Source organism: Myodes glareolus, chromosome 3 (genome assembly GCF_982192425.1).
Source record: "Myodes glareolus chromosome 3, mMyoGla1.1, whole genome shotgun sequence".
NCBI lineage: Eukaryota > Metazoa > Chordata > Mammalia > Rodentia > Cricetidae > Myodes > Myodes glareolus.
In genome coordinates, this window is record NC_142028.1 from 27990422 (window position 1) to 28121028 (window position 130607).

The window sequence follows — 130607 nt, forward strand, 5'->3', positions numbered from 1 at the left end:
ACTTCCCAAATAAGTGGCACCTCCCACCCTCTGCCCATGGCTTTCAGTATTACAGGATCCTGCTATTTTCTAGAGCTACCTTGGCACTTTGATTTCTTTCTGCATTGATGAATCATCAGGAGAAGGAGAAAAAGAAGGAAGCAAGGTCCCAGGCTGAAACCAAGGATACTTGCCACAAAGAAGATCCCGGGCCTGGGGTTCGAATGGACTTCTTGCAGGAACATATTTTGAATATGGGAATGACAAGAAGGATCCTGTCTCTACTGATGATGCCTGTGGGTGTTCAGGGTGATGAAGTCACAGCTTCAGGAACAATGGGAGATTGTGAGAGCCTAGTATCCTCCTTGGAGGAGATATGTCACTGGGCCTTGGAAGGTTGAATTTGTTCTGGTCCCTCCTCTCTCTGTTTCCTTGGTACCCATGAGACAAACAACTTTCCTGAGCCATGCCCTCCCCCCATGCTATTTATGCCTTGCTACAAGTATAAGCACAATGAGACCAGCTGACCATGAGCTGAAGCCCCCTGAGTCCATGAGCCGAAATAAACCTCTCTTAAGTTGTTCATCTCAGGTATTTAGTCCCACCCAGAAGTTCAGGCTCCAATTTCACCCAGTATCAAATGTTTGCTCCACACAGGCATTTTTTTTTTATTTTTCCATTCAAAAATTTACACTTCCTCCCCTCCTCCCACCCCCCTTCTGCTCCCATACTCACCCTCCTCCTTCCCCCTTCCTCCTCAAGAGAGGGCAGGGAACCCTGTCCTGTGGGAAATCCAAGGCCCTCCCTCTCCATCCAGGTCTAGGAAGGTACACATCCAAATAGACTAGGGTCCCAAAAAGCCAGTACACGCAGTAGAAACAGGTCCCAGTGCCATTATCGATGGCTTCTCAGTCTGCCCCCCATGGGAAGCCACATTCAGAGAGTCCAGTTTGATCACATTCTTATTCAGTCCTGGTCTGGTGTGGGAGAATTGTCTGTATTGTCAATCGTGTATTTTAATAAAACACTGATTGGTCAGGCAGGAAGTAGAGGCGGGTCAACCAGACAGAAAGTAGAGGCGGGGCAATGAGAATAGGATAAGGCTAGGGAGGAGGAAGCTCCCTCCGCCATTCCTGCCCAGAGCACCGAAGAAGCAACATGTGAGCTGACAGCTGAAAAAGGTACCAAGCCATATGGCTAGCATAGATCAGAATAATGGGTTAATATAAGCTATAAGGGTTAACAAGTAGTCTGAGCCAATGGGCCAATCAGTTTATAATCTTATGGAGTCTTGTGAGTGATTTTCTTTGGGACTTGCCACTGTGGGGTACCGGGTGGGACAGATGCCCCACCCCTGGCCATCATGCTACACTGGTCCAGCTGGATTTGGTGAGCTCCCATTAGAACAGGCACACTGTCTCAGTGCGTGGACCAACCCCTCCTGGTCCCGACTTCCTTGCTCATTTTCTCCCTCCTTCTGCTCTTCAACTGGACCTTGGGAGCTCAGTCCATTACTCTGATGAGGGTCTCTATCTCCATCCATCTCCAGATGAAGATTCTATGGTGATATTCGAGATAATCATCAGTGTGATTGTGGAACAAGGCCAGTTCAGGCACCCTCTCCTCTGCTGCCCAAGGACCTAGCTGGGGACATCCCCGTGGATACCTGGGATTCCCCCTCTAGAGCCAAGTCTCTTGCCAACCCTAAAATGGCTTCCTTAATGTAGATATCTTCTTCCCTGCTCCTATATCCGCCCTTCCTCCATCTCCACCCTCCCACTCCCCCAAGCTCTCCCCAGTCTTTCCCTTCTCCCTTCTCTCTCCCCCTCTCCCCTTCCCCCAATCCCATGTTCCCAACTTTTGCCCGGCGATCTTATTTGCTTCCAGTTTCCAGGAGGATCTATGTATGTTTTTCTTTGGGTTCACCTTGTTATTTGGCTTCTCTAGGCTTGTGAACTATAGGTTTAACATCCTTTGTTTATGGCTAGAATCCACTAGGCATCCTACTGAATGGGAGAAGATCTTCACCAACCCCGCATCAGACAAAGGTCTGATCTCCAAAATATATAAAGAACTCAAGAAACTAGCCATTAAAATTCTAATTAACCCAATTAAAAAATGGAGTACTGAACTGAACAGGGAATTCTCAACAGAAGAAGTTCAAATGGCCAAAAGACACTTAAGGTCATGTTCAACCTCCTTAGTGATCAGGGAAATGCAAATCAAGACAACTTTGAGATACCATCTTAAACCTGTCAGAATGGCTAAAATAAAAAAAACACCAATGATAGCCTATGCTGGAGAGGATGTGGAGTAACGGGAACACTCATTCATTGCTGGTGGGAATGCAAACTTGTGCAATCACTTTGGAAATCAGTTTGGTGGTTTCTAAGGAAATGGGGTATCAACCTACCTCAGGATCCAACAATACCACTCTTGGGAATATACCCAAGAGATGCCCAATCATACTACAAAAACATTTGTTCAACTATGTTCATCGCAGCATTATTTGTACTAGCCAGAACCTGGAAACAACCTAGATGCCCCTCAATGGAAGAATGGATAAAGAAAGTGTGGAATATATACACATTAGAATACTACTCAGTGGTTAAAAAACAAAACAAAACAAAACAAAAATGAGATCTTGAATTTTGAATACAAATGGATGGAAATAGAAAACACTATCCTGAGTGAGATAACTCAGACCCAAAATGATGAATATGGTATGTATCCATACAGGCATTTTTGCAGGGACATCTTTGTACTTTTCTCATACATTGTGATTGCTGAAGCAAATCACAGAAAGCTACCACAACAGAATGTTTTCTCTTGTCTGAGGAGATGGCTCAGTGGGTAACAGTGCTTGCATTGCAAACACGAAGACCTGAGGCCGAATCCCTGGAAACTACATGAAAATCTTGCATGTCAGGAACAGATAGATTCTGAAAGTTTACTGATCAGGCAGCCTGGCTGGAATGTGAGCTTTTGGTTCAGTGACAGAGCCTGTCTCAAGGCAATAAGACAGAATACTAGAATCTTAGCATCTTGCTCTGGCTTCCATGTGTGTACAAAGCAGCAGTGGTAAACTTACAAACATGTACCATACATGTGCCACATACACGGTCCAGAATCACAGTGTCAGTACGCCACGTTCCCTCCTGATGTCTAGAGAAGAACACTTCCCGCCTCTTCCCAGCTTCCGGTGCTGTCCAACAACTCCGGGCTAGTTTTGTCTTCTGGAAACATTATACAGTGTCTGCCTCCGTCTTCACGGGGTATCTTCCTCTGTGCAGAACCCGTCTTCACACAGGGTTCCTCTCTCTGTGTCTAAATCTCCTCCCCTTGTAAGGCTGTGATTCATTGGATGATAGTTCACCCTTATTCATTATGACCTCACTTTTTACATCCATAATGACGCTATTTCCAAATGAGGCCACAATCTGTAGTTCCAGATGACAAGGATTTTTTTGGGTACATGATAAAGCCCAATACATATTCATTTTTGAACTGCCAATAAGTAATTCTCACCTACAGAACTTCAATTCTTAGGTCCGATGTTTCTATTAACCAAACCGTCTCGCTCCAGCATCCTTTTACCCTGATTATCTGTCTCATTGTGACAGTAGCACAGCATAGAATAGCACAGCATAGCATAGCACAGCATAGCATAGCATAGCACAGCACAGCACAGCACAGCATAGCATAGCACAGCACAGCACAGCATAGCATAGCACAGCATAGCACAGCATAGCATAGCACAGCACAGCACAGCACAGCACAGCACAGCACAGCACAGCATAGCATAGCACAGCATAGCATACTCCTTGCCATTCACTGAACCTTTCCTGGCCATATGCTCTCATCCCCAAGACAGACTCAGTCTTCTCAGATAGCTAGAGTAGAAATATACACACAAAGACAAAAAGTACAGAAAACAAGATACACATTTAGTCATCCATGAATATGTGAAATCTTGGAAGCATTATAAATTATATAGCCTAAGTGAATTGTGTTCATTTTTTTATTTCCAGTACAATTGGTACCAGGTCTGCAGCAATCCATGCTTAGGGTGAGTGCTCTCAGAAAGCAACTGAGGTGCACAGCTTCATCCTGCGTGTGAGCAGTACTATTTCACAGAAGAGGACCCCAGAGTGAATGAAAAGTGAAAGCAGAAGGCTGGCTTAGCATGCTTTCTGGTCGGCACTGCAGACCAAGCTATTCCTTCTGCGACGCCTTCCACACCATGGTAGATTGTAGTCCTCTAAACTGTGAGCCACAGGGAACCTTGCTAATGTTTCTCCTTTGTCAGGCGTTTGGTGACTGGGATGGGAAAGAGACCACGACACACACAATGCTGCACAAATGGTCCAAGACAAAGGCTGAGAACCAAAATTTTGAGTCATAAGTAACAGTCTCTGTTTAATAATATATTATAATAATATGTCATAATATATAATATTAATATAATAGCATATTATATATTATAGCACATATAATATATCATAATACTACATTATTATATATTAATACAATATGTATAATATTATATTAATATTATATATTATATTACAATATATTATTATAATATGTATTATTATTATTATTATATTACTATAAAAAACATGTTTTCCAGGAAGTAGGCTTCAGGCAGAATGGCAGTAGGCAGTTGACTGACGAATACTCTCTCTGGACTGAAGGAGAAGGGCTCCTTTGATCCTACAACCAGCACTGGAGTGTGAAGAACATTTCACAGCTGTGCAAATGGAGACAAGGAGCCTTTATATCCTTGCTGGAAAGAGCCACCAGACAAGAACAGTCCCATGCATATCCACATCCACCATCGCTATAGCGTTTGGGTGTCTGTTTCACTATGGCCCCCTCTGATTTCCTTGCTTGTGTTTTAAGTATCCATTACCATTAAGCTCTGAGAACTAATTCTTATTGGATGTTTGCATGCTCCTTGTATATAGAAAACTTCAACAGAAGCGCTAACAGTACAAGGTGCAGGCACAACCCTGCATTTAGCTCTTGACTTTACAACATTTGCTTGCTCCTTGCCTGCCTCATCACCTTCTGCATTTTCCTCACACTCCTGTGAGTACCCTTGCTGGCTAAGGTGGTCCACCTGGTGGGGGTCAATCAGATTCTGAAACTCTGGCAACCATGTTTACTTCTCAGGCTGCAGGATTGGACATTTATTCGCAAAACAAGGCAAGGGAGGGTCATAAGGCAGTCATAGAAGGAGAGGAGAGATGATGTGGGCCCAAAAGAGTTACTAACTTCTGAAGGTGGAAGAGGACGAAAAATATTCTGTAAGTGAGTTAGAAAAACTCACTGGAAACCACAGAGACCAGAAGTAGGTGGCACACACATTCCCTGAGTGATGAAAGAGTAGACATGCTAATTTAGGTTATAGGGAGACTGTCCTTTCATCATACAGAATAAATAGAGATGCTTCTGATGAGGGAAAACAGCAGAGCTGTGGTTAGCAGATCTGCCCTGACAAGAGAGCTGAATGAAGTTATTCAAATGAGAGGAGATTGTCTTGGTTAGGGTTTCTACTGCTGTGAAGAGACACCGTGACCACAGTAACTCTTACAAAGGGAAAACATTTAACTGGGGTGGCTTACAGTTCAGAGGTTTAGTCCATTATCATCATGGTGCAACATGGCGCTGTGCAGGCAGACATGGTGCGGGAGAAGTAGGCAGGTATCCTCTCTCTTGGCTGGCAGGCAATAGGAAGTGGGGTAAAACACTGGGTGGTATCTTGAGCATATATGAGTCCTCAAAGTCACCTCCACAGCGAGACACTTTCTTCAATAAGACCACACCTACTCCAAAAGGCCACACCTTCTAATAGTACCACTCCCTGTGGGGGTCATTTTCTTTCAAACCACCACAGAGATGGAGCAAAAGGACGTTGGGAGCATCTGCAGTGAAGAGAGAGAGAAACGGCATGGGCCAGCACAGACGCATGTGGAGCAGATTAGCACTGAGTTTTAAAATTATGTTTGCCAATTGCATCCAAAATTTAATGTTATTTGGTGTGGTTCTAAATATATATAGGGGATTATTTAAGAAGTCATTTAGTAAATGGCCTCAAGAGGAATACTTCTTTGTGCTGTCTAGTTTCATATCGACTTGACACAAGCTAGAGTCATTTGGAAAGAGAGAACCTTAATTGATAGAATGCTCCCACAAGACTGGCCTGTGGGTAAGCCACTGTTACATTTTGTTAACTAGTGATTGATGTGGGAAGGCCCAGCCCATTGTGTGTGATAGCACCCTTGAGCTAGTTGTATTGGGTTCTATAAGAAAGTAGGTCGAGGGGCTGGAGAGATGGCTCAATGGTTAAGAGCATTGCCTGCTCTTCCAAAGGTCAATTCCCGGCAACCACATGGTGGCTCACAACCATCTGTAATGAGATCTGGCACCCTCTTCTGGTCTACAGACAGAATATTGTATACATAATAAGTAAATAAATGAATATTTTAAAAAAAGAAAGTAGGTCTAGCCATTCTTGAGGTACAAGCCAGTAGGCACCATTCCTTGTGGTCTCTGTATCATCTCCTGCCTCCAGGTTCCTGCCCTAATTTTCCTGGTTGATGGAATAGAATTATAAATGGAAATAAACAATTCCCCCCCCCCAAGTTGCTTTTGGTCACAGTGTTTTATCACAGTAATGGAACCCTAACTAAGACATTGTACATTCCCCTAAAGGAAGTCAAGTATCTTTATCTGCTGAGCCATCTTGCTGGTCCAGATTTCTGAAAAATGTTTGGGAAAGCTTCAAGAAAAATATCAAAGGAGAAATAGAGCAATTAAAAAGAGAGTGTACAGAAAACAAATAGTGAAGAGTGAGACACAAGCCCCGACATACCGGTAGAGGAGAAACTCAAAGTAACACAATTGGTGTTAGAAAGGATTCGCTAATAGATCTGCTTTGGAGATATAAAATCACAGAAGGTAGAATTTAGCTAAAGGAGTACTGGCTCCAAAATACTTCAGAGATGCGCAATATGCTAACTGGGCCTGTTAGAGGCAAGCAAAAGTTACGCTAGGATATAAATGTCCATCCACTAGATACACACCAAAAGAATCTGCTTTTACTAGGCAGCTCGAGGCGGTAGCTCTGCTGACCCTGAGCACACCTGGACAGTGAGGAGGAGAGGAGAAAGTCCCAAAGAAAGCAGCATCCATGCTTAGACATTGAAGAAAGCAGCATCCACGCTTAGACATTGTGGTCCTCATGCTTTCAGGTCCCAAGCTTCAGCATCCTCAGTGTGGGAAACCCTTCCCGCCCTTAACGAGGCTCCCGCAGCAGGAGGAGGTCATCTTCCAGGATCCAGCCGTTTAGCATCTTCCCAAACGAGCTGACAATTTCTAGACAGGAGTGCAAACTGCTGGATTGGACAGTGGAGGTGGTCATCACGGTGGTGAGGACACGCACACATGTGATGAAGACTGACTTGAGAACCTTGCTGCCTCAGATGAAAACCTCCCAATTATCGCTTAGCTATAGTTTTTCTCTAGCCCCAGCTTCCTGCAGAACACTGTCTTCCAGCCTGTGTTGCTGCCTTCCCACCTCCTGGGAAGCCAGGCCTCTAATCCCACTACACAGGAAGAAACTGATGCAGAGGTAGGTGATCGTGGATGGAAAGATACTAGCACTGAGAGAGAACAGAAGCATGCATCGCCTTAGAGATTTCAAAATGTGCCTCTCCTGATCAAACTTGCTTTCAAATTATTCTGTGACATCCTAGTGAGCCAGCCACTTGGAAGAGCACCATTCCTGTGAATGTCTTCATGGGGAGCAATCTTCTTTATGGCTTCCCGAACCTGTGTGAAATCTGGTTTCTGCTGGGCATAGGGTTCAGCGGAGTTAGAATGTCCCTGTTTGAGCTCTTGAGGTGCAAATCTTGTGTGCCTGGAGACCTGCTCCCCTCAGTGTGGCACTGGGCCTGGATGCCGTTGCCATGTTTCTCATGTCCCTGCACCCTACCCATCCCTACACCCCATTTCAAGCCATTCCAGTCAACATCCCTGTCTCTCCTCTCTGGGAAACTGCACCCTCTGAGAAGAAGAAGCAATTCTAATCTCCCCTCTCTAATTACGTGTTTTGGAACAGCAGGTTCATGGGGGCTTGGCTACAAGGCAGTGTAGTTGTCCTTTCCCAGGCTTTGCTTTCAGAGGTGTCAGTAGACTCTCAAAAGGTACACAGCATCACCTTATGATGACATTCGTCTCTCCAGGGAATGAGCTTCTTATGGGTTAAAAAGGAATCCTCCCCCCACCAGACAACATTTTCCTAAGCTTGTATCAGAGCATGCTAAAGTTCTCAACACATGAGTTTGTATGTGTATGAGTGTTTTCTGCCTGCATGTATGCCTGCCTGTATGCCAACATTTATGTTTACAGACATGTCAGTGTGGGCCTCCTGACTGGGTCCCCAACTTCTGGTGAGCTGTGAAGTTCAACTGTGGGACTTAACCCTGGCTTATCTCAGGCTCCCATCTTGGGCTCATTGCTCCCGTTGTGAGCTGCAGAACTCCTTATACCTGTTGGCTTCTAGCACAGCTCAGCCCTCCTCCCTGGATTCACAGTTCCTGCCACCCTTGGTTTGTGGAAGTCCCAGTGCATCTGCCAGCCTTACCCCCCTCTCTGTCCCTAGCTTGCACTGTGTTGTGACACATGCGACTCTTACAATTCTGTGTTTTGTGGATTTTTTTCCCCTCCAGAATTTTCCTCCCTTAATTTTCAATCAGTTGCCTTTTTTAAAAACCCACACCATTTGCCAATTCAATAAAATAAGTTATTTTATTAACCCTGCTGAGTTAGCCCTGTTGCTGCAGACCTAGAATCCAAATGACTCAGGAGGCTAAAGCAGAAGAAGTGTAAGTTCAAGGCTTACCCATGCCAGCTTAGTGATATTCCGTCTCAAAAAGCAGAAGCAAAAACAAACAGTGAGTGTGGCCCCCTTTGGGAGCGGTGCTATTAGGGGTGGCTTTGTTAGAGTAGGTGTGGCCTTGTTGGAGGAAGTGTGTTATTGTGAGGGTGGGCTTTGTGGTCTCTTTTGCTCAAGCTACACTCAGTGTGGCACACAGTTCACTTCCTGTTGCTTGCGGATCAAGATGCAGAACTCTCAGCTCTTCCAGCACCATGTCTGCCTGCATGCCACCATGTCCTGTCATGATGATAATGGACTAAACCTCTGAAGCTGTAAGCCACCCTAATACGTTTTTCTTTCTAAGAGTTGCCATGACATGATGCCCCTTCATAGAAATAGAAACCCTAACTAATCCATTCTCCTAGGGCAGAGGCTAGCCAGCTCCTGTCTGGCTCTCACAATCTCCCATTGTGCCTGAAGCAGTGACTTCACCACCCTGAGATACCCTACCAGTACCAACAAGGGGCAAAACAGTATATGCCCTTCTCATACTCAAGACATGTTCTCCAATCCTGTTTCAGTGACCTTCTTGGTGATCGGTGTCTTCGTTTTCATCATGGGAGACTTTGTTTTCTATTTTCTCATTAACGTGGTGATTCAACAGTGTAGACAGAGAAGAGCACTCCATGGTAGAGAACAGCAGGATCATGGTATGCTGAGAGCTAGGCAGTGGGTGGGAAGAACTTGTAGATGCTGGACTGCATCTGTATCCAGTCTTCTCAAATTTTCTGAGTACTCTAAACTCTCAAACGCAGCGATTTTAGATTAGAAGTGTCAAGAAACACAGGGCAAATGTATATCCACGATCAGGAGTAGAACATGAGCTCAAGAATGAGGCTATGATTGGGGCAGGAATTTTAGGGTTGTCCAGAAGGTAGAAAGAGAGTCGGGATTTGATGGTCTGGAAGCAGATTAGAGAGCTCGGGGGAGCCTATGTCAAGGCATTTCAGGGTGTGAGTTTTCTTATTCTACCCTTGTTTCAGTCATGGCCACATGCAAATATTATCTCAGTACAGTTAGAAGTGAAGATGACCGTGGTGGCCATGAGACAGGGAGGAGGAGGAGTTGGAGTCAGGTGGAGGTCCCTTGACATCCCTAGTACATTCTTCTGTATTCTCCATCATATGGGGAAACTCCCAGTGTGTGTACAGTATCTGCAGATGGCATCCTGAGTCCTACCTGAGAGCCTTGTCCATGTTCTGAAGATGTCAAGAGATCTCTATGATTCCCAGAAGACATCAAGTCCTCTGTGTTTTCTGGTAGCAAACACTTCAAGGCAGAGTTTCTGCTCTGAGCCTCATATAGCACTCACACACGTGTCTGTCCTTGGAATGTTCCTGGTTTGATGACTCAGTGGCTAAGTTGGGACAGAGTGATGTCAAAGTTGGTCTGGATATGTGCTAGGAAGTGTGGAAGAATGGCTCTGGAAACAGGTGTGACTGGGTGTGGAGGGGACACTGAAGAGAACATAGCTTTGGAAAGCTACAGTTTCCATCCTGGCGAGGGATGATGCAGCTTTGGGAGGGGATTATTTAAGGAAAATGACCTCTCATCCAACTGCTTTACACCCTACTTGATACCTTGATAGCTCCGTGACAGCCTTGTGGTCCATTTCCATAGATGATCTAGCAGGTTCAGATAGGTATTTGTATCTAAATAATGTGACTGTATTTTTCAAACCAATGGAGGAAAAATTGTAATACTAAAGGGTGACTGGCAATGACAAAACATGCTTTGAAAGATCCTGGGATCTGATGCACAGTTTATTTGAGGGAAATAATACATAATGATAATAATAACAGCTGTTGAAGTTGATGTATCTAACAATTATCCAGAATGCTTCCAGTTACAAAATCTGTGATTGTCAGTACTTGAAGACACCACAGGGTTTACATAACCAAAGCCTCTACACACATAAAGTAACAGAAAGGAGTCGACAGAAGTTTCTCAAGGTTATAAAAAAAAAGTCAGAATGAACAGATGCAGCATGAACCTATTTTGAGTCCCATGGAAAAGTCCACCACTTCTCCACATTTCCCACCCTGGTCTTCTCTTGGAGATGAGGCTGTTTACAGAAGTTGAAGGGTCTGCTGGGCCTGTAACCCTTCGAGTGTCACATCTGTGAGCGGATAAGCTGGACATCCCAGGGCTACTACCACGGCAATGGCATCCAAGCGACAGCACAGGACACTTAGCCTCTTTCCTAGGCACCTTTAGGTCTTAGATTTATAGTCCATCCCCTCGTTCAAAAGTGTTGAGTCCATAAATGAATTAATCCATTGATGAAATCAGAGCACGCAGGACCCATCCACCCCACCTCGGAACACTGCTGTACTGAGGGAACAAGCCTCTAGCAAGTGAACTTTGTGGAGATATTTAAAGCCCGTATCTTAACGGGCATCCATTTCAGGGCCTCTAGACGAAGCTACAGTTACCTCTGTTGGTTGTCGGGAGATCGGGATCTGTTAGATGTCCTCATAGACTAGATGGCACCAACTGTGTAATTCCCCATCACCAGGTGGTATGGGATAATTGTCTGTATTCTGTCAATCATGTATTTTAATAAAATGCTGATTGGCCAGGCAGGCAGTATAGGTGGGAAAGCCAGACAGGAAGTAGAGGTGGAGCAAAGAGACTGGGAGTATTCTGGGATGCAGGAAGCTCCCTCCACACTCCTGCGCAGACCACCGAAGAGGCAGCATGTAACTTGCCCAGCTGTGAAAGGTATGGAGCCATGTGGCTAATGTAGATAAGAATAATGGGGTAACATAAGTTATAAGAGTTAACAAGAAGCCTGACCTAATGGGCCAATCAGTTTATAACCTTGTGGAGTCCTGTGTGTGATTTCTCCTTGGGATTTGCCGGTTGTGGGGTACTGGGTGGGACAGATACCCCAACAAGCCAGCCCGTCCCACATGTTACAACCAGGTTCCTGAGATTTTGTCATGGGAAAGCAAGGTATTTTCAGTTCTGTTCTCTGACTCTATGTCCCTGTTTTTATGGTCAGACCGAGAAACATCTCTTTAGAGTTTCTGAGTTATCATCAACCAGTAAGACAGACATTCCTGAGAAAGCCATCTGAGATTTCTCAGGACATGTTTCTTTGCAGCTTGTCCGTGGTTCAGATGCCCCCAGAAAGCTCCTGTTGTCTTTGGATTATAACTATAACAAGACCCCAAACTTTCTATTTCTGTTTGTTTTTTATATTGCTCAAAAGAAGAGCTGATGAAGGCGAGACTCCTGAATGAGGAAGAGGAGGCTGGAAGTCTGGTTGCTGAGTTCAGAGACCCTAGGACATCACGGAAGGAACCAGTGTGGCTGTGTTGAAACCGTCTATGCTATTGTCCAGGCTAGGGTTCTAAGACCACCACAGTGGTGACCAGATGGGTCAGCACTGCATTGTGTCCTCTTTTCCCACAAGGTGTCCCATAATAAACACTGTTCTCACCCCGCTCTGTGTAATTGAAGTCACTTCTGGAATAGGTAGATACAGAAGTCGGTTCTTGAGTAGGTAGATATAGAAGTCGGTTCTGGAATAGGTAGATACAGAAATTGGTTGGAAGTGGAATATTTTCAAGCTGCTAATTTTAAAATTTTGACCAAGGGGCATTTATTATATTTCAATTTACTTCTAAGCCGAATGGAATCTTTTAATGGTTGAGTTACTGGGGCAGCACCTCAGATGTTCACATCCAGATAGTAAACACGAACCTCTAGCTCTTGGTGAAGCCTGTCTCGCACCCTCTCAAGCACAGGTATTTTTTTGTTAATCAATCAATTAATTGTTCCTAGCTCAATAATAGTTTCCCCCTCCCTCCTCTCCTCCTAGCAACCCCCCCCCCATACCCCACTCCTTCCCTTTCTCTTCAGGAAAGAAGCACAAGTATTTTATTTCATTTTGTTGATTAACTTTTTTTTTTTTGATGCGGACGACTGAACTTAGGTAATGTGAGATGTCCTTCTGTATATGTGCTGCATTTATTGGTTGATGAATAAAATTGTTTGGGCCATTAGCTTAGTAGGATAAAGCTAGGTGGAAAATCTGAACAGAGATATACAGAGAGGGTAGGTGGAGCCAGAGAGATGCCATGTAGCTGTCACAGCCTTGTGATACATAGATTGATAGAAATGGGTTAATTTAAGACATAAGAGGTAGTTAATAAGAAGTTTGAGCTAATAGGCCAAGCAGTGTTGTAATTAATATAGTTTCTGTGTGATTATTTCAGGTATAGGTGGCCAGGAATGCCCACACTTAGGGTCTTACACAAACTATGTAATCACCTTACTACTGAATGACACCCCTCCAGCCTTATAGTGATGGTTTAAAATGAAATGAAAGCACACAGGGTTTAGTTGGGAAAACAATTTTATTTTACTTGTTCTTAACTCCTCTGGCTGTAAGAGCCTCGAGATCAGAAGTTCCTCCTTCTCTGTTGGGCAAGATCAGTGTTGAAGCGGACCTCAGCCTACTGCTAGGCTAGTCTACAAGGGTGCAGAATATTTTTTGTTTTGCTCCAAATGTTCTAGCTACGATGAAGGTGGGAGCACATTCTTGGCTCTTCACCTTGGAGATGCTCATGTGCGACATCTTGGAAAACAGTTTTGAGTGATAGATTATATATAAACTGTTCTCCATGTCCGCCATTGCTGTTCTTCACCATTGCGAAGCTACCCGTCTGAAGAAATGATGACCTTTTCCAGGAGGAGAATAAAGGGAAGACAAATGACAGCGGGTCAGTACGAAAGTCTCTGCTTGTATCTCCACATTCTACCCCAGTGTGTGTCCATCAGTGGGAGAGGAAGGAAATGAGGTGGCTATTGATCCATCTGTGGTGTGGCCAGTGGGATCATACACGGTGCAGAGTAAGACCAGTCTTGTGATGCTCGGAGAGCTTGCACAGCAAGTGGGCTTAAAATTAGCCTCCGTGGACAACATGGCCAAACTCTCCAGTCCTTTCCTTAGTAGGAAGTGTAGTGATTGAATCAGTGACGGCATACATTTTCTAAATAACTTCTCCCGACTCTTGGGCGTGTCTGGAGTACTACCCTCCCATTACTTCTGTATGTTTTTGCTGACTTCTGAATTTATCTTTTTTGTCTACCTCCACACTGCTTTCCGCATTCGCTCTACTCCATTTCAGTTAGTACACGAGCGTTTTACCATTTTATTCTTCAAAATCACCCTTAAGAGCTTGTGTCACCTACTCAACAATTTACCCGTACTTGGTGTTAAAGGAAAGGTGAGGATTAGAGACTGGGGCAAGGTATAAATAGCAGAACATTTGTCAACCTGTGTTACCCCACAGCTGTTCTCTCCCAGCCCTTCCGCAGGACCAGTTTCTCTTTGTGTCTCTTCCATTTTGTCCTGTGGCTCTCTACCTGCCCATCCTAACTTTTTCTTTTGTATCTGTTGAAAACTTTTCATTTCTGTCTCCTACAAACAGATCTTCCTGTCACGGGAATAGACGGGTGACAGGAGAGAAAGTCAATTAAGCACTTCTTCCCACGGAGGCAAAGTAGAACGCCGTGCACTTCAGATTGTATGTTTTCTTCACAGACAGGGACTCAGATAAGTTTCTTGCCTGGCCACTCTGGCTACCCTGATTCTCATCTTTCATCTTTGCTGTAGTCTGGGCATTAGCTCACCCCACCAAACAGAATCCATGTTAGGGGTTTAGATCAACTTTGTGTGTGTGTGTGTGTGTGTGTGTGTGTGTGTGTGTGGTTTTTATTTCAAAGGGAAATGCCCAAATTTCAGCATAGAACCCTTACAAAATTTTGTTACAGAAACAGGTCACTCTGGGTTGTAAGTACAGACAGGAACCCTGTGCACTGAGTAGCCTTACTGATAGGAATATGAACCCAGTTATAATAATTGGGCATGTGCTGAACTCTTGAAGCACAGTACACAGATGACATCAATTCTTCCTGCTGTTACATATAGCCCATGCATGGTGCTTCCTTGGTGCAAAACAAGTGTTGTGTTTTAAATTTCCATACTGTAATTTTTTCCTTCCTTATACAAACCACTGTGTTTACAAATACAAATGAGTTTACTGATAAGTAGAAAAATACCTGAAATCTTTGGTGATATCTGGAAAACAGTAGTAGAAAGGCCCTTGCAGATCTCCACTTGGTGTAAAATTGTGTGTGCTATGTATGTCTTCCATTGCTTTAGAAGCTATAATGTTCGTGGAATTTCTCTGGCTGGAATGATCACCATTGATCCATCACAGATAAGGGGACACTTAATTTTAGAATTTGAAATCTACACATTCACTGATAACATCTAATGAAGTTTGGCTCCAACATGTCAACTGCTTTTTACTGTTTTCAAAATACATTTGCACAAAGTAGGAACATTGGTTTTCTGTGCCAAAGCTCCCTTTTCCTGCAAGAACACAGAAGTAACAGAGACTGCCTAGTCTCAGAACGAACTCTGGAAGAACAGTGATGCCTATGGGAATAAAGAATCAACAAACTAACTCCCCTGGAGTGAACTTTTTCCTTGAGTGGACGGATGCAGGTTGACCTGGGGACTGCATGGCCGTGAGTGTGGCAGGCATTGGGGAATGGGAAGAGGCTGCCCTGGAGAAGTCCAAACTGCATTCCAGACAAGTTCTGAAGCACAATCATTTTCCAGTCCCTTCTACGACTTGTTCTACAGTTGCCGAAGGCTGTGGCCACCATCCCAGCTACGGGTCATGTCTGCAACTCTTCATGGAAGTAAGAATATTGCTAGCTTGAGATGTTAAACTATAAAAAATTGAAAAGTGGTGAGGACATAATTAAAATCCCAGATTATCGAGTTGGAATATTGATTTACTAGGAAGGCAAGAAAGAAGAACAGAGGTATAAATATTGCTGATGTTCTAAAGGATACAGAGGCAGGGTCTATCTATCAGGGTCCCAAAGAAAAGAAGCAGACATGGAGGAAAAATAACAGATGAGCTAACGGGAATAAGTAAGGAAGTAATAGTATAAGTACATCTGTATTAATAACATAGAGAAACAAATAAGCTAAGAGAAAGAAGTCAAACTAATATCCCGAGGTCCTAATAGGAAAAGAGCCATAGAGAGCTAGTCAACCAAAAAAAAAAAAAAAAAATCAAAGGACTCACATCTAGACCTATCAGAGGGAAATGAAAAAGCACCAAAGCAGAAAGGCACGTCTCTGGGAACCACAGCGGCCACTGTGGCTTTCAAAACATCCCATGTGACGTGCTATGGTCACAGTTTCCTCAATCTCTAAGTATTTCCTAGTTTAACTTCTTACTTCTTCTCTGATCCACAAGTTACGAGTGTGCTATTTAATTTCTACAAATTTGTGGATTTTGGACTTGGGCTTCCTAAGGATTTCTAAAGTTTATCCCACTGTAACTGGGAAAATTCAGTCACTCCACCTCTCTACAGATTCTTCTATGCCAGGGGCTTCCGTGGGTGACCCATACTGTAGACAGTACCGAATCTATGGACAGAGCGTTCCGTTGGGAGCAGTTGAGCTCTGAAACACGCCCCTGGTTGACTTTTGGAGACTGTTTTATGGGCAGGTGGTGTTTGCGGTGCCCGGGTTGGGTTTCACTTGGGTCCACCCAGTTCAAATGAAGGGTTTTTGCATGAACATTTAACGCATTGAACAGGAGCAACGAACGAGTCTTTGTTTTGGAAGCAAGAGGCAGGCTTGTTTGGCTTCTGCTTTCCCTCAGAAGCAAGGGACTTTTTGCCTATGCCCTAAAGGGTCACTGAAGCCTCTTGCTTCTTATATTAGGAGATTTAGAAGAAAACAAGGCACTGTGTCTCTCTCTCCTAGCAGCTGCTTGACACCTCTTGACTTCGATTGACGTAGGATCTTAGAGTGGTCTCCTGTGCTGGTCCCAGGCTTTCTGGCTAGTTCCCAGTATAGGCCCATGAGATTGTGAGTGGGCACCCATGTCTACAGAGCTCAGCTCTTCCAAACTCAGGAGGCAGCCCATGCTCTATCTGCAGCAGTTTATTGGGACTCCATCTTAGTGCTGGTTGTGAGTGGATTTTCTGGCTGGAATTTGCACCACTTGGATGCCTCATGGTTTTAGTTAGAAGAATGAGATGAAAATATAAAAATGTATTTTCCTCATTATTGATACTTGAGAACATTCCATGTAGCTTCCTCCCATCTCAGTAGAGTGGGAAATCCAATAATTGTTATTTTAAAAGCCTCACTTTAGATTGCTGATGTCCAAGTTTCATCAGCCAGAGAATGTTTCTGTTTTAGCTCCCTCCTGTTTCATCTTGTCCCTTCTCAGGCCTGAACTTTGTTAACTGAAAGCTAGATTTTAAAAGCAAACTTATTCTTGTCTGCCACCATGTTTGGCCAAAGTTCCTCATCTTTTTTTTAAGGCACATGGGCAGATCTGACCAGACAAGTAACCATATTGGGTAGTGGTTTGTTTAAGTTGGTTTCTGGTGAGCTGCTCTTCAAGTTATGGTCCCCCAGAAGTTTCAGTTGGATATCAACCATCTAGGGCCTGGAAAGTTTCCTAACATCATTGTTTTCTCAAACCCTGAAATGAAATAAAGATACAAACCCTTTGGAACACCTTCACCCCTGAAATGAAGAGGGCACCTCTTCAGAGTCCTCTCAGAGGCTAAGCATCTCTGTCCAATAAGGAATTCTGCAGCTGCTGTAACACATGATGCCTCTTGCCTTTGATGTCTGGGATTTTATTTCCCAGTTGTGTGTGAGGTTCCCGTGGAACAATATTTAGACCTTGGATATCTTGTCCAATCCACCACTGGGCACATTCTAGCTTCTTGGGCGGTGATGTCTTTGTTTTGTGTGAGGAGTAATGAGTTTGGCCACCTCGAGAGAAAATATATGGTCCTCTGGAGCCAGAGATTTGACATGAATCACCCTATAGGGTGTAACAGGAGCTGGCAAAGACTATGGAGACACAGTATCATCTTGTCGTGGGCACCTGCCGGTTACTGTAGGGAAGACTGTGTTTAAACAAGAATTGGGAACACTGCATATTTGGGGAATAGTCTAAGGCAGAGTTATCCTGTGTCAGTGAGCTGATAATCTTTGGAAAAAGGGACTTTAAGTATGAGACAATTTTATTGTAAGAAACTTCCAGAAAAGGGAACCTAGACTGATCTAAATTGGGAGGAGAATGTGAGCTAGGATTGCATAATGGATTAGGAATGTAGAGATATCAGTTCAAGGGCAGTCTCATTATTGAGTGCTGTGGTTTCAATGTGTTAATCCCAAGGCAATACTTTGGAAACTTATTTCCCTTCCAACACCAGTGGGTCCTAGGACGAGGTGATTATGCTAGTGGGCTAATGCCATTGTGGCAAGAGTAGGTAGGCATCCTGAAAGTGGGTCGTTATAAAGCCAGGCAGCTCTCATGTGCAGAGACACGTGCGTGCATCCTCTTGACCTCTTCTGTGACAGAATGGAATCTCCAAAGAGCCCTCAGTAGGGATGGCCCAACTCTGGACTTCCCAGTCTCTAGCACAGTGAACAGAGCAAATTCTTTACTGATCACCCGCTCTGTGAAACTTGACCACAGCAGTAGAAAGTGGACGAAGGCACGGAGAACTGCTTTGTGCTGTACTGGGGAGGGTCAGCCCATCCTTTTGCCTTCCTCCTCACTGTTTTTGGGAAATGCTGCTGGGACCAGGGAGCATGTCGTGGGAGTGTGTGCTCAAATCACCCACAGTATTTGTTGAGCTCAGAGAGGAGATAGCACGCTCATCTTGGAAAATGCAGTGCTTTCTCTTCATTGACCCAGGTAATGGGGGAGATACTTCTCTCCTCAGGTAGAACACACATTTCTGATGAACACCAAGGCAGGTAATGGTAGGGATTCTAGGAAAAAACATACAGTCTTTCTTGAGTAATATATATTCTTGATTTGATTCTCAAATTTAAATGCTAATCTCTTTAAGCTAATCCTGGGATTGAGAAATCTAAAACAATGAATTGGCGTCTTATTATGCATATAGGTGTTCCAATGTAAAGAGTTTTACTTCCTGAATATATAGTAAGTTACACTCTTGATTGGTCTGGACAGTCAATTTTGTTTTAGGTCTCCTAAGGGAAGCTATGTAGGAGCTGAGGAGGAGTCTCAGTGGGTAAAGGGCTTCCTGTTCAAACATAAGGACTTAAGATTTCCATATCCATATTAAAACTGTGAGATACAGGTCTGAAATATTAGTGCTAGTGCTAGTGTGTGTGTGTGTGTGTGTGTGTGTATGCGAGTGTGTGCGTGCGTGTGTGTGTGTGTGTGTGTGTGTGTGTGTGTGTGTGTGAACAGCTTGCTAACCTGCTGGTCTAGCTGATAAGGCAGCTTTCATTGATCCTGCCTCCGATAAAGGTGGAGAGCAATAGAGAAAGGTATATGATGTGTATTTCTGGCCTCTGTGTGCACAGGATGATCATACTACACATGTGCGCACACAAAAATAGTAGGGAAAACATCTGGTAGGCGGGAAGCTATCCTGACCTCTGTCACAGAGAGCTTGAAGCTTGGCCAATCCCCACTCAGATCCTCACACTCCCATTGTCTCTGAAGCTGTGATGTCATTGCTGAGCTCACCTAGGAGGTGAAGGAGCTGAGGCAGAGAATTCTATATCTTCCCTCCTGTCCCAATGGCAGAGATTGAGACAGGGGTCAGCCTGTTCCCAAATGGTGTCCCTTGGCTCTATGCAGTCTTTGCTATGCTGTCTGTATTTTTCCTTTTTGTCTTGTTCTCGCCTTTTTTGCTTGAGATAGACCAATACATCAAGAAATGTAAGTACCGTGACTTAAGAAAACAGAGGACCGTTAGAGAGAGGATGAGTGTGTTGACATGGGGGAAGCGCCGCCACGCTGCTGGAAATGAGCCTTACTTCTTTTCTCTGCTCCAAGCTCATGTAGACCATGGCTCCCAGGTGTTGGAAGTTGTAATCTTATGTTAGAAAAGCTTAGAGGGCTCTGATCTGAGTTGTGCTAAGAAACCTATGGCTTAAATACTTGCTGAGAAGGAGAAACTGTCCTAAGCCCTGACTCATGACTTGTGTAACCCCAGTACAAAGACGTGGGGGACCCCGAGGACTCTGGGCTGTGAGCAAGCTTCTCCAGTAGACTCTGACCTGAGGTGTTTTGTCTCAGTCTTGCTCAGGTGCCGATGTTCTCTGCGCGATGCCCCAGATAAGGATCAAGACAGGAATGAGATGAAGATGGGCCATCTGGGAAGACCAAGTATGTATCCTCTGTCCCTCACTCCTGGGACGGTTCCACAGTCTATGTGCCAAGTAAGGGAATTCTCTGATAAATCCTGGCCTTCTGTGTTCTTGGTGTACCTTCTCCTTCTGTCAATTTTGGTCTAAGGGCTTTGAGGTTTTCTCTAGATAAATATATTTTTTTAAGCAGAGGCTTGGTTTTGAACTCTCATTAACTTGTGTTGGTTGAAAACAATCTGTTTTGTCATTTATATCTGTAATATTTCTCTTCCCATGGTATCCTTGCAAGGAAAAAAAAGGCAACTTTTCTACAGAAAGTGGCAATATATTTCTTGCTCTGACAGGGCTGAGGAAAGAAGGACGTTGTAAAGATACATCGTTGGCTAGAAAGCCTGTGGAAAAAAGGTCTATCTTTGGCTAGGTGATGTCCTGTTGATCAAATTCATGTAAATATTAGTGATATTTCCTTCCTATGGTACCAGAGATTGAACCTAGGGCTCCACCTAGGCTAAACATACATCTCACTACCGAGTTATATACTCAGGCAACGACCACAGTTCCTGTGGACTGTGTATTATGGAATTTGCTTTTTCCATGAAGGTGGTCTCTGACCTCCTTTCCACTTCATGACTCTTGTGACATCACAGAGAGAGAATATATTAGATTCTAAATTTCTCCATGACAACCATGTTGGTAGTTCTTGTATATATGCCCTGTAGATATTCTTCCCAGGTTTCTTGCATATGAAATTGAAATGTCTGTAAAACATATTATTTTGTTTGGAAATAAGCAAAACAGGTTGAAAATAAGCTTTCATATGAACAAACAATTGAATTTGAAATTTTTTGTTTCTAAATTTAAGAGACTATTACTATTTACTTGGATTTTTCACATCCCCAAACATAACCAAAATATGCTGGGTATGGACAGCCAGAATATCTATCCCCAGTGTGCCATTAAATTAATGAACACACAAAATTATAATATATATATATATATATGTATATATACATATACATATATATATATATGGTGAGGTTAAACGAATGACCTCAGAGTTCCCATGAAGTTCCTAATTCCCAGTCACTTGTTCAAAGGCCTCTGCTACTTCATTCTCCCTGTGCTAAAGCTGTAGAGACCCTGGCTGATGTAGAGCTCAAGGTGAGTATTTCAAAGAAGACAAATAGGCAGCCCTGTCTGAAACTTTGTGTTTCAGCAATGAGTGAGGGATATTTCCTTCATGCAGACTAAGAAATCCCCTGATCACCCGGGGCCTCCCGAGCCTGAGCAAAGGGTGCTGAGGCAAGTGCAGCCGTTCTTCCCGAGAGCTCAGAGACAGAGGGGATTCCTCTGCCCTGCTCTTCAGCTTGCAAGCATTTCTGAGAATTGTTGGTACTATCCAGGGCTGGCTCATCCTGGGCTCAGTCGGCCATGTTTGCTTTTTTCTTATTTCCAGGCTGTTAGGAGCACGTCTCTCAGATTCGAAAGTTAGTTCTTTGGAGGGTCAGCTATGCTTTGTGCCAGTACTGTATGAAAGCCAAGGCGCGGGGAGTCTGAGGGGTTGTTAAAATGTGGACATTTTTGCTTCATCTTACAACTTCATTGTCACACGTATTGATTTTATGTCGTTTCTTGGGTTAGACGGGGCAAGAACTGGTCCAGATTTTCTTTTTAAAAACATTTAGCTATATGCATCCAGGTGTTTTGTTTTCATGCATGTCTGTGTTGCTACATGGATGCAGTGTCCATAGAGGCCAGAAGAGGCATCTGATCCCCGGGACAGGAGCCAGAGGGTTGTTTTCCCAGTGCTGGGAATCAAACCCGAGCCCTCTGCAAAAGCATTCAGTGCCTTTGACCACCGAACCATCCTCCCAGCCCATTTTCTTCTAAAAGCATAGAATCTTAGTGCTGAAAGGATTGGAGCTGCTATGTTCTGATTCTCAAATGAGAAAACTCCGTAGCTATAGAATAAGGGACTCTGGTAAGGAATGACTTCCAGAACATAGGCAAAAGCACCTGCCCAGGGACAATTTATAAACATCAGGATAGTCTATGTACTTATTTTGGGAGTCAGGAAAAAATGTAAAATCACCAGGGAATAAATATTCTGGTTGTGTTTTTCTCCCTTCCATTTCTTATGTATTATAACTTGAGAGAGAATTTCTTGTGACAAATATTTACCAGACCATAGTTCAGGGGTTGCATCTTGATATAACTGCATAGTTTTATGATGTGCAAAAATAGCTTTCACACATTATTTCAGCTCTCAATGAGTGTTTTCTAAGATGGCCATTCTGCTTAGTCCTGGTTATAATCAACCACCTTTCTCGTTCCTCCAGGATGCCTTCTGGTGTCATCAGAGAGGAGTTATGGGAGAGAAGAAAGATGGGTTAGGAAAAGAACCATCCCTGTTTGTGAGGGTAGCAAGGGGGCCCAGGGCCTCTGAGAGCTGTACCCCTGAAGCACTGGTCTAAAAGTGACTGAGCTAATAAGGGCCACCTGTGACATCAAAGCCCAGCTAGGAGAGGGATTCTGAGGCGCGCTCCTTACTTACATTGATAAGACGGCTGTAAATATGTTGAGATTCTCAGAAAAGTTCTGAGCTGTGCTAAGATTTCAGTGAATTTTCTGTTCCCTTTCACTCAACCACTCAACCGCTTTTATTTACCCCAAATTCCAGTTTGATGTCCTATTTCCAGGAGCACGTCTAGGCAAGTGAACGGCAGACTGCACTGTCTGTGAAAACCATACACAGAACCATTCTTCCGGGGGAAAGAGCAGCCATTCGATGACTCAGCAAATTCTAGACCAAGGACTATAGAGTCCCTTTCTATGCTTAAGATAGTACCCAAACAGTACCCGGACATTCCAAAATGTGCTTTCTAGGTTCTATTGTTTTCTTCTGGCATGATCTTCTGTAGCCATAGGACAGAATGTGGTTTCATGGTGATAAACTCATATGGAAGGGTTAGCCACAGGCTTCATCTACCCCAAACATTGTGGACCTTGTATTAGTCAAATTGCTATTAACTATATAAAATACCTATAGAACCAGCTTGTACAAAGAATAATATTTTTTGGTTTACCATTTTGGAAGTTCAAATCCATGATGAGTCAGCCTTCATCTTTTTGATGCAGTGCATCATTGAAAAGCAGAGGGTGGAGCGAGGTTGATGACGTCAGCACTGGATAGCAAGAGAGAGGGCTTAGGAGAGAATGGGTAACCACAACTAATTGTCAAAGCCAAAGAAATTCTCTCTTCTGCCATAAGAAGAAAATCCAGATGCTGAAATTATAGGAATGGGCCACCTTGTGCAGCTTAATCTAAACCTTTCTGTTGTTGCTATTCAAAAGGGAATCAAAAGTAAATCCAAACATAGGCCTGTATACATTCTGTTAGTGATTTATTAGTAATGATAAGGAAGAGCGCTCAGCAATGTTTTCTTTAACATTTCAATCACTTGAATTTTATCTCATAAATTTAAAATTATTTAATCTTCAGACTCTCAGAGATCTCCAGGCTGAAGATAGTGCGACCCGCAGACAACTTGTTTCCCTGTTTCCATCTCCCAAGGTCATAAGTAACTTTGAAAGACCATTTCCTATGGGTCCTTTGTTTAGTTACTATCTTTCATAATGTCCCATAAAGGATTTTCCAGTAATTATGCTCCAAGATGACCTTTGACCTTTCTGCCTGGGATTTTACTTCGTCCATTGATCAGGAAGCTCCCAGATCTTTGGGCACATTTTGGGTTCTTAGGCAGTAACTTTTTTGTGCTGTGAGTTTACACACCCTCTGAATGTGGGTGACAGTTATGTGGTTTGATCTGTTGGGGGGGGGTTGCAGTGGGACCAGGACTTCTCCTGGGTGCGTGAACTGGTTTTTTGGAGCCCATTTTCTATGATGGGATACCTTGCTCAGCCTTGATATGGGGATGGGGAGAGGCTTGGTCCTGCCTCAACTTGGTTTACCAGACTTTGTTGACTCCCCAAGGGAGGCCTTATCTCCTCTAAGGAGTGGATGGGGGATGATGGAGACAGGAGAAAGGGAGAGAGGGGAACTGGGGCTAGTATATAAAGTTAAAAAAATAAATAGATTTACAATAATACTAATAATAATAATAAAAAAGACTTAGCCTGTCATTCATCAGTAACTGACCTGGGACTTTATCTGACACCATCTCCTCTTCTGGTAAAGTTATCTTAATGGAATGATTTGAAGTGAACTTTTCCATTTTCTGTCTTCGTGTCTTCTGGTTGTGCAATTCCGTATCAACTGTGTCTGCTAGTCATTTCTCCTGATGTTTAGCCGGCAGCATGACACCAGCAATGTGCTTTTATTTTAATATAAATGTCTTGAGATGTTCACGGATATTTGGAAACATTTGCGATTGGAGTCCATGATAGTTTTTTTCTTTTCAAAATGGGTTGTGTCATTTTGCTGCACTCATCAGTGAGCTATACGTCCTTGTGTTTCAGGATGCCTTCTCCATGCCCCCGGGAGAGCAGCTCCAAGAAGAGAGGCAGCTGGAGTGAGAGAAGACAGTTCAATTCTGGTGGAGATGGTAGGAGAAAGGATCCAGGAAGTCTGCCCAGTGACATCAGTTTGAGGGCCATCAGAGTCAGGCATCATTTTGATGTCTGTGAGGTGTCCTGTCTCAGAATGATGCCTCTAACATCCTCATTATTTGTACCAAAATAAAAATGATAATAAAGATTTCGGGCATCTCAGAAAGTGTTATCAGTTCTTTGTTGAGCCCCTAACCTTTTTTCATCCCATCAACTCAAAACCCCAATGACACTGTTGCTGTGCAGATGAAGCGCTGTGGAGGGACCTGTGTTATTTCTCTCCCCAAACAATACTTAGTTTCAAGTAAGTGACTGTTAACCCATGAAGTTCTGGGACAGAATGATGTCACCAGTGAGTAGAAAAAGAAGCTTCCTTTGCCCTTAGGCTGGAAATGACTCCAACTGAGATCAACTTAGATGGCCTGCTTGGGAGACATTAAAGACATACTTTTCTAGCCAAGATTCTCAGAATGTCTTGGAGAGCAGAGGCTGTGAACTTACTACTCTGGTCCCAATTTGGTCCTCTGTGAGTGATCTGTATTTTTCTCTCCCTAACACTTTTAAAATAATCTAATAGATTACCCAGAATTGCTGAACCAGAGATCCAGAAGGAAGTCCCAGCAACAAAAATCTTGTATTTTTCACTTTTAAAAATAGTGCGCGCGTGCGTGCGTGTGTGTGTGTGTGTGTGTGTGTGTGTGTGTGTGTGTGTGTGCGCGCGCATGCCATAGCACATATGGGGAGTTCAGAGAACAGCTTCACAACCTCAGGTGTCAGTCCTTAGCTTCCATTAGCTAAGTTAACTGTGCGCACGCATGTGTGTGTATGTGTCTGCACCTGTTTACCCTATGAGCCTCACATGTGGGCCGTTACCCACAGAGTCAGAAGAGGGTATGAGATCTCCTGGGGTTAGAGTTACAGGTGGTTGTGAGCCACTTCGTATGAGTTCTGGGAATTAGACCTTGGTCCTTTCCTAGAGCAGCAAGTGCCCTTAAGAGCTGAGCCATCTCTCCAGTGTCCACCATTTTTTGTTTTGTTTTTGTCCAGAAAATTTTAACAGGTTTATTTATAATTGTTATAAAGTTGAGCTGTTGAAATGTGGTCACTGAAACACTTTGCTTGCATTAGTGCTTTACATCTTGCATTTATATTAAAAATTCACACACAAATGAAAATGGAAAAAGATTCTTGTCTCCTATTTTTCCAATTTTTCCACTCGCAATCATATACTTAGGTACCTTTTGACCCCATGGGAAAAATACCTAACATTCAGAACTACTGATAACAGGAAGAAGAGGAAAAAAAAATTTGAGAATGAAATGTTTCCCCCTCATAGTGGACTCTTAAGCACGTTCTCCGCATATGCGGCGTGCTATCGGGATATCTTTTGACATAATTGTTACACGTTTGGCACGGATAGCACACAGGTTGGTAGCTTCAAAACGACGAACCAGATAGGCCTCACTTGCCTCCTGCAAAGCACCAGTAGCTACACTCTGGAAGCCCATATCTGTTTTGAAGTCCTGAGCAATTTCTCGTACCAGACGCTGGAAGGGGAGTTTGCGAATCAGAAGTTCAGTAGATTTCTGATAGCGTCTGATTTCACAGAGTGCCACAGTACCAGGCCTGTAACGATGAGGTTTCTTCACCCCTCCAGTAGAGGGCGCACTCTTGCGAGCAGCTTTTGTAGTCAGTTGTTTTCTGGGTGCTTTACCACCGGTGATTTATGCTCAGTCGGCTTTGTACCAGCCATGGTACGGGCACCTCCTTACTTACCCCCCTTCTGCTGGAGCTCAGCAAACGAGAGGCGGCGCTGGCATTAGAGCGCAACGGCTGCGAACACAATTCGTATCCACCATTTTTTAAGACTGGGTGGTTTCCTGCTCACAGCTGCATATGCCAGGCCAATTGGCCCACGAACTTCCAAGGATTTTCATTTTTCCACTCCCTTCTTGCAGTAGAAATGCTGGGATTATCTACATGCTCCACCACATCTGGAATTTGATATGTTCTGGGACCTAACTCAGGTCCTCACATTTCTATGGCAAGCGCGTTACCCACTGAGCCCCAGCCCTACTTTCCACTTTTTAAACAGTAGTCTTAGTTGGTAGTGCTAGACAGTCGGTCCTTTATCTCATCTGTATTAGTTTCTCTAGAGGAAGAGAACTTGTAGAACAACATATATACATGTATGTATGTATGTTTGTATGTATGTATAGGTTTATTTGAATGACTTATGTGCTGTCCAGCTAGCCCAACAATGGCTGTCTATCAGTGAAAGGTCCAAGAGTCTGGATCCAGCAGTTGTTCAGGCTATGAGGCTGAATGTCTCAGCTTCAGCATATGATGGAATCCCAAAGATTCAGGCTCCAATGCCAGCAAAGGAACAGACTTGCTGGCAAGACCAAGAAGAAGCAGTCAAAGAGAAGTTTCCTTCTTCCACATCCTGTATATAGGCTGCCAGCAGACGACTCCGATGAGAAGTGAGTCTTTCCACCTCAGAAGATTTGAATTAAAATTATGTCTTTCTGACTCAGAGATCTAGATTAGAAGTGGATATTCCCACTTCAAATGATTTAAGTAAGCAAAAATCCCTCACAGGTGTGTCCGGCCATTTTTGGGTTTTAGATAATTCCAGATACAGTCAAGCTGACAAGAAGAGCCATCATGTCACCTGCATCTTCTGCTCTTCCTCTTGTCAGTCATGTGTATCTGTTCCAGGGAAAGGCACAGAACATGTGTGTGCTGGGAAGGGGCCCACATCCTAACTCTTCACTGGTGACAGCAATCACTTGATAACACTTGGTTGTGATGAATGTGAGGTACAGAGAGGATGCATATACTTAGCTATAAAGATTACTTCTTGCTAAAATAGCATAGGATATGGTATACTAAAATAATCTTGTGAATAAGGAAGGGAATGGATATATGTGTACAACACAGGATTTCCTAGGCCATGTGTCTATATTACATCTCACCCATCAGTGGTTATTGTTGATTTAGATTGTAATATGGCATTTAGCCTTCTTTACTAATTATTCAATGTGGTGGTTTGAAAGAAAATGCCCCCCCAAAGGAGTGACATTACTAAGAGGTGTGGCTTTGTTGGAGTGGCTATGGCCTTGTAGGAAGTGTGTCACTGTGGAGGTGTCTTTGAGGCCTCATATATGCTTGAGCCACATCCAGTGTATCAGATCACTTCCTGTTTCCTTTGGATTGAGATGTAAGAACTCCAGCACCATGTCTGCTTGTATGCCACCATGTTGTACCATGATGATGCTGGGCTGAATTGAAAATGGAAGCCACCCCAATTACCTATTTTTCCTTTGTAAGAGTTGCCGTGGTCATGGTGTCTCTTTACAGCAATGGAAACCCTAACTGAGGCAGTCAAACTGTCTTCATTTGAGTCTAGGTTCTTTATTGATAAGCCTGGAGGTCTTCACCAAACTGTTTTCCTGAGCCTTGCATTTACTTATTTCAGTTACTAGAAGTGAGAATTCTAACTGTGCTTACTTCACAGAGTTATTGACCTTTAAGAAGAGCAGGCAGTGGAGAGGCGGCTTGTGATGGTGTTCTTTGTCCCTGGGCAGAATGCCTGGAGGAAGACAGCTGGATCTGACAGCAGCGGAGTCTGATTTATTCTGTATCTGTGAGTTTGTCTTTTCAATGTATCCCTTAATAAGCTGGGTTTTAGACTTTTGTGTGTTCTTGCTTCACGGACTCTCTGGAACTCAGAGTCCAAATAAACCCTTCCTTCTGCCAGTTGCCCTGGCCATGGTGCTCCATCATAGCCACAGAGACATGCCTGTCGCAGGGACTTTCCACTAACACTGTTGATAAGGTTTGGTGCTTAGAGCAGAGGAGAGCTTGTATTCCACAAAATGATACAGTTTAAGTCTTTGCTATTAATTTCTTGTTTTCAAATAAGACTGTACTTCTAGATTTGAAATTTTGAGACCAAATGTTTAGATGTTTGGAGTAACTGCTAGCGGTTGTTCCCTTTCATGCTGCCAACTCTAATTTTAAAATTTTGCATAGCCATGCCACGTTTCTCAAAAGTCAGAAAGTAACATAGGTTTAATATTCCAAGCAAAAGATATGTTCTGTGTTGTTGTTTCTTTTTTCACTCTTTTTGGCTTTTTACTCTTTGGTCTTCGGGGGCCCACCACCCAGCTCCCAAATGAGCACATGTGCAGATCTTATTCTTACATATTCATCCTGGCCTTAGCTTGGTTTACTTCTAGCCAGCGTTTCTTAAATTATCCTGTCTGCCTTTTGCCTCTGGAGTTCTCTCTGTTTCTGTATACCTTTTGTTTACTTTTTACTCTGTGTCTGGCCGTGTAGCTGGGTGGCTGGCCCCTGACGCTCTCCTCTCCTTGTTCTCTCTTGCTCCTTCCTCATTCCAGATTTCCCCTTCATTTATTCTCTCTGCCTGATGACCCCACCTATCCTTTCTCCTGCCTTGCTATTGGCCGTTCAGCTTTTTATTAGACCATCAGGTGTTTTAGACAGGCAAAGAATCACAGCTTCACAGAGTTAAACAAATGCAGCATAAACAAAACAACACATATTTACATCACTGAACAAATGTTCCATAGCATAAACAAATGTAACATACCTTAAAATAATATTCCACAGCAGTTCTGTTCTAATTATTATCTCTGCCTTCCCTGGATTCTTTATTCCTTTTCAGTTTAAATAACTTTGTCAAGGGCTATAGGTTTATGTTATGTATGAATTGATGAAAAAGTATGATATTTATGAGTTGAATACCTGTTGTCTTTGAATTAGTAAGATCTGAGAATAAATTCGTTCTGCTAGAAATAATAACATATTTTCTCATAATTAGCATGACAACTACACCCAGTTATCTTCACATTAAAATGCCAGTAGATATTATGTTCTATACTATTGATTGCATACTGCAGAACTAACTCAGATTCGATTGATACTTCTTTAAATTAGTAAGTTTCAAAACATTTACCCCTAATCTTTTTGTTTCCATGACTTCAATCTTAAAATATAAACAATGGAAAGCCTTAGACAGTTGCTGAGATTTTGAATGGATTGCTGTGTAATAATTTGTAACTTCTCAATTATTTTTGAAAAATGAAGTTCTTCTGGCAAGTGCATAAAATGCAGAAATGGTGATTGGATGTGGTTTGTACAGTGATCCTCAGAGGAGGTGGGAGAATGAAAACAGAGCAGGACTTCCACGTTCTACAAGTTTTGCGGCTATAGTAAGCTCTATGAGTCTTGTCGGGAGGGGAGACTCACTTACGGGCGTACCCCTAGCAACTGGCATAGGATACCTGAGCTGCTTTATGGATACTGGTTAGATAAATATTTCATAACAAATTGAAATAATTAAAACAAAACACTAAAAGGGGAAAGAGAGCATGCTTTTGAAGCAGTTAGGTTTTGCTAGATTTTTTGATAGAAACCATCTCACTGGGAAGAGAGAAGACCCCACCCTTCAGTTGGTCCCATATATGACGCTGCTGTAGTTTGGGGATATCGCCCACCCGTAACCCCTTTTGCTTTTGCTCCTTACATTCTTGGCTGATCTTAAAACTGCAGATCCTGGGGAAGAACTCCCTGTTTCTCTTCTCTTTGCCCTCCAGAGACTGAGTTCTCCTGTCTTAGTTTACATCTCTGTTACTGTAATAAACACAATGATGAAAAGTAAACGGGGGAGGAAAGGGTGTGTTTCATCTTACAACTCCTAGGTCACAAACTAACATTGAGGGAAGTCAGAAAATAAGATGGAGACAGGAACCTGGAAGGAAGAACTGAAGCCGAGGCCACTGGCTTCTTCTCAGACCCAGGCTAACAGGTGGCTCTGATGGGCATCAGAATGCTGAAATCTCTCGGGGCACACAAGTTCCTCCTTAGGCCAGCACCAGATTTCCAGACTTTTTCTTCTCCCAGTATGAGATTCCCATGAAAATTTCAATTTCTTTAGATCCATTGCATCAATAATCTGAGAGCTGAAAGAGGTCCATGTCTTTTTAGAATGTTCTCGTTTCTGTCAGGAATCTCACTCTGGGAAAAGAATAAAGGCTGAGGCCTGGTGCCATCCAGGGGACTTAGTTTCTTGGAAAGACACGTTCTCCTGACAGCTTTTCAGGTCACCTCAGGAGAGAATGGAGCCCAGGAGAGGATAATGGGGGAACCACAACTTTACTAGATTTTGTGGTTGTGGTAGTTTAATCTTTTAGGGATATCTTGTTCCTCTGTCTTTGGTTCACACTTCCTCTTACTCAGTCCCTTGCTGATTTTATCGCCTTCCTTTGTTCTTTTGTTTCCTCATTTACTTACTTACCGAGATATGTGTATCAGATCTGGTGTTTTGTCTGGCAATAGAGGAATGAACAATGTGCTTTTCCCAGTTTTGCAAAGAGGCAGACTGATTACCTAGGCAAAGCAATTCCTGGCACTGGTTGTGGTAATGAATGCTGCTGATTGAGTTCCAGGTGGTTTGCCCAAACTACCCACTTTTCTTCAGTCCCATTGCCACCCCCTTCTTCTCCATCTTTGTAGGCTATTCTCAGCTCTGCATTTAGGAAACCCTAAGCTACATGTTTTTTATAATTAATTAACTTTTCATTTCTCACCAATACAGGGAAAAGTCAGAGGCAATGCGCACACCAACTGAATGAGGACGCATTTGAAGGATAACTTGGGGACTCCAAGGAAGCTGGACTTGATGGAGAAAATTCATGTTTTATAAAGATGACTTTGAAAACAAATGGGAAGATTAATTCTTAGAGATTCATAAAGGCAATTTCCTTTTTTCTTTACATATATTTTACAGGAATTCAATGTAAATATAAGTGGGATATTTGAAAATAAAACTGCCTCTGGGAAATCTACTAATTGTAAGAAAACTATGTCAATTGCCCTTTTATTTGTATTTTATAGGTTTGGTGAAGTTAAAGTTAGACTGAATGTGCTTAATTCCTGACAATTAAAGCAGAAGCCTCAAAGCAGCCATGGAGAAGGGGCTGTGAAGTCAGGGCAACCCTGCCTTCGCTGTGCAGGGAAGGATTAGGGGGCATCAAGCCACTTTGCTAAGTTTGGCTGCTTGGGTGAACATGTAATCCACCTAAACGCTTCTTTAAGAATGAGCATCCTAAATGTTTTGTTTTATCAACTCTGTTACACCATCACATTTGATTACTAGATTTTCTATTACATCAGAAATAAAACTGACATTGCTATAATCACTACCATGCCATGGTGCCTAGAAAGACTTTCGCTATAGTACCAAAGATGGAAAGGAAAGGTAGAATGGGAAATCATCCCTCTAATTCCCCCTTTCTATCACCGTCTAAACTCTTCAGTTGGTCTTCTTTCCCTCTTGCATTTTCTTACCAATGGGAGATTATTTAGTTGCATTAAACCTCATTGATTATTCCAAGATGTGTTTGACTTGCCCAAATTACCCTAGGTCATTTTGGGAAGCCATCTGTAGTCAGAGCCCAAGATGAATATAAGAAGATAAATTAGCAAGATCCACCACCAACACAGATAAGAACTGATAATTTCAGGAAACAAAACAGCGGTGCAGTTTAAGGAGATGGAGCTAACCAAGGTATAAGTGGCAGTGTGTGGGACTCTGTAATGACTACAATCTTGTTGAATCCAATCTAGTTTTCTTGCACCTTTTCTAATTGTATAAAGAGCTGACAGTGTGTTCAAAGGTAAGAACAGTTATTCTTCATGGAGTTTGCATGCACTCGAGGGACATGCAAACATGTTTGCAAGATATTTAACCTTATTAGATAATACAAAGTCATACCTCTCAAGCTATGGAAAGTCATTCTCCAAAAGGAACCCTCGAAAGCCCTCAGAACACCTGCTCTGCATCTGTAACTTTGCTGGTCCTCTGTCACAATGAAAACACGGAGTTGGTTTCTGTCAGTGCTGTACTAGGTGTGAGATGGAGACGGTGCCAAGAGAAACAGTGATATGTCTTCTACAACCTCAACACTGTTCAGGTAGTAACCCCCCCCCCCGTTCTACAGTCTGTCCCACCCTTTTCCCCACTGTTTATATGCTATAAGTTTAAAGTCACTACTGATTCCAGATGTGCGCCCAGTTGTCTCTTAATGGGAACAGCTTCATTCAATCTTATGCCTTAGAGTTGAAAAGTGGGTTCTTCTCCCCACCAAGTGTCTATTTCACCCCCTTTTGGGCTTAGCTGTTCTTATACTTAAGTTGAATTTAAGACTTTATTATACAACCCAACATATATCAGTTAGTCTTTATAAATGTCCATGTTCTATTCATTAAAAGGCACAAGAACACTGGCTACTCTTCCAGAACTCCCAAGTTCAATTCCCAGTACCACATAGTGACTTACAACTATCTGTCACTTCAGTCCTAGGGGACACAATGACCTCCTAGACATCAGACACACATGTGGTGCACAGATATACTGTTAATCCCAAAGGAGGTAAGAGAAAAACCACTAGTTCACATCATCATGACCAAATTAATAAAAGCAAGAAATGAATTAAAACAAGCTTTTAAATTTATGCATATAGATTGCCTCCACCTAAGGTAGACAAGGGATCACCATTAGGTGTGAGGAAGGTAAGGTTTTTGTAGCTCAGAGTAGAGGGTTGCCAAATAGGGGGAAATGGTGGGTTACAGGAGCAGAACTTAAGCATAACAAGCTTGATGTGGGAAGTCCTTCTGTATATGTGTTACTTTTCTTGGTTAATGAATAAAGAAGCTGTTTCAGCCAGTGGCTTAGCAGAATAGAGCTAGGCAGGGAAAACTAAATTGAATGCTGGGAGAAAGAAGGCAGAGTCAGGGAGAAGCCATGTAGCCCTGCCAGAGACAGATATTGGACAGAACCTTGCCAGTAAGACACAGCCACGTGGTGATACACAGATTAATAGAAATGGGTTAAATAAGCTGTAAGAGCTAGCCAATAAGAAGCTAGAGCTAATAGGCCAAGCAGCAATTAAATTAATACAGTTTCTAAAAGGTTATTTTGAGTCTGGGCAGCCAGGAACCAACAGGCAGGCTCTTACAACACAAGTTAGTCATAAAGACCTTCTGAAACAATGGCATAGCTGCCAGCATGCAAGTAGATAGCGAGGTAGTTATAACAACAGGTAGTCATAACTAACTTTTGAAATAGAGGGAGGGTTGCAAGATGATTGCAACTTTTTGAAATAAAGGCATGGTTATCATTTCCTGGAACATGCAGTACAGAGCCATTTGTAGTTAAGGTTATAGGTGGCATAGCCCAATCCTTGAGAAACAGAGGTTTAATTATAAACAGGAATAAACCTCATTTATCTTTACTATAATATGACTTTTAACTTAAGATGGAGGCAGGTTGGCTCACCAATACATGCAGGTGAAACACCCATATACATAAGAATAAGGGGAAGATTTAAAAGGCACAATGTTTACATGCAAATCATTGTCTGCCTTCCCAGCCACTCAGAGAAGGTCACTGAGCGTCTCATCATCTTCCTGACTTTGTTCCCACAGAACTTCCCATCTCAGCACCACCATCTTCTCTTTGTTGGCTACTAACCATTTTCTCTCCTGTTGGAATTCAAACTTTCTTGTGGCCTTGCTGCTTCTACAAACACCATGAACTTTTTAATTTCTAAGCTATCTCTTCCTGTTTTCATTCTTACTGTGTAGTATTTATATTGATCTGTTGTTGCATGTATTTCAACCACACTCTCCATTTCTCAGGCAGCATAGCAATATCATAGCAAATCCTTATTAACATAAATGAGGCATTTTTTGAGTTTTGAGGTATTATCAACATGGGACTCATCTCCAATTATTAAATAACTCTGGAGTCCTGGAAATATGCTCATGAGCCCAAACATCTATTCACTGGAAGTGAGACAGCAAAGATATGGAATCAGTTGTACCAAGAAGGAGAAGTCATTCCAAAAACCAAGACTGTTTTTTGCCTTTTCACTTCCTCATTGTGTTAGAATATGAACAACAGAGGACAAAACTCTTCCAGAAAAAAAATTCATAGACCAAAGGGAAGTATGTACTGTCTTGAACTTTCAATTTATCTTCCCTGTTTTGCAGTTTTGAATTTTTGCTCCATAAATTTCATTTGTAGTAAAAGTAATTTTGTAAGACACACATTGGGTCACCAGATTTGGTTTCATTAGCAAACGTGACATTAACCTAGGTTAAAGTAATCAAAGTAGTTGCTCAGAAACTTGATTTTTTATGAAAGTTTTGACAATATCAGGATGGGCCCAGATAAGCATATGGCTGAATGGTTCATGTTTATGACTTCCATGAGATTCATTGAAAATGAACATTTAAAAATGATTTATTTTATTATGGGAATGTATGTATGCACATATGTGTGTGCAGTTTCTCATGGAGGCAAGAAGATCTCCTAGGACTGGAATTATAGGCATGTGTGGCCATCCCACATGGGTGCTGGGAAGAGTTCACACTGTTTAAGTATCTCATTACTCAAAGTGACTTTCAGAGTCAAGTCAATGCATTATCTTTACAAAAGAACCTAATGTTGCTTTCCATGAAAAAAGTCTAAAAATAATACGGAAAGATGAAAGACTTTATATAGCAAAAGTAGCTGGAAATGTAGCTTAGTGGTTGAAGGTTTGCTGAGCATGCATAAAACAGCATGCATGTACACACCATACACTTGCATATACGCATACATACCATACACACAACACACACATACCACACACACAGACCACACACACACCACACATATATGAATATACCACTCACACACATTTATATACATGGGCACATTCACATACCACACAATACACAAATACACCACAAACACACCACATATACCATACACACACAGTACACACACATGCACACATACACTATGCACACACACATATACCACATACACATTACACACATGCCAAACACACACCACAGATGCACACACACAAAACTGACAAAAGGAAGAAAGTTGGCAGCCATGATTGTAGCACAAATAATAAAAACCCAGAGACAGATATTGGGGGTTCAACCCGAAGATCAGTTTCCTGATGGTATCAGGTTGCTTTGTCTGTCTTTTGTTGATTTGCATTCATTGATCTAATGTTGGCATTTGCCACACTTCCTATATAATCCAGAAGGTTGATATGTTTTATTTTTGCCATTCCCAGAAGAGACATTATTCCTAGGAATTCCTTGTCTACAATCCCTTCTAAGATGTCCCATTCTACTGCAATTAAAACATTTGATATTTTGATGTCTCCTCATACCTTTGGAAATTGCTTCCCCTACTCAAGCCTCAGTATTATAGACAATTGTCTCAACATTCATTGTAGGCAGGATTCATTTATCCATTGGTGCCAATCTAACCTTTAAGGGTCCAAGTATCTTTTTGCATTTTAAGTTGACATTTTCAAAAACCAGAGATCCAATAAGTACTTGTCTGGCTTCTGGGTGTGTTACTCCTATTTGTACAGCCTTAGTCAATCTTTGTAAAAAGTCACTAAAGAGTTCTGTCTGGCCCTTTTACGCCCTGGTATATGATTCAATTTGATTTCCTAGTTCTTGAATTCTGTCCCAAGCATTTAAGGCATAGGGACAAGATTTGTTCATTGTAAAGAGCTTGAGCCCATGGGTCAGAATATGTGCCCTTGCCAAGAATGATCTTGGGAAGCCTCAAGTGCTTTTGCTTTTCCCCGTTGTTCTAAAATTTTTGCCTCTTCTTGGAAATACCATTTCCACAGTAGTTGTGGCCCATCTTCCAGGACTGCTGAAACTAATTGAAGCCAGTCATGTGGGTTTTCTAGCCTTATTGCTAGAAGCCCATGTCTTTACCATCTCCCTAACAAATTTGGAATGCAAGCCATAAGATACTTAATTTCTTTTAGATATTAATTCCTACAGGTACCCATCTATCTTCTTTGGATCATTCTGGGCATTTAGAACTTGATGTTTTTTCAAGTAGATTACAGGGTAGGAAGCTTGGTGTGGGAGATTTGTCTGTATTCTGTCAATCGTGTATTTTAATAAAACACTGATTGGCCAGGCAGGAAGTATAGGTGGGTCAACCAGACAGGAAATAGAGGCGGGGCGATGAGAACAGGAATATTCTGGAAGGCAGGAAGCTCCCTCTGCCATTCCTGTACAGACCACCAAAGAGACAGCATGTAACCTGCCCAGCTGAAAAAGGTACTGAGCCGTGTGGCTAACATAGATAAGGATAATGGGGTAATATATGTTATAAAGCTAATAAGTAGCCAGAGCTAAGGGCCAATCAGTTTATAATCTTATGGAGTCTTGTGAGTGATTTTCTTTGGGGTATGCCGGCTGTGGGGTACCGGGTGGGACAGAAATCCCAACAAGCCAGCCCTCATGAACAGAAGCTAAAATCCTGGGTAAGTCATCTCTGACAGGCAATGTTAAATCCTGTCCTTGTGCCTTCATTCCCTGCTCATCAGCTCCAATAATTTCCTCAATCAGTTCAAATCTTTTTACTACTGTCTTTTGTAAACCTGAATCTCCCTTGGTCTGTATATATCTCTAATGATTTCATTGCAGCACCTAGCTTTTGGTCCTCATTCTGCACATGTGATTCTAAGTTATGAAGTTTTTCCTTTAAAGATAACATCTCATCCTTGGACATTATTTGGATAGCATGTAGACTGCCTTCCTGGAGAAATACTCTATCTGCTAACCTATCATAACTTTTAAACAGATTTTGATTGTCAAATTCAACAGAATGAATTCTTTCAGATAGTTTTACAGTACCCTTTGACATTGATTGAATTTGTTTGTCAAATTAATGTTATCCTTTTCAATAATTATTAATTTTTTTCAGGTAACTTTTGATTTTCAATGGTATTAATCCTGTCAACTAGCTGTTCATTATTAGTCTGTAAAGACTGTAACATTTCTAAAAGTGCCTCATTCTTGTCTCTGTTATGAAACCATTTTCTTTAGGATATAATAGGAAAAAGAAAATTGAATCCCAATATACAATAAATGAATGTATCAGAAAAACTATATAAGCCTTGCAGAATATAATCCATAGTATAAGAAAAAATGTTATTAAATTCCTGGATGGTATTATTGTCTGCCATTATATAACTTTCAAGTTTATTGATGTATTTATTAATCAAACAATTACCTTTGTCATGAGATTTTGGTAAATTGTTGTAGGTGTAATAATTGTCCAGCAGGTGTCGCAGTTGCAGCTGTGTGGCGAAGAGATGCAACTGGTGGCCGCAAGAACAGTCCCGCACCACTTTGGTTTTGCTTGTTGGTGCCTGGCTAAATATGCTTTGTTTGACAAATTAAACTAAATTAAACAAATTCTATACACGGAGCAAGGAGCCCAGAGCTCACGAGCAGGGAGTACAAACTGGAAGCCTTGCAAGTCGCTGAGTGAGGCAGGAAAAGCGGCAGTGTGGGGTAAGTGCGGTGAGCCTGGGAGATTTCGCCATGCTTAGCTCTTGCAAGTAACCACTTAGTAGGTGAAATCAAGTCAGGCAGGCGCGAATGGGAGACCTTCTGGCCTGCGGAACTTTTGGACCTTTTAAACTGGTCCATCCAGTAGGTGTGGAGCTGGGATTCATGTGGGCATCAGATGAAAATGAACACTAAAAAGAAATCTCACACTACCTCAGAATTGAGTATAATAAAGGGTTATTTATTTAGGGGTAGACTCACAGATGACAGTCCTCTGCATGATCGGGAAACAGGAACCAAATCCAGCACCTGGAAGAGAGTGAGTGTGAGCTTTACATCAGCAATTATAGTATAAAAGGCCATGCCCAAGTGGGCTGGTATCTTAAAAGCTACTGACTGAAGGAGTTTCTACAGCAAAAGATTTCCTTTAACAAGCTTTTATTTTTAATCATGTGTATATGTGTGTATCTATGCATGGATATGCACTTGTGTGTGTGTGTGTTTGTGTGTGTGTGTGTGTGCACCCAAGAAGGTCAGAAGTTACAGACAGTTATGAGAAGGATGCTGGGAACTGCACTCTGGTCCTTCCTCTGCAAGAGCAGTACTTGCTCTTAACTGATGAGCTATCACTTCATCCCCTAGACACAAAATGTGACTTCAGAATCATAGTCCACAAAAGCAGAATAAGGGGATAACATCAAACTGCAAAGATTCTGCACAGAAAGAAAAATAATGGAGCAAATTCACAAAATACAGATTGGAAAAGTTATTTGTGAAATGCATGTCTAATAATACTCAAAATACATAAGGTGCTAAAATAACTCAATATCAAGAAAATGAATAGCCTGATAAAAAACAAGCCGAGGACTTAAATCCTCACTTCACTTCTCACAGAAGGGAAGGAGATGCACATTGTTAAGAACTAAATGGAAGAACATGGGTCATCATGGAAATGAAAATTTAAACCACAATGAGCTGTGACCTCACACCCACTACAAGAGTTGCTATCAAAACCAAAAGTGGCTCTGACATTTCTAGAAGACGGATTTTCTTTACAAACTTCCTGAGCCCCTGGCTCTCCTCTCACAGACTTTCTGCTCCCTTTTTGGTGTGATCCCTGAGTCACAGCTGCAGGAGTTGTGTGGTGTAGACATATCAGTTGGGAAGGACACCACGTGGTCACTTGTTCTCTGTGTTTTAAGAAGCTACACACATGAAGTATGGCAACATTGGCATAGTTGCCTAAACAAGACCTGAGCAAAGGCAACACCACTAGACAAGCTAACTTGGGAGGGGCAAATCTCAAGGAACCTCAATTCTAGACAAAGATCTGCAGGTAGCTAAGGAATGCCAAGAACTAGAGAAATAGCTTCTCCCAGGAAAAGTCCTAAAATTGGCTATCTAATACCAATTGGATATTCAATGTCTGAAATCATATGTAAATGGGTAACTTTATCTGGACTGAGCAAGTTGTATTTATATATTTAGGAATACACACACACACACACACACACACCATGCACAAGTAACAACAATGAAAGGAACAGAGGCCATGAATTTGAGGGAGCAAAGGAGGGCTACATATGAAGGATTGGAAGAAGAATATGAAAAGGGGAAATTATATTTTAATTTTAAAAAAATATTTAAAATAGAAAAACAAAAGCAAACCCACCAAATGAAAACAAGTATTGGTGAGGGTGTGGGGAAAGGACCTGTTCCTGAGAGTGTAAACTAGGATAGACCTCATAAGAAAATGTACAGGGCTTCCTCAGAATCTCAGAATGGCTGTTTGACATCATAATTCCTCTTCTGATTTAGTGTGACAAAGAGATAGCTAGCTACATACATATGGTCTCTGAAGCATTACTCATAACAACCAATGTACAAAAGGAACCTAAGCATTCATTGTCACCAGACTGGATATAAGAGAATGTGATATTTATTTAGAGTGTAATACAGGTCAGTCTTCAAAAGGAATGGACTCATCACTTGCAGCATGACAGTTCTAGAGGATATTTTAGAGTAAGCGAAATAAACCTACACAGAATGACACTATATTAACACAGTCTCTTGTAAGTGTGGAATGTAAAAATATTGAACTCAGAGTAGAGAAGAGTGGTAGTTACCAGAGTCTTTAAGATGTACTGGGATGTGTCCTAGTTAGGGTTTCCATGTCTGTGATGAAACATCATGACCAAAAGCAAGTTGGGGAGAAAAGGGTTTATTTGCCTTACACTTCCACATCACTGTTCATCAGTGAAGAAATTCAGGACAGCAACTAGAACACTAGGAACCTGAAGGCGGCAGTTGATACAGTGGTCATGGAGGGGTTCTGCTTACTGACTCCTTATGACTTGCTCAGACTGTTTTCTTATAGAACCCAGGACCACCAGCCCAGGGATAGCTCCATCACTAATGGGTGGGGCTTCTTTTCTCAATCACTAATTAGGAAAATGCCACATGGCAATACACAGATTAATGGGGATGGATTAAATTAAGATGTAAGAGTTAGCCAATAATAAGCTAGAGCTAATGGGCCAAGCAGTGATTTAAATAATATAGTTTCTGTGTGATTATTTTAGGGCTGAGCAGCCGGGAACAAACAAGTGGCCTTCCCTACAACAAATTGGTGCCCACATGGCCAACTAAAATCCACTTAAAACCCGAAGAGGTTGGGAAGGAATTCTAGGCACAAAAAAAAAAAGAAGAAGGAAAGGAAAAGAAAAAAAGAAAAAGAAAACAGAGCTAAGTATGGCTTAATACTGCAGCTTTTTTAAGAGAGGTTTTCCTGACTCAGCAGTAGCAGAAGAAAAGATGTGCCTTTTTGAAATGCTGGCTTTCTGGGCCATGCAAACTCTGACTCTTTTAGGAGGTCCTGCTATGGAGCATTTAAATAGAGTTTGAGAACAAAATGATACAATTTGCTTAATGGCAACATAGACTGGCTGGGTGCCTAAAAATGGGACTGTGAGCATGGCTTTCAAGGGCAGCAAACATCTCTACTATGCTGGACTGAGTGGAGCAAGTAGACAGTGCCATATTTCCCCTAGCAATGGTGCTGCTTAACTTCATAAGAAGGGTTTAGCATTTTAAGAAGCACTTCTGGTCAGAAAATAATTGCAGATACACAATAAAGACAAATTCAGACATAAAAGACCTCTAAATGGGTCACAGTGTTGAATAAATGTACGTAGGCTTGGGAGAGAGAAGAAAAAGAGTGTAGAGAGTTATAAAAAGAAGTAAGTGGTTTATAAAAAATAAAACAAAGTTTTTAAAGAGACAGAGTATAGACAGTCATAGATTAAAGGAGTAAAGACAATAAAATAACTATTAAAAAGTAATAGAGTAAAAACAAATAAGCCATGCAAAGATGGAAAATTCACAGAGAGTCTAGAATATGTATATTATTATGTTTTCTTTGAATTTTTTGATAATGAAGGACCTAAGTACAGAGAAACATTTTATTGTATGAACTGCTAAGTTAAACCAACATAAAGGCATCTTGATTCCAAAAATTGAGTCTAAAGATATGTTGCTTTGGAAAAGAAGTTCTTTTTTTGTTTCCACAGAGGGTGAGAAGCTGTGGATTCATTCCAGGCTAATGTGGTTTGATGGAACAAGAACCCCTGGAAGGTTGCCTTGAACACCCCTCAAAAAATTACTTTGCCCAATAAACAACAGGAAGCAGTTTGGAGAGAACTATGTCCATATTCTCTATAAATGTTGGTTTACATATAAGGGGGTTTGATATACAGATTAGCATTGGTATGGATCTTGGTTTATTGATGCAAATTTAAGATCAATCTAGTTATATGTATATTTCTGCTCTTGATTAAGGTGTTGTGATTGTGCACCTCATTTAATAGTGTAATGTATAATTAAGAAATATAGGTAAATAGAGAGTCATCTATAATAGTCAAGCTTGTAGTCTAGTTAGATTTTCTAGATGTACAGAGATGCATTTTTGGATGGATAGGGATTCTTCAAATCTTTCAAAGACTACAGAATATGCCATTTAAAATGTTTTAAGAACTTAGGACTTTTCATGACACTGAGACACATCTGCTCCTGGTAGCACAGCATCAAATACTTCAGGAGGAAGATGGGCATCAAAGAGACTTCTTGTGGAGTTGGTTAGTCATTTGGACAAGAAACTGCTCTTGCCTGGACTGCTTAATGAACAACACATGCAGGACCCACAGAGAAATGACTGCTGAATTTGCTTAAAGGTGGTGAGACCACCACCCTTTGGGGTTCCTGTCTCATGAAAGAATAGAAAAAGTCTGCTAGACATTCTACAAGTCACAGAAGAAATTGATTGACAAACTGTCAATATAGGTGGGACTGTTTTTGAAATTTCCTGTTTTATGGAAAAGTCTGCTGGATACTAAGGGCCTGTAGGCTAAAGATGGATGCCCCAACTGTACAGAAGACCTTTGGGTGACTGTCCAGGCAGTCAGATGTCTCTTTCAATTCTAGAGTTTTTGGAAGTTGCTTACAATGAACTTATTATTTACTTGGGTAATATTATATCCTTCTGGAGTCTTTGATGGAGTTGAAGAATTTATAGTTATAGTTTTTCTTAGTTATGATAAAAGATAAAATAGATATAAATATTGTAACTATAATTCTTGCTTGATAACTGTTTTATATAATTTTTCTATGTTAAAGTTCAAACTTTTTTTTTACTTAAACAGAAAAAGGGGGTGATGTGGAATTTCCCTCTGTATGCTGTGATTACTATTAATGAATAAAGAAATTTCTTTGAACTTATATCAGGACAGGACTTAGGTAGGCAGGGAAAACTAAACTGAATGCTGGAAGAAAGAAGGGTGGAATCAGAGAGAAGCCATGGAGCTGTCACTGGAGACAGATGTGCCAAAACTTTGCTGGTAGGCCACGACCTCATGGTGATGCACAGATTAATAGAGATGGGTTAAATTAAGATGTAAGAGTTAGCAAATAAGAAGCTAGAGCTAATGGGCCAAGCAGTGATTTAAACAATATAGTTTCTGTGTGATTATTTTGGGCTGAGCAGCCAGGAAGCAACAAGTAGCCTCCTCAAACAGGTAAGAGGAATAAATTCAAGAGATACCTTTTTTTTTTCACATGTGACTGTGATTTGTAACAATTTATTGAGCTTTTAAAATGGCCGAGAAGCCTGGTTATTCTTTATTTTACAGCTGATATTCACTTAGGAGTGAAGACAAACCATGTTTGTCTTTCTGGGTCTGGGTTACCTCACTAAGGATGATTTCTTTTCTAGTTGCATCTGTTTGCCTGCAAATTTCATGATGTCATTTTTTTTGCAGTTAGATAATATTCCACTGTTTTGTAAATGTATCACATTTTATTTATCCATTCTTTGGTGGAGGGGCATCTAGGCTGTTTCCAGGTTCTGACTATTACAAATGACACTGCTGTGAACATAGCTGAACAAGCGTCCTTGTGGTAGGATTGAGCAACCTTTGAGTATATGCCCAAGAATGGTATAGCTGGGTCTTGAGGTATATGGTGTGTGTGTGGGGGGGAAGTAATGAAAGAGAAATCCTGATGGGGGTACATTTTGGTGTTAGGGAGAAACTTGGTGCCATGGAATCACTAAGGAAGTCACAAGGATGACCTCAGTTAAGACTCCTAGTAATAGAGGAGTGGGTGCCTGAACGGCCACTTCCTAGAATCAGATTAGTGATTACCCTAATTATCATCAGAGAACCTTTATCTAGTAACTGATGGAAGCAAATACAGAGATTCATAGCCAAGCACTGGACTGAGCTCTGGGAGTCCTGTTGAAGTGAGGGAGGAGGGATTGTATGAGTGAGATGGGGGAGAGGGAGTGTCAGATCAAGGTCATGCTGGGGGAACCCACAGAGACAGCAGACCTGGTCTACTGGGAGTTCACCGACTCTGGACTGATGGCTAGGGAGCCTACATGGGACCAATCTAGGCCCTCTGCATATGTGTGACCATTGTGTAGCTTGGTCTGTTTATGGGGTTCCTAGCAGTGGGATCAGGCCCTGTCCCTGGTGCTTGAGCTGGCTTTTGGGAGCCTATTCTGCATACTGGGTTGCTTAGCCCAGCCTTAGTCCAGGGAGAGGAGCTTGTTTCTGGCCTCAACTTGTTGTGCCATGTTTTGTTGATGCTCATGGGAGGTCTGCCCCTTCCTGAACAGGAGCCTAAAGAGGAATGGGAGGGGAGGAGGGGGAGCAGAGGGAAGGTAGAAGAGGGGGGGCAGGAGGAAAGAAAGGAGGAGAAACTATGATCCAGATGTAAAATAAATGAAAAAAATTAATTGATAATAATAATAAAAAGAACAAAAGAACAATTGTAAGCAAAACCAATAAATAAAACACGAGCCGTGAAAAACATGAGTCAGGAAGCTTGATGGTTACCTCTAAGCTACAGGATTAATATGTATCATATTCTCATACAGCTGAAGATGTACAAGCATGGTGGTTAAGTTTTCTTGCTGTTTTGATTGGATATGAAATCAACTCAGACACACTTCTTGGCAGCAGCCCAGACAAGAAAGCCTGGCTTTTGGCCTGCCAGCCTATCTCCCTGCTTGTGAGTGCTTCTGCTCTGGGACTGGCATTCTTCACTGACAGAAGAACGCAGCTTTCCCAGCCTTCCAACAGGGCTGAAGACCACCAGCCCTCCAGGAATACTCTGGGCCTTTGACACCTGGCTGCTAGGACATACAGCATTACGGACCTAGTCATTGTTTTCAACCACTCTAACATGTGAAAGACCATTTTGTGGACTCCCAGCTTGAACTGTAAAAGGCAGTCTACTAAATATATTTTGTTATATATATATTCATATATTATATATATGAAAATGGCTGAGAATAGGTTTTATGTATGTATGTATGTATGTATTGTATTGTATTGGTTTTTCGAGACAGGGTTTCTCTGTGTAACAGTCCTGGCTGTCCTGAATTCACTTTGGTAGACCATGCTGGCCTTGAACTCACTGAGATCCATCTCTCTCTGCCTTCCAAGTGTTAGAATTAAAGGCATGTAACACCACTGCCTGGCTGGAAAGTAGGTTTTAACACGTTCTCAGGACAGAAAATCACATGCAAAGTAATGTATATTAATTAGCCTGATCTAGCTATCAGGATAATTAGTATACATTAAATGGTTATTTCAAAACATCATATTTCCATGATAAATGTGTTTGTAATTTTAAATATAATTAATTAAAAAATAAATTGCATAAAAGACTAGTATACTCAACGGTTTGTAGATGCTAAGTTTAGTATTGAATTGATTTAAATATTGTCTTTATGTTAATACCTATTATATTTATGTAAATAGTACCATAATAATTTTTGTAATATATGAGCTTACTTTTTAGTAGTTGTATTTATATAGAAGCCTCAGAGTTTATGCATGGTTTTGGACTCCATGATACTTCCTGAGGACCTAGGAACTAAACCACGGAGTAGTTTCCTCATCAGGTACCTTTCTGTGTTCCTTGTCAGTGAGCAGAATTATAGCACAAAAAGAATTGACCATAGTACAACCCGCCTTTGTTTTTTTTTATTAATTTCAGTTTTAGACATATCATGCTTACCTATAAGCATGTGGCCACACTAACCCCTACTCCCACTCCTTCTAAACCTCTTCTCAACTGGCCCCACTCTTGCTCTCATATCCCTCCCCTTTCACCTATTTTCTCTTTTTAAAGATCCTACACAGGCAGTCACAGCTTCTGTATGGACTTGGTGACCACACCCATTTATTAAAAAATATCCAAGTGAAAATGGACTTTTCAAATTGGGTTACAAGAAATTTATTACTTAAAATCAAATAGAAGGAAGTGTATAATATTTGAAAATTGGCATGCCAAATGAAAATATATATTTATGAAACCCTAAAAAGTCAGAAAAACTCAATCAGAAATTTATAAAAATCAAGACGAAAAGGTTAAACTAGGTGTGGAGGTACACATTTTTAATCTCAGCACTTGGGAGGCAGAGGCAATCAGATCTCTGTGAGTTCTGGGTCAGCCTGGTCTATATAGCCAGTTCCAGGCTAGCCAGGGCTACATAGTGAGATCCTATCTCAAACAGGCAAACAAAACAAACAAAGAAACAAACAAGTGAAGTTAAGTCAGTTAATAACATTGTTTATTTAATCTCCTCAAAATCTCCCATCTCTATTAAGGGGTCAAATTCACAAACAGGGCTTCTATAAGTGCAGCAGATTACCAGGAGACTAAAGACGGCATGATGATGCAGCTGTGGTCATCTGTGTACGGACTGGGTTCTTGCTTCATTTAGGTAGCTGTCATGTCAAGGTTTCTTAGATGCCAACCTAGCCCATAAGTAGAAAAAGGTCATTTCCTTACATAGAAGAATGCATCATATCATACCATATATATACAAACTCATTTAAATGAGAAAACATACTACCTTTGCTGAGCAGAGGATTAGCCACAGAGAGTTATGAGCTGTAGTGGATGTGACAGCTGGCGGGTAAAAAGGCCAGCCAAAGAAACCCACTCTTGCTTTGAACCCAGAGCCAGTGAAACAAACACTTTTAGCCCTGAATCCAGTCCCTGAGAAACCAGATTCTGAGACTAGAGCCAAAGAAACACACTTTGACCTTGGAACCCGAATCAGTCGAAAGAAATATGCCCTAGTTCCAAAACTAGAGTCAGAAAGCTAAAAAGGCCAGTGGAAGAAACACAAGATGTCCCTGAAACCAGAGCCAGCTCTGTCCCTAATCAACTGAAACATGAAACCAGCCAATCCCTGAGCAGGAAAGCCAGCCAATCCCTGAGTACCCTACTTCTGAACCCAGAGTCAGTGAAAGAAATACACCATGGATCTGAAACCTGAGCCAGTGAAAATAACACATTATCCCTGAACTCAGAATCAAAGAAAACACCCTGACTCTGAAAACAAAGCGAAAAAAACACACACTGACCCTAGAAACAGAGACAGTGAAAGAAGTATGCCTTAGGTCTGAAAATAGACCAGAAAAGCTAAAAAGGGCCAGTGAAAGCAACACAATTTGGTCCTGAAATCAGAGTCATCTCTGCCCCTGACTAACTAAACTAACCAATCCCTGAGCAGAAAAACTTCTCCCTGGGAAAATTCTGCCTTTAAGAAGCACTATATAAAACCCTCTGCCTGTTCAGTTGTGGGCTGTCCTTTCCCACCCTGTCAGAGGCAGCCACTCTCCTGGAATCCTCTTTCCCAAATAACTCTCTTTCTCAAAAGAGTCTTGGGTGAAGATCTTTATTCACCAGCACAGAATAGAATAACCTTGCTGAGATGTCCTTTAGGGCACTGAGCAGAAGAAAACCTTGCTGAGACATTGGGGGATTAAGCAAGGCTAAGCAGAAAAAAAGTAACAATGGCGGGGAGGGGGTTCCCCTTTAGGAGAGTGTAGCAGAAGAAGGGGGCTGCAGAAGAAGGGGATAGCTCTGCTAGGACATTCTCTTAGGGGAACAGAGCAGACAGAGCTCAGCTGTAGCGCTTTTCTCTAGGAGAGGAGCAGGATTGCTAATCCTGTGGGAGACCATCCCCCACCACACCCCAACTTCAGGTATCACTTGATTTCCTGGGAAGTCAGGGTACCTCTCCCTCCAGAGCTGAGCAGCCCTATTGCGACCCCAGCCTCTATAGCTGTTCTATTGCGGCTCTAGGCACAGCCTCCCCTCCCAATAAGTCAGGCTACCTTCCCCTGCAGAGCTGGAACACTCACTGACAAAAACCATTTTTGTTCCATGCTGTGATAGTAAGATCAAAAAATGACATTCGCCGGGTGGTGGCGGCACATGCCTTTAATTCCAGCACTAGGGAGGCAAAGGCAGGCAGATCTCTGTGAGTTTGAGGTCAGCCTGGCCTACAGGAGCTAGTTCCAGGTCAGGCACCAAAGCTACACAGAGAAACTCTGTCTTGAAAAACCAAAAGAAAAAAAAAAAAAAAGAAAAGAAAAAAAAAGAAATGGCATTCCAAAAGTCAGGAACAGTGGTGCTCACTTGTGAGTCTAGAACTCACAAAACTGAGACAGGAGGATTGTGAATTGCTCTGAATTTAAAGTCAACCTGATTTACATAGTGAGTGTGAAGTTAGCTTGGGCTACACTGTAAGATTTTGTCTCAAAAAAAAAAAAAACCCAAAAACAAAAAAACAAAAACAAAAGAATGCCAAAAAAAAAAAAGCCCAAGAAAAACAAAGATGCCTTTTCCAAAAATCCACCCTGTGACCCTGCAACAGCTGTCACTCGTGATTGCTGTCACCTAAGGACCTGCCACCCCAGGGAATGTTAATGTACTTGAGGTTGTAAGGCAGAAGTTTCTCAGAATCCCCAGTCTACAATGTTAGAATTATAACTATTTCTACCTCCGCAGAAATGTATTCGGTCACTGATAAAAACATTTTACTTAATGTCATGTGAGCAGAATCATGCGAACCTTTGAGAGTGACTGTCCTTTCCAGAGTTAAACCAGAGGTTTCCCAGCCATTGAAGCTGTCACTTGACACTGACTTTATTTTTTTATTTCTATTTATTTACCTTTTGGTCATTAGTAGAGAACAATGTGAGATAGGCAGCCTCTGACAAAGGTCTTTACATTAGCGACTTTACTTGTAAGGACGGAATCCTCACAGGGACATAGATTGAGTCAAAGGATTTAGGAATCTCTTTGTTATCTTACTATCTTTCAGCAGGGATCAGTACATTGTGCTCTCTAGAGGTCACCGTGCCTCTTCTGGCGGCAGTGATTTCAATTGCTCCCTTCTCTTAATTCTCATCAGTAGTAGGTGTCGATGCTGTTTTAAATGTTTGTTAGTCTGCTTCATATGAAGTAAGCTCTCATTACAAGCCATGATTTGAATTCTCCAGACATGTTGAACAAATTGAACATTAAAAGCTTTCTATTTATTCTATTTCTCTGTTGTCTTTTTATTAGTTGCGTGAGCCCTTGCTAGTATGGGTGTGTGCACGCGGGTGCATATGAGTTTCGAAACCCAAAACTTAGGTCAAGTATCTTTCCTGAATCTCTCTTCATCACTGAACCTGAAGCTCATTGACTTGGCTAGGCTGGTTAGCCAATGGGCCTCAGGGACCACTTGTCCTCCCCAGGGCTGGGCTTGCAGCAGTACACTATCATCCTTGGCTTTTTCACAGGGACTTTGGGGTTCTGAAGGCTCCAATGCCTTCGAATTTCTATTTCAAGTCATCCTGAGCAAAATGCCTTTATGTAGCTTTGCTTAACTGTTCCTTAGACATTTTGTACATGTGTGTATAAATATGTATAATGTATCATGCAATGTAGAAACATGTTTGAACATCGTGTATATATGCATATATAATCAATTCCTTATGTTTTGTGGACATTAACACTCTACAGCATAAGTATTTGTCTTTCTTTTCACTATGGTGTTGCTCATTAAACTCAGGACCTGGTAAACACTAGACAAGTTCACTACCCCTAAGCTACACTTCGGCCCAACATTTTACAGTTATAGACTTTCCGAGAGTTCTATCTTCTACTTTTTGTCTCCATTTGTGTTTCTCATAGAGCATATGTAATATTTCTGTAAAGCTATATTCTTTAATTGCTAAATTAAAAGAAACAGAAAAAGGAACCTACAACTCATTTCACCATCTTTTTAAAAAAGTATAACTTAACAAACTTTCTTGCTTTTTCACTTCTTAAGCTTTTATAATTCTGGTTGAACTTTCTTCATGGAAGACAGTTGTTAAATGTGAAGCCAAACATGACTTGCTTAAGTACAGATATAAATGTTTGTAATGTGTGCATTTGAGTGCAGGCCTGTTTCCTCAAGGAGTGGCTATCATCTATGCCCCCATAGTTTGTACATACTATATCACCTTTATTCCAGAATGGATCATATTTCAACCATGATTAAGGTTTAATTTAAATATCTCTTCTTCTTATAATTGTGCTAAACCTTGTAGATTAATTTTCTGCCATTTGTAGTATCTTGTGTAATCTTTCTCATAGCATAAATTATACAATGTTACAATGTCTGACAGGATCCCTGTAATGTTTGAAAAATATTTATTTATTTTGTTTCTCCATAGCTTTATAGTATATCATTGTTCTTGATAAGCAGACACACACACACACACACACACACACACACACACACACACAGACCTTAGCAATGGTTGGTCATATTTACAAAGAGTTTATCTATATCTGAACATAGATACATATTTATAAACATATACACATACATATATTCATTCAGAAACATACATGTATATGCATTCTTTCTCTCTAATACAAGAGGAGTTGTCTGTCTCAAAAGGAGTGTTCCATTTTTGAATAATGATTCACTTACCTTAGTGGATTATAAATTATCATTTTCCTTTTTAGTGTGCCTCTGAATGGCTTCCTTTTTTTATTCCAGGAATGGGAATATATTTAGACAGAGATGTTAGTCCATCAGCATTAAAATCACATGAATCATTGGAATTCTCTGGAAAGAAGAAGGTAATTAATGGGAATATATATCAGCCCTGGCCTCAAGTATCTGAGAAGTTCTTTAAGCATCTAAAAACTGCCCTCAATTAGTCCCGCAAAAGTGTGCGCTAAGGACCCAGCACCTTCCCTGTTCCTTAAATATGTATCTGACATAGCAGCAGCAATGGACTGAAGGACGGAGGCAAGTACCTCTTAGAAGGTTCCTTCATGGAGCAAGGACAATGAATACTAGGGTATCTCTTCTAGAATGAAAGATAAGGCTGGTCCTGGGGGTGGCAATGGGGTCCTTGGAAGGAGTATGGAAAAACTTGAACTTTTAGACTTCCAGAAAAATATAATAAAAATCAGATTCAAGGATGGCTATGACAGGGAGTGGGAGTGGATAAAACTCTAAAGGAAAAGACGCAGGATGAAAGGAAGATGAGCAGGGTGAGTGGACGTAGGCGCTCCTGTGCAGCACATGCGCAGTAGCGACAGCACTGTGCTGTGGGCAGGATTCCTACTTGAGACAGTGGAAAAGCTCACTTGCTTCGCTTTAGTAACTTTAATAGCACCTCTGTGTTTTTCATAACATTATGCTGTGGGCCGTAAGTATACTCAGCCTTTCTCTTTTAAAAAGAGAAAGAAAAAATTTAAATATCTGTCGTTACAGTCTTTTAGAAAATGAATTTCAGTTTCTGGAAAATGAGGCCCAGTGCTGCTGGGTCGGTGCACCCCTGTCGGCGATCAACCTCTGAGGCTAGATACTTCCTTATGGCGGCAACTTATAGTCTCTAAAAATGATTTCCAGCTCACGGCTGCCTTTCTTAACATTTTGGGTGCGAGCGTAACTATTAATGGGCTGAACCATCTCTCTTGTTCCTCATTCCTTCTTCCCACGCCCCCACCCCCCCAAACTTTCCATTACAGGGTTTTTAGACCATTTTCAACTATTAATCAAAGTAGGGTGCTCAACCTCAATTGCAGGCTCTTGTTTGAAACTCCAGGCTTTAGACTTACACAACCCACTAACCTGAGGACTTCAGCAGGTCCAGATCATCTGCTCTCAAATTCATCTCCTGGTACTGAACTTGATGTATCAAAACCTCTCCTCTCGAGGAAACTGACAATGGAAGTCATGGGTTATGGAACAGCAAAAACCCAACCCTCCTTCACCCCAGCCTTTCACCAGCAATTTGAGCAGTCTCGACTTTTACCTGCGACCTTGTTGTCACCCAGTCGGCTTGGATGAGATAGACAGACAACTGCCTCTACTCGCATGCTGTAACCACCCATTTCCCTACCAAGGAAGCCAACATTCCTCTGACTGACTGAAAATGTGTCCTCTTCCCCATGCACACTATAAAGCCCTCTCCATTTGTCATCTCAACCGCTCCTGTCAACAACGGGGTCCTACTCCAACCTTTCATGCAGACTCTTTTTCTCTTTCTTTTTTAAAATTCATCTATTTATTTTTCATCCTGGTCACAGCCCCCCCCATCCTCCCCTCCCTGTCCTTCTCCCCCATTCTCCATCCCCCATCCCCTCCCTGTCTTCATCCAGGAAAGGGTAGGTCTCCCATGAGTATCAACAAAACGTGGTCTATCAAGTTGCAGTAAGGACAAGCGTCTTCCCCTGTATGAAGGTTGGGCAAGGTGACCTAGCCTGAGAAGTAAGGTCCCAAAGGCCAGCAAAAGAGCCAGAGCCAGCCTCTGTTCCCGCTATCAGGAGTCCCACAGAGGACCAAGCTATACAGCTGTGACATACATCATGCATGCCCTCGATGAAAGGTCTTTTCAGGTACAGCTGGACCACTTCAGTTCCCTCACGTGCTGCTCTAATGACCAGGCATCCTTGGACCCTCAGACATAAGCATTCAAAACTGGTTCCTCCCCTCTACTCTAGCCTGGCAAGTAGATCCTCACTTTGATCCTTACTTCACTCGAAAACAACTGTGTCATCCTTTATCTGTCCCCGCACTCGCGCACGCGCTCTTTCTCTGGGATGTCTCTATCCGTCCCTGCACTGGTGCACGCGCTCTTTCTCTGGGATGTCTCTCGTCCAGTTGTCCGAACCATCAATAGAGCCTGTCAGGCTCCTTTTAAGCCTTCTACCTTGTTTTTAATATCAGATAATCTCTCTCTTCTCCCTGTCACTTTGATTCTTGTTCATATTAATAAAGGGCTACATTGCCATTTTTCTACATTCTACCATTAAACAAAAATATTTTATTATCCTTTTCTTCACTTTTAGATCCTATACATTGCCTGATAGAATAATGCGATTTTACATTAAGGTTATTATGGTTAGAGAAAATGAAATATGAACAAGCCTTCATTCTAAATCATGAATTGTATATTCATTATAAACTACCAATTCCATTAATTAGCTACTCCAATTAAACACATGGAATGCAGAGCATATTATGGTAACCAGAGTTCTTCCCCTTTTTTCTTCTGAGAAAATTTTGCTGCTTATACTCTAAGAAACTCTTCAAACCTCTTATGACTCCCTACTTTCTGGTCACTTCCCACTTGAGTAATTTGTTTATTTAGTTAAAATTAGTTCAAGAACTCCTCAATCCTTTGGGCATGATAGAGGGGTCATGACTTGGCACAGACCTGTAAGCCGCTGTATCTGCCTTCGCTTCTGAGCCCACCAGAGGGATGCAAAGGCAAGGACCAATAGAATGGCGCCGCAGATCAGGAGCGCAATGAGGACGGAATGCCCTAAGGAAAGGTAAATATTAAGAAAGATGAAAAATTCCCAGCTGCTTCCTTTGGTCACCTACAAGAGCCCGGAAGCAAAACTCCAGCCCTTAGAACTCCTTCTGACCCAGAGTTTTCTAAACATGAGTAATTCCAAGTAATACAGTCCCATACTTATAAATTCCACAATATACCTGTGCCACGCTCTGATTCTGAAGGTGTTCCTGCAGGAGAAAAGAGGAAGAAACTCAATTCAGGGGGATAAAGCAAATATCAATATTTCCCTGTATGAGCCTTCACTGCCTCTTAAGCACGTGAACTACATTTTCTAAACTAAAGCTTGGCCTCCCAGTCCCTCGTCGCTTGCACGCAGATATGTGTGTTGTCTGTCTGTCCTCTGTGACTGCCACTGTGTAACAGCAAATGTTTCCATCTTTCCTCTACATGATTGTCTTCCTGTCAGACACCCCTGTTGCCAGACCAAGTATAAACACATCTCGTTTTGATGCCTGACTTGCCTTTGCTACCAAAGAGTCCTGCTCAACCCGGGTTGTTGACACCCACCTGGGAGGCACAGTACAGAAGCATCTTCCTTGTGCCCACAGTCACTGTGACTCCATGGTCTGGCAGGACAGTCCCACAGGGTAGACTCATTCCCCCTGCACTTCACTTCATTGAGCCATATTGGCCCGGTTCCTGGACCGAACGCTGCTTCTTTTAGCGCCTTCACAGCCTGACCACAGCCCAGCTCCTGACACACGACCTGAGCATCCTTAAGATCCCAGGAGTCGTCACACACTGTGCCCCAGGAACCCTTGTGCCAGATCTCCACACGGCCGGAGCAGTTATTATGTCCTCCCTGAAGTCTTATTTTGTCTGAAAAAAAAAAAAGAATCATAGACATCTGGGTTATTCCTGAGAAGATGAAAGCATCAGGAAGGCTATAGGAGAACTGAGATTCAATTGCTTTACAAACTATTTAATGTGCACCGGTCAAAGTACAGAGAGTAACAGCCATACATGAGACATCTCCATTACACTTCTAAGGCTCGGGGACCATCCTTGGGGGGAGAGGTCGGAAGATCATAAGGATCAGAGGCTGGGAAAGATATGGCAGAAGCATTGCATTCATAGCAGTTATGGCTGCCTGTGGAAGATCAAGCCAGTCCACATCCCATCACGGAGCAAGGAGGGCATGATGAATCCTCTCTAACTGAGGAACTACTGACAGCCGATGGCTCTTGCAGGCTGGGGAGTCAGTTTTCTTTAGGGATGTGGTTCCTGGTAGGTTGACCATGCTTCAGTAGGTGGCTCTACACCCACGGGTACATAGGCGGCAGATTGGACCCAATGGGTTATGAAAAAGCAGAAAGAGAAAGAGGACATGAAGTCAGAAGGGGAGATAAGGATTGAATCTGAGAGGAGCTAGAGGAGGGGTTCATCAAAATGCATTGCATGCATGTGTGAAACTCTTAAGGAATCAATAAAATATATAAAATTAATGTGAATTTAAAAAATTCTATACTCATAATTTTTAAAACAAAGGTATATGCCTTTTCATCAAAGTGGATATATTCCATCAAATGCTTGACAAATGGAACCACATAAAAAGACGCTTCTGCACAGCAAAGGACACCATTATGGTGCAAATGCAGCCTACAGCATAGGAGCTGAGGCAGAGGGGTGAATATGATCAAAATACATTGTATAAAATTCTTAAAAAATTATTAAAGATATTTTTTAAAGAGTTATAGGGCAACTCAAGAAACTGCAAGTGAAAGAAGTCAGTATTATTAATGTGGAAAGTCAGATTTTCTCACATGGGCAAGAGTGATAGGGACAGAAATAGTCAGACTCAACCATTCCGAGTTTTTTCTATTATCGATGTGTCAAGATAATATTTGAAAAAAATATCGGAAAAGGAAAGTAGGCCTTTCAAGAATTCAATCATTAATCATGTATTCTTGGTTTTCTTAGAGAAAGCAATCAAATAGAACTTTTAAGTACAGAAACAGGAAGGTCTAGGATAATGGTTATTGATCTTGTATGTGGATATATACACATACAATATAACAGTTATATAAAACCAACTATTCCAAATCCTAACTATTGTCTGGAAGTTACTCACTTGTGTTTAATGAGTCCTAACAAATCAATCCGTGGTGTGATCAGGGAAATAAAATTTCATGTTTTCTCAGAGGTGACAGTGAAGGGGTAGAATGGAATGGACAGTGGATACTCACTGTCACAGGTGATCCAGGACTCCTCGGAAGGGCTGGCCCGTCTCTGCTTCCACGGAGATGAGGGGCACTGCCATAAGCTGTCCACTCCTTTTGGACACTGCACGTTGTCTACCCACATGAGCCTGGATGGCGTCTTGTCTGAGGATGTCGGTTTCACGGTCCCGTTGTCTGCACAGCCCAATTGACGGCACACTACCCCCACGGTGGTTGGAGGCATTCTGCTGCTGCCAACACTTCCCCATGTACCGTTGTAAAACACTTCCAGGTGGCCTGTACAGTTCTTCTCCCTAGGGACTTCAGCGGTCAGCCTCAGAGACATGTACTCTGGGAGAAAAGAAGAATTGGTGATTTCACAGCCTCTCTGAAGAAAACATCTTTTTGTCCGATGTAAGAACGGCTGTAATAGATAGAGTGCCAACTCCTAGCAATTTATTAAACAAGTAGATCTCTGCATAAACCAGTAGATCTTAATAAAATACAGTATTAGTTTCTATATACCATCTTGGCTTTTTGATCTGGAGTTTTGTACTCAGGGATCTCTTTTAAAGACTGTCAGTGCTCTGAGACACCTGGGAGATTCAGAACTTCTAAGCTCTTTCCTTTTTAATATTTTTTTATTTAAGTAACATTTTTCCATTTATTTTTACATACCAACTAGTTTCCCCTCCCTTCTTTTTTCTTATCTCCTCCCCTTTCTCATCTACCTCCCTTCCCCATCTGCTCCTTCTCCATCTTCGCTCAGAAAGAGGCAAGTCCCCCCCCCCACCTGTGGGCTTGCACAAAGCATGACACCGCAAGTTGAGGCAGGACCGCGCTTCTCCCCCTTACACTGAGGTGGGGTCAGGTAATCCAGCATGGGGAACAGGTTACCAAAAGTCAGCTAAGTGCCAGGGAAAGGTCCTGCTCCCTTTGTTAGAAGCTTTACTGAGAGACCAAGCTACACAACTGTCACACACATGCAGAGGGCCTAGGTTGGTCCCATGCAGGCTCCATAACTGTTGGTTCAGCGTCCATGAGATCTCCTGAGCTCAGGTCTGCTGTATCTGTGGGTTCCCCCATCATAACCCCCCTCTGGCTCGTAAATCGCTCCTCCCTTTCTTCCGCAAGACTCTTGGAGCCCAGCAAAGCGCTTGTTTGTGGATCTCCACCTCTGGTTCCATCAGTTACTGGATGGCAATTAGGGAAGTCACCAGTCTGCTTACAGATGGCCAGGTACCCTCCCCACTATTGCTAGGAGTCTTAGTTGGGGTCATCCTTGTGGACTCCTGGGGCTTTTCCTGGCCTCAGGTTTCTCCCTAATGCCAAAATGTTCCCCCAGCAAGACATCTCTTTTGTTACCCCTCTGAGCTCTTTCAGTGATAGAATTTGAATTTTTCTCCCTAAATTACTATAATTTTAACTTGGGAAGTATTATTCAATTCTTGTTTGTTTGTCTGTTTGTTTTTATGTGCATTGCTGTGCATTCCAGGGGGGTGTTGACTCCCCTGGAACTGGAGTTACAGACAGTTGTGAGTTGCCATGTGGGAGCTGGGAGTTGAACCTGGGTCCTCTGGAAGAGCAGCCAGTGCTCTTAACCACTGAGCCATCTCTCCAGCCCCTCTCATTTGATTTTAACTGCCACATAAGCTATGGATTTCAGGAATATGGTGAGAAGTCTCAGGGCCTGCACATTCCAGTCTAGGTTCAAGTCAGGTCTTAGGCATATGCATCATCTCACGGTCTTGGGGTCTGCACAGCCCAGTTGACGGCACACCACCCCCACAGTGGTTGGAGGCATTCTGCTGCTGCCAACACTTCCCCATGTACCGTTGTGAAACACTTCCAGGAGCCCTGCACAGTTCTCCCTAGGGACTTCATCGGTTGATAGTCACTGCCATTTGCTTCTTAGTCATTTTAAATACAACGGTGACCAGGAGCTATGTACAGAGCTTACCCGAGCAAATGACACCAGCATCCTCCTTGTGCCTGCAGTTATGGCGCCCCCAGCCATGTGAAGGGCACTGCCAAATGTGAGATTCTTTCCCATTGCAGTTGACTTCATCTAGCCAGATATTCCCCGTTCCTTCTTTGAAGTAAGCAGAACCTGTGGCATTAATAGCCACACCGCAGTCCAGCTGCTTGCACACCACACTGGCATCCACCAGATCCCAGCTGTCGTCGCAGATGGTGCCCCAGGAGCCCTCGTGATAGACTTCGACTCTCCCAGCACAGCGACCGCCTCCATCTACCAAACGAAGCTGACCGCTTACTGGAAGGAGAGAAGAAGATACCACTGAAGACATTTCAAGAAGCGTCAGATCCTTTGCATAGAGCGATCCTGAGTTCTTACCTATGCAGGGCACATCGCTCTTGTTTGCGACGGTAGCGCTTGTTGTTTGGACCGAAGATGATGAACTACACGGCTGCAACGTATGGGATTGGTTTCCTGAAAACACCAACATTTTCAGGCATATAAGAACGAAAGGTTATGAGGAAGAACATGGGTCAGGTGGAGAGTCCTCCAGATGATTTGCGGACAAACACAGCTTTAGAAAGAGGAAGGAGGAAGGTGGGCGGGTCACAGAGAAAGGGGGAGACAGATGGACCTTCTGGAAGTGAAGCAGGGGCTTGGAATAGTTTAGGATACGGTAAGCTAGTGGTCCTCAACTTGCGGGTTGTGACCCCTCCGGGGAAGAGTCGAACAATCCTTCGTAGTGATCACGTATCAGATATCCTGCATATCAGATATTTACATCATGATTCGTGGCAGTGGCAGAGTTAAAGTTATGAAGTAGCAAGAGAATGATTTTATGGTTGGGGGTGGGGAGTCACCATAACTTGAGGAACTGTATTAAAGGGTTGCAGCATTAGGAAAGTTGAGAACCACTGCAGTACGCACTAGACAGCAATGAGGTCGATTAAAATCAAGTTCACTCACATTCTAAGAAGACAAATGAAGTTACTAGCACATGTCTCAAGAACCCCAATAGGCCCTTTCCTTTTCTTTCGCTTCATCCTCGCCTCAGGCCTGCCTATCTGGGCCCGCCCATCTGATTCTAAAGCCCATCATTGTGGGGTGGCTCCTGATTGGATAATTGCAGAGAGGTTCCTGATTGGATCACTGTGGAGAGGCTTCTGATTGGCTCCGCTCTTCAGACTCTCACCTGAGCATATTACAGAAGCCACTTGCCCTTCAGAACACATCGGTGCACCCAGGGCAGTCATGAGGCAGTCCCCTAGGTGCTCCTCAGTCCCCGTGCAGTGGTACATGTGTCTCCAGACTTGACCGGCTCCTTTCCCAAAAGGTGCTCCTTCTGGAGTAGAGAGAGCAACTCCACATCTAAGCTGCTGACATAGGACATGGGCGTCTTCGATGTCCCAGTGAGAGTTGCAGAGGGGCCCCCAGGCTCCGAGGACCTTGATCTCCACTCTTCCCTCACAGGGGGACTTGCCCCCTGCCAGGCGAACTTCTGTGTATCCTGAAAGGACACGGGCCTTTAGAAAAGACATTTGTGACTCCTTAGCCCGCTCCCCTTCACAGCACAGGCACAAATTGAAGACATTTTTCGCATCTTACTTGAGCAGACTAGGCTGACGTCCCTGCTGTGGTTACAAGATTCTTCTACAGGGGGCGCCACCCCGCACAGTGAAAGATGCGACTCATCCCCGGTACACTGGAATTCTTCAGCCCAGATCTGTCCACTTCCTTCTCCAAAATGTGCTCCCCCGAGGATAGAGACGACTGTTCCGCATTGTAACTCCCTGCACACTACACTGGCAGCTTCCAGGGACAAATCAAAATCACAGACGGAGCCCCACACATGGCCGTGTTTCACTTCCACACGACCGGAGCATGGAATTTCTCCTCCAACCAGTTTGGGTTCCCTGTGACCTGAAAAGTAATAGTGTTTCTGTGAGAGGCACAATTTCCACATTTTTACTCGTGGTGGGATTAGGGGCTTGGTGGGTTCTCGGTGATTTTCCACACCGTGCCTCCTGTGTCTGCTGTCTATACTGAGCATAGCAAATTGACAATCTCACATTTCTCATTGGACCGGTCCTTCTAAGAAAATCTTAGAGCTTTGGTTTTGTTTTTTGTTTTTTTTTTTTTTTTAAAAAAAAACCAAGATCAGAACTGCTCTTCTCTTCTAGTATGCCACTTGCATTTATTTACGACACACAGTTTGTTCACTGGCTCTCGTCAGCCCACTTGCTTAGGTCTGAAGTCTGTGTCATCCTTATCAACCCCTGCTCAGAGGTTGGTTTTCAACATATTTCCGTTTTGAACACTGGATAAACACAAGACGTTTAAAAGAATGCACTACACTTGCTGTCCAGGACTTTGCTGTCCTCTTCCCATTCCTTTGTGACAGGACTTTATCTCACGCTTCCTAGACAGACAAACAGACTGCGCATGCTCTGCCTCTCACCACACAGCACTGTCCTTCCTCCTCTCTGCCAGAGGGAAGGGCTGCGCTAACTGAGACTCCCAGACCTTGTGCCTCTAGGACCAAGAGAACAAACAAACCTGTATGTCATTTAGTGTAGCTGGGCTTTAGAATGTAAACAAAAGAGACGCCAAGTAACAAGAAATGAAGCTCAGATTGGAAAGTGCTCCTTGTCAGGCGGAGAGACTCGGCCCCCAAGACAAGGGAGGGTTTCCTTTAACACCCAGCAGCCATTCCAGCTTCTTGAAAACACAAACAACTTCAGATTCACTTCTTTTACAAAGCACATCTGAGGCCGGGCCTTCTAAAGAGCATGGGTCCTTCACAGAGGTTTGTGTGGATCTTTGAGGCCGCCTGCGGCATGGTAGGTACAGCTGGACAGACAGCTCTTGGTCCCTTGCAGTGTTCATACTGTCTGTGTTCTTTTCAGATCATATGTCGTTTACCTTACACTAAAATACCTCTGGAAATGTGCCAGATAGGACTATTTGTTGCATTAGAAACACGGATAGCTTGGCTTAGCAGGCCAAAATTTCACTATTAACATGAATTCCTATCCAAATGTAAGACAAAGAATCCATCTTTATTTTTAACCTTCTCTCCTTTCATACAACACAAACCCATCTATTTCTAAAGGCAGATCAAGTTTAAAACAAACAATGCTATGCACAAATAATCAATGATTTTTTTTAAATTGGAAAGTCTGTGTCTTCTTGTTGGGTTGAGAAGATATCACTGGCTATAATGTACATGGTCTTCTTGGAAAGGCTTAATCTTTCAGTCCTGGCAGTTTCTGAGATTAAGCTAAACTAGGTTTCTTGTAGCTTCTGGCATATTCACGTGTAGTCATTTCAAAAGAAATACAACACAACCAGAGAAATGCAAAACCAAACCCAAAGTGCTTTTGTTCTTGATGAAAACATGTTATTGGCTTGCTAACAAATCCTTCCTGTACACAATCTCTCAGGTCCCCAACTCTCAAACATTAGATTCTAAGTGCAAAGGGAAACTCTTCCATTCAAACAAGTTTCTTGAGGACTCCATTTTCTTAGCCTTGATTTTGAGACTCTGTTAGCACGTATCTTTCCACACCACAGGTGTTTTGTTTAGATCACTTATTCTGTGCACCTGGTCAAAATCCTGGAGTCTTAGTTTCTTAAGGGACTTTTCTTCCTGACAAATGTATGACTGTATTGATTTTTATATAAGAGTCATTAGATAAAATCTTGCACATGAATTTGGTTCTTTTGATTAACAAGTTGTTTTCATCTGCCAAAGTAACTAAATCAGTATTTATTCTCTCACAAAAACAAAAAACCTGAGTGAAGAAGAAGTGCAGGAACCAGTTAAGCTAGGACTTCCTCCTTTTGTTCAGTAACAACGTAAATGATGTACACATTTACAGATAAATAACTGTCATTTGAAACACTCTGAGTGTCTTGTCCCTCAGCTAAGTTGGTTATAAAATGCAGCCAAAGCAGAAGATGAAACTGGTCCCCCACAACGAAAGCAGCAAGCCTACCAGCCAGGCAGCCTTCTGATCTTTATCTTTCATTCAGCCTTAAGGTTTCAAATGGCCTTAAGTCAGAGACCAGCAATGGACAGGCAAAGACTGGCATCAGTACTTATTGGCATTAGTAAATGTGCCTTTTGACATCAGATTAAGGCAGCTAGAGGAGAAGAAGCCTGTGAAGTTTGGGTAGCATTCTCTTGCTAACTTTGAGAATAGTTGCTATAAACCTCAAGTCCGAGGTTACAAGTGTGTACTGTGACACCCTACCTTTTATGTGCATTGTCAAACTGAACTCAGGTCCTTATGAGTGTGTGATAAGTGCTTTACCTACTAAGCCATCTCCTCAGGTATCCCCACGTTACATTTTCAGTTGAAGAATAATTCCTAGTCAGTCAATATATTACATAGCATAATACAGACATAATGATATGAGTTAAATACATTACTACTTTCAGAAAAATAATGCAGTCAGATTTATTTTTGAAATAAATCCCAGTTCCATGATTAGTATAAGCAATGTACCTGCACATCCTGATTTATAAGGTTTTAAAAGGCATACAAAATAAACCATATCTGGGCAATAGTGGCACAAACTCTATGAGTTTGAGGCCAACTTGATTTATAGCACCAGGACAGCCAGGACTACGCAAAGAAACCTCGTCTTGAAAATCAAATTCCCAAGAATCCATAAAGATGACCCTAGCTAAGACTCCTAGCAATAGTGGAGAGGGTACATGAACTGGCCTTTCCCTATAATCAGAATGGTGACTGCCCTAACTGTCATCAGAGAGCCTTCATCCAGTAACTGATGGAAGCAGATGCAGGGATGCACAGCCAAGCACCAGGTTGAGCTCTGGGAGTCCACTTAAAGAGAGGGAGGAGGGAATATATGAGCAAGATGAGTCAGGATCAAGACGAGAAAGTCTACAGAGAACTGAACCAAACTTGTGGGAAATAATGAACTCTAGACAGACAGCTGTGGAGCTTGCATGGGACCGAACTAGGCCCTCTTCATGTGGGAGACAGTTGTGTAGTTTGGTCTGTTTGTGGGGCCCCCCGCTGATCTAAACAAAATAGGTCAGGATCTATCCCTGGTGCATGAACTGGCTTTTTGGAGTACATTCCCTATGGTGGGATGTCTTGCTCAGCCTTGATGCATGGGGCGGGGGGAGGCTGGTCCTGTCTCAGCTGAATGCACCAGGCTGTGTAGATTCCCCATGGGAGGCCTTACCCTTTTGGAGGAGTGGTTGGGGGGTGCTGGGAGGAGGGCGGGGGAGAAAGAAGGGATGGGAGGAGAAATTATGGCTGGAATGTAAAATGAATTAAAAAATTAAAAAGGAAAAGCAAACACCAAACAAAATAAACCATGGACACAGTATTCATAGCATCCTTGGAATTCAGCTGTTTCTTAACAAAGGAATCAAAAGTCTTACCTGAGCAGGTAACTTGAGCTTCTTCGTAGTGTTCACAGGAAAGGCCGCCCCACTGCCAGTTTTTGCATTGCCAAAAAGAAGTCTCATTTCCATGACAGATGCCAGGAAAGAGCCACATATCTGTCTCCTTACTTTTGGAGTAGGTTTTAGCATATATCTGGAGTGCAGATCCACATCCAAGCTGTCTACAGACCACATGAGCATCACTCAGGTCCCAGCTTCGGCTACACATCTTCCCTACCAGCTTCTGAATCTCTACCTCCACAGTTCCCGAGCAGCGACTGCCTCCACCTACAAGTCTCAGTTCCACATCTGACCCATCTGCCGAAGAAACATAAGCACAGGCTGAAGGAACCTGGGGAGACACCGTGTCCCAAAACACACCTGTCCTCCCCTCCTTCCCAGATACCAAGACAATGGAAACTATGACTTACCTACCTCCGATTACTTGCTTGCTTGTTTCTTAGCATTATGGAGGATTAAACCTCAATAATGTTCCTTACGTAAACTGGACAAAGGTTGTATGCCTGATGCCACTTTATACTATTGGTTTAAGTTTTGAGATGGAGTCTCAGTAAGTTGCCTGAAATGTGTTTGAATCTACCATCCCTCTGCCCTATCTTTTCTCCCAAGTGGTTTGGATTATAGGCGTGTGTCACCAAACCCAATTTTTGCTTACCTATTTCTTGAGGATTTAATAAACAAATGTAGAGTGTGAATTCTATTGTAAATGGTACATAGTTCTAAAGACTAAAAATGCTAAACACACACACACACACTCAAACAGGCATGCTGTTCGTCATAGTCCCTTATACCAACTGTTTAAGCTCCACATAGATTTAGAATTTAAGGTGTGGTTCTAAGCACTCCTCCTAGTAACGGAGAACAGAGCCAAGCATCCCTCCTATGAAGAATGTGCCACATTTTTCAGAGCTGTGAAGGATTTCCCAACAATAAATGAATTATGTCCAGGACTCAAAACTCCCACTTCTTCGTCTTTCTAGTGAATGCAGGTTCTTCCCTCCTGGATTTGGCTTTCGTTTGAACTCACCAGAACACGTCACACCAGCATCTTCTCTGTGATGGCAGTAATGCTTTCCCCATTCCTGGTGCTTACACTCCCAAAGAGCCGGCTCATCTCCGTTGCAGGAAACACTGTCAAGCCAGATTGGTCCAGATCCCTCACTGGCATTAACTCGACCAACGCCGGCGATAGCGGTTGGACATCCTAGCTGCTTACACACCACGGAAGCATCCTGACTATCCCAGCTGTCATCGCACACAGTCCCCCATTCTTCTTGGAATCTCACTTCCAGTCTTCCTGAGCATTTGGACGTTCCATCCACCAGTCTCAGGCTCAGATCTGCTCCCTCTGTAACAACAACGACAACAACCAACAGCAACTTAGTGAAAGGGAAATAAGAATAATGTGACTAAAAGCAGCTGTAGCTGTGTCAAAGAAAGGGGTGGAGACATGGACAGAGGCAGGAATTCTACAGCACCATTACAAGTCGCTACGGAAAGAAGGCAAAGTGCATGAGGCAAGGATGGTACTTACTTTGGGAAGTGCCTCAGAGACAGTTTTGTGCCTGTTTGGTCACTACAATGGATGTAGAATTGTTTACTCTAACTTGCTGAAATATATCTGCCTGTGTTTAGGTTTCTCACCTCAAACTCAAGCTTGTGTAAACATTCAGCATCTGCTTTCACTGTTAACCACACGGTCAGTCTCCGTTACCCTGCTTCTGCTGTGTGCCTGGCCCTTTTGTGAGCATCTGTGGTGGTCTGAATGAGACTCTTCCCCATCAGGTTCAGATGTCTGGACACTTGCCTCTCAGTTAGTGGCACTGTTTGGGAGACTTAGGAGGCATGGCCTTTCTGGAGGAAGTGCGCCACTGGGGGAATGGTTTTGAGGTTTTAAAGCATTACACCACTCCCGGTTCCCCTTCTTCTTTGTGCATGCGTTTTCAGACGTGAGTGCTCAGCTTGGTGCTTCAATGACCCGGGTCAACCCTTGTCATGCTTGTCCTGCATCCCACTGTGATGGTCCCTTAAACCCAAATAAACCATTCCTTCTATAAGCTGCCTTTATCATGGTGTTTAACCATAGTGATGGAAAAGCAACTAATAGGAAACTTCTTAGTTTCAAGGCAGAGCAGTGGGGGAAGGGGATGACCCACTCCTCTCACCTCCCCCTCGATCAACACCCCTTAAAAAGCCATTCTTGATTCTGAAGACTACCCCGTGACAAACACAAGCTGACAGGCTGGGTCCCTGTGGGGAGTGTTATCATCACCAGGCTGAGGCAGTGCCTGCTCGTGGGTAACCCAAGTCTCTGTTCTGGCACTTTCATTTTTAATTACTGAATTCTATGGATTTGAGCTGATGGTTTGGGAAGGGGCAGGTCGAGGTGGTTGAAAAGGATTATGATCGAGGATGATGAGGAGGGTGGTTTGTTTTTAAACCAACCTCAGAAATACAAGCAGTGAATGTTATTTCAGTTGTGATTTTTTTCATAGATACATGAAATTATGTATTTGTGATATTTCTATATTTGTATCTCAATCTATCATCTATCTCTATGATCTATCTATTTCTTCTATCTATCTATCTATCTATCTATCTATCTATCTATCATCTGCCTATCTTCTACCTACTTATCTAGAAATGACATGAAAGTAGAAGTAAAAGGACAGAGAATACTAACAGGAGGGAGAAAGACAAGGAAAAGATAAGGGGTCATTGTAGTAATAAGGAGCGGCGGGCTGCATCCCGCCACCCAGCTCCCGGCTAGCTTTACCCGAAATAATTACTCGGAAACTATATTCTTTTAAACACTGCCTGGCCCATTAGTTCTAGCCTCTTATTGGCTAACTCTCACATATTGATTCAACCCATTTCTAATAATCTGTATCTCACCACGAGGTCGTGGCTTACTGGGAAAGATTCAGCATGTCTGACCTGGCAGATTCATGGCAGGCAGCTCTCTGTCTCTGCTTTCTTCCTCCCAGAATTCAGTTCTGTCTTCCCCGCCTACCTATGTCTTGACCTATCAGGCCAGACAGTTTTCTTTATTAATTAACCAATGAAAGCAACAGATAGATAGAAGACTCTCCTACATCAGGTCATGAGGGAGAAATGTAATATAATATTTGAATATACAAAAGCTTTAAAAAACTCACTACTGGCCACTCTAACCACTCCGCTCTTTACCCCTTCCTTTTTCAAGCCTCCTTTCAGCACCCTTCCTCTTCAGCATCCCCTGCCTCTCTTTACCCTGTCTTCAACCTCTATCGTGATTTTCTTAAACTCGCTCCTTATGATGGAAGTATATTTTGCTATTTGTCATTTTTCTTGTAACTGTTTTAATTGCTTGTTTATTTATTTTGAATTGCTTACATGTACATTGTATGCCTGAGCATGTGTATATGCACCATGTGTGGGCGTACCCTTGGAGACCAGGGAAAGAGGAACCAGATCTTGTGGAATTGGAGCGACCGGCAGTTGTGAGTCATCACATGGGTGCTGAGAACCGAGGCCAAGTCCTCTGTAGGAGCAGTAAGGACTCTCTTACTCAGCACTTCTCTGGCTCCCTCTAACTACTTCAGTTTCCTGATTTCAGTCGGTGAATGCGTAAACGTTAGAGCTGGGACCCCAAATGAGACAGTAAAGAGCTGATAGTAGTTCATTGGAATTCATTATGTTCTCAAGGACTCGGGTTTACAATCCCGGCACCTTTTCCTTTCGTCTGTCCCAGAGAGCAGAAAGCCAAGAGGCGTCCTTACCTAAGCAGATCACTCCAACATCCTCAGCGTGGTCACAGTTGTGCTTTCCCCACGCTCCGTGTTTGCAGTCCCAGAGAGCTGACTCATTTCCACTGCACATCAGGTCGTCAAGCCAGATTGGTCCAGAACCAGCACCAAATTTCGCTGAGCCAGAGAAACTAACGGCACTTCCACATCCGAGCTGCTTGCAGATCACGGAAGCGTGGTCTTTGCTGAAGTTGTCGTCACACACTGTCCCCCACTTTCCCTGGAACTTCACTTCTACTCTCCCTAAACACCGGTGGGCCCTGGTGTTCACCAACTTCATCTCCAAATCGGATCCATCTAGAGAGAAGACCAAGGTTAGGTAGCGAAGTTCATTCATAAGCAATGAATCGTTTAGGACTTCCTAGATACTTGGGATTTGATGATATTCTTAAAAAATAGTGTTTGGCTTTTAGATGCTGCCTATTTCCACATATTGGAGAATTTTGGCCTGCTAAAATCCAATGCACAATAAGGATTTCCTCTACATCCACTTTCCAAGGAAATTGTGTTATAGATCAAAATATTCTTTGTTATAGAAAAGGTCAATATGGCTCATTATTCACATACAGGAAAAAAAAGCAAAAAAAGGAAATTGGCCTTCTAATAAAGTTGTTGAAAATGAGAAAATGGTTATTTACTGAATGCTTAGATTCCTTGTTTTAACCTCTCCATAGCAAAAGAGTTCTGAGAATAAATAATTGATGTTGAATTTGAAATTAGAAAATAATAAAAGGCAAAGATGAAAATGCCTGAATAAACACAACAACTCACAAAGCATTATGTGCTGTCAACTTCTTTAAAATTGTGGGAAAATAGCTTATTTCAGTTTTCTGAATCAAAGTTTGTTTTCTCCCCAAGGAGTTTACGATCATTTTCAGCAAAAAGAGGAGGCTTTGCTTTCATTTTTTTTTATCTGAAATTTGTTTCTCATGCCATGAGTTCCTGTGAAGAGTAAAATACACGAAGAAGGGGGACTCTGGCTGAAATCTGGGGACACGTGAGAAGGTACAGTTGGACAAAATGTTCAGAAGCACTTTCTTTCTTAAACAAGAAATTAAATTTTATGAACTATAAACTCCAACCAATGACCCTAACTTAGTAAGGCTTGTTATGGGCAATTAGTAATAACAATTAATAAGAGTAAGAGGTCATAGAGTATACATGAGAGTACCGCATGCCGTAGTCTTCAGTCCTTACGTGTTCAAACACTACATGCTCTCATCACTAGCCCACTGCATAGGTCAGAGATCTGAGACTCAGTAGCGGGCCTAGTACTGATCACCAAGAAAGATCGTGGAGCTAAGATGTGAGCAGCACAGAGGTTGGGGGAGTGGCCTGGCACCAGTTTTCTGTTGGATAGTGTGCTGCCATCTCCCAAGAGGTAGACTCTGCAGACTAAGCAGCAATTAGGGTGAAGGACCTCACATACGCAGATTCCTATGAAACCAGTGAGCCTCCAGTGGCTATTGGTTCCTTTTCTCTTATTAGGTTCTGGTTGCACCTTTATGTTTATAAGCTTCTAAAAGTAAGTTGAATTTCACTCTTCATCATGTAAGAAAATGAGAGCAGAGCGCACTCCACGGAAGTCATAGCTGAATATCAACTCTCTATACAGGTAAGAGCCTGAGAAGATTTCTTATGACTTTGAAATTTGTTGTAAATGCTACTTTTGTTTTCCCATCATAAAAATTAATAATTTTAAAAAAATGAGGAGGAGGAAGAGATGGATATGGCTGTGTCAACATGGTAATGAAAGATGGGGGTTCGTGAAGAAACTAAGATTTTCAGCACTTGTTATATACTTGTTATATATATACTTGTTATATGTATGTGCAAAGAGATCTGCAAGTGTCTTATCATTGAGTTATCAGATGCTCAGAAAGATTAAATAGTTTGCATAAAATCACAGCATCAGGGAATGATTGTGCTAGAATTCGGCCCAGTATTTTTTTCCAAGAGAGGGATGCTGTGCTTTGAGTCAGAAATACGTGCATGGGATTTGCTTTGAACGCAGGTAATCCTTACCTGAGCAGGTCACTCCAACATCTTGCTCGTGGGTACAGTTGTGCTTTCCCCACCCCTCATGTTTGCAGTCCCAAAGAGCTGACTCATTCCCAGTACAAGAAACCTTATCCATCCAGATGTCCCCAGAGCCTGCACTGGAGTTAGCCCATCCAAGGGCTCTGATAGAAGTTGGGCATCCTAGCTGCCGGCAGACCACAGAAACCTCATTCATGCTCCAGCCGTTCTTGCACACTGTTCCCCACTTCTCACGGATCTTGAGTTCCACTCTCCCAGTGCAGTTGTTTTCACCACCAGTCAGTCTCAGTTCCTTTTTCATTCCTCCTGCAATAACAATTGAACACAGCAATGATGGCCAAACGGAGTTCAGACAGCAGACTGTGCTTTTACATTACTTACATATGACTTAGAGTCAGAGCTGAGACTGTCCTGACCCCACTGTGGTACCACAGGAGAATGCTATTTTGCAGCACCGGATAGAATCATTAGTGCCACAGGCTTCAAGTAGAGCTGGGAAAGCTAACGGCACGGTAATCTATGAAATTTTAGTTGTATGACTGTGTATTCTTAGCCGTGGCGGTTTATACCTTCTAGGATAAGATGCACAGAGTGTCGCAGGGGTGAGCTACGTGTGTTTCTTCCTGTCATAAACTCAATAGAAATAAAGTTGACAGTGACCATGTGGGGATGGAAAAACAAGTAGAAGGGGATTAAATACCCATTTCACTTCACACATTTATATAAAAATTTACAAAGCAGTTGAAGTCTACTGAAACTAGTCTTTTAAAACAGAAAGGAAGAGAGTTATTTTCCTTTTACCGTCTGTGACAAAATAAACCTTTTCCTCCTTCCCTTTCCCAGATTACCTCAGATGCTTTTTTCTTTTTCTGTTACTTTGGCTTAACTGAGGAACCCAGTGGGCCTACCTGCCTCACTTTCTGCAATAAATTTTTTAATGTAAAATTTAAGTTTTGAATTTATTAAAGTGTTTTCGGAATTCTCTTTTCCCCCAAACTCTGTGCTTTCTTCTCCTCTATTTTTTTTTAGCCTGCCACACACTGCTTTCAATCTTCTTGTAACATGGGATTGTTTCGTTTGAGGGAAGACCATGGTAATAATTCAGTGTCTTCTGCTTAGAATTTTATTGAGTACTTTTAATGTCTGAGTCAACATGGTAATGAAAGATGGGGGTCCATGAAGAAACTAACATTTTCAGCACTTGTTATATACCAGTGTGCAAAGAGATCTGCAAGTGTCTAACTCTGTGGAGCATAGATATGTAGATGATACTTAACAAACATAGAATTGTGAATTTTGTTTGACAGTTCATATCAGAGTGGGCTAAGGCCATAAGTAAATTTGATGAAATACTCACCAGGAGAGTTAGTGACAGCAGAGGCACTGAGAAGTGAGATTGTGGCCACAATGAAGGTCCCTAAACAGACAAACCTTTTGCAACCTATGAAACAAAGGACAGAAGCACAGCTTACTAATGAGAGATTCCGGAGAGGAAGAGGTTCAGGGTTTAGAATCTGACAAGACTAAACCAATAAAAAGAAAGGCCCTTTCTTCCAAATTGGAGGCAAACAGGAAAGACACAGATGCCGAACTTACATTCAGCCTAGGAGTGGGGATTTGTGAGAATACTGAGTATGGAAGCAAATTTTAAAGGCAGGCAGGTCTTAAAGAGGCATCAGTGAAACCGGGTGTGGCAATGCTCTCTGTACACTACAGGACAGGAATCTGAGCGTTCTGTCCCTCTGCCTTCTCAGCATCAATTACTCTCTGTGTCTACCTGGTCCACACAGTTAGACAGCAAGTTCATGAGAGAATGGATATTTCTCATGTCACGACTGTTCCACCAATGGTGCTTACATTCTCAGTAGGGTGACAAACAGTCTTCTTGGCATCCCAAATACCCAAAAGTTAGCCATCTCATCTCCACACACAGCATCAAATATGCTTAGTACTATTACATCTCTCAGCTCCACAGTGACCACAATTCAACACTCATGTAAAACTGAGGAATGATGTTAGCTGGTCCATGCACACCATGAAGTAGAATTTTGCACTGACTTGGTTCTCCAAATATCTGTTGGAAATCAACTTTTAATGAATATTGATTCCTACACTTTACCTTTCTTGACAACTCCTGTTTTCATACTCAAGGGCAGTTCTGTTTATTTCAGGTTCTGACTTATCTTCCATCTCAGCAACTACATAAAACTATACAAACACTGTTTCCTTCCTTATGATTTCGGGTTGGGATCTACGACTGATGACAAACACTTCAAATGCCCCTTTCCATTCCTTGCTCTCCTATGCTAGTCACATTTATTTGCTATCAGAACACCTCTAAACCCCACGAAAGGATAAGTCTAAATGAGACACATTTACCGGGAGGTCCAGCATCTTCAAGAAGAACCATTCTGAGCCTGCCCATTCCAAAGTTGAATGATTCCGATGGCTCTTCTGTCTCCTTGTGCTATTGCATATATAGAAGTGTTCTCCGTAAGAAAGTGGATGACCACGGATGAAAACAATCATCTCGTTCTTAAAATAATCGTCTCGTTCTTAAGAACGGAAAAGCTTCACGAGGGAGGAGTCAAACTCAAAGGGGAACTCCTTTTTGCCTTCGCCCTCTTTCCCCACTCCTCGGGACATAAAACAACCAAAGGAATATTTAATACTTTCCATATAATTTACAAAAACTAGGAAGTATATTCATTCATACTCTTGTTGATTGAATACTTTAATTAATTATTATTTATGTCATGTGTGTGTGCCTGCTTGTATATATAACTACCACATGTGTGTGGGTACTCACAGAGTCCAGGAGAGGACATTGGAATCCCTGAACCTGGAGTTATAGGAAGTTGTGAACCACCATGTGGGTGCTGGGAACAGAACTTGGTCCTTTATAAGAGTAGAAAATACTTCTAACGGCTAAGTCATCTTTCCAGGCCCTATTTTTAGTTTTTGAAGTTTATTTTACTACCTTTGTTCAGTGCTGGGTTCTAACACTGAGCCTGAAGATACTAGGCAAGTGTCTAATATTGAGATATTCCTCCAACCCTTTCATTTTGTTTTTGACTAATAAATTAAACACATTCAAAAAATAGTAATGGAGATATAGCTAAATTATGTGAAACACACAAAACATGGTGCTTGTCATTCTTTGCACTTTTGGCATGATTTCCAGAGATGGACATGTCTGTTGGGTGATAATATGTATTAGTACACAGACAGCCTTTGCACTTTCTAAAGGATGGAGCACACCACTGGACTGGTCATGAGTAGTAATGGCTCCATAAAGGAAGAGTGAAGGACTTCCAGTGTAGCACTCAGACTGACCTGGGACTCACTAAGTATCCCAGGCTGACCTTGAACTTGAGGCAATACTCCTGCTTCAGCTTCTCCAGCACAGGTACTACAGGCATATGCCACCATGCTCAGCTTTACATTCATTAATTTTGTTTACAAATTTAAATTAGTAGAAGCTGTTGACTTTTACCCTTTTCCCAAAATGTCCCCAAGTAAATGACAAGATCAAAGAAGTTGCAAGCTTTGCAACCCCTGATACCATCATTATTGGCACTGGAGACCCTGGCCGACAAGGTGGCTATCCTAACTTCTTCATTACTGTAAACCACTGAGCCATTGCTTAAAACTTCCCTTCATGGTAAGATATCCTAGGAGTCTCATGTCAAAGATGTTAAAAACATAAATGACAACCATATGATTCTCCAAACATACTAAAGCCAAAGAAAAAGGCCTTGCCAGGACATCTTATTTTCTCCTGAACTGTGGCTTTGGAAGCAACCCAAGTCACACATTTATTGAGAATAACCCAGGCTGAATCTTTAGAAGATAAATTCAATAGAACTTTCATATCTTATAACAGTTTCAACCTAATGGTTGAAGTGGATGCATCTCTTCCCACTCCTTTTTGAATTCCAGTTCAACAAATAAGTCTCTAGAACTCTCCACCTTGTCTTAGGCCTTACCTTCTCTTTACACATTTTCAATCTTATATCTTATCTCTTAAGAGTTGCTGACCATATGGAGGCCACACTCCTCTGAGACCAGTTGAACATTGATTTTTTTTAAATATGCATCCTTTTTTAATATAAATTGCTCCAAACAGTCAGGCACATCTATGCCCCATTCTGGTGACAGTCACAACTGGTTTGTGACTTTTGTTGGCTTATGATTTAGAGGCCTATGTCAGTTTAAGTTCGTCCCCTCTTGAAAGTGATACGTTAGCCCCACATCCTAGATGGCATCCCTAGTGGGTGATGACAATTCCTTATGCAACATCAACCTAACCAATGACATTGTCCTTGAAAATGCTTCACCTCCTATGTCAGAGATGACTTTACTCAGACACTAAAGCTGTCACCCATAAACACTGTCTCCTAACATACTTGTTGGATTCAAGACATCACCCACTTCCTTTAATATTAGAATTCTACTACGTTTTGTAATCCTATTTAATTTCCTGGGCATACTTCTTGTTCTCTGATAAAGCATATACTTAAAGGGAAATCTGATAGAGTTTATTTAAATTAATGGAGATTGTGGGTATTTATAGGGATCCCTTCCTCACATCTGTCAAAACCATGACTCCTTAGAGAAGCACTTCCTTCGGTCTCATGATGACCCAATTTCCCTTCAGCTTTCCACCATGACCTCCACAGTCATGGACTCATCTTGGTCAAATACACCGATAAAGAGTACATTCTCTTTCAAATAATGACCCAAGATATGTGTCCACAAGCAATTTTACAGTTTTTTTTATTTCCTCCCCTGCTTGTTTACTCTGTTGAAACCATACCTCAGTCCACACTTCATATAACGATTTCTTATAATTGGTAATCTGCTAGGAGCTTATCAAGTTATATCAACCCAAGGACTCTGGGCAAATGAAGAGTACTTAATCATATCAGTAGGGCTAGAAGTTAGCAGGAGCCTTTGTTAGACTGAAAACACAACTACCAACTAGCACTGGTGACCCTTTCAAGTGGTGTTCAAAGGCTGAATAGTGTGTTATTTTTAATGTAGCAAGTTCACAGCTAGTCCAAATGGTGAAGACTAACATTGATCTTTGCTTGTTTACTAGCCATGGAAAGATGGGTTTGTGTTATTCAGGATACCTAATATTGTGTGTATATTAATCTGTACAAACAGGAATAGCTACGAGACATAAGTTAAAGAGCCAAGAGTTAATCACCATCTTCCAAAAGGGTCTCTCAAATTCAGAGGTAGCTCACTTATCCTTGTATCTGCTGTTGACATAGTTGAAAAACAGGTCCTGAATACTCAATGTCTGCCTAGAAAGTCTTTTTCTCATTATTACCACTGTCAAAGTTGGCTTTAAATGGTCAAACCAAGATGTCTCACTTGCCTTGAACACTGGCCAAATCATGTAACAAACTTTATCCATCTCAGTATTCTTGAAGTTGAGGTATCATGGGATGAATTTTACTGAATGTCTGTAATGTTTTCTTTTTCTTGACACATTAATTTCCTGTTTATCATCACAGCACTGAGGGCGGACACACTGAAATCCCCAGGTAAGCTGAGATATGGACTAGTCAAAGCAATGAGGTCAAAATTCTCTGCCTCAAGGTGACGAGGGATTGAGGAAGATACCCAACATTAGCCTCAGGGGTCCACATGTGTGTATTAACCCATGCACATGGATACCTACACACATGTGTGCTCATGTGCATGCACATGCACATATGCCATATGTACATATGTGAAAAGAGTAAAAAATTAATTAAATGAAAAGAAAGAAAAATAACAAGAGAAGAATGACTTCAGGAGAACGGCAGGGCAGGAGTGTCCTGGTGTCTTTAGATCCACAGAAATTCTTCCTGAATCTAAACAGAGGAATGTTATCACCATAAATACCTCATAACCTTGGATGCTCCTTCAGTCACCAAGATGAATAATTCTGTTTGAATCATTCCACAGTCATAAGGAGCTGTCTGGAGAACACCCCTGGATCCATCGTTTCTATAGTGGCTCCCCCATCATTCGGAGAAATTTCTTAGCTAACTTATTCTGACATTGTCAGGAAAAATTGCAAATATGGATAAGCCTACAGGGTCAATTACAAATAAAGAATGCAGGTAAGGTTCACAGCAACTCATATGCAAACTTTGGTGTCAGCTAGAAAGTCCTGAGCTAAGGGCCTGGCATGGTGCTTCATTGAATTCAGGGACCACAGACAATCTGCTTAGGATTTGAGAGAGGCTTTCAGTAGAGGCATGGTTACAGAAAAAGTCAGACTGTGCAGTATGGAATAAGTACACATTTCATATTCAAATGTCCTTATATGAGCACAAAGATCAAGAACATCCAAAAAAGCAAGATGTCTCTAAGAGAATAGAATAAGGTGACAGTGACCAACTTGTCACTTGTCAAGGATAAATGATCAACCCAACAATTCAAAGATAATTGCTCATGCCAAGTTCAGTGAGCTTCAAAGAATCACAAGCAACTCAAATTTATCAGAGACGTTTAATAGAGGCTGATAGAACTTTTACAAGTCAAACAGACTCTTGATGCTGTACCTCAGCTTCTCGAGTGAGGGGATTGTTGCATCCCCAGCTCAATGTTTCCTCTCTTCTTTTTCCCTTCTTAGACTCTACTAATTACTGGATAAACAGTCCCTCTAGCTTTCTAGTTTTCTGTTCTATTGCAGTCCAGGGAGAATGGCTATGTAGACCTGATTATCCCATGTGGTAGAATGTCAGAGCTCCTTTGTTTCAACTTTGTCAACTCTTATTTCTTGATAATTTTGAAATTTCTTCAGCCCTGTATCTAATTTTCTCATGGAAAATACCCCACACATCCCCGTCTTCAGTCTTAGTTAATTCAACCCTGACCTTTATCTCAGGTTATTTCCCTGTAATACTCTATCATGTTGAATTTAAATTGAGGCTGTGCCTTTGCAAATTCAACTACTTACTTAGAATCTATAAAGTGTGGACGTTGGCACATGTAATATATGCTTATTACATATAAATTGTTGATTATTGTCTGCTTCCTGACAGAGAACTGGCTTTGACTCCCGAACTCACTGATGGTTTATGCTTCATTCGAGTAATTGGACTTCTGCTTTGTCCATGTGCCTTATGACAGTTTTTGTCAAGTACCAGTTCCAGGAATTGTTCTACCATATGCTCTGCTTGGATTTCATTTGATGTCTTTCATTTGATATCTCTCCATATCAATGCCTTCTTCAAGATAGGAGAACTTACCTTCCAACAATCATTTATAGATAAAGAACATCAAGTGACAAGGAAGGTACTGAAAAGAAACGTGATATGATCTGCTCAAAATTCTTTCAACAATGACTGTGGCTGCAGTATTGGAAAGTAAGAATGTTTAAATGTAGAGACAATATCACCAATTTAAACACCAATTAAAGTGTAGCGACAAGTGAAATGTGTTAGAGATGAGGGGGTATACTTGAAAGACAGCTTCCCCAATGTTTAATTATAGGAAGTAAATTGTTAAATAAATAAAATATTTTCATGTGTCAATAATGATCCATATGTTGCAGCCCTAAATTATAACTGATTCTATTATATGTACTCAAAATATAAGAACAGAATATGTAGGTAGTGCAAAAATATATCTTGATAGTATATAAGGCATTGATTAGTACTCATTCATCATCATTGATGAAGAGAAGAGAATTAAAAAATTTAGCATGAACAACTGAGTTATCTTTAACTATGATAAGGGACCTTGGAGAGGGAGGAAACTTAAAATGAAAAAAAAGTTTAAATTGGTATGTGATAGCCGAGTGTGTTGGCGCTTGCCTTTAATCCCAACACTCAGGAGGCAGAGGCAAGAGGAGCTCTGTGAGTTCAAGACTAGCCTTGTCTAAGTAGTGAGTTGTAGGATGGGTTGGGGTTACATAGAGTAACCCTATCTCAAAAAACAAAATAAAACAAAAAATTTGGTTATATCAGAGTTGGAAGTCTGCTTGAGTCATCCAACAGGATTTAGCAGTTCTCTCTCTCTCTCGTTTGCTCCTGCCTATCTGTTGAGTGAGAGTGTGCCAGCATTTCCCCTATCCATTGAGTGAGTGTGGGCCAGCATTTCCCCTATCCATTGAGTGAGAGCGGGCCAGCATTTCCCTATCCATTGAGTGAGAGTGGGCCAGCATTTCCCTATCCATTGAGTGAGAGTGGGCCAGCATTTCCCTATCCATTGAGTGAGAGTGGGCCAGCATTTCCCTATTCATTGAGTGAGAGTGGGCTAGCATTTCCCTATCCATTGAGTGAGAGTGGGCCAGCATTTCCCCTATCCATTTAGTGAGAGTGGGCCAGCATTTCCCCTATCCATTGAGTGAGAGTGGGCCAGCATTTCCCCTATCTGTTGAGTGAGAGTGGGCCAGCATTTCCCCTATCTGTTGAGTGAGAATGGGCCAGCATTTCCCTTTCTTGTGGTTCTTGGAAGCATCTTGCCTCATCGCTCTATAATATGTAACCAATACTCTGCTCCTGCATTTCACATATTGTACTATGCTGACTTCCTTTGTGTCCCGCTTGATCAACATATCTGAACCTTTGAACCCAGCTCTCCTCTTCACCAGGTTTTTTTTTTTCCAGAAAGTTGCTATTCTAATAAGACACGAGGCACAGGGTTACTAGTTATCACAGGGACACCTCCCAGTTCAAAAGAGTTTCCTGTGTGACACGGACCTGGCTGGGGCTCAGAGAACCATAAGTCTGCCTATCAGGATGGAGACATATTTGGTGTAAGCATACCATAGGCATCCATGACTATATCCCTAGAAGTCTTAATAGGGTGCCACTAGAGTTTACAGACACTCTCTCGGGAGAGAAGAGCCAGGAGGATCCAGCCCCAAATTCAAGAAAATAAACAGAAACAAAAGAAAGACAATAGTCAATGTGTTGAATGTTTTGATATATTGAGTAAAATCAAGACAGAAAAATCTTTTAGGATTTCTGAATTTGGTAAGAAGAGTTTTGCTATTGATTTTTAAATATGCTTACTATGAGCATAGTAAATGACATAGTAGGGAATGTGGTGATAAGAGCAAAATGGCAGATTGAAGACACAGACAGGGACCCAGTTCACTATTTAATGTGTTTTCTACCTGCTTATTTGTGGTCATTTTCCCCAGTAGCGATCATGACCCAAGAGAGGAACAGAGCTTTCCTTTACACAACTCTCCCATCATTGCTCAATGATTTATCAGAATTCTTACTAACTCCAATTATACTGCAGTCTTGATGAGAATTGAGTTCTCTTTTGCTAACCCACCAATATTTACTTTAGACGTGACTCCTTTCTGCTGGCTTTCTAGACCATCAGAAATATTCTAACAGGAACGGTGTCGATGGCAAGTGGGCAAGTCCTTGTGCTCTTAGCTAACCCCTGCACTTTCCAGTAATAGAGACAGTCAGAGTCTGGGCAAAGAGTAAGGTTTGAGTAAAGGGAAAGCCAGTGTTTCCAGGAATGAAGTAGGATCTGTCTTAAAGCAATGTTAGCTATTAGCTTGTTCCTAGTTAGAAATTTAAGACAAGGAAAACCATTATTTCTTAAAACTTCTCTTTATTTATTCTTTGACAAATGTAAACAGTGTATCATGATCATATCCATTCCTAACTCCCCTGCAATGCTGCCAAGACAACCCTTCCCCTTCACATCCTATCTCTTTTCTCTTTTCTTTTCATCTTTCCTGTCTCTTCCCCTGTCTCTTTGTTTCTCTGTCTCTGTATCTGTCTCTCTCTGTAACCTACTGAGTCTAGTTAGTGTTGTCTGATGGAATGCTGATTGATCTTGTTGGCTTGATCTTGTATAGGTTACCATCGTGGCAGTGGATGGATGTTATGGTCATGTTATCAGTGCTGGAGATTTAAACTCAGGTTCCTATGTTTGTGCAGTAAGCACTGTTATCTACTGAACCATCTCCCTAGCCTTACTTCTGTGTTTCCTTTGAGATGGAGTGTATAGTCCAGGCTGGTCTTGAACCATCAACAGAGTCAAGATAGTTGGCCTTGAATTCCTGCTTCCAAATCCAGAATGCTGAGGCTATAGGCATGAACATATTACTTTATCTTTATGAAAACATAATTTTAATCATTTGAGTGGAATTGCTTTCAAGTATTGAATCTCGCCTAAACCTGAATTTATTTATTTAAAATATTGAATGGTATTAATATTGAAGTATTCTTAACATGTGATTGATATATTGTTTTAAATATAGTTCAAATACTACTTTTTATATATAATTTTTATGTGTGTGTTGATATGGCAATTTGATATAAATATAAAACTACCTGAATCATAAAAAATTATAGGAAAAATTCTAATATACCAATTCTGAAGTAAAAATATAAGTATTTCACAAATACTAACATGTAATCTCAATATATATTAACAATTTGACAGATACTTATTTATTAGATAAGTAGTTAAAATCCATGAACTATTAGAACTACTAGAAAAGTTAAACAAAAAGTTAGACAAAAAGGCACATAATTTTTAAAAAGGATATAGGTGCAAAAGAAGGTAAGACTGTACCCTGAAAGTCTCTAAGGAGAACCACAAAGGATGTAAGCACAAACAAATATCAAGAGCATAAGCCTTACAAGTTTTATAAAATTATCAAAACAAAATTTATATAAAACTAACACTCAATCATCATAGCAATAATTTTTAAACTGATAATTAATATTAAGTTCTGAATAATCTTTTAATTAATAAAAGAATATATGTTAATTTCAAAATTTTCATTTAAAAGGTAATATTATATAATTTATATACGCTTAAGTGAATCTTGCTCTAAGATAATGTCGAAATGAGTATGAAGAAAACAGAATTTCCTTTATGGGTGTATTCATCTATTCATTCTTCAGATTAATTAACACGGTTTAGTTAATTTATGTTAGCAACTGTGACAGATGTAGAAAGTAGGACCCCTGCCACAAAAGGGTTGAATGTCTTTGGAACTTGGATGATCATAAATAATATCATAAGATATTGTTATTTTCCTCAGAATTCAAAACAGTCTCTAGTTCAGCAATGGTATGGAACCCCATCTTAAACAATTCCAGGAACAAATAAACCTTCCTCATCATCACCTCAGGAATGTTTAAATGGAGGACATTGCAGAAGTGTTGGACTTTCAACACATTTCCAGAGAGTTTTCTGAGCTACATGTTGACTTTAGTAGTGAGGTTATTCCGTGGTCCAGCCTGAACACAGCAAACATTCAACTCTCAATCTGTTTATTTGTGGCAGGTTCTTGCTATGTAGCCCAGGCTGGTCTCAAACTCACCACCCTCTTTCCCTGAGTGCTGGGATTACAAGTATAATCTAATGACTCAGCTCTAGTTAATCTATTTTTAATTTAGGAACTGAATATTTAAGTTGAAAGAATAAAAGAGATGGATATGAAAATGTCATTGAAAAAGTAGATCCAGTAAACGGAAAAGATTACAGAATGGCGGAAGCAGATGGACACAGAAAGCTGACCAGATAAAGAACTCACTTCTACTAGGTTGGGGGTGACTGAGTTTTAAAAACAGAAATGAGATGTGAACAGAGGAGCACACAGTAGATGGCCCACATCTTGGTTTAGTAACATGGTGCTGTAATTGTTCAAGAAGGTAGAGTACCAGTGTGAACAGAGAACGCAGGAATAAGAGTCATTTCTGAGATCATCTTACTACTTAAAAGCAATTAAGTCTGGAAAACAGTTAAAAAAATTCAGTTGGGACCTCCAGCTGGCCACTGCATGATTAGCAAAGTCCCATTCCTGTCTCTCTTGCTGTCTTCAAACCCATCCCTTAGATAATCTCCAACAAAGAAAAGATGCCAAAAAAAATCGTTTCTGCATTCCTGGGGACTATTGCAGCTTCCTCCCCTGTTGCCGCCAGCTGCCCAGTTCCATGCCTATGCATTCCAGCTATTGACCACACTTGGGCACAAACCCAGCTTGTGGCAGACACATCATCACCCCTTGTTTATAGCTATATCATCTCCCTGTTTTAGTTTGGGCATGTGACTTCTCCAACCTTGATCTCTGGGACTGGAGAAGCCACCTGGGAGTTACTTTGCTCAAATAAACCTGCTCCACTTTTTCAATTTGGCTTGATCTGGGCCTACTATGTTGGAGGAGAAACCTGTTACTGGGACACAGAAAACCTATTACAAAGTATTAGAACTTTTCTTCAAAAATTTTAAGAAAAATCTGCAAGGGGCAGCACTTCCAGGTAAGAGCAAGGTGACCCTGGCTGCCCAAGAAAGTTGTGGGGAAGCTACTGCTACCAAGGGGAAGCCTGACTGTGGGGATGTCCAGCCTCCCACCGGTGGAGGTCAGGCAGCAGGAGATGAGACCCTCAGCTGAAGATGGAACAACACTGCTGTGTCCACTACCTTTTGCACTCTCTGCTCCCTATGGTTGCTGAGAGCAAGTGCAACAGCTTCCTTAGTTTTCTTGTCTGCAGACTCTACAGTTTGGCTATAGGAAGAAGGCTAGGGAAGAGAGAGAGACCAGAGAAACATGGAGGCCTCTGCAAATGGCCCCATGGTGAGAGGGTGGCAAGGGTAGTGGGGTGGGGCATGGGAGGTGTAACCCACCACTTCCTCCAGTCTGTCGGTGGAACTGTCTGTCTGTGAAATAAAAACTTCAGTACTCCCCTTCCCTCACTTCAACAAAACACCAGAATTTGAATATGCAAAGAAAACATCTTGCGGGGCAGTGGTGGTGCACACCTCTAATCCCAGTTCAGGGAGGCAGAGGCAGGCAGATTTCTGTGAGTTGGAGCCAGCCTGGTCTACAAAGTGAGTTCTAGGACAGCCAGGATTATTACACAGAGAAATCCTGTCTCAAAAAACAAAACAAAACAAAACAAAAACAAAACAACAGCAGCAGCAACAACAATAATAACAAAACACATCTCCCCAAAACCCCAAAACAACACCAACAACAAACTATAGCCCCAGGAACAAAGATTACGTCTCACATATAAAAAACATAAACTAAGGGAGTGAAGCTAAGGCTCTTGTGGGACTCAGGTCTACTAGTCCTTGCAGAGGACCCCTTCCCTCAGGGGTGTGTGGCATGTGTTTCTAAGCCCTCTTTTAATCTCCTCAGCCCCCTTATTAGGTTGCTAATAATGTGTTTCCCGCAGATAGGAACCTTCAATCTAAAGTAGGTTAAATGTTTTCCCGAACTCTATGCTATTTGGAAGAAGGAGTCTCGGAAGTGAGACATTTTGATGGCTCCGCCATTTTCATTTCCGTTTAAACATGCCTGGTCAGCACTAGAAAACTGTGTATAAAGATATTTGGAACTTGGATGAGGCTAATTGCACAATGGATTTCTGGCATGAAGAACACAAGCCCAGACAGAGGCTAGAAACGTTTGATTAGACTGAAGGAGTCAGGAAAAAGGGAAAATCCACACTCCCAGCAATACTGGGATCCTTGAAGGTCCAGTACCAACGAGCAAAGATAACTGGGCGGGATTCAGAGATCACTGTCCTGTGGCTGCCTGAGGAGTGAGGGTGTAGTGGCTGAAGCGCGGGTGCAACAGCTTCCCCAACTTCGTTGTCTTCAGGCTTTAGCAGCTTGTCCGGGAGAAGGCTGCTCTGGAGGGAGAAACCCTGCTTATGGAAATATTATATATTTGCTATAGTGAAAAGGACACTGCGTTAGGTCACAAGCATGGTTAATTTCATACTGAATTCCCAAAGTGCCACATGAACTTCATGCACATCCTTGAGATTTTTCCTTATAGGTTGTCAGCAGAGAGATGAGCGCTTCCACAAAGAGATCTTCTTTAAAGGATATTTTAAGGATTATGTCCTTCCCCTTTCAAAAAGCAGCTGAGGTTTGCAAAACCCAGGAATAACATTCAGTCACTCGCTGGAAAGCTCCGCTTTTTTGCACTCATAATAAAAATGAGTACAAAATGTTCACAGCACAGATTACGCCCCACGTGCTTACTATTTCAGCGAGCCTTAAAGATTTTTGCCTTGAAGACTCATTTCAGGGTTCAATTAAAGATGCCACGGATCGCTAAAGGGGGGCCAGAAATCTGAGGGCAAATATTTGAGGGGTAAGAAATCTACTCACAACAGGAAATGTCTGTCCATATTTCTTATTCTTCTGTCTCCCACCCATCATTTCTCATGGTTGCACCCATTACTTGTTCTACTTGCTCAACATTGTTCTGGGTCTACATGGTTCTTAGTTCTATATTGTTCCTTCTAGTCCTCCTCACTACAAATGGTCCCAGTCATATATACCCCTAAAACCAGCAATTTCCCAGCCCTAGCAGGTTCCAGGGCTGGAATTCTTTTGCCCCACAGAAAATCAGGTAAGAGTTTTCACACACACACACACACACACACACACACACACACAACACAGACACACACACACACGGGAGTGGCTAGTACACGTTCGATGAACTCCTTAATGGGGAAAAGTTAGTTCAGAGAGGAATTAAAACATGAGAAAATTTTAGAGGGGAAGGGGTGTGCTCTACACTTCATCTTTAGGTGGTTAGTAAAGAGCTAAAGAGTTTATTTTCGGTAGAATTATGAATAGGGCATAGATTGTTTAAATCAGCACACTACTTCTTTTCTCCCAGTATGCAGAGAGGCTGAGAGGTAACTAGGCAACCAAGGGGAAGTTGATGGCTTTTGATCAGATAGCACATACACCAGACACTGTAGTCCTGCGGGCCTAGGTCTGGAGTTAGACTTACTGCTTGAAACAAAGAAGAAACCCAGGCCTCTAAATTATCAGTTCCAGACTATACTGTTATCAATTGTTCTGATCGTGGGTGTTGTGGGGTAAAACCAGAGCAGCTTGGACAGGCAGTAATTCTACATCCTTGGAGATCTGTGAATACCTTCAGTGGGATGCTCTATGCCTGGACCCAAATGCCTGCTGATAAAGATAATTGCAGGAAGGCAGATTTCTGCGCTTACCTAGGAGAGAGAAGCAAGGCCTGGCAGTGGGAAACTGTTCTCACTAAACAGTTCTAAACTGTGGATATTTAATCCCCAAATACGTAACAGAAAGGAAGTCAGCTACAGTGAAAAATCTACAGCAAATGACAGTCACTTTATTCACAAAGCAATCACACCAAAAAGCCTTGACTTTCGGTTTAGCCTTTACCAGATCCCTTGGTTCTGATAAGTCGCTCATGAAAAGATGACTAAGCAATTACTGTATAATGTTGCGGCTTGTAGCATACGATTACATGTGCAAGCCAAAGCTACTTAAGAATTCATTCATAGACACAGATTCCAAGGAAATAAGCAGGCATATGTTAAAATATAAGTATGTACTTTTTTCAACAATGAAAAATTTAAAACAAGTATGTATCAAAGAAAAAAAATTTCCATAAAATTTAGAATGATCATTCAATGGGATACAATTAAAATATGTGGAAGGGTTAAAAGGAGAGAGGGGGAAGACGGGGAAGAGGGAGAAAGATGCAGTCATACTTTAATTGAAAATAAAAAGCGTATTTTAAAATGTAGCTATTTAAAAAAGAAGCTTCAAGAATCCTGTGGACTTGCTGATCCAGAAGTCACCTAACATCTGTGTTCAGAGACCCTGAGCCAGTCTTTAGGGAACAGGCTCCACAACTCTGCATTTTGATTGGTTGTGGTTTGCTGTAATGGTCTCTACAGTCTCGATCTGTCTCAAAGAGATGCTTCCTTGAGGAGGGGTGAGGACGACACTTACCTATGGATATAAGGACAAATATTTAGAACGTAATTAGGGAGTGTGCTGGTCTAGAGAAGTAACAGCTATAGTCTTGTAAGATCCCTAACTTCACCAGCCGTGGACGGTTGATTAGGTGACCAGTACCAGGCATGGTTTACCTCTGGTTGAATGAATTTTAGATCCAATTAGAGAGCTCTTGGTTACTGCCAAAGTGTGCACGCCACTACGGCACCCTTAGGTTATTCTGCCATGCTGATCCTTTTTGTGGTTCATTGGTTGCTTCCATCCTTTGAAAGCTTGCATGGCCCTCTGGTACCATAAAAGCTAGTCCTCAGGGAGGACTTCAGCTCAGATTCAACTCAGGGGCCTCTGGACCCTGTGTCTGAAGTGTGTGGTCTCTTCAGCAATAGGGACTTCCACCTCTGGGGTGGGGGCAACCAAGGATAATAACTATATCTTCTAATGGTTTGTAAGTTTCCTGGATGACCCTAATTAGTAACTAAAAGGAGGGTTTCTCATATGGAGTGAGTTTGGTTTCTGATGGCACTGTGAATTGCTAGTTAACACAGTGAATATCTGTTTTCTTTTCTCTATCACGTTGTTTCACATTCTTATGTAGTCTAACGAGAATATGTTTCAAAGCCAGTAAAGTTATCACGGTCCAAAACCAGTATAACAATCACTAGGATGAGAAATCTATTAAGATGATTCTAGGATTAAATGAAGCTATGGTATCTGCAAGGCTTGCCGTCACATCCACCCCAGATATACATCGGGCAACTTATTAGAAAAAGTTTTCTTATTTTCTTGTTGTCAATCATACATCATTTGAGAAGAATTAGGGTGAGTCAACAAATGCATTTTAACTTTTCCCCAATTGTACTTGCTTTCATTAAACCTTCACAGAATAAGATGTAATAGTCCGATCACATTTTAGTTTAATTTGTTCTTTCAAAGTCTCTTTCTCCTGAAAGTAGCACAGCTTGTCTCAAGCCGTCTGTTTCATCAACGATCTCACTAGCTATTTTATTCTGTTGAGCCCAAAGTTCTGCAGCATGCTGATGTCAGTCTAACAACCTCAGCAGTTTGCATTTCTTTATGAGGAATCCAGCTGTTGCAGCGGTAGCAGTCAAAGCAATAATTCCCATAACCACAGCAATGATGACTCAAATCATCCAATGAGTTCGTCTTCATGTGCTTTCAGTGAGTTTCTGGACTAGAATCAGCACAGATGGGTCTTGCCATGGCTTCGACAGCTTCCCCGGCATCCAGACTGCTGGTCTTGCTCTAAGAATATATAAACTTTCAGAAGTAGCATCCAATAAAATACTAGCGTTAATACAGGTACGAACAAAGAGCACACCATTCACAAGTGATGCTATGGTTATTAGGGTGTCATTGTATAGGCCCTTTCAATAATATATAAGGTAATGGTGCACATGCACCAAAGATGTGGCTTTAATCTAAAGGACAAGGTATACTTACCATCAGTAATGTTTAACTTTCCTTTCCACACTTTAAGAGGGTGTAAGGTACCTGCCAATGTCCACAAATTAGTCTGAACTGAATTACCAAACTGTAGCATAGGGCCTGACATCCTGACTCCATGCCATTGGATAGGTTCAATAACAGTGGAGCTAATTTTCACAGTTTATGCAAACTATCCCAGTGCCATCTTAATTCTGAGTGAGAATATTTTCCTTGAGGGGCGCTGTAAAGGCTCCAATCAAGGATGCCTCCATGGGAGCTTTTAATAAGCACTCGCGGTTTCTCACCTTTACATTGTTGCCAGTGTACCCCGTAGGACTCCTTGTTGGGAACCCACGTCTCACAGAATGGCAGATTTATGGAACTAGTAGCATTAATCTCCTGCCCTCTAAAACCAGATGCATAGCGCATGCAAAGTGTATTATGAAAATCCTGGTTAGTATTATGATTAACTATTGATAACCAGATTTGAAAAGTTATATGTAGACAGTGAGTCCCATTACCCATACACATAGGAATTGCTTGCATTCTCACAGGATAATTTATGATTTCCTTACCCTCTTCCTCAGGCTTAGCAGGCCCTCTGTGGTCATAAGGACCAGGTAACCAAGAGAAGTCATTGATTACAACAGGAATATCCATATCTTTCCAACTTACCCCTTTGTTAACTAGAGGATGGGGATAGAAGCCCACTATGATTGATCCAGACAGCATAGCAAGGACCAGGGTTGTAGCATTCAAAGGCTCCCTAGTCAGCCAAATTATTGCTTCTCAAATCAGCTGTCTGCTTCAGAGGCTTTCTTTTTCCCCAGACTTGTGTTAGCCTTGTCAGCAGCTAAGGCATCCAGGGGACTTTCCTTGCTCATGTCTAAGTTCCATTCGTTTCAATGGTATCCACAGCTCTGCAGAAACATAAGCGCAACCTCAGCGTCAACATAACACCTTCCTTAATTTCATTCTGCTGTCAAAACATCCTTGTACTACACAGACTGACTCAGCAGCTTTTCCTGCAGTCCAATGCCTTCCAGTAGCTGTTACCCCTGCTTCATTAGCATTTGAAAGATTTAAAGTTAGTAAAGCATTATGTTATCCATCTCCGGGAGACCTCATACCCACCTTTTGTTTTATAAGCATCTCTTTTAGAGTGTGATTAGATCTTTCAACAATTGCTGCCCCGTAGGACTATGTGGTATTCCTGTGTTACTGTCAGTGTTTCATGATGCCACATCTTTCAGGCACCCTTTAGTGCACGTTCGGCATTCCTTAATGGAGCTCTCTACTCAGTTTTAGAAATAAATGTCTGTACCTACACTTACTAATAAGCCTGAAAATTTGCATGTCTTGTTTGAACGTGTCTTTTGTTTGAAAGCAATCACTACAAAGTCTCTTTGGAGATGATATCAATAACTGATCAGGGGTATAGAATAAATAGAATATGAGCACATCTTCTGCAGAGAATAGAAATGACTTGTAAATATCCAAATATTCCATAAGTTGAGCATGTAAAAAACATATGGATGGGACTCGGCTTAACTGTATCCATGTAAGGCACTTCTGGAGACTAGAGTTGAGAAGGAGTGCTATTCGGAATATCCTTCATGTGTAAATATGATGTAGTAAGCACACACACAGATGCACATGAATGTGCATGCACACATGTGTGCACACTTGCACACACATGCACACACCCACACAGACTGAGTGAATAAGAAAGGGCATTATATATGTGAGCTATTGATGCACGAAAACAGGAATGTCGGCATGAAATAACTCCCCCAACGGGGGAGGGGCAAGCATTTTGTTTGGATGTTTTGTCTTCCTAAATATGGCTCCAGATTCTTTAACCGCTAATGGGCTATAAACAATTATGGAAAGGAAGGTGACATAATTGCAGGAGCTGGGCTGTCAGCTCTGTGAGGTTAGAAAACTCTGAACATTAGACCCTTTACAGCAAAACCAAAATATTCATTACAGAAACCACGAAGGACAAGTGCCAGCGCAGGAAGACTGGTCGATAAGGAGGGCAAACCTGAGCGCTTCAGTTTCACTACTGAAGAGGACAGAATGGTCTACAGAGGCACAGAGTAATGATATCGCTTAAGAAATAATCTCTCCCGTAAGTATAAGTTATAATGAATGGGGCAAAAGAAGAAGCTGAAAACTACTAATATAGTACAAGTTTTCTAAGTACATGTAGAAAAATACATTAAATATGTGAATTAAAAAGAAATCTTTTGCTTTGGGAAATAAATAGTGAATACATACATATAAAATTTGGATATCTTTTGAGTATTAAGAGAAAATTCTGGAAGAAAGTATCCATAAACTTAGAGAATAGGTAACCTGCTATCTAAAGTATTGAAACAAGCCCAGCCCCAGACTTACTTTCTACAGTAGGCAACAAATGGAGATAGTTGTGGTTATTCAGTGAAAATGCTTCTGACATAAACCTTTACTCAACTGTTGTCTGTCATGTACAAGAATGTTACAGCAGCTAGATAGGTGAACTTTCAGAGAAATCACACCCACATGGTGCCCGGCATTATTTCCTAATGAGATCAGGGAACAGGGAAGACAGCCCTGGGAGGCAAGAGAGGAGGAAACGTGTGTCAGCAAGACCGAGGCACAGCCTGTTGGAGTCAGCAGGCTGAGCCTGAGCAGAAGTGCTGAGGCATTGCTTAGGAGAATCTGTGGTTGAATTTTCACCTCGAGCACGCTCCTCTTCCTTCCCCAGGCCTCCCTCCCTGGCCCCTGCCTCTCCCTCAGTGAGGAAAGGAGAAAGTAGGCAGGAAGGGGAAGTATGTTTTGAAGGCATGAGGACATGAGGGTTGTGACCTCTTCCTAAACAGGTCAAGGAAATGGATGTGGAACTGTGATTTAGGGAGTGGAGGATTCCAGGATTCAGGGAAGGATTGTGTGAGCCAAAAGTTAAGACTTTGGGATAAGAGGGCTCGTGTTCTGGCTCCAACCATATTGTGGAATGATTTTCACTGGCTCTCACTTGTTTGTGGCAGGTCCTTATGTGAACGGAAAAGCAAGGATGGAGTTGAATGGGATATAGGGTCAGAATCAACCCTTTAATGTTTCAAATTCTTTCCTGTACAAAATGTAAAAATGTATGTTAAGCATTCAAATGTGAGTGAGGAAGTGAAAAAAAATTCTATTATTTCTGTTAATCCATGCTATTTCTAAACAGTTGCTGCTTTCGTGTTTCTTTTTGTTTAAAACATGGAGCGTTTACCCCCAAGCTGCGACTGCACATTATGTAGTTGGTGGTTCTTCCTGGAAGACAGGCTGTAGGCATAGGTCCCGGGGTCTTGTCTAGTTTCATTCTCTCCATCTGCATGAATGAGTGAGTGTATGAGTGGGAAAGGGAGGGAGGGAGGGAGGGAGGAAGGGAAGAAGAGAAAAGGAGAGACAGAGAGGGGTGGCATATGGAGAGAAAGCGCCTCTTAACCAGCATGGGTTTAGAACTGTCTTCTCCGTGGGACCCCACTCCTTTCCCACAAGCCCTCCGTATTTCCCTTGTGTGACATTCTCCGATCCTCTGCACCACGCCCAGCTTCTCTCAGATAAATCATGCTCCCATTCTTTTATGACACATTTGCCTAACACATAACACCTGCGTTATTCCTCCCTCCCAGACCCACGCGGAGCGTCACACTGGGCTTACCGGGGATGTGTCCATACAAGGCAGAGAAAAGGGATGGCCTCACCTGACAGCGGCACTCCCCCACATCATTTGTGCCTTGCAGAAATCATGGTAAAGTTACGCCAGAAAATCCACGTAGCTGCGCCAAGAAAAAGGGATTTAGAAGCTTGGATTTCAGGAGCGGTAGTGCTTGGTAAGTAAATCCAGTTGTGGCTCTTGCTGTGGAGTGTTCTGGGAGGGAGTGATTGGAAATGAGTGTTTGCTGCCATAATATTCCTTCAGGCTTATTCTAGACACACCCGGCACGCTGTGTTGACAACAGGTCTCAGGAAAAACTTTAAAATATAGTAAAGCCAATTCTCCAGAGGACGGGCTCAAAATCAACATTTGCAGCATCAATCATAAAAATAGAGGTATTGAAATGTAAGAACCTTTCACCAATTTTACCTGTCTTCTCGTTTTCCCCATCCACTGCGGTTTTGGTTTCTAAAATGAACATTTGGCGTGAATGCATTATTTCTGTTGAAGTCACTTTTTCTACTAATCATGTTGTCTTACATTTTGCTTATAATAGCAAAAGCAATGATACAATTTTAGCTTTTTCTCTTTTTATTAACATATCAATTGTACGTAATAATGAGTATGACAATGACTTTTTCCTATACACATTCAGTCCACTATGACTGTCATCTCTATTCCCCCTTCCCACTTCTCAGACTCTCATTTTCTGAAGAGTCCCCTGTTCAGTAGGGACCTCCGGCTCAGCGCTGCATGATCTGAAAGCCCCATTGCTCCCTCCCTCCCTCTCCTCCCTCCCTCCCTCCCTCCCTCCCTCTCCTCCCCTCTAAACCCCAAACACCCCCCAGTCTGCAAACAAAGGAAAGGACCTAAAAAGCTTAGTTCTGTATTCTTGGCGACTACTGCAGCTTCCTCTGCTGTTGCTGCCAGCAGCCCAAACTCCCACCTACGTGGTCAGTGTTTGACCATATTTGAGCACAAACCTGGTTTGTGGTTGGACACGTCAACACCCCTTGTCTACAACCTATAAGTTCTCCTTGCTTTAGTTCGGGGGTGCTGCTTCTCTGGCCTCAACCTTTGGGACTGGAGAACTGGAGTTGCTTTTTAAAGTTTATTTTGAAATAAACCTGTTGTTATACTTTTACAGTTCAGCTTGATCCAGCTTACTGTGTCAGCCAAGAAACCTATGGGGCGGGGAGGAGGGGGGCGGAAGAAAGTCTTTTATTCCCCTTCTGCTTTGTGTCTTTTTTCCATCTAGATTCTTCACATGCAATGCTCGCCTTTCTGAGTCTGCCTTATTTTGCCTACATGATGATCTTCAGTCCCACCTATTTCTCTGAAAATGACATGATTTCACTCTTCTTTATGGCTCAACAATATTCCGTTGTATATGTGTGAGAGCCAAAGTTACACTTTAAGTTTTAATTATTGTGCCTTAGAGATCCACGAAATAAAAATGCCTCTGATCTACAAGCCCCTTGCCCAAGGTCCGATAGTTCCTGGAATGCTGGAGGCTGTTGTTTATGGGAGATAGTAAGTCATGTGTTTTCACTCCCCTCAACAAGTTTGCTTGACCCATCTGTGTAGTATGAGAAGCGGCGGGCTGCGTCCTGCCGCCTAGCTAGCTTGTACCCAAAATAACCACACAGAAATTGTATTAATTAAATTACCGCCTGGCCCATTATCTCTAGCCTCTTATTGGCTAACTCTTACATCTTGGTTTAACACATTTCTATTAATTTGTATGTCACCACGAGGTAGTGGCTTACCAGAAAAGATTTAGCATGTCTGTCCTGATAGCTCCATGGCAGCTCTCCCTGCCTGCCTCCTTTCTCCCAGCGTTCAGTTATGTCTACTCCACCCACCTAAGTGCTTGGCCCTATCAAAATATGTCAGAATATATGCTTACCCCTGATTGGACCTGATGGGAAATGCAATGAATTATGGGTTTTCCTTCTTAAGTCCTTGCCATACGTGGGCCATTTCCCAGAAACCTTGGTATGAATCTGGCTAGACTCTATCCACTGGCCAGTATTTAGTTAAAGCTTGCTTCCAATTTGGCTTTAAACTGTGGCAGTGGTCTTATTCTTGACTAGTGGGATTAACATATGCGCCATATTTTCTCTGGCCATTTATCAGGCACATAGGCTGACTCCATAGCATGGCTGTCATAAATAATGTTGAAAATGGATATATGTGTATTTCTATCATATACTGGCATTGGTTCCTTCTAATATATGTGGAGGAGTGGTATTGTGTTAATCCCACCAACCTAAAAAGTACAAAAATTAGACAAAACAAAACAACAGCAATAAGAAAACAAGTATAAGGATGCCTTTCCACACAGCAGACTGTGGACTTGGGCCAGCTGCCTTGACTCCTACTGACCACCTGTTGCGACCAGGGAGAGCAAAGCAGTGAGAAAGAACTCATCATTTGGACACAGTGCTGCCCCTGAGGGGTTGGCCACCAGAGGAAGTGATGCTCAGTGGAAAGTCAGCATGAGTGCACCAATGCTATGCAAGTAGAAACAGGCTATGTGCAGATATAGGCAGATGTGTTGATGAGATTATTTGAAGATTCTTAAAAGATGCTGTTTCCAGTATAAATGTCACCTCTTTCCAGTTTCTTTTAGACAAATACACATTTAATGAAACACAGGGCAATACCCCAATTATTACTCCTCCTATTTTATTTTTCATATGAGTCTTATTCTTAGCAAGGAAGAGCAATGGTGTGAAGACTCTCAAGGAATTTATCAGAAAGAAAGACATGATTGGGAATAAAATATGTATGAGAAAGCCAAGGAATGAGAAGAGGATTGTGATCTTACACAACCATGGGCTGTAACTGGAATGAGACAGAATATAAATATAGATTCAAGGACATTATATATACATGTATATATATATATATATATATATATATATATATATATATATATATATATATATGCAAGCACACATACAGGAATTTAATCCATAAGAACAATGCTTTAAATAAGTCCAACTTATAGATTTGTCTAGTCTGAAAGCTTAAGAAATGGTTTAAATATAATGGTGTCTGGCCCATACTTGACATTGTTCTCTGCATTGTGAACCTCACAGAGGCTGTGTAAAGAAATGCCAATGTGAACCACAGCACAGGGTCAGGAAAACTTATACCCCAATAAAAACAAAAGGCAGGATCAAAGTTGATGGACAAATATCAGTACCTGCATCTCCCCTGTATACAAAGGACCAAACTGATGGACAGTAGAAACAGGTGTGATGGTGGCTATGCCAGAGGAGCAGCAGGTGGCACCTGATGTCTGGGAGGTTAGTCCACCAGGAGGCAAAGCCCTGGTGGGTGAATGGTGGATAGGCAAGACCCCAAAGGCTTCGGCTCCAGAATGTCTCTTGCTGCTGCTGCGTCTTTACATGTTTGCTGCTGCTGACATTTTTCTCTGGAGTCTGGCGTGGTGTAAATGAGTATGGAGAAATCCTCACTGCCTTTAATGTAGTGTGAGTATCTCATGGAAATACCCAGTTCCCTTTCTACCAAACATGTTTACCTGTGGGTTATCATGAAGATGATTTCCTCTTAAGCTGTACTGTTTCACTGAAGCAATGATTGTATGCAATAATAGTGTTAGTTTAAATAGAATTTTAGTGATTAAGGGTTTTTAGTAAATATAGTAAGAGATTATGATAGAGGTCATCTTAGAGGAATAATTAATACAGGTAAAGGCAGGATATAATGCCGCCCTTGCCCTGATAGAGCAGGAGCTGCAGAGAATAGAAAATAAGAACAAGGAAGTGGCACACAACTAGTTTCTTTTGAGGAGACGTGGAGACTGTAACTTAGGTTAATGATGAAGAGGAACAATTGAGCCTGGCAGTGGTGGTGCACACCTTTAACCTCAGCACTCGGGAGGCTGAGGCAGGCAGATCTCTTTGAGTTCAAGACCAGTCTGGTCTACAAGAGCTAAGCCCAGATAGCTCAAGTTCTTTTCATTTTAATGTTGGGAGATGTGTTCACAGGTTTCAGTACGCATCGTACCTGAGACAAAGCTTTAAAAAATGACTTAAGGTTAGGCTAGAATGTTTTTGCTCATGACTTTGAGATAAAAAGTCTTAAAAAATAATTTAAAGGCATACTTTTAATAGCTGAGCAAGGTACTTGTTGTGGTCAGGGAGCAAGAACAATGGTAGGCCTGCCTACTGCTGGCTGATGTGCCTTTCTTGCTAAGATGGGTTGGTGACCAAAGGTGATGAGTATGCATTCTGAGGATTTAAAGCAGAGCTGACTGGTTGTTTTTCATATATTAAAGCTTAGATTTGTGATTCTTTTAAGATTTTTTTGGTAAGAGTATCCTTCGAGACAAATAATAAAGTGATTGTTGCTTTCTTTGTAACTGAAAAAAGCAGCCTGTCAGCAAAAGAACTGGCTGAGAAAAATATCTTGCTTGCATACACTCTGTTAATATATAATGAGTTGCTTGGGTATGAATGTATGTGGGTTCTTGGGACTTGTTTTTTTTTTTTTACCTGTAATATATAAAATGTTTAATCATGTAAAGGAAAAAGGAAATGTTTTTTCACTTGGATGCATTATAATCATTCACTTGAAAAATGGAATGTAACCACATTGTAATTTTTTATATTGCTGGAAAAATTTTGCTGGGGTATATAAGCTGTAAGGGAAAAAATAAAGCTAGCTGAAGAAAGACATCAATATAGACAGGAGGGATACATCTGGAAAAAGATAAGAAAAGAATTGAAGAGAGATGATAGAGAGACCCTGTGTGTGTGTGTGTGTGTGTGTGTGTGTGTGTGTTTTCTCTTTTCACTGGCCTGTCTTGTCCTATGGGATCCCTTTCTCAGAGGACGTTCTGTTCAAAGGAATTTCCCACATACATTCCACCCCACCCTGTGGTTTCTTTCTTTCTTTCTTTCTTTCTTTCTTTCTTTCTTTCTTTCTTTCTTTCTTTCTTTCTTTCTTTCTTTCTTTCTTTCTTTCTTTCTTTCTGACTCAAAGCCTACCACAGTGGATGCATTGCCCGAGGCTTTGGATCCTGGCATAGACTTGTGAAGTGGGCATCTGCAATTTGAGGCCTGATCCCCAAATGCCCTTGGACTGCCTTTTACAAAGTCTTTTTAAATTGGAGCTCTCTGACACCAAATGTCCTTAATGCCTAAAAATTTTTGCCAGCATGAAAAGTAAACAAAACCCCCATATGCCCATGGTTTCTAGATACTGTTCTCCCTCCCTCCCTTCCCCCGCTTGTCTCACTGTTTGCTGTTTGTCTGCACTTTTGCTTTCCTGGCATATGATCTGATCACACCGGGATTCTCCCTGCAACGGATGCATTTTCCCTGCCCCCTACTCTGAGCTGCATAGGTGTTCTGTCCTTAGTTTCTGTTCTCCCTGACAGCATCTGCTGACCTGGCCCTCAATGGGACACCTGTGTGCTCGCCTGGCTCCTGCAGCCTACTCCTTTAAGTTGGTCAGCAGACACAGTTTCCTGGAAAAAAGTTTTGTTCATCTGTCTGCTAACACATATGTGTAAATAATGTGGCCACAATATGCTTGTTTTATGTCGGTATGTATGTGTGCATGTTTTAAAATCTGTAAAAGTTGCAACTATAGATTACAACAGCTCTGGAAAAATACAAACACATGAATAGCTGCTATTTTTGACCTCAGCACCATCTTTGGTAAGAGTACCCACGTGTGCTGGCCCTACCAAGGAAACATTCTGCCTCCAATATTCTTTGACTTACTAAAATATTCCTTCTAATCTTCTTGCCTCTACTGACATTGGTAAGCTATAAGTGACTGAGTAAACTATATGTCTAATTTAGATACACCTGACAGGTAATTGATTCTCAGGTGCCTTCATATATCCGAGACTATGGCATTTGACAGAAGAGTTTCTTATGACAGAGAGACATGCCAGCTCCTGCAGCATCCTATAGTTCCTCCAAGAAGATGCATGGTTGCAGAAGACCTCCTAGAGGCTTGCCTTTGGATATGGCAAAGCCACCACACAGCAAAAAGATGCCTTTCGCCGCATCAGCTGCCTGGAAAACGGATGGCATCACACTGGGGGATCGATCATCTCGTCCTGCAGGTAGACAGGTAGACCAAGCCCTATCCCCCCAGGAAAATCTGTCAGCCTCCTGGACTCAGCAGCTACAGGCAAGTATACTGTTTCTAAGGCTGGTGTTCACTGAAGACCATAGAGAGACTTGGGATTGCCTGGGTATCTAAAAAAAGCTGTCTCACTTCTGCTCATTTATTTATCCCTCTCAGATCTGTGTGATGGCATTTGATGACTTAAGGTACTGGTAGCCCACTACCTTAGTTAAATTTCCTGTTAAAAGTACAGACAGGTGTGCCTCTTTCACAGGCTTTTTTAAGATGTAACTTCAGAGGTTCAAAAATTTAAATTTCCTTTAATTGTCTTCTAAAATGCTCATGCCTTTAAACCTAAAGCCATAGCCTTTTCCTATGACACCAAGATGTAAATCTGTTCTAGCTGTCTTACAGACACCTGCAGGTTCCTGGGAAAAGTTCTGCTGCTGTATCAAGAAATCTGGTCTGGTAAACCCCACCCATTTTCAAGCATATTTTACTGACCACTCCTGCTGTCTGGACCAAGACCAACTTACAGAGGGCCCTCCAGATAATGCCAGCACGTGCACCAGCTCCTGGGACTTCACCATTGGTACCGCCTCTCCAGGTTCAAATGGGCATCTATCCAGCAACTAAAATCTGTTTTAAAGGGCATCTCTGCTCTTACTTCACCCATTTACCCTTGCCCCTTCTGTACAACCAGGGCACTTCTCTGTCCCATTCTTTCTGGCAGTTAATCGCCCTTCCCATGGCTAACCCCATCCATAGGGCCGGTAATAGCAATCTACTTTTTCTCCTAGCAACCTGCCTTCTCATCTCCCCCAAGGAACAGATACCTGAGGTCTCCATGATGACAGTAAACCAGATGACTATCCAGCCACACCTTCCACTGAACGTGAGCCCACCAATCCCCAGTTCTCCCCCTCCCTACATCATCCCATGCCCTCAGGAGGTAGCCAGACTTGAACTAGTGTCCATATATCTGGAGTCTGGAATGTTCAAGTGGAAGTTCCACCTCAAGTCCCCGCCCTTGGGTGTTGCCTCAGTCTAGACTCCACTTCTGAGAGACCCCATCAAATGATGACCCCTCCCCAAAGATCTCAAGACCACTCCCACAGGGTATTTAAACTGCCCCCCCCAACAAACACGTGGTTTTCTGGTCTTCCTTCCCCATCTCTTCTGGGGGAGGGGGGGACTGGAAAGCTATCCAGGAGTGTTTGTATCCATTAAACCTGGGCTTTTTCTAATTCCGTTTGATTTGGTTTGATTTAGATTATCGCGTTGTTAGAGAGTCTTATGGGGTGCAGAAACTTTTCATTGAATGTTGGGATCTATGTCAAATTGTGCAACTAGCTTGGATTTTGGCCATAAGTTGCAGGAGATGGGTGCAGGTTAAGTATTCCAGTTAGGAAGGCAAGCACACCCTGGACTACCCCAGCAAGTGCTGACTTGCCTCTCATGGTCCAAACTACAGTATCTCAATTGCTGCTGATTTGATTTTTAAATTTTATTCTGTCTTCTGTAACAAGAAATATGAAACAAAACTTCCAGTTGCTAAAGATTCAAAAATCTTGATTCTACCCCAGTCTCAACACTACTTAGCCTCTTCTTCATGATGTCTACTTGAAATGTATATGTAAATTATGAAGTTTGATAAATACTGAATATTTTTCATTCAGTAGGAAACATTAATATAAGTAGCATTGCCACTGAGGCATGGGAAGTTTTCTTGGGATAAAATGATGTAAAAATAAGCCTAGTCTTTGTCTTATTCGAGGTCTTATTTGGTACAGATCCACTGTACTCGTGCGCGGGAGCAGGCCCAGTCTGAATGCTGGCTACTGACTTTGGAGGCAGTGCACACCTCAGTAGTGGATCTCCATTGTCTCTTCCAGTGTGTTCACATGTAGGGAGTTAATAAAGGACTTTCACAACTGAACTCAACACTAGTGTTAGCCTCCCTTCCTCTCTACCAGGAGATCCATCCCAGGCCCAGAACATAAGGGAAAAGGATTTTGCCAGAGGACAGAGGTAGCTTTCCCTCCAGAGAGGGATCCAGATGTTGCTATGGGCAGGGAGAGACTATCAGACAAGACTGAAGTATCTACTAAGTGACAGGTGCCCTAAGTAAGTTGTATGAGGTGAATGGGCTTGCTGTATTTGTTGACATGGCTCCACCAACCACACAGGTGACACTCGACAAAATCAAGAAAAAATCAAGAGGGACAGTCACTCATGCTTGTGCGACAAATGTCCAAGAGTTTACTGCTTCTCTCACAATCAGTAGAACTTTTACTTGATAAAATCCCTCCCACCCAAGACAGGGTTTCTCTGTGTAACAGCCCTAGCTGTCCTGGAACTAGCTCTTGTAGACCAGGCTAGCCTTGAACTCACAGAGATCTGCTTGCCTCTGCCTCCCAAGTGCTGGGATTAAAGACATGCACCACCACTGCCCAGCTTACTTGATGAAGTTTTAAGTGAATTTATGGGTTTTTCATTCATTTCCATGTTGCTTGGAAAAGAATAACTGAGATAGTGGTCTTAAGGGAATTCAGATGGATAGTTTTTATCAGACGAATAAGTTTTAGTGCTAAAGGTGATTTTTTAAATTGTTGTTTAGTTTGGTTGTTTTCTTTTCCTTCCTTTTTTCCTTCCTTCCTTCCTTCCTTCCTTCCTTCCTTCCTTCCTTCCTTCCTTTCTTTTAGAATTTGTTTATTGTTGTTTGGAGAAGAGAAAACATTCTCCATTTTCATTCTTGAGAAATCAGCCTCTGGATGACTTTTTTGGGGGTTGATGGTGCTGAGGACTGGATCTAGACCTTTATCACTGTGAGCACATATCTATGCTGGACTGGGGCTGTATCCTTGCTCCCTTTCTTTCTTTTTACTTCCTTCCTTTTTATTTTATTTTATTTATTTTTTTGTATTTTGAAATAGAGTCTTCTGTAGGCCAGCCTGGCTTCAAGATTACTATATAGGCAGGGTTGGCCTTGAACTTCTGATCCTCCTGCCTCCTCCACCTCTTAGGTGCTGGGATTAGAGGCACATGCCCCCACAGCAGGCAAGCTCTATCTTTTTTCCCTGGCCTTTATTTTTAGAGCAGCTTCATGTTCACAGAACATGAGCTGGAAGCAGGGCTGGTATAATCCTATATAACCCTAACCTTCAGCTGTCACTGCCAGAGCATACATTCACTGTGACCGCCTATGGTGACACGCCACCACTCAGCCCATGCTTGGCACTGGGGCTCACTCTCAGGATGTACTTCAAATGTGTTACAACCACAATCGTCACGATAGTATCTTTTAGTAAGAAAAACTTACCCAAGCATAGTGTCCAATGAAATGAGTTCCATTTAAGGCACTCAGAGAAATGAGACTGGAATTTTAATGACAGACTGTGTCTGTTGTCCCTGTAAAATAACTCATAAGCCCATACACTTGCTTTCCATTCATTTCCACATCGTTTCCCCTGTGAGATGTGCTTTCAGTGCTGAGGATGGAAGCTGGGTCCTCATATGTCAGACAAGCCCTCTGTACCATGCTACATACCCAGAACCTCGCTCAAATGCTTCTTTTGATCTCTTCCTCTTTGAACTTTTGAAGCAAGACCTCACTGTGGATCTTCGGCAGGCCTGTATCTCATTCATGGTCGTCTGCCTCAGGATTCTCAGTTCTGGGATACAGACATGCGCTATCATACCATCTTCCAAATACTGATGTAAAATGCAGTACCTGAAGAAACATAATGAGAGTGTTGATTAGTTTGGTCAGATGCAATGATTGGAAAAGATAATTAGGATTTCTGGTTTTTAAGTATTACACTAAGAGGAAACGTTTACTGTCTGACTTTGCTGTTCCCCTCTGACCTATCTATTCAAGAAAAATGAAAAGTATGTACCCACAAATGCTTTATTAAAAAGTGTTGCACAATACCAACAAGCCTGGCAAGATATGCCCACTGGCCTAACAGTGGGGTGAATCGCCATGGGAGCGACCAACCACTTTCTAATCGCTAAATGGACATAGCATTAAACTGCCTTCTAAATATGGATCTTTACAGAAGAGTGCATTTCCCAGCCCTCAGCAGAGAAGCTTCTGCTGGCGGTAGATGGAGGCGAACACAGGGAGCCACAACCGGGTAGTGAGGAGAATAGAGACCGGACTGCTCGGATGTCAGAAAAGGGACACTGCACTCACTGTCCCCGAGGCTCAGGGAGCTTCACAGGAGAGGGAACGGAAACCCTGTAAGAGGCAAAAGCTGTGGAGGACTGCCTTAGAGCCGTGGCTGGGCCATCGCACACACAAACGCCCAGCGACTGCGAGGCATGCACAAGATCCAGCCAGGAGAAAACCCAGCGTGGATGGGGAGGGGATCACGAAGCCCCACTCCTAACTGAGAAGCTATTATAGGCAGTTGATGGCTGCTGGAAAGGACAGTAAGTTTTTTGCTTTTGTTTTCAAGTTCTTGCCTGCCATAGGCTGCCCATGTTCCAGTGGACGGCTCTGTATTTATGCACACACTGATTCACTAGGTGAACTCAGCGGTTTTTTTTTAAGTACATGAGCAAATGATATATTTATTAAACATCATATTGAGTGTTGTAGCCCAGACCCAGAAAGACAAATATAATATATACTCACCATAAGTGACTTTTAGACATAAAACAAACAAACAAACAAACAAAAAACCAAACCAAACCAAACAAACAAACCCAACCTAAATTCACAAGCCCAGAGAACCTAGACAGCAAAGAGGACCCTAAAAGAGACATACATGGATCTAATCTACATGGGAAGCAGAAAAAGACAAGATCTCCTAAGTAAATTGGGAGCATGGGGATCATGGACAAGGGTAGAAGGGGAGGGAGAGGAAGGGAGGGAAGTGGAGAAAAATGTATAGCTCAGTAAAAGCAATAATAGAAAAAAGAAAAACAAAAAAAAAAGAATACGTGAGGTTGGGGTGAGAAATGATGAGGGGAGGATGTGGGAAAATGTTTAAGGGAGAGTGTGGTGGGTGGATTTGATCAAAACTTATTTTATTTATTATGAAATTCTCAAACAATAAAACATTTAAAAAACCCTACATTTTTTATAGCAGCTATTCAGAAAAAGAAATCTAAATGTGTCATTTTAATTTTCAGAAGCAAACAAATGTATCTAGAGTAACAGGCAAAACTGACTTCTTTGGTATTCTGTTTTCAACCTTCTGTTGGCTTTTCGTTGTCACTGTTGTTGGGGGCTGGCCTTTGCTTTGAGATGGTGTCTTTTTATATAACCCAGCTGTCCCTGGACTCACATCCTTCCTTCATCACCCTGGAAAACGCAGGGACAGGGGACACCACTGTGCCAGTTTATAAAACTGCCCCTTCTTGCTTTGAAATTGTGCAGTGTGAAGACCTGAGATTGGACTATTTTGTGACCCTATATCACAAGCAAGAAACTTCAAGTTTGATGTAAAAGAAAGACCATCTTAGTTTCTCGAACTGAAAGAGAAGGGACTAGGAGGGCGACAGATTTAAGCGCCTGCGGACAGGTGTGAAAGGTGTTCCTCCTTGTGTCAGGCGATTCTGTAACAAATATCCACTAGTTCTTCTAATCTGAGATTGCCCCAGATCCCACGGATAGAGGATTCTGTTTACAAAACTGGTCGTTTCTTCCAATCGAAAGCCCAAGGTAGTGGCCTAAGCTTGCCGCGAACCGACCCGCGAACCGACCGACTGTGAAGCAGCTCACACAACTCAAAAAAACACTTAAGAATATTCCACAGGTTCAGAAAAACAGCCACAAGAAAGCGACACATAGTAAGGGAGAGATGGAGGCGCTTCCGTACCTCCTGGGTTCAGCCACCTAGACGTCCTCAGATGTTTGGGGGGACTTTGTATAGGGGTTCCATTACATAAGCACGATTGCACTACTAACCATCGGTTTATCACAACGTTCTTTTTTATCCTAGGACTGCCTTTAATCACATGATCATTTCTCCCAGAACTGACTGCATCCTGAGGCTAGGAGTCCCCCTTCCCCAATTTAAACATTAGGTCAACGAGTTTCTATGAAAAGTTCACTTAGATACAGCGATTGTGCCCTTTAGCCACACTTATTTTTAATGATATTTATTTTTGAGACAGAATTTATGTAGTTCAGGCTGGCCTGGAGCTAGAGACTGCCTTTCTCAATCTTTCTTGCCTGGTACATACAAGACCCTGGGCTTGATCCTGAGCCAGGAAGAGCAGAAAGGATACAGAGAAGGAAAAGGGAGAAACAACAGGTCAAAGCCTGGCTGGTTGTCCATTCCTCCACCAGATGGTGCTGTGCTTCCGCTGTTGTACAAAGGCAAGCGTGCTGGAACTTGAGCTAGAAGCACCTCAGGGACTCTACTCTGAACGTCAGTGTTTACGTAGTTTTCTCTCCACCCCCTTTAGGGCCGGCTTGGGCTTGAACTCGCTATATCCCCCTGCTTCTGGATGGCGTGTGCCACCACACCTGGCTACTTATGAGAGCCAAGTCCTCCTAGAGCGTTGTATTGCTTTATGAACTAAAGCTGTGATCCTGTTAGAACGTCCTAGAAGCCCTGAAGGATCCACGTCCTGCAGCCCCTCCCACCCTCCCAGACCGGGATTGCTGGGGGCCAGCGATGCCAAGGCAAGCCCATATCCCCCACTGGGTGCCAGTCCCCTCTCACCGGACACAGCCACTGCAAACTGCTGGGTGGACTAGGAGCCTGCAGTGGCCAGCTGAGGGGGTCTGGGTCCTGCCAGCCGGTAGCCGGTGCGGTCTGAGGCAAAGAGCGTGTTTAGGGGTGCTGTTTATCAGTGATCAGTCACTATGAAGGTCTCCTCTCCCTCTCCCCACTCCCTGATTTGTGTCACTTACCTGCAGGACTTGGTTTGCAGTTTTCACTGGCTGATAGCCAGAAATTTTTGACATAATTAACGAGACTAAGAGAACTAATGGAAGCTCAAGTGTATTTGTCAAGTTTAACGCATCTTTCCAATTCCAACACTTAGGAAACAACTCATTCTATTTCCTCCCGAACTTCACTTTTCTCACTTGCCCTGTCTGCGGGAGTTAGAGTCACAGCGGTCACCACTTCTCTGCACCACTTGGGGCATTTTCTCTCTGCAGTGATGTATAAGTAAGATGCATTGCAGTTTGTTTTGCGTAGTTTCCCCAAAACACTACTACTCTGCTGTGTTTCCTGGGGGCCGTGGTCAGTGTGCCCAGAGTGCTTCTGGCTTCAAGTGGCTTCCTTTTTTTAATTGAAATATTTCCTTGAACTATCCTTTCCCTTAGCATATCCTAAATGTTGTCCAATGTACTACAGTGTTGAAATGATTTTCTTTAATATTTCTGCAATGGCCGGCGAGAACCCAGGGTTTGTGCCAGCTGGGCAAGCACTCTACCTACCTCTGAGCTGGGACTCCTGCCCCCTTTTATATTTCTCAATCATGACAGTAACTCCTACCACATCCCTTGAAGCAATCTGAGTTTAATCTGCATTAAGCTTAGCCAATGGGGATCATACACTGGATTTCGGGCCTGGCCCATCACTAGTGTTAGCAGTCTTGTTTATGATGTTCCTCAGGGAAGTATGTCAACAATTTCTGGGGGTCTGGAGCCTAAATTGGCCATCTTCAGTAACCAGGGAAAGCATCAAGTAGAGGGATTGGACACAAAACCTTTGATCTACAGCTTGCCCTGCTTGCAGAGTGTTCTGGGTCCAGAGTCTAACAGAATCCTCACCAAAGAGACTAGAGAGACTGCATCCACAACTGATGGGAGCAGATGCAGAGTCCCACAGGCAAACATTAGGAGGAGCTCAGAGGGTCCAGCAGAGGAGGGAGAGGAAGGATCTGAGGAAACAGAGGGGTCAGGGACACCAGGAGAACACTGTTCACAAATCAATTGACTAGGACTCATGGGGGTTTGCAGAGATCAGGGAGCCTGTAGGGGTCTGACCCGGGTCCTTACATATATGTTATGACTGAGTAGCTTGATGTTCTTGTGGGGTTCCTAACAGTAGGTGCAGGGGTGGTCGGTCACTGACTCTTTTGTCTGCTTATGGGACTCATTTCCTGCTGGGTTGCCTCATCCAGCCTGGATTTGTTAGGATGTACCTGGTCTTATTTGCCATATATGGTTGATGTCCCTGGGTGGTCTGCTCTTTTCTGAGGGGAGATGGAGGGAGGGTGGATCTGGGGGAGGTAAAGTGGGGGAGTTCTGAATGAGGGGAGGGAAGAGAAACTGAGGTCAGAATGTAATATATGAGAGAAGAATTAAAAAAAAAAATCCTGGGTGTCAGTTGGTAAAAATTTAAAGATAAAGAAATGAAAGGAGAATATTTGAAGCGGCCACACTGAGTCACTCTCCTTATTTCTTACTAAATAGACAGATTTTCTTCTGTTCCTCAGTGCTGCGGGCTCACACAGGGCTTTGTGCCTGCTAGGTATGCACACTGCCATCTCTCTGTCACTATTTCCTTTGCCACTTCCTGACTGTACGCCTTTGCCATTTATCCCTCAGTCTCAGAGCGTGTTGTTGCAGGAGGGAGATGCTTGTTGGTTCCCTGCCTCTTAGCCCCGAAATAATCACACAGAAACTGTATTAATTAAATCATTGCTTGGCCCATTAGCTCTAGCTTCTTATTGGCTAACTCTTACATATTAATTTAACCCATCTCCATTAATCTATGTATCACCACGTGGCAGTGGCTTACTGGCAAAGTTTTGGTATGTCTGACTCTGGCAGCTCCATGACATCTCTCTCTGACTCTGTCCTTCTTTATCCCAGCATTTAGTTTAGTCTTCCTCGCCTACCTAAGTTCTACCCTATCAGGCCAAGACAGTTTTCTTTATTCATTAACCAATAAAAACAACACATAGACAAAAGGACCTCCCACACCAGCGTGTCATCTCTGAGATGGTTAATTAATCCTAAGCATTGTTCTATAAATGGCTCAAATCAATTCTGATATTAATGCTAAATGCAGTTGAAATGTTTTCCTGCATTCTCACCTCATTGCTGGATGTTTCTTTACTTTTACCATCTACCAAAATGTGACTTCTTGCTCTTCATAGCAGGGACTGCTCAAAGCAGGGAGAGCAAACAAACAGAATGCTGAATAACTCTTTTGGCAGTAAATTACTTAAATTACTTTTTGTTTCATTTTGTGTTTTCAGCACTGGAGACAGAATCCAGGGCCTGTGCCAGCAAGGCAAACAATCTACCACCAACTTATCCCAGTGCTTCCCAGGCTCTTTTCAAAGCTTTGTTAGGTAGGAAGGCAGTAGCCCTTGTTCTACGACAAGACAAGACTCTGTGCACGTTTCACAGTATATTCTCAAATATTCCTGCCCTAGGAGCTCTCTAAAGACTGTAGCTTCTATAGTTTAATAGAATGAATAAAATGTGTTAGTTAAAAAAATAAGGTGTTGTAACCTGAATCTACCTTCTATCATATAATAGGATCAGAGACTCTGGGTGTCTTCAGAAGGCCAGTGCTTTGGCAGCTTCCAGAAAGGCCAGATGGACAGAGATGCCCTTCAGCATGCCCTCCTTCACAGCCTGGGACAGCTAGCTCACAAACTCAGCAGACTCGGTCAGAGCTGCACCCAGCCTCATGCCCAGCAGTGTCGTACATGAGAAGGTCACATATTAAAGCACCACCTACACGCATAGGGAGCTATGTAACAGCCATGAATCTCCTGTTCTTCCAGCTCAAACCTTGATATATGAATCACTGAGCTACTTAAGCATTGTTTTTGTATTTTTGAAACACCAATCACTAGTCTTTTGGCTGACTTCATTAAAGAAATCCATTGAAAAAAGAAAACTGGTGTTGTTTGAGTGTCTGTTGCCAAGTTTTTCCCACGTGAATCATTTGTAAATAAGGATTGCAGGTTTGGCATTGTTTTGATATCAATTTTAGACTTTGTAGGTAGGAAAAGCTGTATGCAGGTATTTACTGAGCTGTTCTTCAGTGATCCCCACTCCTGGCTTCTGGATTAGCATCAGTCCCTTCACTGCTGGGTGGGTAGATAGATTCCCAATTTATAAACAGTAATACTTCTTGGATTCAGGTTAGCATAGATTAATATAGGTTCTGGAGAATATGGGCCTATACCTAAAAGTGTAGCATGACTTCTAATTGGTCTTAATAATAAAAACCTGGAGCCAGATATTAGTGGGTGAAAGTTGAAAGATCAGAGAAGCAAAGCAGCCAGCCACTAGTTCTTACCTCTATGAAATCCTCAGACCGAATGGGGTATCCTGTCTCTACAAGTCCTCAGACTGAATGCTGTCTCTATGAAACCTTAGACTGAATCCTGAGCTCCTGTCTCCTCCTGCCTTATATTCCTCTCTCCACCCTGCCATATCCCTTCCTGTCTCTATCTCCTTAGTGCTGGAATTAAAGGTGTGAGCCACCACTGGTTGGCTGCTCCTCTTTTAGACTGATTCAATCTCATGTAGCCCAGAGTGACTTTGAACTCACAGAGATCCACTTGCCTCTGTCTCTTGAGTATTGGAATGAAAGGTGCCACACCACCGCCTGGCCTCAGTGGCTAACTAGTGTGGCTAGCTCAGCACTTTGATCTTTAGGCAAGCTTCATTTGTTAAAGCACAAAGAAAATATCACCACACGTAAGAGATTCCTTCTCCTTTAAACTCTTTGGGTAGAAAAAGTGTTCTTGAAACTCGATGTTGATTATCTAGGCTTGAGGCTTCACCTCCAACTTCTGCAGCACTCCTGGAGTGCAGAAGCAGAAACAGTCTTTGGTGCAGAGCAATTGTCTATATTCTGTCAATCATGTTTTAAATAAATGCTGATTGGCCAGTAGCCAGACAGGAAGTATAGGTGGGACAACCAGACAGGAAGTAGAGGTAGGTCGGTGAGAATAGGAGAATTCTGGGAAGGAGGAAGCCCATTCCTCCCCAGTCCTGTCCAGATACCAAAGAAGCAGAATGTGACCTGCCCTGCTGAAAAAGGTACTGAGCCATGTGGCTAACATATACTAATTATAATTAATAACGGGTTAATATAAGCTATAAGAGTTCATAAGAAGCCTTAACTAAGGGGCCAATCAGTTTATAACTGATGGAGACTTCTATGTGACTTTCTTTGGGACTTGCTGGCTGTGGGAACTGGGCAGGATGGAAACCCCAACAAGCAGTCCTCATGTTACAACTATTGACACCACTGCCTCCACATTCCAAGTCAGCAAAGATTTGTACCCATTTCAGAGACTGGAGACAAAATGAAGAGTAGCTGGACCTCATGTACTGAAGTGATGGGCAGGGTCCTGTGCCCACCATTGTGCTTTCAGAAAGGGGTAGACTGGCCCTTGTAGGTAGACTTTTCTGGCCTGCCAGCCAATTCTCAAATAACCGCACCGAAACTTATTATTAATTATAAATGCTCAGTCAATAGCTGAGGCTTCTTACTAGCTAACTCTTGCATTTTAAATTAACCCATGTTTCTTATCTATGCTCTGCCACATGACTCGGTACTTTTTCTCAGTGTGGCTAGTTTATCTCCTTCTCTCTGCTTTGCCTCAAAATTCTGAGACTCCTTCCCTTCTTCTTCATATTCTCTTTTTGTCTGCACATCCTGCCTAACCTCTACCTGTCCAGCTGTTCGACAGTCAGCTTCTTTATTAATCCAATCTCAGTTACATATATTCACACAGTGTAAAGGAATATTCCACAGACCCTTTAAAAATAGGGGTGTGTACAAGACCAAACAGGCTAGAGAAAAAAAATCAAAGTTATCAAAGAAGAGCGAAGAAGGGGGAGGGGCAAAAGGAGAGAGAGAGAGAGAATAAGTCCCTGCACAGGGTGCAGAAGGTTGGGGGGCTAAGATGGTGCTCCACAGTCTCATAACCAGAGCAAGCAGAGCCTTCCTTTCTCAATAGAGGATCGTCAGGTCACACAGAGCTGCAAGGAATCTGGAACAGTGCTTCTAAAACTTCATTTTCTGTGGGAAACTTTGACCCCTAGGAAGGATGAAGTCACTTACCTGGGTCTCACCGGAAACAGGCTAGACCGTAAGAAAGTGTTGCCTGATTTCAGTGTATGTAATTTCAAATAACCTGTGCTATCAGCCAATCAACCCAACTTCTCTAAACTACAACCTCTTCTACTTAAAACAATGCTCATGTATCTGGAGCTGGCCCATAGCTGGAGCTGGCCCACAGCGCACTGTATAGATGAGGGTGACCTGGAACTTACGGTCCACTTGCCTGAACATTTGAGTGTTGGGATTACAGTTGTGAACCACCGTGCCTGGTTGATGCAGTGCTGGACATGCAACTCTGAGCCTTGTGCATGCTAAGCAAGCACTCTACCAACTAAATTACATCCCCGGCCCTAAACCTCAGCTTCCAAGCCCGTAAGGAATAGTCACGCTTAAAGTGTTTAATGCACACATCTGTCACCTGCTGGTCTACTGTTGACAAGATTCTGGAAACAACCTGGTTTTCATGATTTTTCCGTATTTACTGCTGCTCTCACCTCAATTTACAGCTCAAAGTGAAGCAGATTTGAGTTTTCTCTGTGCCTTTCTGCATTTTAAATTTGCTTTCCTTCTCTGAGCATCCTTGTCTGCTAAATTAGCATTCTAGACCATGGCTCTAAAGTGTCATACAGCTATGTCCTTCCTTGGACACTGAGAAGTGTAACAGAAACACACATGCTGTGTTGAAAGTAAACATCCTACTGTGTTTTGTCCACGGAAAATCTACGGCTAGGTGGAGGACTCCGTTCTAGATCTGTTCAGTTTACAGAGCCACTTCCTGGCAGCTAGTGCTGCAGCCGCTGTGGCAGGCGGCACAGGAAGAAATGGCAGCCGCAGCAGTGCTTCACACAGAAGAGTAAAAGGAGACACATAATTCATGGCTTTGAAAAAATCTAACTTGATAACTTTCTTATGATTTATTTATTTTTATTTCATGTACATTTTATGCATTGGCATTTTTGCCCGTATGTGTGTCTGTGTGAGGGCATCAGAACTCCAGGAGTTGGAGTTACAGACAGTTGTGAACTGCTCCATGGATGCTGGCAAATGAGCCCTGGTCCTCTGTAAGAGCAGTCAGTGCTCTTAACCACTGAACCATCTCTCCAGCCCTAACTTAATAACTTTTATTCACAGAGAAATACCTTTAGAAGCAGATATTCAAGTTTCTAGGAAACTGGCTTCTAAGAGGCAGATTTTGTCCAGTTTGTGGTACATGGGGAGACATGAAATACCTCTGTACAAGAGGACCAGACTTTAAAGGAATATTGGGAATAAGCAGATTTAACTGGGAAAATGTGTTTCCTACCAACTAATTGGCACGAGATACTAAAATTCCTAGGATTAGCCTTTTGGGGCCTATTCTAAGTGAGGTGCATGGAACTTTGTGCATATGGAGAGAGAAGGGCACCTCAGATGAGGCAGTGGACAGAGGCTTGGCAGGGCCTCGGTGTACCCACTAGGCTCTGATGAAGGTTCATACAGTGATGTGGGGGGCTAGAGTGTGGCGGGTGCCCCCCAAAGCAGGGCCTGCATAACCATGAGGCACGGAAAGGCAGAGAGCAGACTTAGAGTGTCTCCCCTGGGCCGGGAGAACAGTTTCTCACAAACAGGGAGGCATGGCACGGTGATGCAAACTGAAGCAAACTCAAACTTCATCACTGCGCCCCGGGCTGGGCCTCCCCGAGGAGCGGAGCGTCCCTGTTGCAAACTGATGCAAGCGCCACTCACTACCTCAGGGCCTGCGGCTTCTCTGTCACCGAGAAAACTTTTAATTGCTTTGTTTTCTTACTCTCGCTTTCTCTCCTTCCCAACAGCAAATGAAAATTACAGTCTTTAAAAAGTTTGTGTCTTGTGGCTCTCCACCTGCCTCCAATTAGAATGAAACTTTGAAAGACAAATATGTTTGGAATATTCCAAAGCTCTCCGGGAGGCACAGCCTCTAGCAGAAGGCCTTCAGAGAGCTCTGGGTGGGGAATTGGGCCTCTTCCCCAGCTGCCCTCCTGAAGTTTCAGGTTGCTGCCTGGAAGCCCTAGCTGAGCGGGGTCAGGAGGTCACAAAGTACCAGGGAAAGCCAAGAACTTTCCAAAGCCAAGGACTCCTTCAGAAAGTTCAGTCAGGCTGCAGTCAGCAGAAAATAAAAAGTAAACTAAACTAGGCACGCCCTGTTCAGACTGTTGACTGTAACCAGTTAGTGACTTGATCCGAATAGAAAAGCATTTAGGAACTATCTTGTCTATCTGTTCTGTAAATACACATGAGTACAAATGTCAGTTGTCTTCCTCTGAACAAAAAGAAAATTCATTTTCTCTCAATCATCTGCAATAGAAGCTTAAGTATAAGCTTCATGATCAGTATTATCAATTTTCTACCTAAAACTCTTTAGGCAAAATGAAGTCCCAAAAGCCACCCGCTTAGACACTACTCGACACACACTAACCACACTTCCCTAGCAGCAATGCACACTTGCACACCCATAAATCCCTTCACACCTGTCTTTAATGATTCTGTTTGGTCTACGCAGAAGATCAGTGGACCGTGGATGACAGTTTTATTACCATAAACTCATGTAGTGACTTCAATTGCAACTGTTGTACCAGATGTGGCTTCCTTACTCAAGCATGTAATAATATACCTTCTGGTAGATTGTGTACAGCTATTGACCATGTGAATAAATTTTCCAATACATGTCCTCGTAGGGACCACCAGAAGCAATTGGCTTTCAGCTGACAAAGCCAGCAACATTTCTTTACTATTCTACACAACGAGCAGATTAACTTCTCATTTCTTTATCATAACTTAGTTCACAGGAATTTTGAGAGCCTGACTCTTCCACAAGTTATTACGGTAGTACTTTGTATTGGTGACGTCATACTGATTGGACCAGATGAATAGAAGATAAAAGCTCCTCTAGCCTTGTTGGTAAAGCAGAAAATGGGGAAATAAAGCCAACTCAATTAAAAAAATTGTTTTTATTGAGCTATATATTTTTCTCTGCTTCCCTCCCTTCATCTTCCTTTGCCTCCTACCCTCTCCCATGATCCCCATGGTCCAAATTTACTCAGGAGATCTTGTCTTTTTCTACTTCCTATGTTCATTACATCCTTTTTTTTTTCTTTGTGTCTAAAAAGCCACTTATGAGTGAGTACGTATGATATGGGTCTGAATTACCTCACTCAATATAATGTTTTCCAGATCTATCCTTTTGCCTCCAAATTTAAATATGTCATTATTTTTTTCTGTTATGTAGTACTCCATTGTGCAATGTACCACATCTTCTTTATTCTTTCTTCGGTTGAGGGGCATTTAGGTTATTTCCAGGTTCTGGCTATGACAAACAATGCTGCTATGAACATAGTTGAGCACATGTTCTTTTGGTATAATTGAGCATCCTTTGGATATATACCCAAAAGTGGTATGCTGGGTCTTGAGGTAGGTTGTTTCCTAATTTTCTGAGAAATCACCATATTGCTATCCAAAGGGGTTGTACTAGCTTGCATTCCCACCAGCAATGCAGGAGTGTTCCCTTTACCCCATAACCTCTCCAGCATAAATTGTCATCAATGTTTTTGACCTTGGCCATTCTTACAGGTGTAAGATGGAATCTCAGAGTTGTTTTGATTTGCATTTCTCTGATGAGTAAGGATGTTGAACATTTCCTTAAGTGTCTTTCAGCCATTTTAGATTTCTCTGTTGAGAGTTTTTTTAAATTGGTCTGTACTCCATTTTTTTAAATTGGATTATGTGTTCTTTTGGTGACCAATTTCTTGAGTTCTTTGGATGTTTTGAATATCAGACTTCTGTCTGATGTGGGGTTAGTGAAGATCTTTTCCCATTCTGTAGGCTGTCGTTTTGTCTTGTTTACTATGTCCTTTGCTTCTCAGTTTCAGGAGGTCCCATTTATTTATTGTTGCTCTCAATGTCTGTGCTACTGGGGTTATATTTAGGAAGTGGTCTCCTGTGCCAATGTGTTCAAGTGTACTTCCCACTTTCTCCTCTATGAGGTTCAATATGGTTGGTTTTATGTTGAGGTCTTTGATCCCTTTGGACTTGAGTTTTGTGCATGGTGATAGATATGGGTCTATTTTCATTCTTCCACATGTTGATATCCAGTTATCCCAGCACCATTTGTTGAATATGCTTTTTTCCATTTTATATTTTTTGCTTCTTTGTCAAAAATCAGGTGTTTGAAGGTGTATGGATTGATATTTGGGTCTTCGATTCAGTTCCATTGGTCCTCCTGTCTGTTTTTATTCAATACCAGGCTGTTTTCAGTACTGTAGCTCTGTAATAGAGTTTGAAGCCAGGGATTGTGATGCCTCCAGAAGTTCCTTTATTATACAGGATTGTTTTGGCTATCCTTTTTTTTTAAAATTCATATGAAGTTGATTGGTTTTTTTTTTTCGAGGTCTATGAAGAATTTTACTGGGATTTTGATGGACATTGCATTGAATCCGTAGATTGCTTTTGGTAAGATTGCCATTTTTACTATGTTAATTCTACCTACCCAAGAGCATGGGAGATCTTTATTTTCTGGTGTCTTCTTCTATTTCTTTTTTCAAAGAGTAAAAGTTCTTGTCATACAGGTCTTCCACTTGCTTTGTTTGAGTCACTCTGAGATATTTTATGCTATTTGTGGCTATTGTGAAGGGTGATGTTTCTCTGATTTCTTTCTCAGCCCATTTATCCTCTGTGTAAAGGAGGGCTACTGATTTTTTTTTTGAGTTAATCTTGTATCCTGCTACATTACTGAAGGTGTTTATGAGTTGTAGAAGTTCCTTGGTTGAATTTTTGGGGTTGCTTATGTAAACTATCATATCATCAGCAAATAATGAGAGTTTGAGTTCTTCTTTTCTGATTTGTATCCCCTTGATCTCCTGTTGTTGTCTTATTGCTCTAGTTAGAATCTCAAGTACTATATTGAATAGATATGGAGAGAGTGGAAACCTTGTCTTGTTTCTGATTTCAGTTGAATTGCTTTGAGTTTCTCTCCAATTAGTTTGATGTTGGCTGTTGGCTTGTTATATATTGCATTTATTATGTTTAGATATGTTCCTTATGTCCATGCTCTCCCCAAGACCTTTATCATGAAAGGATGTTGTATTTTGTTAAAGGCTTTTTCAGCATCTAATGAGATGATCATGTGTTTTTTTTTGTTTTCAGTTTGTTTATATGGTGGATTGCATTAACAGATTTTCGAATGCTGAACCATCCCTGCGTCTCTGGGATGAAGCCAATTTGATTATGGCGAATGATTTTTCTGATATGTTCATGGATTCTGTTTGCCAGTATTTTATTAAATATTTTTGCATCAATGTTCATGAGGGAGATTGATCTGTAATTCTCTTTCTTGTAATGTCTTTATGTAGTTTGGGTATCAGAGTAATTGTAGCCTCATAAAAAGTGTTTGGCAATGTCCCTTCTGTTTCTATTGTTCCAACTCAATTTCAAGAGCCTTCTATCTCAGTAAATTTTCTAGGAGCTCAACAGTGTGGGGTATGCAGAGATGGTCCTTCTAGGCCCAGTACCTCTGACCAGCAAGACTTAGAGATCCTTTTTGGATGTTGGTGGCTGCACATTCCTCACAAGACTATGTTACTCTGGTGAACATAACAAATGTTTCAAAAAGCAGCTGGTTTTGAGTAGGCTGGAGGCAGGACAAGGTTCTTCATCATCATGCCCAGGCTGCTGGACCAACTGCTTTGGCACATGGACTGTCTGATCCTATGGACATGATGGTGCTTTGAGGTGGTAGTGGCAGGTAGGGATGCTGTGTGGAGTCTTTGGCAAACCTCCTCCTCACCCCTTTCTCCGTGTCCCATAGACAGAGGCAGGCTGTGCTTTCATTTTCCTCCAAATCTAGGAGTAGAATGGGAGGACGCACATATGAACCCACACTCCTACAGCCACCTCATGTTTGACAAAGGCCGGTAGTACACATTAGCGAAAAGACAGCATTAACAAGTGGTGCTGGTCAGACTGGATAGCTGCAGGTAGAAAACCAAGATGTGATCCTGATCTCTCACCCTGTGGAAAATTCAGTTTCACATAGTTCAAAGACCTCAGTGTAAGGTTTGACACCCTAAATGTGATGGAAGAGAAAGTAGGAAACATGTTTGAACTCTGTGACTCAGGAAAAGACTTCCTGACCAGGACCCCATCAGTGTGGGCATTAAGACCGTTAATTTTTTTTGGCTTTTTGATACACAGTTTCTCTGTAGCTTTGGAGCCTGTCTTGGAACTAGTTCTTGTAGATCAGGCTGGCTTCAAACTCACAGAGATTGGCCTGCCTCTGCCTCCCGAGTGCTGGGATTAAGGGCGTGCGCCACCACTGCCTGGCAGACCATTAATTTTTAAAAGATTTGTTTTTTAAAAAAATTATTAAAAATATTTTCATGTAATATATTTTGATCATTTCCCCTCTCCAACTCCTCTTAGACCCTTCCCTCCTCTGCACCCTCTCAACTCCATGCCCCCCTCTCTCAAAAGATAAAAAACAAAAACAGAAAAGCATACGAACAAACAATAAGACAACAAGTTCCCAAACAAAACAAAATGAAACAAATGCCCCACCCCGCCCCAGCCAAATAAAACATGGAGCTTATTTTATATTGGACAGGACTTGTCCTGGAGTGTGGTTGATAGACACTCCATTGGCGAAAACTGACTCTTTTCTCTTTTGCCAGCAGATATCCATTGCAAAAAGCTTCTTGGTCATGGGGTGGGACTGTGTGTCCTCTTCCTTCTCGCTGGGACCCATCTGGCTTGAACCTGTGCGGGCCTGTCCACATTGTGCATGTTGCCCCAGTCTCTGTGAATTCACGTGTGCATCAGTCCTGCTGTGTCAGGAAGACACTGTTTTTCCTTGGATCCATCCATCAACTCTGGCACTCACAGCTGTGTCCTCTTCCACATAAATCCTCAAAGGGATGGATTGGATGAAGGCAACCCATTTAGGACTGGGTGCTACCAAAGACCAACACTTACTACACAGAGCTGAGGCTTGGCTTGTGGAGACTGCTGAAGTGGACCCCTGCAAAGGCAGGTAGAGCCCCGGGAAGAGAACACTGGAAGCCGAAAAGATAAAACAAGCAAAGCCAAAACATGGGTGTGGCCTCTCCTGTCCTTTGGTCTTAGAAACCAAGATAGAAGACAGACTCATGACTGTCCAGCACACTCAGGACAATAATGGGTAGAAAGTTTCTGAAAGAAACATTTTGTATGAGGGCTGGGCAAAACAGGGGGAAGGACTGACACCTACTGGTGACTGAGCAGAAGCTCAACCCACAAGCCATTGGTTTACATTCTCTGGGACACTGCATACCCATAACTCTTATTTTCCAGATTTAAACTGGAGCCACAGACTGCATTCCCCATCAGAACACTTTGTTCCGTAAGACTTCACAATGTGGTAGGGAACTCGAAAGCATCCTGCCAAGAAAAAGTGAAGCTGACTGGTGGTATAATGTTTATCTATCTTGTTATTATTGTCTTTTATTTTTTAATCTTTACTCCTGCATTAATATATTTTTTTACTTTTATTCTTACAGTAAAGTGTAATAAGATTAAAAGAAGTTAACATTGGACAAGACAAACCAACATAAGTAAAAAAAAAAGTCCAAGAGAAGGCACACGAATCAGAGGCCCACTTGTTCATATACTCAGGAATAAAATGGACATCGTTCTGTGCCCAGAACATGGCACATGTTTGTCTTCTGTCTTCTTTGAAGGGAATAGAGTGATGCTCCTAGGAGACAACCTATCTCTTTTTTGCTATGAAGAGTCTTTTAATAATTAAATATTAAAATGCCATATTCCCCAGATTTCTGAACAGTTGAGGGCTATTTATCAGGTACAACTACTGTATAGCATCTGCCTGGAGAGTTGGGTACAAACTTGACTGTACTGGCTCTCAACTTAACAGGTAAAGCAGGGTTGGATTAAATATAAAGTATTTTTGTAAGAGACTTAAAGTATATACCAGTTTAGAACATGAGACTTATTGTTTTTGTAGTCTGAAATGAGATGCAATGAACAGACAATTTTAACAGTTAACATAGGTGCATTTAAGTTACATGTATGAACACACACACACACAGAGTGAACAGGAACTGGGTGAAGTGGATGCTTTTGGTGGGCCCTACCAAAGGCATGCCACTGTGCAAAACACACATGCAACAAAGTCAGCAAGAGGAATTTAAAGATAAAAACATAAGTAAACCAGGGGACCAGGCAGTGTATACTTCAGTAAAGATGACAGGACTTGGTCTCTTGACCTGGCTCTCAGTTAAGATGGTGGTGAAGTCACCTGATTGTAAAGAGCTGTCAGAACATCACCATTGTCAAATGGTGCTGGTGTCCTGCAGCTTGGAGGTAAACAAATCCTTTTGAAGTTGCCAGTGGGCCTTCGCCTGTATTTGCATAACTGAGCCTTGGTTCCCTGGCCTGTCCCCGAGGTCCCAGGCTTCAGCGGAATGGTATTCACCAATGAGAACAGTGTCCGAGTCTCTCCACCCTAGAAAAGCAGCTGCCGCTTGGCTTTTTACTCTCTCTCGTTCCCCACTTCCCCTTCAACCGAGAGGCTCCAATAAAGTTGTGATTTGGGAAGAATTCTCGATTTCGTGGTCGTTCCTGCTTGCTGGTCAAGGGGCGCGCCACACACCTGATCTCAGTCAAGATGGCAGCAGTTACATGTTGTATGGAAAAGCCACAATTTTTGAGCTACAGGGATTTTAAAATTTTAATAATAAGAGAAACCTAAAAGGTTGATCCACCCTGTCACTGAGCCACCATGCCACAAGCTGAAGCAGAAAGCAAAAGGCTGGAATTGGAAACAGCCACCTTGTGGATCCAGCCAATCTTGCTGGCAGCAGTAGCATTGGCAGGGACAGTTGGAGGAAACTCCTTCCATGTGCACTGTGCACTGACAGTAGTTAGAAAGCTCCTGTAAAAGTGGAGCCAGTGAGACACTGGCAGAGTGAGGGTAGGAGCTGAAGAAGTAGGGCATTAAGGCCTGGGGTTTTAGGGCCTCTAAAAGGCATCCATCCCAGGGGGGGACGGACATGGATAGCTTGCTACCCATAGCTGAAACTGTGAAAACCCACAAAACGGTGACACCACAAGGCCTACAAGGAGATGTCTCTTCCTCTATAGGTGGGGTGTAAATCAGCACGAACACTGTAGGACCTGTGGGAGGGTGTCCCCTGCCCCTGGATGGGGTGCTATTGCCTGACTGGATCTGGTCGGGGTGACTCGGAAGCCAGAGAGTCCAAACCAAAACCCAAAACAACACAGCTGGGGAAAAAAGAAAAGAAAGTAAAAAGAAAAAAGAGAAAGAAGAATCTGAGGTACCTTGGGCCCCCAGTTGTGGGAGGATCAGCCCTGGGCCATCCAAATACAATTTTATCTAAGGAAAGCAATCCACAGACGGATGTCAGCAAAGGGTTTGACTGTAGCCTTAAAGAATGTGGTTGGGGGCAGTTCCCCATTTCTAGGAATACCAGAAGATTGCTGTGAAATCAATGGTCAATTCCTCAGGTTTGGAGAAATGGTTATGCTGACCAGAATGGGAAAACTCACCAATTGAAGCAGATGGTGTTGTAGAAATCACACTCAGGCATACGGAACACGTGATTGTTGTGGAAAAAAATACCGATCCTGACCCCAGAAGATGGACTTGGGGAGGGAGAGCCATACAAGTCATGGCACTAATGTAATGGAAAAAGTAAAATGCTGCAGATCCCCAGTGGCCGCAGTGGCAGAAACGTTTCAGATCTCTAAGTGTCGGCAGTGGGCCATGTGGCTGTAGGCAGCAAACAGTAGTCCTGAGAGCAGTCAGTCCCAGACAGGGATGGTGCAGTTACCTGAGTGGCTGCAGCAGGCCACTAGGAGAGACAGATAGATGGGCATGTCATGAGACTATGCTGCAGGTCTGCAGAGGCAGCTGGTCCCTTGTGGGCAGGGAGCCATGAGGTGGGCAAGAAACAGACAGATAGGCATGCCATGCAGAGTGAGGTTGAATATTTATTTAGTGGGTTATGAAAGGGAAGGGGAGAAAGGAGAAAAGCAGAGAAAGAGAAGGGGGGAAGGGGAGAAGTGGGGAGAATGTAGAGAGGCAGAAGCTGCCTCTTCAGAACTCTTCAGGGGAGAGACAGAAAAGAGGAAGGACTCAGGCAGAAAGCTGAAGATCAGCTTGCCTCAGCATCTGGGGTAGGGAATGGTCATGGCTTGTCTCTTAAAGGGACAGAACAGATCATTACAGTAGTCTCTCTAAACAAAATAATTCTTTGGGAAAAAAAGTCACCAACACCGTGGAACTAGGAATTCCTTGTACCATCTTAATTCCATCAAGAAATAGCCACACTTGTTCCCAAGGAAGAAATGCCTACAATTCAGATCCAGAGCCTAAGGCCATTAAGGAGAAGAGTTCAGTTAATAAATACAGAGAAATCAGAATGGTGCTGTATGGTAGGAAAAGAGTAAGACATTGTAGGGCCCAGGGTAGCTTGGTACACATACACACCTGCCAAGTCAGGCTCTATAGAGACCAACAAGGAAGTAGGCCTTAGTCTCAGTTTAACCTAAGGCAACACCTGACTCCAGAAAAGACAACAAACAGGCACCACCCAGGCACTGACCAATCAACATCCAAAGGAAATACCTAACATTCCAACCATTGTAGATAGGATCACCTGATGTCCCTTAGTACAGCACAAACCCATCCCCTTTCACCAAGACACCCCTAGACAAATGCCAATCAATCACGAGTCCTGAACCCCAGAAATCCCTCACTCCAACCTCTGATATAATAAAAAACCCTACCCCAACTAAACTTGGGGCTCTCTGATCATTCCAATGCTTTGGACACAGGGAGAGTCTGAGTTCAAATTTGAATAAGAATAAAGGCTCTTTGCTTTTACATATGGACTCAGTCTCCTTGTTGAGTTTCAGGGGACTCTGCAATCTGGGCATGACAGACACCAGGACCTCCCCTTTGGGGTGTGTTATGAGGGTAATGGGCCCATATAGTAAGACTAAGAGGCTGTAGTATTGTGTCTGCTCCCCAGAAGTAACTTTTCCCAAGGTCAGACATTTGGATGAGGCTCTTCATTCCCTCAGGGGCTTGGTTAAAAAGGGATAATTTCCTGTCTCTGGCAAGAAGAACTTGTATCTCTTCTATTAACATAGGACTGGTGCCTAATGTTAAGGTAAAGGCTAGCTTTCTGAATCAGCGATTTCAAGACACACACCAGCTCACACATCCATTAATTTTATGTGATACTATAGAGTATGAAAGGTATAGTCTTTAACAGTTAAACAGATGACAGTCATCCTGATTCATGTTCAGATTGTGCTGTGTGTCAGGTTCATTTGTCTCCCCGCAACTCTCAACTCCACACATATTCTTTGGGACCTGAACTCCCTTGCTGAAATTGATCTCTGGCACACATGTGTCTTGGTTTCTGTAAAACTTTTTTTCTCTTGAAGTATGTGTGGTGAAATAATATCTGAAATGAAATCAGTAGGTTTTAAAGACTTTAGAGCACCATGGCGCAGAACTAAGTAACAGCCACACTTAACTCTCTGTGAAGACACATTCACTCACTGTTTGAACTCTTCAAGACTGGAGAGAGAAGATGGTATTCAGGGATTTCCTGCTGTATCTGCTAACTGCTCATTTGAGCATACACATTTATTTAGGATGTTACTTTCTGTTCTACTCTCATAATTCACGTTGTGTTATCACCGTTTTACTTGGATAGTTATGTGTGTGCTGTACACAAGTTAATCAAAGATGATTTTTTGTTTTATGTTTGAGCAGGTAAAATATATGCTAAGTGTTTTGTAGCATTTCTAGGTTTATGCCTGTAGTCAGGATTTTCAGGGTGTCTTCCCCAATCAAATCCAATCTGTATCAACCTGGAATAAATCCATAGCCTCTCATTTCCTGTGGAAATAAAAGCACAACCTCTTCTCCAAAGCAACATATCTTTTGACTTCCATTTTGAAGTCAAGACATTTTAAAAATACATAGGTTGGTTTAATCCAGCAGTTTCCATAATCCAATATGTTTTAGCAACTGTCATTCCTTCATCAGCAATCAGAAAATTCAAAGACAATACAATAGCATATAGGATCCAGACTCTTCATGGATGTTCCATCTTTGTGTGGCTTTTCCCCTTTATATTACTTTATTCTTTCTTTATTCTTTTTAAACTATTTTTTTCCCGTGACTGTCTATACCCTTTCTCTTTTCTCGCCCAAGCCTTTATACATTTTTAAATACATACACTGTAACCCATTTAGAGATTCCCCCCCCCCCAATCTGGATCTGTCTTTACTGAGCATTTATATTGTTCTTTGATCACATGAGATTAATCTTAAACTAGGTTAGTCACTGGCATGGCTCAACTTAGTGCCTGTATTGGTGCATGACATTGATAACTGGCTCCACCCTTCTTCCCAGAGTTCTTTCTGTCCCACCTATATCTCCTGCCTAGCTAAAAACTATTTAGCTTTCTATTAAACTAATCAGAAGGTGCCTCAACAAAAACACATCTTCACAGTGTACAAAAAATTATTCCACAACACTTGTTGGAAGAAGTTTGTCATGGTGAAGGTAGGCTTTGAGGTTTCTCACATGTTCAAGTCATGCACGGTGAGACAGACAATTTCCTCTTGTCCAAGATGTGGGACACTTGGTTACTTTTCCAGCACCATGACTGCCTAAATGCCACCTTGTTGCACCATGATAATGCACCAAACATCTGAAAATGTAAACCACCCCAATTAAATGTTTTTTTTTTTAGAGCTGTGGCCATGGTGTTTCTTCCCAGCAGTAGAAACCATAACAAAGACAGTCAATCACAGAAAAACACATATTGTATGTTTTATTTCATTTGCACCTCCTAGATTTTATATAGACACTTAAAATCATGTACATGTAATATGATATGAAAGTAGAATCAAATCTGGATAGGAGAACTAGAGGACTAATGGAAGGGGGAAGGTAGAAAAAGGGGCTGAGGGCTTGGGGAAGAATATGTCCTACAGGAAATATATCTTTATAGAAAGATGTTTTAAAGAATCAAAAGGCAAAGTGGTTCCTGTCTCTAATTCAGTGATAAGCAGAAATAGAAATACAGAGCACAGTGCCTTGTATTTGACCACCAAGTGAGATTCATAGGATTTCCCACTAAGTTAGACACTGACTTCTGGAATGATCAATTTATATTTTACCAAATACTTTTATTAGGAATGCAGATAGAATTGTATCAAGAGACTTGGAAGCTGAAGTTATATAGAGACAATCATATACTTCTGTCTCCAATAAAATATAAATTAGAATTTAAGAAACATTGCAAATTAAATTATACTATTTCTCATTGCATCCTATGATATAGCAAATAGAGGCAAAATATTGAGGAATGGTGCCAGAGGACGGTCCCTGAAATAGGAAGTATTTGTCTGTATATTGAGGAAGCACAGAAAATCCTAAACAGGATAAAAAGAAGCCTATGTTTATATCATTGTGAAATTGTGGAATTTCCATAAGAAACTATAAATGGTAATGTGATTATTCATCATGTCACTGTAAGTTAAAACAAATGCAATGCCCTTTCATAATCTCAATGTGACAAAGTTAAAAGTGTGACAATGACTAAGCAATTTAAACAGATTACAACTTTTAGACACTGTATTGAGGTCCCAATTATTCAAATGCAATTTAGAAAATAATTTAGTAGTTTCTGACAAATCAATATACCTTGTTACAATAATGTTTATAAATTGAAATTCTAGATAATCTATATGCATATACACAAGTAGACCTATCCAAGAATTGAATAAACTTTGCAAGAGGGAAATGAGAAAAGTCCTAATATCTATCTTGATGAGAATTTGGTGCTTATTGCAATAATTTTACATAGCAAGATCCAGCATTTAGCAAGGGAAAAGACTTAAATATGGCTATATTATAGACCACTTGTTAATAGACCACTTCATGCATAAACTCCTAGAGCAGACTCAGAAAAGGCAATAAGTCACAAAATACATACAGTATGTCATGTTTATATAAGACTAAAAAGTGACAAAGTTTAACAACATATAATTTGAAACTAGAAATCTATATTCAAGACAGGGCTGGAAAGTTAACACAGAGGTGAAAATGTGACTTCCTTTTGGAGAATCATAATGAAAGGAATGTGCTTGAAGAAGGGAATCAGCAGATTTCAACTAGTCTAGTATTTCTTAAGCTAAGTGGTCCAAAAAGATTGCTATAATGAAAAAAAATTGAAAGAGTTTATGACATTTTTCTCATGTAGAGGATCATGGTAAAATAGTCCCACACTAGCTCAGACTTGAATATAATAAAGGGTTCTTTATTTGGGGAAGACTGACAGACCAACAGTCCTCTGCATGAGGGGAGAACAGTAACCGAATCCAGTAGCCAAGAGAGAGACTGCACATGTTTCTACATCTGTTTTTATAGTATCCCAGGCCATGCCCAAAGTGGTCCAGCATCTCAAAGGCCATTGGCTGAAGGAGTTCCCCCAGCACTTCCCATTTTTGTCTAAATAAGAGAGTTCTAATCCCCAAACAAAACTATATACAATAAGAACAGACATGAAGTATAAAAATTAGAATTATAACCTGCATAAGCAATATTAATTAAGAAACATATGCTAAATGTTTCAATAATTATTCTATCCTAAGGAGTCTAAGTCTTATATTAGAAATGGCTTGGCAAAGTCATAGGAGGAAAGTAACTATGACTATCTAGTCTTTGACCCCATCGAAGACTTGAGAAGGGAAATAATAATACTTGGGTAAACAGGAAGTTCAATCAAACTACTTCCAAAATGTGCAACAAATGACAGAGACAACTGACTACCTGGGCAATCACCCAAAGTTTCATTTGCAACATTGGAGCAACCAACTTTGACTAAGGCCTAGTGTAACTGACAGACCATTTCAGAGGCAGGAAATATTTCAAAACCATCTTACCCTGCCTTGGCAAGGTTTGGCAGTCTTTTTTCTTATATCTTTCTTGTCCAGTCCTGACACGGTGCATTTTGTCAATGGTTGAGGCATGAGCAGTTCTTTGCCCAAAGGCCAGTTTTGCCAAGAAGAAAACAAGATTCAAGTGGAGTGTCTTCAGTGCCTAACGTTCTCTCAGGAATAGATTGGTGCTACCAGGAGCAATTGTGTCTCATGTCAACAGAACCCTAAGTTATTTAAATGCCATATTATACAGTTCTTTGAAGCAATTGAAAATTGTCTGTCTATGCAGAATACAATTTATATGTATCTAAAGAACCAGATTAGTCTAAGTATGATAAACATAGATGACTATTGACTTATAATTCTTAATACCTATATAGCTTAAAGACTAAGGCTTCATATCAGAATATTAAACAATCTTTTAAAAAACTGTACAGCAAATGAGGACAATGACATCAAAGTGTAAATATTGTATAAGTATCTTGATCAGAGGTAGAAATGTCTAGAGGTGCTATAGATATGAATACTTTGTATTGGTCTGGATTTTGGTTTATTGACACAAATTTGAGATCAATTTTGTCATATGTATATTTCTGTCCTTGATTAAGGTATTGTTTGTGCAGTTCATTGAAAAATGTAATGTATAATTAAGAAATATAGGTTAATAGAGAGTCATCTATAATAGTAAAGCTGTAGTCAGGTTCGTTAGATTTTCTAGATGTACAGAGATGTATTTCAGATGGATCTATATTTTTCAGATCTTTCAAAGACTACAGAATATGACATTTAAAATGTTTTAATAACTTAGGACTTTTCATGACAATGAGACATATTGGCTTCTGGCAGCACCAATCTACTTCAAAAGAATGACGGGCATCGAAGAGGCTCCTTATGGAGTTTGTTAGTCATTTGGGCAAGAAATTACTCTTGCCTGTACTACTTGATGTTATGCTGTATGAACTGGACATGCAGGACACATAAAAAATGACTGATAAAGCTGCCTAACAAAGGTTGAGACAGTCCTTTGGGGTTTCCTGCTTTATGAAAGAATCTATTAGACATTCTGCAGGACATAGAAGAAAGAAACTAATGAACTTTGCCATTACAAGGCAGAACAGATCTTCAAATTTCCTGCTTCATAGAAGAGTATGCCACACACCATGAGCCTGTAGGATGAAAACTGGATGCCCCAATGATACAGAAAAAGTTTGGGTGATTGTTTAGGCAGTGAGATATCTTTGTTAATTCTAGAATTTTGGAAGTTGATTAAAGCAATACAAGACCATTGTCCCACAGCAATTCCTCTCCCCCCTCTTATTTTTTAAAACAAGAACTCTGAATCATGACTGCAGGACAGGGTGAAACAGAAACCTCAGACAACAGATGTGTTCACCATAAAGAGCTTAATCCTGTTGATCAGCCTAAGTGCTCTTGCCAATAATTTGCTCTTGGGAGGTCTTGAATATTTTGGCTTTTCCCTGTTGTTCTAAAATTTTTGCTTCTTCTTGCAAGTAGGATTTTCATAGTAATTGTGATTCATCTTCAAGGATTGCTTGAAGACTTAAGACTAACTGAAGCCTATCTTGTGGGGTAGCCTTATTGCTTGAAGCCCATGTCTTTACCATCTCCCTAATAAAAAGTGAATGCAAGCCAAAAGATACTACTGCTTGCTTAAATTCTTTTAGATCATTCATACTTATAGGTTGTCATTTACATTCTTTGAATCCTTTTGGGTATTTAGCAACTGATGGTTTGTCAATGGTGATTATGTGGTAATTAGCTAAAACTCTTGGTAAGTCATTTCTGACTCTGAAAAGTACTGGCAATACTAAATCCTATCCCTGTACCTTTTCTCCCTGCTCATCAGTTCAGATAATTTCCTCAATCATTTTAAATCTCTTCACCACTGTCTTTTGTAAAACATGAATCTCTTGACCTGTGAATATTTTTTAATGATTTCATTGACTCAAATAACTTTTGGTCCTCATTCTGCATATATGATTTCAAGGTACGAAATTTTTCCATTAATGATAACTTCTCATCCTTGGATATAATTTGGATGGTATGTAGAGTGCCTTCCTGGAGAGATACTCTATCTGCTAACTTATCATAACTTTTAAACAGATTTTGACTGTCAGTTTCAACAGTATGAATTCTTTCAGCATGCTTTTGTAAGGATTCATAACCCATTGGACATGGACTGAATTCTTTCTGTCAAATTGTGGTTATTCTTTTCAATGGTATTACTTTTTTTCAGCTAACTTTTGATTTTCAATGGTATAAATTCTGTCAGTTAGCTGCTCGTTATTAGTCTGTAAAACTGTATAATTTCTAAAAGTGCCTCATTCTTGACTCTGGTATTGAACCATCTTTCTAAGGATATAATATGAAGGACAAAACTAAGTCCCAATACCAGGAAAATGGATGTATCAGAAAAACTGCATAAGCCTTGCAGAATACCATCCATAGTATAAGCAAAAAGTTATAAAATTTATTGCTGGTGATATTATCTGTCATTATATAACTTTCAAATTTATTGTTTAATCAAATAAACATATATCATTTTGGATCTTCAGTAAGTTATTGTAGGTGTAATAATAATTATTGGCCAGCAGGTGTGGTTGTGGGTATGTGTGACTGGCAGCTGCAAGGCAAGTTCCAGTACCTGAATTACCTGGGACTTGATTAATTAATTAAGAGCAATGCATTCATATACGGAGAATTGAATTGGCCAGAATATCAAGGAACCCAAAGTTTGCCGGCAGTCATGAGTGCCATTAACTGAAGGAGTTCCCCCAGCATTCCCAAATCAATTTATAAGTCACAATCAAGTAATAAATTTATATAGTTTTTGGCAGATTACTAGGTGATGAATATTCTTTATCAGCCTTCATTAACCATGAAATGATTGCCACAGTGTGCCCATTTGCAACACACGTGAGTGTCTGAACATTTTGTTAGCAACATATATTTGATGAACAGCTACTTAATTATTTGGATAAGCTCCAATCAGGATGCAGGACTCTTATCATCCATTTTGAACCACTCCTGAAGCACTGTATTCCTTCAGTTAGTGCTATGGTTGGCTTGCAACATGATGACATATGGCTCTGAGAGAGAAACCATCTAGCAAACAGAAATTTCTTTCCATTCACTTGTGTCAGCCTCCCTTCCAGCTTTGTAGGGTGGAATGTCTTCACTTTTAAAGTACTATGTACCTATGAATTTGTAGTTTCAGACACTTTCCAACACAAGTGTTTCCATGCCCATCAAATAATACATTCTGATCAAACTTTATCTGTATCAAAGCAGATTCCAATGGGATCTTCCCTACTATTTTTATGGCCAAACAGAAACAACTCAGTCCAATATGAGATAAGCTTTTTAAAAATGAAATTCAAAATAGACTAAGAAAATCTTAAATGTTTCTTGCTCTTATAGTGATACTGTATCTGATACTGCAGTGTGCAAACACTCTCCTAAGCTAAAATACTGTGAATGAAATGTAAGTCTTGAAGACTACTTCCCACTTTCTCTTCTATCAATGACAGCTTTTGCTGGAGAGGATGTGGAGTAAGGGGAATACACCTCCATTGCTATGAGAAATGCAAACTTGTACTCTGAAAATTAGTATGGTGGTTTGGCAGAAAACTGGGAATAAATCTATCGCAGGACCCAGCAATATCACTCTTGAGCATTTACCCAAAAGATACTCAATCATACTACAAGGCATTTGTTTAACTATGTTCATAGCAGCATTATTTGTAATAGCCAGAACCTGGAAACAACCTGGATGTCCTTCAACTGAAGAATGAATAAAGAAAATGTGGCACATTTATACATTAGAGTACTACCCAGTGGTAAAAAACAATGACATCTTGAAATTTGCATGGAAATGGATGGAACTAGAAAAGACTATCCTGAGTGAGATAATCCAGACCCAGAAATATGAACATGGTGTGTACTCATTCATAAGTGCATACTAGCTGTAAAGCAAAGGATATTGAGCCTATAGTCCATGATCTTAGAGAAGCTAAATAACAAGGAGAACCTTAAGAAAAACATACACAGATTCGCCTGGAAAGGGTAAATAGACAAGATCTTCTGAGAAAATTGGGAGCATCAGGGTGGGAGGAGAACAGAGAAAGGGGAGGAGGAGAAAAGGGGAGGGGGAGGAGAATTTAAGGTAACAGGATAGATGTGATAGGAGATGAACAGAGACAGAGAGCAAGGAAAGAGACATCTTGACTGAGGGATTCATTAAGGGCCTAGTAAGAAACATGGCACTATAGAAATTCCCAGGAATCCACAAGGATGAACCCTACTAAGACCCTAAGCAATAGTGGAGAGGTTGCCTGAACTGGCTTTGCCCTGTAGTCAGACTGATGAATATCTTAAATGTCACCATAGAACCTTCATCCAATAACTGATAGAAACAGAGGCAGTGACCAGCAGTGGAGCACTAGACTGAGCTCCAAAAATCCAGTTGGAGAGTGGGAGGAGTGAGAATATGAGAAAAGAGGTCAAGGCCATGATAGGGACACCCAGTGAAACAGCTTACTTAAGCTAATAGGAGCTTACCAACTCCAGTTGGACAGGGAAGGAACCAGCATGGGTCCAAACTAGACCTTCTGAATGTGGGTGACAGTTGTAAGGCTGGGGCAGACTGTGGGGCCACTGGCAGTGGCACCAGGATTTATTGTTACTGTTTGTACTGGGTTTTTTGGAGCCTGTTCTCTTTGGATGAATACCTTGCTCAGCCTAGATAAAGTAGAAAGTGCCTTGGACCTTTCTCAAAGCAATGTGCCTTACCCTCTCTGAGGAGTGGATGGGAGGGTGGAGTAGGGTGGTAGATGGAGGGAGTAGGAGGAGGGGAGGGAGTGGGAACTTGGATTTGTAAGTAAAATAAAAAAGATAGTTTGTTTTGTTTTTTAAAAATATAAAATAAATTATTAAGAAATAAAATAAAATTTTGATTAAAAATAAAGAATGAGAAAAGATAAATGTAAGTCTTGTTCTAAAACACAGACAAAACCATTCTGATCATGTAGCAATTTCCAAGCATCTATTTTTTTTAAATCATGGCTGCCACTCTTTATCAGTGACTTCTCCCACTGTTTTAAGCATCAATGTGAATTTGCTGTTTGCATGATCTGACAATTGTTGTCTGAGGTTTCTGTACTGCCCCATTCCTGCAGTCATTAAGTCCCAAAGAAATCTCACAGAGGTCTACATTAGTTATAAACTGATTGGCCTAGTAACTCAGACGTCTTATTAACACTTATAACTTATATTAGCCCATTATTCTTGTCTATGTTAGCCACGTGGCTTGGTACCTTGATGTAGATGGGCCTTCTGTCAATGTGTTATTTTCATTGGTTAATAAAGAGACTGCCTTGGCCCTTTGATAGGACAGAAAATTAGGTGGGCGGAGTAAACAGAACAGAATGCTGGGAAGAGGGCAATGAGGCAGATGCCATGGAGCCAGCCACCAGGTCAGGCATGCTGAATCTTTTCCGGTAAGCCACCACCTTGTGGTGCTAAACAGATTATTAGAAATGGGTTAATCAAGATGTGAGAGTTAGTCAGTAACTAACTCTCTAGAGATAATGGACCAGGCAGTGTTTAAATGAATACAATTTGTGTGTTGTTATTTCTGGGGCTAAGCTAGCCGTGTGGGAGCCGGGCGGGACGAAAAGCAGGCCTGCCCGCAGCTCCTCACTACAGTACCTTATTCGGCAAGGCAATCACATCTTGCTTCTTCTATGGCTGGGTCACGACTACAGAACAGGACTTCCTTCTACCCAGAATTCTTCTGTTCTCATTGACCTGCTTCTACTTCCTGTCTGGTTGTCCTGCCTATACTGCCTGCCTGGTTACTGGCCAATCAGCATTTTATTAAAATACAATTGACATGGTATAAACCATTGTCCCATAGCACTCCCCCCCTTTTTAAGGAACAAGAAATCTATTTCTAATATCCTTTGTTTAGCTTTTCTCCTGACCATTATAAATAACAACTTGTAACCAACATTCTAAACAAAGGAAAATATCCATAATCCAATTTTTGGGGAATGTGGGCATAGTTTTCGAGGCTACTTTCTGCTGGTTAGGAGCACTGATAATCTTATGAGGACCTAAAGAAAATTTATAATTATCATCATGTCATGACTGGAGTATCATGTGAGGCTTGATCATCTCAGGCAGCAGTCTTGAATCAGTTCTGGATGTAGAACTCAGACATCTGGGCCATCTGTTCCTACCAGAGATTTCTCAGGTAGTCTTCCTTGATCAAACCTGATTTTTCTTAACTCAGAATGAATCCATAGCCTCTCATTTTCTGTGGAGGCAAAAGCAAAACCTCTTTTCCAAAGTAACATATCTTTTGACTTCAATTTTGAAGTCAAGGCATTTATAAAATATTTATGTTTTATCAATCCAGCAGCATTTATATTTAAATGTCTTTTAGCAGCTGTGGCTCCTTCCTCAGCTGTCAAGCAATTCAAAGACAACATAATAATATACAGTATCCAGACTTTCTATGTATTTTTCATCTTTTATTACGTGGCTTTATTTTAACTTCCATTTCTTTTATTTTTATTTTTTATTTTTTTGGCTTTTTGAGACAGAGTTTCTCTGTGTATCTTTGTTCTGGAACTCACAGAGATTTACCTGCCTCTGTCTCCCAAGTATTGGTATTGAAGGTGTGTGCCACCACACCCAACTACTCTCTTTCTTTAAGGACCTTATCCTTTTTTTCTTTTTTCTCCGAAGCCTACATATATTTTTAAATACACTGTAACCCTTTTAGAGGTTTTCTTCATCTGAATCTATCTTTACTGTATATCTCTTTTTCTGACCACAATGAGACTTTAATTTGCCAAGCAATATGGCTTGGGTTAAAGTCGTGGCCTTAATGGCTGGGTCCAGCCCATTCCTTAGCTTTCTGAGATTCCAGCGTCATGGGCTGGAGCTTTGTTTATTGCCACAGCTTTATGGCGTTTCAAGGTCCCTGCCACTACTGAAAAGCACACAGTCAGCTTTTCATCAACACCATCTAAGTGTTTTGTGGCAGGACCTCTCATGAGTCAGGAAGCCTCTCTTAAATGAGAGTGCTTGCCTCTAGTAAGCAGAGCCCACCTGAGAAAATGCTGCTATTAAGAAGCCATCCTTAACCCTATTCCTTTTTATCTAGAATAACTTCAAAGGGTCTCTCATGCTTTTAAGTAGATTTGGTCAGCCCCACGTTGGCACGCCATTGACAATCATTTATTTTATTTAAATAACATTTTTATTTATTTAGCATAATGACTATAGTTTCTCCTCCCTCTTCTCCTGCTTTCTATTTACCTTCCAATCCTCCTCCATCTCCATTCAGAAAGGGGCCGTCCTTCCAAGGGCTTGAACAAAGCCTGCCATATCAAGCTGAGGCAAGACTGAACACCAAGGCTGGGTAAGGTAACCCAGCATGGGGGACAGGTTCCCAAAACTGACAGACACGTTTAAAGGAATTTCTTGGCTAGATAAAAGCAAATATCTGAAAATCTTTAGAATTCAGGGTGCATGATCCCACAATTCTCTGTGTCCTTTTAAATCGCTGTCCTTAAATGTCATCTCTTGGTCTAAATCTATGTTCAGACACATTCCTGCCTTGAGAATAGAATTCAATGCATGCAAATGATATCAGTTTTCACTAGGTGAGGATGTGGAATGCAATATGAAATTCCCAGCTCTATTGGGAAACAGCACTCCATGAAGGCTGCTTCCACTTCCAGTAGACCATCTATGCACTGCTGTGGTAGATAGCCTTAGGGCACAATACACC

General features: G+C 41.9%; 1 protein-coding gene, 3 long non-coding RNA genes and 1 pseudogene across 6 annotated transcripts in view; 2 read left to right on the forward strand and 3 right to left on the reverse strand.

Moving 5' to 3' along the window:
* LOC125406880 (uncharacterized) overlaps positions 1-414 on the reverse strand; it is a 3065-nt gene extending 2651 nt beyond the window's left edge. Inside the window, exon 1 of the long non-coding RNA XR_007234038.3 lies at positions 80-414. This is a non-coding gene — a long non-coding RNA (uncharacterized LOC125406880). The remainder of the gene's footprint in view (positions 1-79) is intronic.
* Positions 415-9391: 8977 nt separating this feature from the next.
* LOC148122619 (uncharacterized) lies at positions 9392-12376 on the forward strand. Its single transcript, XR_015737361.1, has 2 exons — positions 9392-9576; positions 12144-12376. It is a non-coding gene; the product is annotated as an uncharacterized LOC148122619 (long non-coding RNA).
* Positions 12377-13369: 993 nt separating this feature from the next.
* Positions 13370-24742, forward strand: LOC146895284 (uncharacterized). Of its 3 annotated transcripts, none has more exons than XR_015737358.1 (3): positions 13370-13659; positions 20062-20204; positions 24612-24742. It is a non-coding gene; the product is annotated as an uncharacterized LOC146895284 (long non-coding RNA). The 3 variants fall into 3 exon arrangements; XR_015737359.1 differs by lacking the exon at positions 13370-13659 and adding an exon at positions 18385-18530; XR_015737360.1 differs by lacking the exon at positions 13370-13659 and adding an exon at positions 18549-18699.
* A 1302-nt stretch (positions 24743-26044) lies between these two features.
* Positions 26045-26454, reverse strand: LOC125406882 (histone H3.3A-like; annotated as a pseudogene).
* A 24010-nt stretch (positions 26455-50464) lies between these two features.
* Positions 50465-71298, reverse strand: Cd163 (CD163 molecule). Its single transcript, XM_048444252.3, is given in 17 exon segments — positions 50465-50520; positions 50522-50598; positions 51616-51705; positions 53204-53311; positions 53485-53514; positions 53855-54166; positions 55534-55857; positions 57467-57781; positions 57863-57958; positions 58677-58991; positions 59090-59404; positions 62907-63227; positions 63958-64278; positions 66692-67015; positions 68744-69064; positions 70116-70199; positions 71138-71298. Coding segments are annotated over 17 exon segments (3450 nt in total). The 5' UTR covers positions 71184-71298; the 3' UTR covers positions 50465-50469.
* Positions 71299-130607: the final 59309 nt, after the last annotated feature.